General features: G+C 45.2%; 15 protein-coding genes across 18 annotated transcripts in view; 8 read left to right on the top strand and 7 right to left on the bottom strand.

Moving 5' to 3' along the window:
- Positions 1 to 2,116: 2,116 nt before the first annotated feature.
- On the top strand, positions 2,117 to 3,787 carry LOC307070398 (cell division control protein 42 homolog; the record flags this gene model as incomplete). The annotated part of the gene is made up of 4 exons (XM_079728852.1): positions 2,117 to 2,387; positions 2,622 to 2,680; positions 2,813 to 2,842; positions 3,263 to 3,787. 4 exons carry the CDS (start codon positions 2,117 to 2,119, stop codon positions 3,785 to 3,787), a joined length of 885 nt encoding a protein of 294 aa, XP_079584978.1.
- Positions 3,788 to 9,127: 5,340 nt separating this feature from the next.
- Positions 9,128 to 11,650, bottom strand: ccsapa (centriole, cilia and spindle-associated protein a; the record flags this gene model as incomplete). Its single annotated transcript, XM_079730764.1, has 3 exons — positions 9,128 to 9,319; positions 10,073 to 10,371; positions 11,260 to 11,650. 3 exons carry the CDS (start codon positions 11,648 to 11,650, stop codon positions 9,128 to 9,130), a joined length of 882 nt encoding a protein of 293 aa, XP_079586890.1.
- A 1,941-nt stretch (positions 11,651 to 13,591) lies between these two features.
- acta1a (actin alpha 1, skeletal muscle a) lies at positions 13,592 to 17,520 on the bottom strand. Its single transcript, XM_079730256.1, has 7 exons — positions 17,473 to 17,520; positions 16,584 to 16,728; positions 15,865 to 16,189; positions 15,276 to 15,437; positions 14,961 to 15,152; positions 14,401 to 14,582; positions 13,592 to 14,100 (listed from the first exon to the last, which is right to left on the bottom strand). Exons 2-7 carry the CDS (start codon positions 16,710 to 16,712, stop codon positions 13,957 to 13,959), a joined length of 1,134 nt encoding a protein of 377 aa, XP_079586382.1. The 5' UTR covers positions 16,713 to 16,728; positions 17,473 to 17,520; the 3' UTR covers positions 13,592 to 13,956.
- A 1,633-nt stretch (positions 17,521 to 19,153) lies between these two features.
- On the bottom strand, positions 19,154 to 32,324 carry nup133 (nucleoporin 133). 3 transcript variants are annotated; one of them, XM_079730272.1, is made up of 25 exons: positions 32,094 to 32,324; positions 31,864 to 31,976; positions 31,661 to 31,764; positions 31,162 to 31,395; positions 30,663 to 30,833; positions 30,363 to 30,518; positions 30,061 to 30,131; positions 29,540 to 29,687; positions 29,021 to 29,117; positions 28,370 to 28,524; positions 28,031 to 28,119; positions 27,306 to 27,475; positions 26,876 to 26,970; positions 26,412 to 26,636; positions 25,395 to 25,517; positions 24,777 to 24,873; positions 24,168 to 24,431; positions 23,436 to 23,569; positions 22,688 to 22,846; positions 22,002 to 22,137; positions 21,626 to 21,744; positions 21,384 to 21,464; positions 21,229 to 21,293; positions 20,833 to 20,921; positions 19,154 to 19,367 (listed from the first exon to the last, which is right to left on the bottom strand). In XM_079730272.1, exons 1-25 carry the CDS (start codon positions 32,219 to 32,221, stop codon positions 19,231 to 19,233), a joined length of 3,360 nt encoding a protein of 1,119 aa, XP_079586398.1. In that variant the 5' UTR covers positions 32,222 to 32,324; the 3' UTR covers positions 19,154 to 19,230. The 3 variants fall into 3 exon arrangements, with proteins under 3 accessions (XP_079586398.1, XP_079586397.1, XP_079586396.1); XM_079730271.1 differs by having other exon boundaries at positions 28,970 to 29,117; XM_079730270.1 differs by having other exon boundaries at positions 21,229 to 21,464; positions 28,970 to 29,117.
- A 450-nt stretch (positions 32,325 to 32,774) lies between these two features.
- Positions 32,775 to 38,287, top strand: taf5l (TAF5-like RNA polymerase II, p300/CBP-associated factor (PCAF)-associated factor). The gene is made up of 5 exons (XM_079758882.1): positions 32,775 to 32,929; positions 33,370 to 33,511; positions 33,782 to 33,886; positions 34,448 to 35,286; positions 35,934 to 38,287. The coding sequence occupies exons 2-5, from the start codon at positions 33,373 to 33,375 to the stop codon at positions 36,735 to 36,737; spliced, it is 1,887 nt and encodes a 628-aa protein (XP_079615008.1). The 5' UTR covers positions 32,775 to 32,929; positions 33,370 to 33,372; the 3' UTR covers positions 36,738 to 38,287.
- An 897-nt stretch (positions 38,288 to 39,184) lies between these two features.
- Positions 39,185 to 50,050, top strand: capn9 (calpain 9). The gene is made up of 20 exons (XM_079758881.1): positions 39,185 to 39,475; positions 40,670 to 40,739; positions 41,259 to 41,377; positions 42,467 to 42,600; positions 43,124 to 43,292; positions 43,764 to 43,847; positions 44,085 to 44,170; positions 44,482 to 44,556; positions 44,764 to 44,924; positions 45,387 to 45,544; positions 45,851 to 46,059; positions 46,201 to 46,237; positions 46,329 to 46,409; positions 46,790 to 46,847; positions 46,954 to 47,018; positions 47,378 to 47,446; positions 48,159 to 48,237; positions 48,715 to 48,831; positions 49,280 to 49,338; positions 49,707 to 50,050. Exons 1-20 carry the CDS (start codon positions 39,260 to 39,262, stop codon positions 49,731 to 49,733), a joined length of 2,073 nt encoding a protein of 690 aa, XP_079615007.1. The 5' UTR covers positions 39,185 to 39,259; the 3' UTR covers positions 49,734 to 50,050.
- Positions 50,051 to 50,873: 823 nt separating this feature from the next.
- ltv1 (LTV1 ribosome biogenesis factor) lies at positions 50,874 to 63,273 on the top strand. The gene is made up of 11 exons (XM_079758889.1): positions 50,874 to 51,031; positions 51,502 to 51,633; positions 51,947 to 52,159; positions 54,248 to 54,335; positions 54,774 to 54,897; positions 57,204 to 57,414; positions 59,078 to 59,205; positions 59,551 to 59,690; positions 60,122 to 60,174; positions 62,150 to 62,350; positions 62,933 to 63,273. Exons 1-11 carry the CDS (start codon positions 51,029 to 51,031, stop codon positions 63,044 to 63,046), a joined length of 1,407 nt encoding a protein of 468 aa, XP_079615015.1. The 5' UTR covers positions 50,874 to 51,028; the 3' UTR covers positions 63,047 to 63,273.
- Positions 63,274 to 63,362: 89 nt separating this feature from the next.
- ifngr1 (interferon gamma receptor 1) lies at positions 63,363 to 67,733 on the bottom strand. The gene is made up of 7 exons (XM_079758890.1): positions 67,513 to 67,733; positions 66,811 to 66,931; positions 66,417 to 66,616; positions 66,101 to 66,258; positions 65,329 to 65,503; positions 64,808 to 64,932; positions 63,363 to 64,405 (listed from the first exon to the last, which is right to left on the bottom strand). The coding sequence occupies exons 1-7, from the start codon at positions 67,589 to 67,591 to the stop codon at positions 64,007 to 64,009; spliced, it is 1,257 nt and encodes a 418-aa protein (XP_079615016.1). The 5' UTR covers positions 67,592 to 67,733; the 3' UTR covers positions 63,363 to 64,006.
- A 1,628-nt stretch (positions 67,734 to 69,361) lies between these two features.
- Positions 69,362 to 72,870, bottom strand: LOC307092031 (uncharacterized protein). The gene is made up of 6 exons (XM_079758892.1): positions 72,720 to 72,870; positions 72,311 to 72,446; positions 71,891 to 71,984; positions 71,699 to 71,777; positions 71,343 to 71,422; positions 69,362 to 71,193 (listed from the first exon to the last, which is right to left on the bottom strand). The coding sequence occupies exons 2-6, from the start codon at positions 72,375 to 72,377 to the stop codon at positions 70,629 to 70,631; spliced, it is 885 nt and encodes a 294-aa protein (XP_079615018.1). The 5' UTR covers positions 72,378 to 72,446; positions 72,720 to 72,870; the 3' UTR covers positions 69,362 to 70,628.
- Positions 72,871 to 83,403: 10,533 nt separating this feature from the next.
- On the bottom strand, positions 83,404 to 86,535 carry LOC307092030 (uncharacterized protein). The gene is made up of 5 exons (XM_079758891.1): positions 86,407 to 86,535; positions 85,346 to 85,549; positions 84,253 to 85,020; positions 84,055 to 84,115; positions 83,404 to 83,906 (listed from the first exon to the last, which is right to left on the bottom strand). The coding sequence occupies exons 1-5, from the start codon at positions 86,492 to 86,494 to the stop codon at positions 83,834 to 83,836; spliced, it is 1,194 nt and encodes a 397-aa protein (XP_079615017.1). The 5' UTR covers positions 86,495 to 86,535; the 3' UTR covers positions 83,404 to 83,833.
- Positions 86,536 to 91,840: 5,305 nt separating this feature from the next.
- akt3b (v-akt murine thymoma viral oncogene homolog 3b) lies at positions 91,841 to 106,290 on the top strand. Its single transcript, XM_079758888.1, has 14 exons — positions 91,841 to 92,058; positions 95,153 to 95,795; positions 98,441 to 98,566; positions 98,693 to 98,804; positions 99,432 to 99,576; positions 99,963 to 100,094; positions 100,646 to 100,711; positions 101,094 to 101,162; positions 101,275 to 101,397; positions 102,069 to 102,197; positions 102,641 to 102,855; positions 103,103 to 103,190; positions 105,107 to 105,209; positions 105,469 to 106,290. The coding sequence occupies exons 2-14, from the start codon at positions 95,750 to 95,752 to the stop codon at positions 105,552 to 105,554; spliced, it is 1,440 nt and encodes a 479-aa protein (XP_079615014.1). The 5' UTR covers positions 91,841 to 92,058; positions 95,153 to 95,749; the 3' UTR covers positions 105,555 to 106,290.
- Positions 106,291 to 109,562: 3,272 nt separating this feature from the next.
- Positions 109,563 to 119,930, bottom strand: pus10 (pseudouridine synthase 10). Of its 2 annotated transcripts, none has more exons than XM_079758884.1 (18): positions 119,879 to 119,930; positions 119,043 to 119,183; positions 118,371 to 118,712; positions 118,078 to 118,164; positions 117,507 to 117,541; positions 117,131 to 117,245; positions 116,573 to 116,634; positions 116,222 to 116,267; positions 115,823 to 115,887; positions 115,254 to 115,339; positions 114,738 to 114,863; positions 114,560 to 114,616; positions 112,709 to 112,785; positions 112,516 to 112,571; positions 112,171 to 112,288; positions 111,758 to 111,900; positions 111,002 to 111,101; positions 109,563 to 110,393 (listed from the first exon to the last, which is right to left on the bottom strand). In XM_079758884.1, the coding sequence occupies exons 2-18, from the start codon at positions 119,166 to 119,168 to the stop codon at positions 110,355 to 110,357; spliced, it is 1,680 nt and encodes a 559-aa protein (XP_079615010.1). In that variant the 5' UTR covers positions 119,169 to 119,183; positions 119,879 to 119,930; the 3' UTR covers positions 109,563 to 110,354. The 2 variants fall into 2 exon arrangements, with proteins under 2 accessions (XP_079615010.1, XP_079615009.1); XM_079758883.1 differs by having other exon boundaries at positions 119,581 to 119,909.
- A 70-nt stretch (positions 119,931 to 120,000) lies between these two features.
- Positions 120,001 to 126,745, top strand: cct4 (chaperonin containing TCP1, subunit 4 (delta)). The gene is made up of 13 exons (XM_079758885.1): positions 120,001 to 120,274; positions 120,635 to 120,687; positions 120,794 to 120,883; positions 121,401 to 121,509; positions 122,433 to 122,697; positions 123,348 to 123,477; positions 123,758 to 123,897; positions 124,334 to 124,430; positions 124,675 to 124,785; positions 125,278 to 125,408; positions 125,752 to 125,986; positions 126,208 to 126,321; positions 126,608 to 126,745. Exons 1-13 carry the CDS (start codon positions 120,157 to 120,159, stop codon positions 126,620 to 126,622), a joined length of 1,608 nt encoding a protein of 535 aa, XP_079615011.1. The 5' UTR covers positions 120,001 to 120,156; the 3' UTR covers positions 126,623 to 126,745.
- An 862-nt stretch (positions 126,746 to 127,607) lies between these two features.
- On the top strand, positions 127,608 to 133,207 carry fam161a (FAM161 centrosomal protein A; the record flags this gene model as incomplete). Its single annotated transcript, XM_079758880.1, has 7 exons — positions 127,608 to 127,763; positions 129,054 to 129,340; positions 129,717 to 130,925; positions 131,258 to 131,425; positions 132,132 to 132,282; positions 132,518 to 132,654; positions 132,856 to 133,207. The coding sequence occupies 7 exons, from the start codon at positions 127,608 to 127,610 to the stop codon at positions 133,205 to 133,207; spliced, it is 2,460 nt and encodes an 819-aa protein (XP_079615006.1).
- Positions 133,208 to 134,273: 1,066 nt separating this feature from the next.
- Positions 134,274 to 138,997, top strand: part of xpo1a (exportin 1 a) — a 16,567-nt gene continuing 11,843 nt past the window's right edge. Inside the window, exons 1-6 of the mRNA XM_079730255.1 lie at positions 134,274 to 134,994; positions 136,319 to 136,448; positions 136,768 to 136,869; positions 138,533 to 138,605; positions 138,710 to 138,771; positions 138,885 to 138,929. Coding sequence (XP_079586381.1) covers positions 136,323 to 136,448; positions 136,768 to 136,869; positions 138,533 to 138,605; positions 138,710 to 138,771; positions 138,885 to 138,929 — 408 coding nt within the window. The 5' untranslated portion in view covers positions 134,274 to 134,994; positions 136,319 to 136,322. The remainder of the gene's footprint in view (positions 134,995 to 136,318; positions 136,449 to 136,767; positions 136,870 to 138,532; positions 138,606 to 138,709; positions 138,772 to 138,884; positions 138,930 to 138,997) is intronic.

Raw genomic sequence — 138,997 nt, forward strand, 5'->3', positions numbered from 1 at the left:
TGATTCAGGGTGCTACTCTATATATCAGGGTGCTACTCTATATATCAGGGTGCTACCCTTTATATCGGGGTGCTACTCTTTATATTGGGGTGCTACTCCATATATCAGAGTGCCACTCTAGTCTGGGTGCTACTCTATATATTAGGGTGCTACTTAATATATTTAGGTGCTGTATGTATCAGGGGTCATTTGGTTGTCTGGCTCCATGCATACACAGTCTGTTTTGTCTCTCTGTGACTCTTTGTTTAATCCCATTTGGTAACTAAATCAGGCCCATGTTTGATTCACACACATTAACGCAATTAAGCACATAAAAGCTAGGCGACATAATCAGCTCTGCCTTGGATCACTTGATGGGGGGTAGGGCAGGGGAAGGGGTTGTGAGGAGACCGTGAGAAGATGGGGAGGTGGGACCGAGAGCTGCACCTGCTCTCTAAACCTTCTCAGACTCCCAGTCTCCGTCCTGATCCCTGGTGAGATAGCAGAGGCCACGCAAGAGGCTGAGAGACATGCTGGGTTCAGATATAGACGCCCACAGCTGGGGTTAATGTTTATTTGTTTATTCAGGAAGTACACATGGGTTAATGTTGATGTGGTTATTAAGGAAGTATACATGGGTTAATGTTGATGTGTTTATACAGGAAGTACACATGGGTTAATGTTGATCTATTTATTCAGGAAGTACACATGGGTTAATGTTGGTGTTTATTCAGGAAGTACAGATTGGTTATTTTTTATTTGTTTATTCAGGAAGTACACATGGGTTAACTTTGGTGTTTATTCAGGAGTCGCACATGGGTTAATGTTGATGTTTTTATTCAGGAAGTACACATGGGTTAACTTTGGTGTTTATTCAGGAGTCGCACATGGGTTAATGTTGATGTTTTTATTCAGGAAGTGCACATGGGTTAATGTTGATGCTATTAAGGAAGTAGAGATGGGTTAATGTTGATGTTTACACAGGAAGTACAAATGGGTTGATGTGTGTATTCAGGAAGTACACATCGTTTGATTTGTTTATTCAGGAAGTGCAATTGACAGTTATTAGGGTTTATCTGAGATTTTATTTCAGGGGGAGAGAACTTTTTGATGATTTTTGTTAGGGATAAACAAAAGAAGTTCTAAACTAATGCAATGATAAATAACATATCATGGATCAATATGACAGACAGAAACCATAGATGGATAGATTTCACCAGCAACATGGAGGTTATCATAAATAATTACAAGAGGTATACACATTAACAATAATGGGCAGGGTAGTGGTTACTAATAAGCAGTATGCGTATTAACCTTGAAAACATGCTGAAGGCATTCTGGAGGGCTTTAGTTCTGTTGGTGTTAGGCCTACAAGGTGCTGGGAGTCCTGTATTACGGCACTATGAAAAATTATAGATAATGCCTAGATAATCTGGGATAATCTGGTTGGAATTGGATCACAGATTAGATATCTAGTTTCTATTTCAGGTCTACTATGTACTTTAGGAATCTAGAAATTGTAGTACGACTGTTCTCACTAGGGGGCGCCCGAACTCTTTATAAAGCCTGTATGGGGCGAGTGAGGGAAGACGCTTATAAAACGCGTATTTTGTAACTTCTGTTTTAAAGGACCACATAAAGTAAAAACAACTGTTACAACACAGCGACGTGCCATCATAAAATGCATCAGGTAGGCGAATTAATCAACGGAACGATGAAAAAGTGGTCATCCAAAAAGATGATGATGATAACCAAACAACCAAACAAAGTACAGCATATATTGCAGATTATGTGTAGGTTTGAACTGCTCTGATGGGGGTGGAAGTAGAAGTGGCCTGCAGAACGTTTTACTCCAGGAGGAGATAAGGGTTTCAAGCAGATTAGTCCATTTCACTTGGAAAGCCCTCGGGCGCACATCTCGCACGGTCCCCGGCTAAGCCTCTTATTATTAGGACCGTGAACCAAGACCGTGAGCACACCAGATGTACACCCACCCAGGTCCCCTGCTGCGAGGTGCAATCACCCGCCAGTCTTCCTGAGTCCTCGTTGTGGTTAAACCAACGGAAACATTGGGCTGACTATTTTCCACACATAGCTGTGATACTCAAGTCTTATCTTATTTCCGAGTTGGTGAACCATGCTCCCACAAGATCTGGGGTTCCACAAGAACCTCCGTGTTTCGGACCCGGTGTTCCCCCTCGACGATGCGCCGATTCCGGTGCGCCGTGTGAAGAACCGGGACTTCCCTCTGAGCGCGAAGCGCAAGCGGTCCGGGTCGGTCCCGGAGCGCAGGGTGAACTGCGTGCTGGTGGGCGACGGAGCTGTGGGGAAGACCAGCCTGGTCGTCAGCTACACCACCAATGGATACCCGGCGGAATATATTCCCACAGCTTTTGACAATTTCACAGGTAGCCTGATGATAAAAAAAAATGTTTGCAGGTAGTTTGGCTTATGAATTCAAAGAACTGAATTGATTACAATTTAGTATTAGACTATCAGGGCTACTTTATGATAATGAACTATCCACGCTGTTAACGTAATGTGAGCAAACACCTTTGAACGCAGATTAGGTATCTCACCTAATCTTTAGCCTAGTATCCCACATTTCATGGGATTAATTATGTCCTCTTCCATCTCTGCAGTGATGGTAGTGGTCGATGGTAAACCGGTGAGACTGCAGCTCTGCGACATGGCTGGCCAGGTAACAATATATATTTGATTATATCCCTTACAACAAATATACTTATGTTACAACTAGATAACAGCGATAGATGGTGGACATTGTCATCTTTAACCGTGAGAACTTTCTCTCCCTCTGCTGCTGTTACGATAGAAATGGGGACACGTGGAGCCCTCTATTAATGTAAGCTGTTAGTTCACCTGGTGGCTAGTAGTTTAGCTTATCTTTGAAATAGCATGTTAACAAAAAGATAAAACATGTTCACTTTTACCTGTTAACAAGTGTTATTTATATTTTTTTAACTAGGCGTAGTAGTTTATTTGGGCTTAATTAGTGCAGCACTTAGTCTAGTTTGGCTTTGAGTTTGCCTGGCCGACGCTCCGGTCCTTCTTGTCCCTGGAGTTGTTGCGCCCCCTGTAGGCCCCTCTCGGTACACCCTGCTCCCCGTCTCTCTATCCTCCATCTCCCTCTAGTGGTCATTGGTATATTTTGAGGAGTGTTCATTAGTAATAAACCCAATGCATCCATGTGTCTCAGCTCTTCTCCTTATCATTTTTCTCACCTCGCCCCCACACCTGTCTTTATTCCCCCCCCCACCACCAGGAGAACCTGGAGAAGCTGCGGCCCCTATGTTACCGTAGCGCCGACGTCTTCCTGCTGTGCTACAGCGTGGTTCGCCCCTCCTCCTTCCGCGGCCTGGCCCAGCACTGGGTGCCCGAGGTGCGCCGGCACCGGCCCGACACCCCCCTGGTGCTGATTGGCACCCAGCTGGACCTCCGCGAGGACGTGCAGGTCCTAATCCAGCTGGCCCGGGCCCAGGAGACGCCCGTCAGCCCCCAGGACGGCCAGCGGCTGGCCCAGGAGATCGGCGCCGTGGGCTTCGCCGAGTGTTCGGCTCTGACCCAGAAGAACCTGAAGGACGCCTTCGACGCCGCGATCTTGGCCAGTGTTGGCGGCGGCGAGGAGGAGGAGCAGGAGGAGGAGAAGGAGAAGGAGGAGAAGAAGCAGGAGGAGAGCAAGCTGCTGACGCTGCAGAAGAAGCCTCCGGAGAAGATGCGGAGTGTGTCGGAGGCCTGGTGGAGGAGGATAGGCTGTCTGGTGGGGGAGCCTGCCTGCGACCCCCAGTGAACCAGAACGCTTCCCTCTCCTGATGCTTTTGTATCTCACCGTCGACCTGCTGGAGTCTGGGTGGTCGTGAGGAACGCTTGGTGGGCGTCGCAACCTTCCTGTGTATCACGGACCTGTTGGAGGTGGGAGGTAAGCTGTGTCTTCCCTGCCCCTGGCTGATTGGCTGAAGGGGCCACAGGTGGCACACTACCTCCTTCCTAATAGGATACTTAAGGAGAGCTGCTGAACCCCCTCACCCCAGAGGCCTTCCTCTGTAGGTCAAACACAGCAGGTGGTCACCTGGCCACCTGCTGAAGAGGCGTACACCCAACACACCTGTCCTCTGCTTGGTGGGGGAGATTGAAGGGGCATTTCCAGGGGAGCCGGCAGTCCTGCAGCCCCTCTTCTAAAGATAGGCTCAGGCTTCAGTTCTTACCCCCCCCCCCCCCAATGAGACATTAAAGGACCATGCTGCTGGATGTTTGAAGAATATGTTTTTTATAATATATGTAATATTCATTTTATATCGTTTTTAGTCCATACAGTATTTATTTGCTTATGTCATGTTTAGACGCCTTGACGGACACTCTTGTCACTTACTGTTGTGTTTTAGGTCAAGATAAGATCAAATGTTCTTTGTGAATCCCAGATGGGAAATTTTGGAAAGATGCACATAGAAACAGACATTCATCTGTTGTTTTTCATGTGTACAGGTAAACAATCTGTTAGGACAACACTCGTCTCCTCAGTGAACAATAAATAAAATATAATTGATCTATAAAAGCTCAATAAATAGGAGTATTAACAATAAAGTACTACCATGGTCAACGTGTGAAGGAATTTTTTTTGTAATCTCGCAATAAGCTCTTCTCTCTGCGTTCCTGGTCTCCTAACAAGTCCTGTCTCCTCCCCCAACTCCTCCTGTCTCCTTCTCCTCACTCCTCACCTCCTAATAAGGCCAGACGTGACCACATTGACCAGATTAGCCTGCCTGATTGAATCATTGGCTTTCTGTCACTTCATCCATCTCAGATTACAACCAGAATCCTTAGACACACACAAACACTAACTATTCGATGTTCTTTTTTAATATATAAAAATCCCAGTTAACGAAGCTCACAAGGACTGAAGTCAGTATGGGCAGCGTGGAGATGTAGAAACGGTGAGGTCATCGTTGACCTCTGACCCCAGGTGACCTGCTCTGTTTTCGCTCCACAGTGAGGTGAACACTTGGTGGTAATTAACAAGGCAAGTGTGTGTTTACCTCTCCCGCACACCTGGACAGGTATAAGCTTACCTCAACCCCCACGTTTAGCATCCAACTCGGTCCCAGGCTCACCATATTCATACTGGATTATGATATATGCCATGTGGTGGAACCTGGAATTTATACTTTGACTGCATGCAGCATGGGCTGGTGTCCCAGTGGGGAGTCGAACCCTGAGGGTGCTAATGCTGTGCTGCACAGACAGATTTCGGTCCGTCTTTCTTCATGATTCAGTCAAGTGGACTGTCAATTTCTCTCTCTCTCTCTCTCTCTCTCTCTCTCTCTCTCTCTCTCTCTCTCTCTCTCTCTCTCTCTCTCTCTCTCTATATATGAATATATTTATATATGGCACTGTGACTAGGTCTTGTCAAAGGTCATCTGGATAAGTTACTGGGTTATTCCTGTCCTAGTTAACCACACCCCCTCTTCTTTCATCAGCTTAGCTCAGTTTAGCAGTGTAGTGTGTAGTTAGTGTGTATCATGTGTGTGTGTGGTGTTTTGTTTGTTTGTGCATGTGTGGCATGTGTGTGGTCTTTGTGTGTGCATGTGCTATTACGGTCTTCTTTTTTTAACAGCTGGTGGACGCTGGCAGCAAACAGCAGTGAAGAGAGTACCAAATGGTTTTGAACCAGAACGGCCTTAAAACAGTTACATTTACCATCAAGACCAGTGGTTCTAAACCTGGGAATTGGGAGATTGCTGATTATAAGCTTGTCATAGTTGATGATCGATTTTTGATAAAAATAAAATAAAAAACGGATGCCAAATACAACAGTATTTTATGAATTCAAAGTTAGGATTGTACTGATTCAGATTGTAATTCAGTAATACTGAACTATTATACAGTAATATGTTGCATTTTACTATCTCTTTTTGTGATGTACCTTATACAGGATTGGTCCTAGCAAAAGTGAAGGAAAGTTACACGCCCTGCTCACACAGATTTCGAGCACGTCTGCCTTCAGACTCTAGATATTTTTCTAAAGTCTGATCTGTGAGAGTACTTTAAACTGCCTATTATCCACCCTAAAACTGTACATTCTTGGAAAAATGTTGATTAAAGATAGTCAACAAAACAAGGGATTCATAATTCAAATATGATTTAATAAATCACAGAAGTGCTTCATAAGGAATGAAAATATAGCGTTTAAAATATCAATACATTGTTTGACATACTAATAAAGTTAGAAACAGAGTTTGAAATATGAATACAGTGGTCAAAATGTAAACTTTAGTGGAGAACAGTCATGGTGCTTGATTTTTGTATGACACACCTTTTTCATAGTTTCTTAAGCAGTACAAAAACTTTTTTAAATTTAATTTATCAACACTGACTACGCTATAATCATCAAATTAAAAGTAGTTGACATCAATAGACTTTAAGTTGTAAATTTTGTTGCAGTTCAGTCATGGAAATCCTGTAGTTTTAAATTGTTTTAAAACGTCAAACAACTCACATTTGTTTTAAAGGAATGGGAAAAGTATCATTTTACACGATTTCAGGTCCGGAATGCATAACACAAACCTATCTGTGTTTTATTCATAATTTTGTTGTACTAATGGTTAATTTAACCTGAGCAGTATTGGCCTAGAGTAAGAGTATTAATGTAAATGTAGTACCATGTATAACCATGTATAACTAGTAGTGATAACATGGTGTTATTTGAATACCATGTAGCCTGTGACAAGCTTTATGACCACATGACAAAACAGGATAAAAAGTATCCACTTTTCACAAAATACATTTGGTTGATGACCACTGAAGATGGTCAGAAAACATATTTTCTTATAATTTAGCAATTTAAATAAATTTACATTTACTGACATCTCGCAAGTAAGAGAGCGCACGTGAGGGAGTGCACCTGACAGAGTGCACGTGAAGGAGTGCATGTGAAAGACAGGCCGGAGTTCACTTCAGATTGTACACGCAAATTACAACTATAACAATTATTAAAATAAACAGAAACACACTCCTCTTCCTCCACATTCTCTACCTCTGTGTAAATAATATATTTATGGTTTAGCCTCAGACTAAAAGAGATAAAGTAAGTAAATGAATGCACATTAGCCAGAACAAGCCATTACTTATTGTACTTGTACGTTAGCCCTCTGTGGAGATACAATCAGTTAAGAGAACAATCATCAAAAGTAGTTCAACTAAAGTTTAGCTTAACACGCTGTAACATCATCACGCTAATCGGTCATCAGAACAATAACAAATCCATAATACCAGCAAGACTTCACTCTTCATGGTCCTCACTATCAATACAAGACCCACAGCATTCCACAACCATTACAACCAAAGACATAACTGACAACCATGTCATATAGGAATTTCATGTTTCAAAGTTAACAAATGTCAGCTTTAAATCTGGCCAAAATAGATGTCTTAAATTAAAGCTATACACAACCTTCTCGTACTCCCCTCTGAGAGAAAATACATTCTGAAATCATGAAAGAATATTAAAAAGCTTTTCAATATTTTTAAAAGGTGGGTAAAAGTTCTAAGCCAGAACATAAACAGGGCGGCGGTCGTGTTGAATGCTCTGCCTCCCTCCCCCTCTCTATCTTATTACATCTTTAGACTATTCATAATACTATTTTCTCTGACAACAATAAAAGGCAAAATTGCCATATTTTGACTACTAAATAATTTAAATATTTGTTTAATTATGCCTGTTTTTAATCCTTTCCTAGATCTGACAATAGAGCATAAAATCAGTATCTTTAAAATAGTAAAATGTATATCAAAAATATTTCACTATTTGGTCCACTATTTATCTTCAATTAAACATTTCCTCTAATTTCAGAGCACATGCAGCTGCCATCATGATATAACCCATCAGTAATGGAGGGTTCTTATTCAGAAACAAAAAATCTTTAAATTCGAAACAAAATAGAGATACTAAAATACTTTGTGGTGTTTTGCCGCTCTATGATGTTTCATATACATTTCTTATAGAGTTCTTATAGATCAAGTTCTTATAGCCCCTGAAGCCAGGAGACTATTAGGACTTCTTACCCACTTCTAGATTATTATTGAATCTTTCAGTATCTCCGATAAACTACCAGAATATTCCAGAATCTCAGAGAATATTCAAGAGTTCCCTTAGCCTGGAAACCCTCTTGCTCATGTGACCAATAATCAGTGGGTGGAAATATTTGACAGACAAACCCCTCAGCCAATCAGCGTTACAAAACATGTGACACAGACAGGGTGTGCTGACTAGAATGGAGTAAATGTATCCTCCGCTAGTGCTCGTGGATACTCTTGGATTGCTATTTCTCTAATATCTGGACTCATGGCTGTATTTACTTTACTTATGTTAACGCTAACGCCCAGATTACATTGTTATTTCAGAAGATTGATGTAGAGATCCAGACTGATCCTTTAAACCAAACAGAATGTGAGTCATGTGTTCAGGATTGTCTCAAGACCCAAGTTTCCTAGATTATTGTATTCTGCCAGAATCTTCCTGAATTGTCCTACCCTGAGAAGCAGATGACTCTGCAAGCCCATGATTCATTTGCCCTTGCCTATGCGTCTGGCCCCCATCCCGTTCAGACAGGTGTCCAGCAGACCTGGGCCGGGTCAGGTCAATAACAACCGCTTATCAACGTAGTGAAACAGTTATTTTCTCTGCGTAACTATTGTGCTGTCGTCTTGACCAGGACTCCCTGGAAGAAGAGAGCATTTATCTCACTGAGATCTTTCTGGCTAAATAAAGGATCAATAAATACAATGAAAATAAAATATATCTAATATGGGGTGTGTTGGATACGAAGACTGTACAGATTAAAAACCTATGGGAGTGCCGTTGAGGCATTTCATAAACAACCAAGATGGCTGCTGCTGATGTGTCACATGTGTCGTTGCTCTAATTGGTTGGACGTCGTCTACCCTAAGGCTTCCTGAGGCATTTTGGTCCGCATGCTTTGATCACACCCCTTAGAAATCGTAAATGAACTGAGGACTTCCAGACTCCTTCTCGTTCGGTCTGGCAACTTCAGGCTAGAACCTTCCTAGAACTTTCGGGGGTCCAGCCAGAAGCTTCTAGATTCTTCTAGCATGTTGGCCGGAGTAGCCCCTCCCCCTACCGAAGGCGGGCAGAGAAGCAGCGCATGTACTCCGTCACCCAATGGCTGTCCACCACTGTCAGCTCAGACCTCTGGGTCTTCTCCAGGTCGGCCGAGCGCGCCCGCCGGCGCTCCGGGTTCGATGCCCTCTTGTCCGAGCTGCGCCGGGTGGTCTGGACACAGGCGTCTGCTGTTACCCTGCCCTGGACCTACACACACAAACGAGCATGTATACAGGCCCACACACACACGCATACAAAGACACACTCACACACACACACACACACACACACACACACACACAAACACATACACACATGAACACACACACACACACACATACAAGTACCCACACACACGCACACATACAAATGTGCACGCATGCACACACACACACACACACACACACACACACACACACACACATACACACAGAGAAAGAATGCATGAAGAAGGAAAGCCGGTTAGCATTAGCCACACTGCTACTGTATTATTCATACTCGCCAGCGGACATATTGGATGACATGCTCTCTGGGGACCTGGTCTCCAGTGTGTATGTTTATGTGCGTAACTAAGTGTGTGACCGGATACAATTTAGGCACTGTGTGGGCTGTTAGGGTTATGTTATGGCAGTGTATAACGTTGATCGTATGGGAAATGAATTAAAGTTTCAATGACTTAATTGGTGAATCTTTGAATGTATTAATGCATGATTGGGTGAGTGTATTAATGTCAGTTAGTGTGAGTATGAGTGTGTGTTAATGTGTCTTTGAATATGTCAGTGTGTATGATTGTATGAATGTGTGATTGTGCGAATGTGTGGGTGTTGCTGTGTCCCGACCTGCTCCTTGTGAATGGGGTAGGGTTGTTGTTTGTTAGTGTGTTGGAATGTATGAATGTATGAATATATGAATGTATGAATGTGTGACCGTGTGAATATGTGAGTGTTGTTGTGTTCTCACCTGCTGCTTGGCATCCAGCCAGTGATGTCGTCCGGAGCGCTGCAGCGTCTCCTTGGCGACAAGGGAGGGCTGGCTCTTGGCCCGGGAGGGCTTGCGGACAGCCCCGCCCTCGTCTCCAGACCCCCCGTGGTGACGGGGGGCCGGGGGCCGGCGGGGGCGGCGCCGGGGCCCCGGTCTCGTTGGCTCCTGGTCTGAGGAATCCAATGGCCCAGCGTCCGTCTCGGTGGTCTCTGAGGGTCCGGTGCTGCTCAAGGCCTCCTTCGCGGGCCCCAGCCGGGCCCTCACACCCGGACCGCTCCCTGCGACAGGACGGGAAAGGGGTCCGTGACCTTTGACCTCTCAGGGTTTGAGTGGGAAGAACCCATCTCTGGTACCCCGCTGAGCTTTGTCACAGATATCCTCTTCTACCGAGGGCGCATGACAACACACTGACAGAACACTCGCCAAGATGAGGCGCAGGCAGAGAAACAGGCCGACAGACAGACAGACAGACAGAGAGGCAGACAGACAGACAAGGACAGTTTCTTTCCAACAAAATATCCTTATTGTATTTAATATTTCGTCCTCCTAACTGAATAAGGTTGAATAAGGGAGATGTACTCGCATGAACACAAGGGTCTATAAAGGAGTGCACTATAAACCCTAGGACATATAAAGGGGTGTACTCTTATAAACGCTATGGTCTATAAAGGGGTGTACTCCTATAAACCCTAGGATATCTGAAGGAGTGTACTCTTATAAAAACCTGGGTCTATAAAGGGGTGCACTCTTATAAACACCTGGGTCTATAAAGGGGTATACTCTTATAAACACCTGGGTCTATAAAGGGGTGTACTCTTATAAACCCTAGGATATCTGAAGGAGTGTACTCTTATAAACACCTGGGTCTATAAAGGGGTGTACTCCTATAAACACCTGGGTCTATAAAGGGGTGTACTCCTATAAACACCTGGGTCTATAAAGGCGTGTACTCTTATAAACAATAGGGTCTATAAAGGGGTGTACTCTCATAAACATGAGGATATATAAAGGGGTGTACTCTTATAAATACTAGGGTCTATAAAGGAGTGTACTCTTATAAACATGAGGATCTATAAAGGGGTGTACTCTTATAAACACCTGGGTCTATAAAGGGGTGTACTCTTATAAACACTAGGTCCTGGGGTCTATAAAGGAGTATTGGTCACCTGCCAGAGACGTGTCCGTTTCCCTCGCCTTGACCTCGGCGTCTACACCCCTGAAAGGGGGCTTGGGCTCAGGTGGCGGCTCGAATTTGGACAGTCGATCGCGACCCCTGACCTCGGAGTTCATCTGAGGGACCACGGAGAGCGGGGCAATCTCTCTGCGGGACGGCCGCGGGGTGGAGCCCCCGCTGGAGTCGGAGACGCGGTCCCAGCCGTTCCACACCCAGGGCTTGTGGGAGTGCTCCATGACCCGCCGGGTCAGCCGGTACCTCAGGGAGTCCTCGTAGCACTTGGAGAACGTCTCCCACTTGGGCTCACGGAACTTCTTCATGTACTCCGTGCAGCGGAGCTTCTTGGTCACCACGGCGGCCATGCTGTCTTTAGGCTGGGTCATCTTCCCTCGTCCCTTCAGAACTGGGAGTGGGGAGAATAATGTGCTGCAGTAAGCCTGCTGTTTGAGAGACAGTGGTTCAAACAGGGCAATTTGGACCATTGATCACTTTATAAAAGTGAGTTAAGAACAGTTCTTAAGACACCAGGTGATTGCTGAGCAACACAGGTCAGCATACGTTTAGATTGACAGAGCTTTAATACACAAAAAGGTATTGTTACGTGGTCACAGGTGTGTGTTTGTAGACTTCTTTTACAACTTCTTCAATCCAATCAGAATCAAGGACCTCAACTATCTGTCGTCATAATATGACAATGCTCTGGTTGCCCTTATCTATGTAAGAGCTAAGTGTACTTTATGAATCCCAGACAGGACATTTGGGTGTCACAGCAAAAGAAACATAGAATTAAAGAGTTAAAACACTATAAAATAATAATGCAACCACAATTAACCAAGAAAATAAGTTATCCAGAAAATATGGCAAAAAAACAGATTCTAATGCTAAACGCGATTAACATAATACGATTTCTGAACTGGGCTGAGATCAGGTTGTATAGAGACCACCTGCTGGCGTAGTGTGACGTCGGAGAGCATCTCGCGCCATGCCACGCCCACCCGCCTCTAGAAAAGCTGTCTGGCCACCAGGTCTTGTCCCGGGATTTATGTTTGGGCCACCAGTTGACTGTCAACACCAGCAGATAAACACACTATAGTCACCCCCGGTGGTTATGGTAGGCTATACATCGTAAACACACACAGTATACATATCGAACACAGTCGAGTAAATCGGCTACAACGCCATTATTACCAAGGTCTTGTTACTGTGCAGTAGGCTATGAATAATTCACTGAGGCTGCCTGGGTAACCTTACAGCAAACCTCTTGGTTTACACAGCGAACACAGGAGACGCCTGTCGCCTACTGGGTCGCTGGTGGCCAAATATAGCCCACCTTCCTATAGTATCCCCAACCCTTCCCATCCCCTTGCCTTCTCCCTCCTCGGAGCAGAAGGCGACACTACGAGGCTGTCTGAGGTCTGCACATGCACACGCACACGCACGGGCCAATCCCACTCTCGCCTGTAGCATGATTATTGGAAAATGACATCACTCAGTGTTTTCTTCTCTCTTTTTTGCACATCTACTCGACTTGTAGTGGACCGGTTTCCCCGTAGGCGGTTGGGATCAGATGAGAATATTCTAATATGAGCCGAAGAATGGTCTAACGAACCCCCTACTCACCACGCGACCTTTGCTCCCGTTTCTCCCGTTTCTCGACGGACCTTAACGTTGACTCGTCGACCCCCCCAGCAGCATGACCACAGGCTGTCACACGGTAAGCATCCCGCAGGTGAGGGAGTCCGGTCCCAGCATCCGAGGAGGGTTGACGTGTTTCTCAGAGATGAGCCAGCGCAACCTTACTGCGCATGCGTCTGTATAGAACTCGCCGCTCTCCCTACACTCAAGCTAACCTCGTCCCCCACGGCGCTCTCCTCTCGCGACGGAGCCCCCCTTGGAACGGGATGCTCCAGATCATCGTCATTGGCAAGAAGGTGGGAAGCTGGGACTTTCAGTGGGATCAGGTGTTGTAAATGTGGTTGTTTATTTCATTGTGCAATTTCAAACTAGCAGGACATTAACCCTGCTGCATGAGCGAGACCCTGGGGCCCTCACAGGATTTAATGAGTTTACTTTGGCGTAAAGGATTCATAATCCAGTACTTGACCGTGTTGGCTGTAAGGTTGGGCTGTCTGAAGGGCAGGTTGTTTAGACTCCCCTGTATCATCCAAGTGTTAAGTGAACCCGTCAAAGCCCAGTGCTTAGACTAGTCGATCATTGTTTATAAGAACAGCTCAGACTTATTATAGGACTAGAAGGCTTCCAAGAGCACTTGAGCAAACAAACACAGAAGTCATCATTTGAAAATAAATTTTTATTTGCTTTGTTCTTGTATTTTTGGTCTTTTCTTGTTCGTTGTTCGGGTTTTTCTTCGAAGCAAACAGCCAACTCGTCCCGTTAAGGGCTCGCGGGCCTGCGTCCTTACAAAACAATCAGTCCATTTAGGCCGACATAATCAATAAATATTCATATGTACAGTTCACACATTCACTTGCTGACGTCGCTAGTCTGCGCGTCGCGATGTCGACTGCTCGCTCCGGCTGCGCCACCTGCGCACTTGGGTGACCACTCCACCACAACAACAACAACAACAACAACAACTACAACAACAACAAAATGTTCACTAAGCACCAGAGTGGCGCCGCCGTGCCACCGGTTGTTTGTCTCCTGAGAGGATGCGCAGTGTCGCCGTTTAGAAGCACTTCCTGTGGACGATGGAGGGGCCTGCCTCGTCGTACTCCTGCTTGCTGATCCACATCTGCTGGAAGGTGGACAGGGAAGCCAGGATGGAGCCACCGATCCAGACGGAGTACTTCCTCTCTGGGGGGGCGATGATCTGGAGAGGAGGGGGAGAGGTTCTTCTGGGTTAGTCATTGCGCAGACTTGTGAGGTCACTAAAGGACCCGCTAGGGGGCAGGACTTCTAGCTCTGTCTACAGGTAGGAGTGTTGGCACGCAACCTTCCGGCTGGGTCGAACAAAGCCACCACAATATCTAAATAAATAAATCAAGTGTTTCTCCGGGCGTTCATATATTCAGTTAGAAAGCAGCTGTTTAGTGAAGTAAAGTTATAGTTCGGATGAGTGAAGGAGTGACGGGGGAGTAATGGAGGGAGGAGGACTAATAGAGTTCCATACCTTGATCTTCATGGTGGATGGAGCCAGGGCGGTGATCTCCTTCTGCATGCGGTCAGCGATACCGGGGTACATGGTGGTACCACCGGACAGCACGTTGTTGGCGTACAGGTCCTTGCGGATATCAATGTCACACTTCATGATGCTGTTGTAGGCGGTCTCATGGATACCGGCGGACTCCATTCCTGGGGTGCACATCAGATCACATCACATTAGATCACACGTAACACCCGCACACATTATAAGGGTAAAATGTACACAAATATATATCTATATGAATAAAAAGGAATGTGCTATAACTAAGCACAATGTACAATGTATTCCATCACATGATTGCGTTTAACTTTCACTATTGCACATAACTGGATCTGCGCATAATATACATTTGGATTTTGTATATAAGGTCTGTTATATTGTTACTTGTACTTATATACACACTATACCACTTTTATTTTTGTCTATCATTTTGTATTTCTCTATTTATTATCGTGTTACGATAAGGTTTCTGTCGCAGTGTTGTTCTCGGACGGTATGAGGCCCGGGGTAGGACCTTGATTACGCACCGATGAAGGAGGGCTGGAAGAGGGTCTCTGGGCAACGGAAACGCTCGTTTCCAATGGTGATGACCTGACCGTCGGGGAGCTCGTAGCTCTTCTCCAGGGAGGAAGAGGAGGCTGCGGTGGCCATCTCATTCTCGAAGTCCAGAGCCACATAGCAAAGCTTCTCCTTGATGTCGCGCACGATCTCGCGCTCGGCTGGAACAAGCCAAAAGCACATTTGGTCAGTCAGCAGGTGCGCGTAACATTGAGAGCGCGAAATATTAAGAAAAACCGGCAAAACCGATCAAAGTTAATATTTTGTTTCTCATTCAATCTTACCGGTGGTGACGAAGGAATAGCCACGCTCGGTGAGGATCTTCATGAGGTAGTCGGTCAGGTCGCGACCGGCCAGGTCAAGACGCATGATGGCGTGGGGCAGGGCATAACCCTCATACACTGGCACGTTGTGGGTCACACCGTCACCGGAATCCAGCACGATACCTGGGAACGACAAATGCATCGAGGTTACTCTGGTGATCGCGGGGACGTGGTGATATCCGCTGTTCTAACTCAAGCCATGCCGTACACTTTCTACATCAATGTTCCATGTTTCAGTTGAATGTATGATATCACAGCGTCGGAGACACCTTGTAGCGAGGCATATGACGTTTATATTTGATGCACATTTTTGTGAAGGCTTATTTCTTTTTCTGTATCTCAGAATGGTATTTTTTAGGGCCTATTGCCTTACTGTATTTTCATCTTTATATTTTGTATTCCTATTCCTTATTCTGATTATTCTTATTAATAATGCATCTGTGAAGTAATCATTTTCCTGGGAATCAATAAAGTTCTCTGAAAAAAGAAACAATTTGTGTGCGTAAACTTGGTGCGTAAACTTGTGCCGAGGCGGTGGGCGGGTCTTCACCTGTGGTACGACCGGAAGCGTACAGGGACAGCACAGCCTGGATGGCCACATACATGGCGGGCACGTTGAAGGTCTCAAACATGATCTGGGTCATCTTCTCTCTGTTGGCCTTGGGGTTCAGGGGGGCTTCAGTGAGCAGGGTGGGGTGCTCCTCGGGTGCCACACGCAGCTCATTGTAGAAGGTGTGATGCCAGATCTTCTCCATGTCGTCCCAATTGGTGATGATACCGTGCTCGATGGGGTACTTGAGGGTCAGGATACCTCTCTTGCTCTGGGCCTCGTCTCCTACGTAGGAATCCTTCTGACCCATACCCACCATGACACCCTAGGGGAGAGAGAGAGAGGAACCGCTCTTTAGTACGCTGGTTCACACGCGGGTCACTGGTATGTAATAAGTGAGCAGGCCTATAAGTAGGCCTTCACATTTTACCTGGTTAAATTAATGTTGAATAAAAAATAATAATAATAATAATGTAGTAACAACACGTGTGTCTTGTGCTCCATTTCGTCGACATTTTCTTCAAAACTGTAGTCTATCAATGGAATCAATATGAGTGAATTTACCATGATGAATGAATTAATGTTTTAATGTCGCCCCATAAGTCGAGAGCAGTACAGCACAAGAGTACTGTGCAATACAAATGATTGTGCTGTGATGATTGAATGTATTGTAGTGGACGGTTGAGTGCATTGTATTGATGGAGTGAATGAAAGGTTACCTGATGACGGGGGCGTCCGACGATGGAGGGGAACACGGCGCGGGGCGCGTCGTCTCCGGCGAACCCAGCCTTCACAAGGCCGGAGCCATTGTCGCACACGAGGGCGGTGGTCTCTTCGTCGTCACACATCTTGGCTTATTCTGGGCTGAGGAGGGAGCAGACGTTAATCTATTTGTGTCACAATCATTGCACGTTTGATGAATCGCCCTGCCCATGTGTTGATCCCCGTACGTTATAACAAATGCATTTTCTTTTACGCATTTGTTTGGAGTAAAATAGTTTAGGATATTGAAACAGTAGGCCTACCCATCTTGCACGTTTCTTGAAAAACCCACCCTTGAATTTAATGCGTTAGCTGTTTTGTCTCTGTTATTTACATATGCACTAAAGCAGCCGAATAAATCCAAGTTGTGCTCATGTCTTTCTAAACGAAACTTCCAGCGGTGCAACACAGAGCCGTTTCTAGTCGACCGGTCTCAGGACGTCCTGCGCCCACTAGCAGCGCTGGGACAGTTAAATCTAATAATAACTTGTTAAGTATAGCTTTTATGACAATGAAATCAAATGAAACAAGCAACCATATCTAACCAACTGCACACCAAACCACCGCTTCAACTATTGCGGTATTATTATGATTATAATAAAGTAGAATTATGTTTGACAGATGCTTTTTATCCAAAGAGACGTGCTCATCATTAGGACAAGACTTCCAGTTCCTTAGAGTCCGGAAACTAAACAGCCGCGGGGGCCAAATCCCAAACACCGCATGGTCCAATAGGTTAACTGTTAGAACCCCTCTACCGAACCACAGATTAACTCCTCCATGCCGACCCCCAGCCCCAACCCTCCATCCTGAATAACAAACATGGCATCAGTCCAGGACACTCACCAGTGGTAGTTCCGGAGTATAGAGCACAAGGTAACCGCAGTTGGTTGCAGGTGACGGCCAACCCCGAAAGTTGGGGTGCTTATATACCCCCTGACACCCCGTTAACGGCCAACCCCCCCGATCCAGTCACAACACAGAGGAGGGTCTTCCATGCGGAGCGTATTCCACAGGAATCCCGGCTTCCCTGGGACCATATTTGGGTCTTGGTGCGGACTGAGCGTCGGTTGGACACCGCGGACCTGCGCTGGAGCGGCGCGCTGCGTCGGTCTCCAGGCGGTCCATATATGGCGCGGTGGTCCCTGTCCTGTGCAGGAGGGCTCGCGGCCTCTCGGCCCGTGTAAGGCGACCCAACAGTAGTAGCATGCCGGGCCCAAAGGCTTCTGCGGCTGGCATCCCCGACACAGGGGCGCGCTTCTTTACGCATGCAGCAGCAGCCGTGGAGACTGGTATAGACACGACTAGATCCACACCGTCCCTTGTCCACACAAGGACTACAGTTGACCTGGATTAGGACCGGATCAGAGCCCTACAAGGTGTGGTCTCTGTGTTCACCACCTCATTCATACTTTAACAACTGTCTGAATATATATCTTTAAGGTGAATCTTAATCTCAGTCCCTGCGCATAGATTATCTCACCCATCATTTTGAAGTTGGATTATTTAGAGACCAAAGTAAATGTGTGGCCGGGCTCAGGGCCAGTTCACTGATGGACTTAGTGGAGCGCTGCGGCCAATAGGTGATGAATGAAGTGCAGGTTTGATTATGGACTTGAATGAAATGTTCATTCCTTCTTGGTCTAGTCTCTATGTTCTCTATGTGTAGTAGAGCTAGTCTATGTATTCTCTGTGTATTATAAGTCTTGTATTCTCTAGGTGTAGTATACCTTAGTCTATGTATTCTAGGTTTAGTATAGGTAAATATATATTTATTATCTAGGTGTTCTATAGGTAAGTCTATGTATTCTCTAGGTGAAGTATAGGTTAGTCTATATATTATCTAGGTGTAGAAGCATAGCTTAGTTTATGTATTATCTTGATGTAGTATAGGTTAGTAGGCCTATTCTCTTGGTGTAGTAGGTAAGTCTATGTATTCTCAATATGTAGAAGTATAGGTCAGTCTATGTATTTTTCTAGGTGTAGTACAGGTAAGTCTATGTATTCTCTAGGTGTAGTATAGGTTCCTCTATGTATTATCTAGTTGTAGAAGTATTGTCTATGTATTCTCTGCCTGTAGTATAGGTATCATCTACGCAGACTGTCGCCTCGAGTTCAAACGCGGAGACTAGCGGAAGTGGGCGTGGCCTGAACAGTTGATCAGCAGCTGCAGCCGGCCGCGGGGACGTTAGAATTCCCGCGAACAGCCGTCGGAGGGAGGAGGGGAGGGTTGTTGATGTGTTTATTCAACTGCTCTGACGTCACGTGACAGACTCAAGACAGCGTGAGAGGGACAGAGGAACGATGCACCACGGCGTCTAACTCCTCATAAGCACTTTTAATAACTCTTGAGTCCATAAACCTGAGGTGTCGCGTTCCCAAACCTAAATTAGTGTGCAATTTGAAGGGATTATATTCTGGCGATAATTTAAGCACGCCCGCGCCCCCCCCCACACACACACACACACACACACTTTGTGTTTGGGGTTCAGAAAAACCAAACGATTCAAAACAAGGTAGAGGAAAATAACATTTATTTAGAAAGACAAAAGGTGAAACAAACAAAAACTGAACATGGTCTGATTTAGAGCAATGTGGTCGGCGTCAGATCTGTGACTGGAGGTAATGTTCGTAATTGACCCGCAGGACGTACTCAAAGTAGGGTTTGGAGTTGAAGGCCGCCAGCTGCTCAGAGTCCAGCAGCTCCTTCACATCAGGGAGGTAGGCCTGCAGGGAGACACCTGGGGAGGAGACGCAGAATTAGTACTCTACTCCTCTGTGAGGAGCACAGACACACACTAAATTACTCAACACCCTCTCTATCCGCTCCTCATTCCAAGACAATACATGACTCCTCTCCTCCTTACAGTACTGACAACAGATCGCTCCTCTACTCCTTAAAGAGCAGTATCGATAACACTATACTCCTCTACTCTTTATAGAGAAGCACAGACAACCCCTCCCCTCATTAAAGAGCAGCAGACAACACATTACTCCTTATAGAGCAGTTGACAGCACATAACTCCTTATAGAGCAGTACAGATCGCACATGACCCCTTTACTCCTTTTAGAGCAGTACACAGCACATAACTCATTATAGAGCAGTATAGTGAGCACATGACTCCTAATAGAGCAGGGCAGACAGGACATGACTCCTTATAGAGCAGTACAGACAGCACTCCTTATAGAGCAGTACAGACAGCACTCCTTATAGAGCAGTACATACAGCACACGACTCCTTATAGAGCAGTACAGACAGCACTCCTTATAGAGCAGCACAGACAGCACATGACTCATTATAGAGCAGTACAGAGCATATGACTCCCTATAGAGCAGTACAGACAACACATTGCTTTTACTCCTTATAGAGCAGTACAGACAGCACATGACTCCTTATAGAGCAGTACAGACAACACATGCCTTCTTTACTTCTTATAGAGCAGCACAGACAGCACATGACTCCTTATAGAGCAGTACAGACAACACATTTCTCTTTACTCCTTAAAGAGAAGTGCTGACAGTAAATTACTCCTCAATGTCCTGTTTTTCATTCAGCACCACCATGAGTAGCCAAACCTCCAACAAGAACATACACAAGCAGCACAAGAAGCCCCACAACTCAGGAGTCTGAGAGTGAACATCAAATGTTCAGAGAGGTCCACAGCACCGACCAAGCGGTTCTGCTCTCTTGTCATATCACGTGGCCCAGGTTTACCTACCCTAGTGTAAAGTCCAGAGAATCAGATCATTTTCAAGAACAAGCGAGTGGGCGTGATGCTGACCTGCTAACCGGGGGCATAAAATGGGTGAAGAAGAACTAAGACTACAAAATGTAATCCAACTAAAAAGACAAAGTGATTTAGGAAAGGCTGTTGGCAAGGGCCAATGCTGAAATAGTCCGAGAGAAACAAGGAAGGGCAAGAGACCCGGTTGTTTACGACTTTGACCTGAAAGAAAACACTACTACGTCCGCTGCATACTGGTTGCATCACGGCCTGCCTCCTACACGCTCTACCCAGGCATCATGTGCCACCCCCTGGCCTAAGGTATACAGAGTATCTCTAGTATGTGTGGGACCACGTCTGATGCGGCCCATCTCCGGCTGTGTGATGCACGTGTTGAAGGGCGACTCCGGATCTTCTCCGGACCTGATCTTCCGGAGCTCATCCGGAGTTCACGTGCGAAAGGCCTACTAGAGATTCAGACCTTCCTGGATGAGTTTGAGGAGGATCTTCACGAACACGCTGTCCCGGGCTGGCTCCAACGGGTCGTCGCTCCCCTCCCAGGAACACCAGCTATGCACCGTCGCCATGGAGACAACGGAAGGGCGGAGGGTGATTGGTGAGGAAGAATGACATTGTCACAGTTAACACCCTCAAATATGCCCAGATAAAATTATCTTTAGTGTTATCATAAATGTAGGGTTTGGGTTAGTGTTGAGCCATTGGGACGGGCCTAAACCGTTTGTAGAGAAAATGACGTTCTCTCTGATCCCCCATGCTGGGTGACTGGAGATTCGGACCAAATCAAAAGGAGCCCAGAACCTTGTGTCTCCCAGCAAAGGTTCTCCAGGGAACCAGAACTTCACAACGGGTTCCTTACTCGTCTTTCTTCAGCGCCCGGGCGAAGATCTCTCGTTTGAGGGTCTCTGTGTCGACCGCCTCTTCCTGCCATGGAAACAAACACACGTCCTTTAGCCAATCCCTGCAGACCTTACTGGCCCGTCCCTCCCGTCTGACCAATCCCGTGCCAGCTACCTCTTTGATGTACTCCAGCAAGTCCAGGGCCTTCTTGAAGTCGTCCTCATTAGAAATCCTGTTGTCCTCACTGATGTACAACTGGGGAGGGGGGGGAGCAAGGGAGAGAGACCAAGCGAATGGGAGAAACAAAGAGAGACAGTTACGAGAGAGCGAGAGACAGTGAGATGTATAATAAGTGTGTGTGTGTGTGTGTGTGTGTGATACGACTCGTGGTCGTATGTGTGAGTGTGTGCGCCTACAGTGATGAGGCCGTGAGGGGTCAGGAGGGGCATGGTGTGGCGGTCCAGATTTTTGTCTTCCAGCAGCAGGTCGGGAAGCGTCTCCTGGTGGAGGAGGAAGCGCTCCTGCTCCACGATGTCTACACACGCACACACACACACACACACACACACACACACACACACACACACACGGAGAAGAAACACACCCACATAGAGAAAGACACAAATGTTATAAATGCTAGAGTGAAAGCTTCAAGGGAAAAAAATACTGCAGACAACACTGTTCAATTGTGTTATGTATGTCATCTAGCTCCTCTTCTGATGTTTTTGGTCGCGCGTGTTCATATTCAGGTAGTGTGTGTTCGCGCGTGCGTGCATGCGTTTGAGAGTCTACCTTCCAGGTGCCGGCTGAGCTGGGTCTGGTCCATGTCCGAGGCCAGGGCGGTCAGCTTGCTGAGGGCCAGCAGGGTCTTCTTCTTGGAGAAGTAGCGCGTCTCTCCAGTAGCCTGGCTGCTCAGCGTCTCATGGGCCTGGGGACAAGAGAAGGAGGAGCTAGGGTGACTCCAAGCCAACCAACGCTCAGGCTCAGCTATAGCCGTCTAGTGTCGGCATGTGCAGGACGCGCTGAAGCCCAGCCCCCTGGTCGCTGGGAGGAGGGCTGTGTTGGACTAGGGAACAGGTCCAGGCTGCACATCGGTGGTGCATTGACCAATCATAAAACCAGGTTGAGCCAGCCATCACCAAACACTGGAGATACCTCGGCTATGGAATCTTGGGTTGACATCTGCTCTTTGAATCATTTTTACCAAACTACGCAATAAACTGGTTTATTCATCTTTGTCGTGTGTCCTGGGGTGGGAGGACCCCAGTAAAGCTACACATGAGGAGTCTGGCATGGATGGACATTGCTACACCCACCAAGTAGGAATGGTGACTATAGAAAAGTAATCAGTAGTAACATGCCAATATAGAAGTGTAAATAGGAAGCTTCTGGAAACGTGTTTCTGGAGGTTTGTGCCTGTGTCCTACACTCTGGTAGTCAAGGACGTAGTGTAGTGAGTGAGTGAGTGAGTGACCTACACTCTGGTAGTCGTGGACGTGGATGTGGTGCAGCCAGCTTAGGTGCTGGTGGGACTGCAGGAAGCTGGCCAGCTGGGGGTGGTGGGCGCTGGGCTGGGACAGCAGCTTGCCCCGCTTCCCCTTCTCCATGTACCAGCGGAACACAAAGTCTGCAAAGTTCTACGCGCACGCGCACACACACACACACACACACACACACACACACACACACACACACACACACACACACACACACACACACACACACTGCCTTCCTGTCTTGAACACGCTTTGGGTTGAGCTTTGCTCGTAGAGAAGATGCGCAGTAAACAAGAGTTGCAGTCTCTGGACAGACACAGGGTTGCAGTAATATGGGGAGCCTATAGAACTAGTAATTTCATTGTGTGATCTTGGGATGCATCATCATCCCTATGGTTTTTTTGTTAACAAATTTGACAAGAGGGCATTTTTTCCTTGCTATATGCAACTAATTATCTGTACATGGTTGAATTAATTGACATAAAAACATACAACATGTGTGGAAATAGACTTCATTTCTATTTTAGCATTTTGCTTCATGTCTGACGGGCTCAGTGGAGCAGCTCTAATTGATCAGAGTGGGAGCTTTTCCTTATGGCCTGCCTCAAGGCTACGCAACGCTTGTGTGCCCAGTCTAACAGGGGGGTTGTACATCCTCAATGCTGACTGGGTCAGTCTGGGTTCTCCTCAACGTCTTGAAGCCAACACAAGGTGACAGGTGTGTGTTTACCTGGTCGGAGAACTTGGTCATGTAGTGCTGCAGGCGGCTCTGGTTGTCCGTCTGCTCGCACATCTGGACCAGCATGTCGAAGTCACAGAACTTCTCAGACAGAGCAGCCACCCACTGGTACTGACCTAGATCCACTGGAACACGGCAGAGCAAACCATTTAGAACTAACGGTCTGGAACCAACAATTAAGAGGCAACATTAGAACCAACACTCTAGTCTAGACCCAACACAATAGACCCAAGGCATTAGACATTACCCTTTAGAACCACCACTCTAGACCCAGCCCTTTAGAACCACCATTCCTGACCCAGCCCTTTAGAACCATCACTCTAGACCCAGCCCTTTAGAATCACCACTCTAGACCCAGCCCTTTAGAATCACCACTCTAGACCCAGCCCTTTAGAATCACCACTCTAGACCCATCTCTTTAGACCCGACCGTTTAGAACCAAGATACTAGAACCAAGACTCTAAACCCAACACAATAGACCCAAGCATTAGACCCTACCCTTTAGAACCAACACTCTGGAACCAACACTTAAGAGGCAACATTATAACCAACACATCAGAACCAAGACTCTAGGCCCAACACAATAGACCCAAATCATTAGAACCATAACTCTAGACCCAACCCTTTAGGCCCAACCCTTTGGAACCATCAATCTAGACCAGACCCTTTAGACCCAACCCTTTAGGCCCATCTCTCTAGACCCATCCCAGCAGCCAGACTCACGGAGCGGGGCGATGAGCTCCGAGCGCCGCTGGCCGTACTCCAGCTCCAGGGCGTTGTAGCGCTCCTGCTGGGTGGCCGCAGGCCTCCCGCCGGTCCTCAGCTGCAGCGAGGCCAGCTGGGCCACGTAGCCCCCCAGGTAGAGGTCCAGCAGGCCCACCAGCTGCTCACACAGCGCCCCCCGCAGCTCAGAGTCCGCCTGGGGGTACACGGAGCGCAGGACCACCTCGTGCTGCCGAGTGATCACCTCACGCACCCCACCCGACGCTGGGGGGGAGGGGGGGGGAGAGAGACAGAAAGGCAGAGAGAGACAGAGACCAAGATAAGAGGAGGGAGAAGAGAAGATGGATGAGATAAAGAGAAGGGAACAGAGGATTGGAGGAGAGGTGAGATGAGGAAGGTGTAGAGAAGGGAAGAGAGAAAGGAGAGAGGATTGGAGAAGAGAGGAGAGTAGCAGATAAAACAGGAGATAAAACAGAAGAGGATCAGAAGACTTTAGTAAGGTGTTTCAGCTCTGCCTTGATGTGTGATGTAAAGAGCATTGATTGGTTGGAGTTCCCTGGGTCCATAAACACTAATGTGTGTGTGTGGGGGGGGGGGGGGGGTAGTTACCAGTCCAGGGAATGTACTCTGGTTCTGAGTCCACATCAGACACTCTGTACATGGACGCCTTGGTCTCTCTGTACTGTCCTGCTGCCTGCAGCATGTCCTGCACACACACAGAAAATATCATGCCTATACCACAGCGTACCATGTTCATCACTGGGAGTGTTTGTTTACGTTGCTGCTGCATGTTTACTGTACCAAGATGTTGCTTACCACGATGTTGTTGTGGTCTTTGTTAAGGTTGATGATGTAATTTACAGTGATGCTGTTTTTGTTAATCAACTGTGAGGTTGTTTGTTTGCTGTGATTTTGATTACCTTGATGTTATCGTTTACCTTGATCTCATGCTATCATGTACCCTGACGTATTATTGTTTAATATTGATAATGTTATTGTTTATCTTGATGGTTTGTAATTTTTGACTTTGATGATGTTGTTTACCTTGATGTTGTCATTGTTTACCTTGATGGTGTTGTCATTATTATCCTTGATGATGTTATTGTTTATCTTGATGTTGTCATTTACCTTGATGTTTTTATTGCTGTTATTGTTTACCTTGATGTTGGTTTTATTGTAAACCTTCATGATGTTATCATTTAGCTTGAGGATGTTGTTGTTTTTTACCTTGAAGATGTTGTTGACGGTCAACACGGTCTCGGCCCACTGCACCGAGGCCACAGCATTCTCCTTCAGGCGCCTCTCCTCCTCCTCCAGCAGACACTCAAACACCAGGGAGACCTGAGACACCTGGAGATACAATATGAACATTTTAGAACACATTATATAACATATACACTCAAACACCAGGGAGATCTGAGACACCTGGAGATACAATATTAACATTTTAGAACACATTATATAACATATACATAAACACTCAAACACCAGGGAGATCTGAGACACCTGGAGATACAATATTAACATTTTAGAACACATTATATAACATATACATATACACTCAAACACCAGGGAGATCTGAGACACCTGGAGATACAATATGTAAGGAATAATGTGAAGAACGCCCGTCATTATCGTGAATATAAGCCCCGGAAGGGCGAACCGGACACCAACGCGAAGCAGAGGTGTCTTGCTTCGCCCTGAAGTGGCTTATTTTGGCTTAATAACCGGCGACGTTCTATACATTGTTCCGCTTATTACACGGCTACTTGCCAAAACTAAAAAATAACTTCACACAGTATGTCTGCCAAAGACATTGACTTTGCTTAGCAACCGAGTACGCCGGTGTTGAAAAGTTACCGGACTTGAGGAGTGATACGAAAGACAGCAAAAAATCCACTTTCCTTGAAAGCGGTCATTATATGCTTAGCAACGGTGAATTATCAAAAAATAATTCACCACCAGAAGTTGTGAAGGCCCATGCAAGTGAACGGAGCGTTCAACAGCATAGAGAAGAGCCGTGTAATAAAAACATTATAAACCACGTACATTATACCTAACATATACACTCAAACACCAGGGAGATCTGAGACACCTGGAGATACATGACTAACAGTATAACCTATATACATTATACAACATATATATCTAACACCAGGGAGATCTGAGACACCTGGAGATACATGACAAACAGTATAACTTATATAACACATATGCACTTCAACAGGTCCCGGTGTCCCTCACCTCTCTGAAGAAGACGTCAGCGGGCGTGAGGCTGGGCGGGACAGCCGCTCCATTCTTGCGCAGCGCCCTGCTTACGGCGGCGTTGACCAGCTCCCCGTGCTTGCCGTGCTGGGTCTTCAGCACCATGGCCGCCTGCAGCTTCTCGGCGTGCTCGCACAGCAGCAGGCGCGTGGCCATGGGGCTGCTGCGACACGTCACCTGGCCCAGCCGCTGCAGCAGCCCCACCTGGTGGAGGGAGGACGCCGTCACATGAGGCCATGATCAAACTAGACTCGCTTTATATTGAGCTGTTCAGATGAGCAAATACCAGTCCAGAAATGGCATAATGGTGCGATTCGGAGAAAGAAAATCCTGAACTAATGATGTCAATGGTCCAACTTTCCTGGGATTTCCTTGTGTGTGTGTACATGTCCCTGTGTGTGTGTGGGCGCACGTGCGTGCATGCGTGCGTGTGTGTGTGTTACCTGCAGCAGGAAGTCCATGAAGCAGGTGTGAGCCTTCATCTTGTCCTCAAGCTGGTGGAGGATGATGAGGGAAGTGAGAGGGAAGCCCCCGCTCTCTGGACCAATCAGAACACAGACAGACAGACAGGCAAAGAGAGAAAGACCTTTAGCTGAAATCTAGATCCACACATAAAATGTCTACTCCACAACTTGAATCACTAAAAGGACAATAAAACGCTAGAAACAAATTGGAACCAGAAGCAACCCATATAATCAAATAGAAACAAATAGAACAGAGAAAAATAGAAATACTAGAAACAAAATAGAAGACCATTGGATACCATGACAATCTAATAGAAACCAACGAATGAATAGAGATCAATATAAACTGATAAAAGTCCAATAGAATCGCCCTAAACCAATAGACCAATAGAAACAGAGCAGTTGGAACCTTCTGGAACGGACTCGGCCCAGCGCGGGTCGGAGGCCGGGTAGTCGTCCACCAGGTCCAGATCGATGCGGGTCACAACCTCATCTAGCTCTGCCCCCTCCTCCCCCTCCCCTGCCCCCTCAGCGGGGAACAGCTCGTCCACCAGCACCTGAGAGCCAATCAGATCGCTCCTGGGAGGGGGCGGAGCCAAGCGGTTAGCTTCAACGTATACAAAACTAGCATTTGGATTTCAAGTCAAAGGTTATGTTATATTGCTTTATATTATCCATCACGTTTCAATTACTTGAATCCATCTTCTGCGTTTATGCATAGCACACACTGAGCAGATGTGCAGAATAGTTTTAAGAATCAGAAAAACAAGGATTTAATATTGGCTACACGGTTGGTATAATTTTTTTTACTTATAATGATTTTGTTTCAGAACAAAATGCTCTAAGCCTTCTAAAGCTCTATTGTTCTGTAAACACTCTGTATGTAAAGGCTCTCTGTCTGTAAAGGCTCTTTCTGTAAAGGCTCTTTCTGTAAAGGCTCTCTGTCTGTAAAGGCTCTCTGTCTGTAAAGGCTCTCTGTCTGTAAAGGCTCTCTGTCTGTAAAGTCTATCTGTCTTTAAAGGCTCTGTCTGTAAACGCTCTCTGTCTGTAAAATCTATCTGTCTTTAAAGGCTCTGTCTGTAAACGCTCTGTCTGTAAACGCTCTGTCTGTAAACGCTCTGTCTGTAAACATACCGGCAAAACCGCAGAAAGGCATCTTTGAGCATCTTGGTCTTATCCTCGTGGGCTACAGCCTCCGTCCTGGTGGGTGTCTCCATCGACACCTTCACAATAAACGCCAAAAAACATGAGTGATACCTTAAAAATAAAATGAATAAAAGATGGAAGAAACCCTCAAAAATATAAAAGAAGCCTTGGAAACCTAACGAACAAAAGCAGATAACCCTTGATTGTAAACTTAACAATATAAGTGGAAAACTACCCTGAAATCACAACATAAAGGCTGTAAAACACGGGTGAAAGCTTCAGAGTAAACAATGACTAGAGTGGGTAAAGCGGGAAAGGGGCAGGGACCTCGGGCGCGGTGGCCAGTGAGGAGCAGAGCGAGTCCTCCATGGTCTCCGGGAGGATGGAGACGGCCTGGCGCGCCACCATCGCCACCAGCCCGTTGGTCTGGGAGAAGAAGATGGGCAGGTTGCCACAGCAACCACCTCCACGCACGCCGTCGCCTGCCAAGGGCACACGTTTGGGTGTTGGGAAGGAGGGAGAGTTGACCGTTACTATTGAACATGACCAACTTGTTACTATTGTTTAATTACTATGGTAACGGCGACAACAATGTGGCTTAATGGTGGCAAACATTGTTTTTGTTCGGGTAATAATAATAAGTAATAAGAAATTGTCTATCCTTCTCAAAAAAAAAATTTGCTCATCAAATAACTGCAAATTTCCGAAATTACTGATTTTAATATACTAACCTAAACCTTTTAAAAATTTGACCCAAATAAAATTGCAATTCTGGAGGTGGGCAGGTTTGATTAACTATTTTATACGATTATTATGATATCAAAAAGGTTAGACATCGTTCGGTTACAAGTACATTATTCATCTACTCCTTGACATCCAAGGGCAGTGAAAGTGGGGGGGGGGGGATATGATAGCTTGACCTCTGACCTGGGGCACTGAAGGATATCCTCTCGTCGGGGGGTCCCCCTCGGACCGTACCTGTGGAGCAGGCGAACACCAGCTCCTGAGTGTACACGAAGGCTGTGGAGCCGGGGTTGGGAACCACAAGCCTTGTGGTACGCAGCGCCTCCTCACTCTGGGAGGGGAATTACAGGCAATACTAACATCAATCTATTTAAATCACCATTGAGGTCTCTACAGGCAATACTAACATCAATCTATTTAAATCACCATTGAGGTCATTAAGCTATTCAGACGCTTTCATTGAAAGTGACGTGCAGTGAATTCAATCTTGCCCAGCGATGCCTACAGGTTAGGTTAGAATTTGGGGATCGAACCAAGAACCTTTGGGCTGGGAGTGGAACACCCTGACCACCACTAGACTTTCCTGCCGTACGCAAGTACAGACAAGTTTATATTGGAAGGGCAAAATGCTGTACATTCAACCAGTACAGGAAGATCATAACATATATATGACCTATATCCAGACTCTGTATGTATGCATGACATATACTGGGTCTGTGTATTTAAACGGGTAGAAGAAGAGGGGCTGGAGACCTGGAATGGAGCGGTGTGTTTGGTGACCTCCACGACGACGTGGTCTGAGACCGAGGCCCCGACGTCTTGCAGGGTCACCAGGCAGAAGTAGGCGATGCAGGGGGTGTCCTGGGAGTGCCAGGCTGCAGCCAGCACCACCAGGCCGGACCTGTGGCGGAGGGAGGGGAGAGCAGCCAATCAGGAATGTAGAAGCAACCGTACCTCACCTGACCGGACCAGCTACACATATTTGGTTCACAGCGGAGTCTTTCAGCAGTACTCTCTTCTATTTGATAATAGAAGAGAGTACTGCTTCATGCAAGTGCTGCTTACAAGGTAACGTAATGTAATTAGACTCGTGATCATGTTATGATTTTATATTGCCCATGAATTATTACTACACAAAATGGTAATATTATACATATGGACAAGCAGACAGGCAGGTAAACAGACAGGAAGATTGCCTGAAAGGCAGACAGGCAGGTTAACAGACAGAAGAGCAGACAGAGAGGCCTACAGACAGAAAAGAGAGGTGGACTCACGGGCTAAGCTTCATGTCAAGGTAGGACACGTTCACTCCTTCCTTCATTTCCTCATAGTTGCTCTCTGATCCCTGATTGGACAAAAAGACAAGTTGACATAAGATCAGTGCGTGTCTGTATTATTTGAGTCAGACCTATATTATAGTAGGTCAGGAATCCACAATTAAATCAACAAACAAGAAATTAATATGAATATAAATAAAACAAGAATTGATATGAACATGAATCATAAAATGTACCCAGATAAAAATAATAAGAGAATACAATATGAATACCTAAAAAACAATAACGTGAATCCTCACCCAGATAGCGTCAGCTATGTTCTCATCGAGGGAACAGCGGGATTCCCAGCTGAGGGTCTGCTGCTCTGAGCTTTCCCCCACCTCCCACCTGCACACCTTGGAGCTGGTGAGAGAGTAGAGGCAGCCGGCCTCGCATGCCCACAGCACACTGTGGAGCTACACACACACACAGACAGTCAGCGTGTGAGACAGAGACAGAGTGACTTGTTAGGACTTCCTTTCCCCTCGCCGGAATGAGACCACATAGTCTGGTGACCCCCTAGCAACAAGTCAAACAATACCGTGCCACATGCCACTCACCGTGTCATTAGGGGGCGGGGCCAGCATCCCAAACAGACTGGAAACGCGGCGACCGATGCCCGACAGCACGCCCTGGCCCTGCTGCAGGGCCCGAAACCCAAGCCGGCCGGACGTGTCCGTGCTCACCCTCAGCAGGTGGTTCCTGCATGAGGACACCACGAAGCTGCCGCCCTGCAGGACAGACACACAGGGTGGTGCGGTTGGTCAGGGCGAAGGACTGCCAGCCCAGAGGATCTGGGTGGATCCCCGATGCCTGCTTTCTACCTGTTGGCCTCTTTTGGAGAGGTCTAACCCCTACCCGCTCAGTGTCAGAGAATACACTTCTCAGCTCCACAGAGTGAATTACTATTTCCATCCATTTACAAGGTTGAAATACAACATTAAACTAGGAACCAAACACGTTCTTTAAGGTTCTAACCAGGGGAAACATAAGGCTCAAGGAAGGTTCTAAATGTTGAACCATACCATCTTCTCTAACGTACTTAGCGGGGAACCTTACCCTCACGGCGACCACAAAGTTGCAGAGATCTCCCAGTTCCAGGTCTGCCTCTGTATGGTTCCCCTCTTGGGCGAGGCTGGCCCAGTACCGGGCCCGGCCCTCCGCCCCCACCGTCAGGACCGAGATGGACTGGACCGGGGCCGTCTCCAGGGGTCCGGGGCTGCTGATGGCCACCAGGTCAGCCGTGTATTCGTACTCGCTTGGGGCCAGCTGCAGCTCCTTACACACACACAGCTGTGGAACAGTCCAGAAGGATGAGGGGGGGATTACAACAGGGCTTCTTTAGTGGTGATATTTTTACTGTTCACAGAAGAGTAACATACATGCTCCTTTTGAGTAGAAAGGTGTGATGATTACATACATTACATGCATCCATGTTTGTGGCTCTTCAATACAAAACTGATTCAGTGATTATCTTGGTTCCCCTATTGCAACCCCCATATGACCAGACCAGACGAAATGTAAACATAACAGCTTATAAGAGACCGGCAGAGCGCACCTTGGCCACCACCGTCTGACAGATCTTCCAGATGATGAGCAGCTTCCCACACACCATCCAGGCCCAGCCGCTCTCGTCCACCTTCACAGAGATGATGTCATCCGCTTAAGGGACAGCAAGAATAGAGAGCACTTATTATATTCTGCTCTAAATAAACTTGAATACATCTTAATACAGTTACAATAAGACATAGTGTATGTTACCTTCTGCCATTGTTAGAGCCTCCATCACTTTGACAGGCAGCGACGACCCGAAGGTCTGGACGTCATAGTGAACCGACTCAGGGTTTGCGTGGTTTGCGCGCGTAGGGGTTGACCTGGTTGAGGCAGTATCAAATTCATAATAAATGTTATCAAGTGCATTAACATGTGGTTGAATGTGACTATTCGTGCTTTATTTTCAAACGTTTTTCACTGGATTCATGACCACCCACCTGGCGGCGAGAGACGTCCTACGTGGGGAGAAGAGGATTCCAGACGGGGTTCCAGACAGACCCTTTCTCCCGGCCAATCTGGAGGGCTGCCTTCGGCCCGAGCTGGGCGTTGCACGGGGAGTAAACATGCTTGCAGGGCCCGATTATGGTTAGTTTACATGAAATAGTCGAACAGTACAACAGAAAAGCCACAAACTCCCCTCAGTGAAAATATCCAAACAGCGCGCGGTAGAAAATGTGGACTGGTGTCGCTTGAAACTCACGTCATTGCCGAGTCAGAAAAAAATACCGCCCATATTTTATTAAAATGTCTATTTTATTTAAAAATATATTAAATTAGTTAATAACATCTCTCTAATAGTAAAACGATAGTTAGAAAGACTTTTTTTTCAATAATATTAGTGTAAATGACTAGCACTGTTTAATCAGATCAGATTATACCAGATGTGTGTAAGTACAGATACTGTAAACAATAAAATAAAATAAGATAAATACAAAATAATATGAGTGTGTGAAATATCTATTAAGTGCGCAATTTAATAAGGATTAAAATAAATACGCGAAACAATTTAAAATGTGTCTACAGTCTCCTGTCAGTATGCAGCGAGACGCCAGAGTGATCCAGGCCAGGGTAATGGACCGACGAACGACCGCCCAGGAGGATGAGAGGAGCTAGCTCGGTGGCTACTTGATGGTGGGTAGAACATGGGTCGGCAAAGCCTCGACGGGACCGCTACGACATGCAGCGAAGTAGTTTAATTACCAGGTTGCAGAGAGCCAGGTCATCTTGCATGTAGTCGGTTAAACCACCACCACAAAGAAGGCCACGACATGCAGTAAGTCAGGGGTTTGTTTCGTAGCACAGCAGGGTTCGGATGCTAATCCCGCTAAAAGTTTACAGTGGCCAGGCCCGTCCCACTGCTAGCAGTTAGCTGTTCCCCCAAGCATCACTTCTGACTACTGTAGATTTTGTTATCTGACAGAGCTGGGGGCGGGCGAGATCAAGACTTTCATTTGACCAAAATATGTCCGTTGGTTTTCATTGTATGAAGTGTATGTGTTTGATTAGAAAATCAGTTGTAACTGCTCGGGGACCCTTTCATCCTCAATGAATGATACGTGCGATATAACCAAATACCTTTTTAAAGCAATTCTGTAGTTCGGTCGTGTGAGTGAGACTATTTATGTAAAGTTATCGTCGATCAGGTATCTTTACTTGTAACCTGTCTGCGTATCAGATGTCAGATGTCAGACGTCGGTTCCATTGCTTTCTCAGGTCATGAAGAGGGTACGCACTGAGCAGATCCAGTATGTAGTCGCCCAGTACCTCAAGAGGAGACAGTATGTGGACGCGGAAAGTCCCATGAGAGGGGCAAAACTCTTCCAGACGCCAGAAGAGATGGCGGCAAATCTGACTGGTAAGGAGACTGCCTGGCTTGGGTTTCTGTTTCTGGTCTTGTTTGGAGAATTGTAATAATGAACCGTCAACATGGTACTGTATACGTTGCACATAGCCATTATTATTTCACCACGGTTTGGATTACGCTCTTAAAAAGCTTTGCCTCCATTTCTGTGTGTGTGTGTGTGTGTGTGTGTGTGTGTGTGTGTGTGTGTGTGTGTGTGTGTGTGTGTGTGTGTGTGTGTGTGTGTCTCGCTGTCCTGCTCTCTCTCCCTCCCCCGCTGAGCAGTGCAGACAGAGTCGGGGTGTGCCAACGTTGTCTCTGCTGCCCCATGCCAATCGGACCCCCAGCAGTATGAGACCCAGTTCTCCAAGCTACGCACGTTTCTCACAGGTGCACACACACGCTCCTGATATAATGGACCCTCCCTGGAGGAGTGTTCCAACAGTCCACCCTGTTTACATCATTTATCAGAGTACAATTTTTTTGGTCTCACAAGTCAGGCTAAATATAACGTAGTAGGACTGCTTGATCAGAAGTTCTAATAACATAGGACTGCTTGATCAGAAGTTCTAATAACATAGGACTGCTATATCAGAAGTTCTGCTATGAACTAGTAGGACTGCTTAAACAGAAGATCTACTATAATATAGTAGGACTGCTGGAACAGAAGTTCAGCTGCAACCTAGTAGGACTGCTGGGTCAGAGATTAGGGTGAGGGCAATTAAAGTATACATTAGTTTGAAAAGGAAAGTGACTTGTATATCATTGTTCTGGATGTCACCCCAGTGGGTACAAATGAGGGTGAGATGATCCAACAGGTGCCCTTTTAAAGGGCCTCTGTTGGATCATCATAGGATAGGGCCTTTATGTGTTGAGTGAGTTTACTGTCCTGACTCTACTGGTTGACTGACTACTTCCCCCCCCCCCCCCCCCCCCCCCCCCCCCCGCTAGAGACGGAGGTGCCCTGGGCGAGGGAGGTGAGTGGGGTGCTGTACCCGCTCTTTGTCTACCTGCACCTGGACATGGTGCGCTGCGGCCTCAAGGCAACCGCCGACGCCTTCTACGGCCACTTCCACGGCGCCTTCCTGGCGGACGGTGAGCAGCGGGCCACGGTGGAACAGCTCCGTAGTGTGCTGACGCCGCAGGACGCCGCCGCCAACGCCAAGCTCAGCGCCTTCCTGCAGCACAAGTACGTGGTGCGGCTGACGGAGCCGGCCTACGCCTACCTGCTGCGCTACCTGCAGAGCGAGGACAATGGCGCCCTCTGCAGGGCCCTGGGCGCCCACCTGCAGCTGGAGGTCACGGCCGCCAAGCGCACCGACTACCAGCTCTATGGCGGTGCCAGTGCCCCCGCGGGCGTGGCCGCGCCAGCTAACGGAGGGCCGGCGTCCGGCCCCCACCCGGCCCTGACGTCGGCCCCCACATGGGCGGGGATGGACGGGGCGGAGGTGGGCGGGGGCGGCGGCGGCGGCGGCGGCGGCGGCGAGGGGGTGGAGCTCCCGGCGGGGGTCCTCCCCCAGAACGAGGCGGCGCTGGACGCGCTGCAGGACTGCATCCGGAAGGTGCGGGAGGGCCCGCCCTCGCTGACCACCGTGTGCTTCTACGCCTTCCACCACACGGAGCAGCTGCTGAACACGGCGGAGGTGGCGGCGGACAGCCGGCTGCTGGCCGCCGGGTTCGACAGCTCGGCCGTGAAGCTGTGGAGCCTCCGCGCCCGCAAGCTGAAGGCCCGCCCCCACCAGGTGGACGTGTCCCACATTCACCTGGCCTGCGACCTGCTGGAGGAGGAGGTGGGTGGTGTCGAACGGACGGAGGGAGGGAGGGGGGGGGGTGTGGAGGAGGACTGCAGTACGAGCAAGAGGGATGGTGGGGGTTTTGTTTAGTGCAGCAACACAAGATGCCTTTTCTGTACCGACAGTGATATATCTTTTTACTTTCTTATGACAAATGTATTTATTGTAAGTCGCTTTGGATAAAAGCGTCTGCTAAATACCCTGAATGTCAATGTAGAGCAGAAAAGAGCCGGGTTGGGCTGAAAGGGAGTAGCATCAAAGAGCATCAACTTGTTTAATTGTATCATCGAGGTTGGTCAACCATTGACCTGCTTGCATACTGTTTATGGGGCTCTTGAGGGCTGGTCAGTGGTAACGTGTGGTTACAAAACCAGAACCAGAATAAGACTGCTAAAAATAGTTTTAGCAGTACTGTACACAGTATACAGTTACATGAGAGCCCTGTTGTGACAGCGCGTTCTTAACGTCTCATCACCTTCACCTCCTCCTTAATCTCACTCAACATCTTCCTCCTCCCCATCATCTCCACCTCCGTCCCCTTCTCATCTCCTTTGACTCATATCCTCCCTCACCCTCCGTCACCTAATTCTCCTTCTCTTTCTCCCACCTCCTCATCGCCTCAACCTCCTTCATCTTGCTTCCAGGAGGAGGAAGAGGAGGGCTCCGGCAGCGAGATCCAGACGCTGCGGGGGCACAGCGGCCCCGTCTTCCGCACCGCCTTCCTGACGGACTCCTCGGGACTGCTCTCCTGCTCCGAGGACACCACCATCCGCTACTGGGACCTGGGCAGCTTCACCAACACCGCCCTGTACCGCGGCCACGCCTACCCGGTGTGGGACGTGGACGTGAGCCCCTGCAGCCTGTACTTCGCCAGCGGCTCCCATGACCGCACGGCGCGCCTCTGGACCTTCTCCCGCACCTACCCCCTGCGGCTGTACGCCGGCCACCTGGCCGACGTGGACTGCGTCAAGTTCCACCCCAACTCCAACTACCTGGCCACGGGCTCCACCGACAAGACGGTGCGTCTGTGGAGCACGCAGCAGGGCGCCTCCGTGCGGCTGTTCACGGGCCACCGCGGGCCCGTGCTGGCGCTGGCCTTCTCCCCCGACGGCAAGTACCTGGCGTCGGCCGGCGAGGACCAGCGGGTCAAGCTGTGGGACCTGGCGTCGGGCGGGCTGGTGAAGGACCTGCGTGGCCACACGGACGGCGTGTCCAGCCTGTCCTTCAGCCCCGACAGCAGCCTGCTGGCCTCGGCCGCCGCAGACAACTCGGTGCGGGTGTGGGACGTGGTGCGGTCGTCGGCCCACGCTGGGAGCCCCGCGGACGGGTCGTCGGGGGAGCTGGTGGGGCTGTACTCTGGGGCCACCGGCAGCGTGCTCAACGTCCAGTTCATGGCCTGCAACCTCCTGCTGGTCACCGGCACGGCCCAGGAGAAGACGGAACAGTAGCCGCTGCCGCCGCCGCGCCCCGGGCTTCCCTTAGGGGGTTTACCACGAGTGTCCGCCGGTCGGCTACTTCGGAGGGCTTTTCCTCCGAGTCACCATGGTGACGGGTGACTTGGATCCCGTGATCCCATTCCTCATCTCACCAAAACGGCCAGCATTGCTGGTCAAAAGGGGTACTGGTGTAGCTAAAGGGTTATTGGTTTAACGAAGGTGTGAGTCATTAATTACGGCCATGGTCAGTTCTTCAGTTTGTTTTTTCCTTTGTACACCGCTTCACTTCTATTTTCTCACCTGGCCTCAACTGCTTCCCTCAGCTGGGAGATTACAGCAGATTGTCTTTATCCTCAGCCTCCTTAAGGAATTCTCGGGTTGCTACATCTCAACAGGGGATCCTCCGTCATCGGCCCGCATTGGTTAAAGGATAACAGCCAGTGTGCTTTGTATTTATTACTCAAATAAAGCGACCTCTAGTGACTGTTTTTCTTGTTATTTCTATTGTCTAGCCACCTGCTGATGGACCATTACCTTCTGTGGTGTGAAAGTCCTCTGTAGTCCAAAAGAGAGGAAACCCTAACGTTTCTAGTCCTTTCATCTTGGCATGTCACTTAACCATCCTCTGGAAGCTCAGCCGTGAAAACCTCTGTCCTCCAGGGATGGCTTCACTGTCGTTCCTTTGTTCTGGCTGTCACTGTTTTCTGTTGAACATGAAAGATAGTCTCTAATCTACTACATGCCTGACCCATGAGAAGGTTCATTAACCCCTCATGTTTCTGGTGGAATCTGTCTTCCATCCCAGATGTTCTCCACATCACAGTTCAAACGATGGCTACCGTTTGAAGAGGTGAGGCGGTTAGGAAAGGGCCACTACTCATTGCACCCTCCTCCCCCTCCGACCCTATCTCTGAAGCGTAAGTTGTGAGATCAGACCTCCTGTGCAGCGCCCCCTAGCAACCAGCGATCAGACGGGGTCTGTATCCTACAAGCCATACTCAGTGTTTATGACCAGGTCAGGTCATCCCATCTGAAGCCTCCCATGGGCGTCCATGAACAATCTCAGAGGGGTAGGGGAGTCAACAGCCAGGACAAGGACTATGGAAATGCAGTCGCTGGGTATTTCTGTAAGGGTATAAAAGCAACTCATGGGTCTCCATTGTGGGTTTGACACCCAGAGAGTTGTAGATGTAGACTTTAAGGTGAGGATGCCAACAATGTTTGTTTCTGTTTTGTTTTTTATATGAACTACGGTCTCCCGGGGTAGAGTGTAAATACAGACGGAGGACATTTCTATGACTGAAGGCTAGTTGTATTATCAATACTGTTTCGCACACCTGTGGCATTCTTTGTACCATGCTTTACAAAGTGTAAATATATTTTTGTAAACTTTTAGGAAGGTTTCTACCACAATAGAAAAAAGCCCTTTATGCCACGCTTTTGTTTGTGGGCAAAATGGTTAATTTAAGATTTGTTATCCTCTGATTCCAAAAGCCACAACATGTTTTTTTTAAAAATGTCCATTTGTGGGTCAATCTGGTTCCTGCCAAGTATACCTGACTTCACCCAGTTCTCAGAAAAGTGACATTTGGTTCTGTAAAACGTAAGCTCTCAGTACAGATCCAGCTTAATAAATAAGAGTTTTATTTGAAGACGTTGTGTCTTGAGCTTTCCTTATCACACCCAGCGCTGTCAGGTTGTTCAATGCAGTCTGAGCTTTGGGGTGACTAAGCCAAACTGCTGTCACCACATCCGGCAATTCCACAGTAAAAGCCCTCCAACAAGTTTATGTAGTTTATATGTTCATAATGACACTGACAAAGGTAATGTCTACGTTAGGTTAGATCCTCAAGTTTGTCTCTCTGGGCTGGATTTCCATCTGTAATCGAATGGTTAAAAAGCTTAAAGTCAAATATTTTGTTGTTGACAAGCTGTTGGGTTGGTGAAAGCCAATCTGTATTCTGTAGAGGATTACATTTCTCTCAGTCCTGTTGTGATATTCTTTATCAGGACAACGTGGTAACAAGCAACTTGTGTGCACAAGTACATTCTGTGTCGGCTTAATATTAATGTGGATAAATATTTATATTTGACCCTGTTTAGGTCACATAAGACTGCACCAGCACTTTATTGAGTTTAGTTGAGTGTTTAAATTATGTGACAAGGAATATTGGTCATATTTTGTCATGTGTAGGGTTAAGGTGACCTTAGTGGAAACACTTCAGGAATGAGTTGCACCTTTGAGCTGAGCCCAGCGAGGCAGTGCGTTGGAGAGGGAGTGACTGAGAGAGGGTGAGAGACATCTAGAGCAAGGGAGAGAGGGCAGGCAGGCCGCGGGATAAGCTCAAGGGGCGTGTCACTGCTGCTACACCTTGGGCAAGGAGACCAAACCGGTTTGGCGTGAAGGGTGTGTCCCAACCAGACCGGCTGGTCCCTCCATCACAGCCTGACACACAAATACACATACCACAGCACGGGTCTGCCTGTCACACCTGAGCAGGTGAGCTTCACACTACTGCTCTCCACCAGACACCATGCCCATCCAGTCCTCCCTCTCCGGCCAGCGGGTCAAGCCCTCAGCAGCCCCCGTCGCCATGGACACGCAGAACGACGGACGCTCCTTCAAGGAGATCCGTCAGGACTGCCTCCAGAGGAAGGTCCTGTTCGAGGACCCGGATTTCCCCGCCGACGACTCCGCGCTCTTCTACAGCCAGAGCCCCCCCCTCGCTTTTGAATGGAAGCGCCCTGGGGTATGTGTGTGTGTGTGTGTGTGTGTGTGTGTATGTGTGTGACACATACAGTGTGCGAGAGGTCTAGCTCTGTGCACTGATGTCTAGTGTATAGATGGTCCATGGTGACTTCAGGTAGTCATCAAGGCTGTGGCTCCCATTACAGGGAGCCCATCAAGGGGGCAGGCCCCCCCTGTGTGTGTGGGTCTCCGTTTCCCATAAAGATGTTTTTTGGCATCACTGATTGCCAGCTGTTTACTATAACACTGTCATTATATTTCAAAACTTAACCTTCCAACAAAACTTCAAATCGTTTCGGAAACTTAACCGAGCCAAAGGAGATTGATTGGTAATCTGATGGGCTTTTCAGTCTCAGATGTCTGCTGTCAGCTCATAGGAGTACCATGATGATTTAGTGATCAGATGTCTTCGAAATATTGCTGCAATGAACCTGTTACAATGCTGAGGAAGCCAAGCGTATTCATAACATTAATAATGTTAAGGTGTTTAAAGCATAATGCAGGGAAGCTGTGTGTTATTAAGTCGTTGTTGGAGGCTGCCTAATGACATTATTATTGGGTGTTGTAGTTGCAGGCTGGTGTACTCAGCTTTCTATTGACTTAGTTTGGATAACTGCTTGTCTAAATATACTTTCATCGAGGTCCATAGGCGTTAATCAACATACTATTTAAACGTATGAATTGCAATATAGACACAAGCTTTGGAAGTAGTGGTGGAAATTCTCAGAGCCCTAGAGTCTGGAGTCATCCATCGCAGGGGGTATTTTCAAAGCTCTACAGAATGTCAGTGGGTTTAAGTGGGTTTCTTTTTCTTCATTTCATTCAGGCCTAGTTTACATTAACAGAATGGTGACATCAGCCTCATTGTCCTAAATAGCACCTAGTTCCTGATTGCAAACATTCACTAGGTGCTCAGCACTGCCCCTTGTGAATAAACTAAAGGGACACACAAAAATGAAACAAAAGAGCTTTCCGTTGGTTGTCATTACTACAGCATTGCATCCTTGGGCGTTTCTTAGGAGTGGATACTGTTGGTGCAAAGTCTGTTGTGTGTTGATGGTGAATGTGTCTGGAATGTGAACACACCTAGTAAAGACATAGTTTCTGGGTTGCTATTTTTTCTCTCAGATGACGAAACCAACCAGTTCACCTTGTGTTTGTATCTGTTGCACCCCCCTCCCTCTCGCCCCCGCAGGAGCTGTGTGATAACCCCAGGTTCGTGGTGGGCGACGCAAACAGGACTGACATTTGTCAAGGGCAGCTTGGTACGTGAAGTTATGAGGGAAATATGAAATGTTGTGAATGTGTCCACTTTGCCTGTCAGACTCTGGCAAGGCAATTAAATAATGGAATGAAAACCACAATCAATAAAAGAGGCAAACCTTGCCTCTTTAAGGGATTGTGGTTTTCATTCAATTCATGAATGTGTCTTTATTCTTAAGGTTTTAATGTGTTCCAGTGGGGTTCCAGCGGTGCATAACAAAGCGTAATTTTGGTGGTGGTTCAAGCCCTTATCATATGTCCAATCTAAGTATTAATCTTGGTGACATTCCCTTTCTATAGGAGGGTTCCACATGATGTCACACACATTCCAAGGCACCATATTGGTGCTTCATCAGAATTATATCTATTATATCTATATCTCTTATATTTTGTATATTATATTTTGCATGTAGACTTTATAATTGTATGGCTGTCTTGTTGTCAGAGTTACTGGCTCACAAACTATGGCACTCTGAACAAATCAGATAATAAAGTGTCTAATATCAACTGTTGCGCCACAGGGGACTGCTGGCTTCTGGCAGCCACCGCCTCCCTGACCCTCCAAAAGAAAAACTTGGCCCGGGTGGTCCCCCGTGACCAGGAGTTTGATCACACCTACGCTGGTGTCTTCCACTTCCAGGTATGTGAGCTCCGTGAGTGGTAGAACAGGACAGGCTACCTTTAAGGTGGATGATGCGTTTGATGATGCTTCCAGTCCACGATCCACCCCTCCCAGTCCCTGATCCGACTCTCCCAGTCCCTGATCCGACTCTCCCAGTCCCTGATCTCCCAGTCCCTGATCCGACTCTCCCAGTCCCTGATATGGCCCTTCCAGTCCCTGATATGGCCCTTCCAGTCCCTCATCCGACCCTCCCAGTTCCTGATCCGACTCTCCCAGTCCCTGATCCGACTCTCCCAGTCCCTGATCCGACTCTCCCAGTCCCTGATATGGCCCTTCCAGTCCCTGATCTGACCCTTCCAGTCCCTGATCTGACCCTTCCAGTCCCTGATCTGACCCTTCCAGTCCCTGATATGGCCTTTCCAGTCCCTGATATGGCCCTCCCAGTCCCTGATATGGCCCTTCCAGTCCCTGATCTGACCCTTCCAGTTCCTGATATGGCCCTTCCAGTCCCTGATCTGACCCTTCCAGTCCCTGATATGGCCCTTCCAGTCCCTGATATGGCCCTTCCAGCCCCTGATATGGCCCTTCCAGTCCCTGATATGGCCCTTCCAGTCCCTGATATGGCCCTTCCAGTCCCTGATCTGACCCTTCCAGCCCCTGATATGGCCCTTCCAGTCCCTGATATGGCCCTTCCAGTCCCTGATATGGCCCTTCCAGTCCCTGATATGGCCCTTCCAGTCCCTGATATGGCCCTTCCAGTCCCTGATCTGACCCTCCCAGTCTCTGATGCGACCCTTTCATTCCCTGTTGCCACCCGTGATCTAAACCCTAAACCTAGTTTGAACCATAACCCGAAAAAAACACAATGCAAACTGCCAGCACATAAATAATGTTACTTATGATAGTCTAACTCTCCCTGGAGGTTCATATTAATTCTAAAATTCTCAAATCCTTAATACTCCAATCTCAAATCACCCTAAAAAACATGAATGAATAATTGACCACATCAAACCCCTTATACCGTTATTTATTGTCATTATCATTTATCATCTGCCAAGGACGGGACATGTTGCCCTAACCTCCAATTGTGTGGTTGTGTGTCCGTAGTTCTGGCAGCACAACAAGTGGCTGGACGTGGTGGTGGACGACCGGCTCCCCACCATCCGCAACAAGCTGGTCATGCTGCACTCCGCCTCCAACAATGAGTTCTGGAGCGCCCTACTGGAGAAGGCCTACGCCAAGTAGGTCCTACTGCCCTCACTACTCATCATCATCATGTAACGCACGATTTCACCCAGAGTGACATACAGTGAATTCTGAAACGGCTCTTTGAGGAGCAAGGTAGTGGTGAGTAGGCATCTTGCTCTAGGATGTTTACTGGTTAGGCTGTGGAAACTCGGGATCCTAAATAGAACCTTTCAGCCTGGGAGTCAAACACGACTCCGACTTTCCTCGCTCAAGTGTTTGCATCAAATCAGGAGAAGCCGCACCCCAGGGACTGCACAATCACTGTTTCCCCATTGGCTGGAATTGGTGTTGTCAACGTGACATCAACTGCCACCAATATATAATTCTTGTACACCATAGTCAGTTTTATTCTAACAAAAGAAAACACAAATATTTCCTTTGAAATAGTCTGATAACAATTGTAAATGATTTCCTTTTTCCGTCCACCGAGTCAACAATAATGTTCAGCCTATTTGGACCGGCCAACCCTCCAAGCGTTTGAATTGGACTCTCCTGACCTCATTCTGAATCCCCCAGACTTCATGGCAGCTACGAGTCTCTGAAGGGCGGCAGCACCATGGAGGCCATGGAGGACTTCACCGGCGGTGTGGGCGAAATGTACGAGACCAAGAGCGCTCCAAAAAACCTCTTCAGCATCATGAAGAAAGCCCTGGACAGGAGCTCCATGCTGGGCTGCTCCATCGACGTAAGGACATCTCCTAGTGCCACCACCACCACCACCACCACCGCCGCCTCCGCACCATCACTAAGGCAGCAGATGATAGTAGAATAGAAGAGACTAAAGCAGAAGTGAGGCCAGATGAGATGAGATCCACTTTTAATTAATTTGGAAATAAACAGTATTAAATATGGAAAGGAAAAGTTCACTCTGTTTATGAGCTTCACTATGATTCTACTGTGAGCTCTGGGTTACCAATATTTAACATACAACCTTTAGAAGAAGTCACAGCCAATAAGGAGCTCACCGCTGAGGTTTTTGACCAATCACGTCGGACACTGACCAATTACTTCCAAGCTTTAAACTTAGTGCTCCTCACTTATAGGTAATGCCCATATAAAAAACATCCAGAGTGATGACTATAGGCTGAGATACGGTCTGATTGGAGGCTTGGGTGCAGAGAATAAAATGTGTTTTGGCTTCTCCCACAATCTGCAGATCAGCAGCTCCGCCGAATCAGAGGCCCAGACGGCCAGTGGCCTGGTGAAAGGCCACGCCTACTCCATTACTGGCCTGGAGGAGGTGAGGACCCCAGAGAGACCAGTCTGACTCTGGAATTACTCTACTGCCCTTTGTTATTAAACCAACGGAATCCCATGACTGCATTTATACACAGGCCCTTTACATTTTATACCTTAAATTCATAAACAGGGCATCACTATGATGGTGAGACCATGGAAATAACTTGCATACATGCTTATACTTGATTGCACTAAATGGTCATTACCCTGGCCTGGGGCGCCCCCTATCGCCCTTCAGGTGAACTGCAGGGGACGGAAGGTTCAGCTCATCCGGATCAGAAACCCGTGGGGAACGGTTGAGTGGAACGGGCCCTGGAGCGACAGGTAAGAGAAAGTAGAGAGAGAAAATACAAGTTAACAGTTTGTATAAAATCTGATTTGATATTTCCAAAATACCCATTAAAAACCCAGTTTCAAAAGGGTTGAAAGGGAAAGAAATTGGCTGAACAAAAACCTGATTGTTTTCAAACAAAGATACCTAAATAAATAAATGAAAATAATTACAATTATAATTATACTAAGTAATCTGGGTTCCGAGATGAATCCTTATAAAGAATCCAAAATCATGTTTATCTTGTAGTTGACACATGAACACACATTAACCGCCATTTGATCTTGTGTCGCTCCTCTTGCAGCTCCAAGGAGTGGAGTCAGGTGGACAAGACAGATAAAGATCGCATCCTGAAACACTCAGATGACGGGGAATTCTGGTCAGTTCCTCTGATACATGGACCTCACAAATCATGTTATTCAGGACGTGTGTAGAGAGGCTGATCATTTTCTACAATAACCGGACCTCATAAGACATGTGTCTCAAGTGAGCTCAAAGTCATACAATTCAGAACGCATGAACATAACCGGTCAACGGGTATGGTTGGCGCGTGTGAATGACTGAATAACGATGTTTTCACCGGCAGGATGGAGTTCGAGGACTTCAAGAGCAACTACGACAAGGTGGAGATCTGCAACCTCACCCCGGACTCCCTGGTTGAGAACACGACGCACCACTGGGAGGTCAGCTGGTTCGAGGGGAACTGGATTCGCGGCTCCACCGCTGGAGGCTGCCGCAACTTCATCGGTGAGCCCGAGGGGTGAAACCGGTTCCTTTAAGCTTCGTGTTGAGAATTGATTTACTGTTTGATGTTTTGGTAATGTTCATACAGTTTTGACTGATAACAATCGGAATTCAGAAAAAGCAAGAAAAAAAGCCATCCTTTGTACTGCATAGGCCTACGTCATTTGGGGGTGGTGTAGCTTTGTATTTTGTCCTTTACTCACTTTTTTCACCACTATTTACTTAATACTAGTTTACTATTACTAATACATTATTATTTATTAATTATAGGGTTCGGGTTAGGGTTTGAGGAGAGGGAAATGACATGAAGGACTTCAGATGGGAATCCAACCTCTGGTCACTTCAAGTCGATTTTCCCTATGCGGTTACCACCCTAGCGAATACTAGATTACTGCTCTACTAGCCGGTCTTCTCTGCTGCTTGTCACATGGCTGACCCAGTGGTGCTGTAACCTCCGACCCCCAGACACCTTCTGGACCAACCCACAGTTCAAGCTGATGCTGGAGGACACGGACGACGATGACGAGGTCTGCAGCGTGGTCATCGCCCTCATGCAGAAGAACCGGCGACTGCTCAGGAAGGAAGGGATGGACATGGAGACCATCGGGTTCGCCGTGTACGAGGTGAGAGAGAGAGAGAGAGAGAAAGAGAGGGAGAGAGAGAGAGAGAGGGAGAGATTCTGTTTGCCACAGCTTTTTATTATAATGTAACTCTGCACAGGCCTATTCAGTCTTTTTATCTTTAAATGTCTTTAGAATCTGATTCCTGCCATTGGTTTGAAGTTGCTACATTTCTCACCCCTACAACCTTTTCTCCTCTCCATATCTCCTCCCCTTTCCCCTCCTGCACCTCCACCTGCTGCTCCACTTTCCCCTCCTCCTCCTCCCCCACCTCCTCCACCTCCTCCTCCCGTCCCTCTGTCCCTCCAGGCCCCAGACGACGTGGACCAACTTGGGAAGGACTTCTTCCGCTACAACGCCTCCAAGGCCCGGAGCCGGACCTACATCAACGTGCGCGAGGTGTCGGAGCGCTTCACCCTCCCGCCCGGGAAGTACCTGGTGGTGCCCACCACCTTCCAGCCGCACCACGAAGCAGACTTCCTCATCCGCGTCTTCTCTGAGAAGAAGGCCACGGCGCTGTGAGTTTGCGCCCTCTGATTGGTTAAGCTAGGACGCTATCTAGCATTAGAAAGGATAAACAAAAAAACATGACAACACAAAATAGGATTGACAAGTCAACGATGTGTCACCCATCAATGACCTTTGACCTCTTTGCACAGGGAGATGGGGAGCGAAGTAGATGCTGACCTGCCTGATGTGAGTCTGTCTGTCTGTGTGTCTGTCTGTGTTTTGTCTGTCTGTCTCATGTGTTTGTTCTTGACCTGTGTCTCCATGTCCTCCTCTTCAGCCCCCCATGCCCAGCACCCCAGATGAGGAGACGGAGGAGGAGAAGGGATTGAGGAGACTGTTCGACCATCTGTCCGGCCCGGTACGTCCGCACAACCGCTCACTACCTCATCATCGAGTCTCTGGAAGCCTTGACAATGAAATTAAGAATCATAACATTTTTGTCACCATGTAAAAAATCGACCTTACCAAATTGGATCTGCACAATGTCACACGTTATCCTCCTTTTACATTAAATTACAATACTAGTAGTACTGAAGTCAAAATGTTGACCTATTAGAAGGTTGACATGGAAGAGCTCAGATTTGAATTTAAGGTTAAATCCTGATTCTAAATCAAATACTAATTCATATTTAAATCCAATTCGTATTCTGATTTCAAATCTAAATCAAATTATTTTGATTTTTAATTCCGGATCTATTCTCGGGGCTTATGGTGAACGTGGTTCTTTTGTGTCTCCAGGACCAGGCCATCTCTGCCAGGGAGCTTCAGCAGATGCTGAACGGGGTCCTGAGCCGAAGTGAGTCCATGAGTTCTGACCGTCTCCTGCCAGCCGGCTCCTTAGGGGCCCAGCTGGAGAACCCTGGAGAACACAGTTTTATTAATATGTATGTTTGTGTTCTCAGGGAAAGAGGTCAAGTTTGACGGTCTGACTCTCAACACCTGCCACAGCATCATCAACCTGATGGACGTATCCTGACCTACAGTAATGCCCTAGAGTAGATTAATACAGTTCAGTCCAATGCAGTACAGTACAGTACAGTATAGTACACTACATTATAGTATAATTAACATGATGGACATATCCTTATCTAAAGTACTGTATCATAGTAGACTACGGCCTCCTACAATAGATTGCAATACAGCAGAGTAGAGTAGAGTATTGTTGCAGTCAGTACCAATTGGAGAGTTAGTTGAGCAGTGTTCTAGTGTTCTGTCCTGTGTGTGTGTGTGTGTGTGTGTGTGTGTGTGTGTGTGTGTGTGTGTGTGTGTGTGTGTGTGTGTGTGTGTTCCTCTGTCGTGTGTCTGGACCTTAACAGAGAGCTCTAGGTGGACAACACTGGCCAGCTGGAGTTCCAGGAGTTCAAAGTGTTCTGGGAGAAGATGAAGAAGTGGATTGTATGTAATCATTAAACCCCCAGTTTTCATATATACCACGGCATTGTTGAATCCTGGGTTCTGATTGGTCAATAAAGTTCCAGGGGTGTGCATTATTTTTCTTTAATGTGACACCTCTCCCTGTTAACAGTTCCAAATCAATGTGCTACAAATCCAGAATTTACATCCAAAGTCAAATATATCTATCGATGTTACCTTGATAACGCAAAAACGATATGCTCAAAGCAACGCAGAAGAATATTTTAATTTTAGCTTATACATTTATACATTATAATTATACATCATGTTTGTGTGTTGTGGTTCCAGATGTTCATGTTTGTGTGTTGTGGTTCCAGATGTTCATTTTTGTGTGTTGTGGTTCCAGATGTTTACGTTTGTGTGTTGTGGTTCCAGATGTTCATGTTTGTGTGATGTGGTTCCAGATGTTCATGTTTGTGTGTTGTGGTTCCAGATGTTCATGTTTGTGTGTTGTGGTTCCAGATGTTCATGTTTGTGTGATGTGGTTCCAGATGTTCACGTTTGTGTGTTGTGGTTCCAGATGTTCACGTTTGTGTGATGTGGTTCCAGATGTTCACGTTTGTGTGTTGTGGTTCCAGATGTTCATGTTTGTGTGATGTGGTTCCAGATGTTCATGTTTGTGTGTTGTGGTTCCAGATGTTCACGTTTGTGTGTTGTGGTTCCAGATGTTCATGTTTGTGTGTTGTGGTTCCAGATGCTGTTCTTGTCCTTTGACACGGACCGCTCCGGGAAGATGTCCTCCTATGAGCTCCGCATCGCCCTGAAGGCCGCAGGTCAGAGGTCATTTCAATTTAGTTGAGATCATTAGTACAGTATAATACGTGTAATAATAATTAAGACAGGATAAGATGTTTTTTTTGTTCGTTTGACCTTAGTATAGTACAGTTGATATAGTAGGGAGCCTAGATTATCGTAAAGAACAGTGGTTTTTAACCTTTGGGATGTAGCAGGGGACCAAATGTGTCATGAGACGATGGCCACAATCAATAGTTTTGGACCAAAATATACAAGCTGTGTTGGCAGTTTTATTTGATCATAAGTGTGTTAGCATGCTTGAAGAAGAAAATTTACTGTCTTGTGATGAACAACATACATCAAGAAATTACATTGTAAAACCGATTTGGTTGGTCTCAGGCCAAATGCACCTTCACACCACAGGTGGGTCACTGTGGCATGAAACTGTTTGGGAACCCCTGGTATAACAAGGATCTGGCCCGGTCATTCAGCACCTCTGTTGTTTGTCCTCCCAGGCATGCAGCTGAACAACAAACTCCTGCAGCTTCTGGGGCTGAGGTTTGCAGACGAAAACTTTGACATCGACTTTGATGACTACCTGACGTGCATCGTTCGCCTTGAGAACATGTTCAGTGAGTTTCAGCACTGATGAGACAAAGTTTAGCGGGAAAAACACACACACACACACACACACACACACACACACACACACATACACAGTAGACCTTACTCACCTATAGCAGACATATTGGTTAGGTGGGTGGGGAAACCTTCTAGAATATTTGGGGAAACCATTTGACAATGGTTAATGGTTTAGGGAATAACATCTCTTGATCCTGAGTCTTTCTAAATGTCAATAGGCGGTATAGTGATGGTGTTTTTGTTGCGTAATGACTAGTACTGTTTGACTGGAGTCTGTTTGTTGCAATGTGACACAGTGATGTGTGTGGCTGAGTGACTGATGTGATTGTGTTTGACTTTAGTGAATGTTTATTGCAATGTGACTAGTAGTGTTTAACGATAGTGACTGTGTGACTGTACTAGTGACAGTGTTTGACTCTAGAAACTTGTCTGTTGCAGGAGTTTTCCAGGCTTTGGACACGAAGAAGAGTGGGAAGGTGAACATGAACATAATGCAGGTAAACATGAATCTTTAACGTCTATTTCTAATGACTCATGATGCAACTGATCGGTTGAAATGTATCCTCAGGCGACCTTTGTGTGTTTGACAGTTTCCGGCACCGCTTGTATATAGCTTTTGTGACACCATTTTGAACATTTGGATTCATGATGGGGGGTGTCATGTGTGGTGGATCATGTTTGTTGTGTCATGTGTGGTGGATCATGTTTGTTGTATAATTTGTGGTGGATCATGTTTGTTGTATCATGTGTGGTGGATCATGTTTGTTGTATCATGTGTGGTGGATCAAGTTTGTTGTGTCATGTGTGGTGGATCATGTTTGTTGTATCATGTGTGGTGGATCATGTTTGTGTGTTTCCCATTCAGTTCTTGATGATGTCCATGAACGTCTGAGGGAGCTACTGAACCCTTTAGACCAGAAGCTATGAAGAACAAAAACCGCCCGATGGTGCTGGAGTGCAATATGGGACATGTGTGAACCATGAGTGATAAACATGACGCTGTCTTGAATGTTCTCATGGTTCTCTGGGGTCTTTTCATAATTAGGACTGTCTTTCGGTTTCCTTTTTTTTTTCTATTGTTTACATATACTTTGAAATACAATGGGGTTAATGAAGAATCTGATGGGTCTTATCGGACGGAGATGGCTTTGCTTCCGTTGTGCTTTATAAGAATGAACCAATAAAGAAGTTTAACAAAAATTCCAAAAATATCTTGTGTGTGACCGACTTGATCAAAATAAAATTAAACATAGATAAATAGATGGATGGATAGTTTTATAACTTTATTGTCATTAACAATAATTCATTGTTTACGACTGTACAAAATATCTTTACTCACAGACCAAGGTGCAACAATTAGATATGACAAAGATGTTAGATTACACATATAATTACAAATAGTTTAGCAGCTGGCACAACATGCTTGAGAACCATTTAGAAAGGAGATTCTTAAAATAAGCCTATGAAATATAGGGCAGACAGAATTACTGCACTGTAGTTAATACGGCATTGATAATCTTTGAAAAATATATAAAACACAGAAATATACATTAAGAAATAACACAATAAAACAAAAAAAAAATTAATAACAGTATGAATATAGTTATAGTGTACTATGAATAAAGAATAGTAATAAGAAATATATAAATATATATATGTAATATACAAAATGTGACTAATTTAATAATGCACACAAATAAATTACAATTATTATCTTTAGTCACATTTTACAGTTGAGAAAAATCATGATTTAACTAATCAAAATAATAAAAACTAATCCATCGTCAATTGATTCGTAATGTCTAGGTAGACATCGACTGTACCAATAACGAAAATAAACAGAGGGGGGAACGGTTTTGTTTTTCAAGTAACTTTTTTAAAAAGTACTATGTGGAGTCGATTCAATAATACACTCTGAAACATGAGTTATTGTTTTTTAACTTGTATATCCCGCGCGTTTCCAAACAACCCACTAAACTAAATGTGTAGACATCCCCCGTAATGGTAGAATGGTTCTTTTCCATAATGGCCGTCCCAGCATGGCGGCGAGGAACCTAACGTGGATAAATATTGATCCTTTCCTCTTCCCTTTTAACGCCCGTCTTTGTTAACTGTTGCCACGGTTTTGGTTATTGAAAACATTTACACAAACTTACTGAACGAAACCACCACACAACCCGCTTAACAATGGTAAGTTTTCCTTTGCCGTGTTGTTTAAGTAATTTCTTGTTTCGTGAACAACATCTAGCAGGCAACTGGACACATGTATCAGACGACTATCTAATATACCGATAAAGAGATGGATTATATACCTACATATTGTTAGTCCAGCAGTGTTCGTCGACCTGTCAACAATATAGTCCGCGTTTATTAACCTTAGTGTGTATTATTAGTGTACATCTTGACGGACGCATGTGGACATGGTGGCTACCCTGTATAAAGCGTGATCTATGTAATATGTCATATTTTATACCGGGTAGCATTCTAGTCAACGTTCTGTACATAGAAGGTTCATTTATATTGCATATATTTTATGCTTTAATTTACGAGCCGTATATGTAAAATGTTTCTATTAATTTGTCCTGTCCATACACAGTATTTCTCCGCTAGACAATTTCTTCGTGACTTGACAAATGGTTGTTATCTCTTTCCTTTTCCAGCCTCACAAGAAGAAGAAGTCGTTCATCGAGAAGAAGGCTGCTGTGACCTTTCACCTCGTCCACAGGAGTCAGAGGGATCCGTTGGCAGCAGACGAGAAGGCTCCGCAACATGTCCTCCTGCCCGTCAATAAGGTACGGAGCATCGTCTGCATCGACTAGTGATGCCTCACAGAGTGAACTTGGTGGTGTTCGTTGTGCGCTTTGTTAGTATTGGTTGTCCCTGTTGGAATCCAACCCCTAATCCTCTTTACATGTGTTGATAACGTGCTCTACCAATTGAGCTACCTAGGACCATCGCATCCTCACTTCATTATTGCTTGTCAAATTATACTGGCTTATTAAAGCTGCTGTAGGTAGGATTTCAAAGCTATTATTTGAGTAATTTGCAAGGGGTACCTATAATCCTGGTGTATGCGTTCTAGAAGAATGATGTCACTGTTCACAGGTGGAGGCAGAGAAGAAGAAGGAGGAGCAGAGGAACTTTGGGGTGTTCTTCGACGACGACTACGACTACCTCCAGCACCTGAAGGAGGCGGTGCCGACCTTAGAGTGGGTGGCCAATGAACCCGCTAAGTCAGGACCTGTTGACCTCAGGGGAAACGACAATCAGCAAGAGGGAGATGATGAAGAGGAGAAGAAACAACAAAAAGGCATTTCTGTAAGTCTGGGAAGAAATGGGAGAACCACAAGAATAACTGCCAACCAGTATACTGATAGATCGCACAATGTACCACCATTGCCCCACTCTGCCTAGGTGGCTTTACCGGGTCACAGGGTGACGATGAATAAACCGGTTTGTTGCAGAGATGGAAGACATTTTGCAGGCTTGTCACGTGTTATCTATTGACAAGTCAGAGCTCTCCCTTATGGCGCGTTTCCACCGGAGGGTTGCGGTTCGGTTCGCAAAGGTGTGGCACAGATTGCGTTTCCACCGCCAAAAGTGGGCGTGACCCGGACTGAGCCGTACTGAGCCGTACTCGTCTCGCAGTACTCCTCCGTTGGGGTACTGAGACTCCTGAAAGGGTGCCGGCAAGTTCGAGCTACACACACCCTCCGATGATTGGTAGACAGAATCGTCACTTCCGGGCGACATGGGGATAAAAACAAACAATCAGTACCCGCGAGGTATTATTCTGGACAATAGACGCGCGAAACTTTAACGTGGGTGAACAAGGAGGTGGAGACGTTCCTCTGCATTCTTGGGGAGGAAGACGTGCAGAGGGAGATTGATGGAGCAGTTTTTATTGTTTTTATTTCATTTATTGTTTTTTTATTGAGCAGGCTACATTGTGTCGCACTGCTATGATGTCACAATGTTTACGTATAAGTGTACCATAAGGGTACTGTCGGCGGTGGAAACGCAACCTCGGAATTGAGCTCGGCTATACCGCCCCCTCACTACCGGAGGCGAACTGAACCGAACCGCACCCTCTGGTGGAAATGCGCCATTAGTGTGGGTTGAGGGCTGGTTTAACCTGTGTCTGATGCACCCCAGGTATGCAGCCTCAACCAGCCCAAAATACTTATCGGCAATGCTCGGAACACGTGAGGCTGCTTAAAACAGCCGTCAACCATAAACACCCACATATATATCACAGTAGTGATTATACATCAAAATTAATCAACGTGTGTGTGTGTAAACAATAGCTATTCTTGTTCTAAAGTATGCAGTGTTTCCCATACATAGACCAATGTGTGGCGAAGCTCCACAGAATCAACACAGAGCACCACAAATTGATTCCCTTTCTGTTTTTCTTTTTATTGCGATTTTTAAATATAAATATTCATTCATCTCCTCATAGCACTCTTTCTCCCTGACATTCTCGTTCACACACGCATACGCACACGCACACACAGAGACGAGCGTGCATTCGTGCCAGTGGTGGGCGGGTACACTTATAAACAGCTGTTTCACCCGCTCCTCCTCTCAACACGCCTATCAAAGGAAAACCCGAAGCAGTGGGATATTTGTCCCAGAGAAGACGGTCGGTGACTGTTTAGTATGTTTAGTATGATATACTGTGCTCAAAAACACCTGCCCAAAATTATTGTTAACTCAGAAAAGATAATGTTAGCCCTTATGGACTCAACGTTATTGATGTTGAACATCCCGTACCCTAAGTCAGCATAGATAACGTTGGTAATGCAGCAAACGATGCGATTAATATGAAATGCGGTAATAGCTGAGATAGGCTACGGTGTTAGACTGGGTACCCCCAGCCCGTTCTGCTGGTGATTTGAATTCGCTCTGCAGCAGGGGCTGGAGAGCAATATATTTCTTTCTGTTTCCGATCCGCTTTTACTGGAGCCAATCACCAAGCTGTTTTTTCTCCCTGGCGCGCTATTGGCTGGTTTAACACAATGACAACAGGGAAGCGATTGTAGCGATCGTTGGTCTGATTGGTTGAAGGACTATTATTGTTTTTATTATTACATTTATATTGTCACATTTTGCTATCGATTTTCCTTACCCAAAAAAGTTAATTACAAGAACACCCCCCCTTTCTGTCTGTGGGAAACACTGGTATGTCACATGAATTAACCTTGTGGTAATGTCGGACTATAACATGTGTTACTTTGTACTATATCTATCTTTGTGCTAATGTATATCACATGAATTGACCTCCTTGTGCTAATGTCAGACTATACCAGATGTGTTTGTACGATATCTATCTTGGTGCTAATGTATATCACCAGGAATGCCTTGTTTGAATGTCCAACTATAACAGATGTGTTTGGTGGACAGGTGTCTGGTATCAATCTGCCCTCCTCAGTGTTTGCCTCAGAGTTCGAGGAAGAGGTTGGTATGCTGAACAAGGCGGCCCCTATATCCGGTAAGAAGCCAGTGCACAGAATACTTGTCGATAAAGATCTAAGTTTCAATACACATTTTTCCGACTGCAGTTACATGGACGCAAACAACCTGACTATACCGGTTTTTGTAAGGCCAAAATCAAATCATTGGTCTGTAGCCATAAAAGGATTATTCCCAGAGATGTTTTGTGAAGTAAATAAAAATTACTGGATAATGACTTAATGTAATGGAACTGCGTTGTAGTGGGTTTGTTAATATTTAATGTATTCAGAATCAGAATCTCCTCATTAGCTAAGAAAGTAACCATACCACCAATGAATAAACATGGGATGTTTGTTGGGGGACTGCTTGTACGTGTAGGACCAAGTGTTTTTATTAGGGTGAGTATCTGAGAGGTCTGCCACTGCTTGTGGCTCTCCTGAGACACAGGGGCTGATGGGTAATGATGTCTCTACAGGGCCGCGGCTCGACCTGGACCCCGACATCGTGGCGGCTCTGGACGAGGACTTTGACTACGAAGACCCCGACAATGTTCTTGACGACGACTTCATCCTGAAGGCCAACGACCCCAGCGGAGTGGAGTAAGAAACTGATTCTGGGCTGATGTTGTAGCTGGCATTCAGATGTTGTAGCCCTTCAGAAGGATGTTGTAGTCCATCAGACGGATGTTGTAGTCCATCAGACGGATGTTGTAGTCCATCAGACGGATGTTGTAGTCCATCAGAAAGATGTAGTAGTCATCGCTGTTAGGGTTGAGCACTGAAACTTGGTTCCAGTAGGGCACGGGTTCCGCCATAAACGGTAGTACCGAGATCGAATAAGAACACACATTTCGGTGCCTCATAACCGTGCCTGACTTTTTTTTAACGCCCCCTGCCCCGCCCCCATGTGGTTGTGGCGTCAACTTGCGTTATTGCGGTGCGGTATACCGGTTCACACCGAATAACGGTGTGTGTTTTCGTTATGATATGAATTTTTTATATACTGCCATACCGGTGTATTTGATTACACAACGTTCGGAACGCTGCGCGACTCTGTTTCAGACGGGACCCTTTTCAATGTTGCGCTTCTAAACACGCATGGTACGACTACGACTTTCTTAATAGGACCATTACTGCCAGGCGTGGTATTTCAGGCCAACTGGTAAAATAGAGTGTCACGGCTATCAAACATATAAACCATTAAGCCTATGGGCGCCTCGGGACGGACTTGTCAACGCGCTGCGGCATCACTTACTTGATGTTGTTTTGATTGAAGATCGTGTGTGTGTGTGTGTGTGTGTGTGTGTGTGTGTGTTGCAAGGGTACGTGATTTCAAAGTAACAAACAAACTCAAAGCCGATGCATGCATCCAAAACTATCTATTTAAAACCAAATAAACAAATCAAAAACGCATATTTGCTTCCAATACTTTCTTTTCTTTTCAAAACTTGGGAACTAATACGGCGCGGTACCGAGCGGTTGAAAACAATGTTTGCGTCTCCTGTGGCTGCCTTGCGCACCTGCGTTATATTACTTAATATGGCTTTGGCAGTAATGAGGGTGCGCTAACATTTTCAATCAGTTTGACCTGTTGCCGACCCTCTTCTGACCTATCTGTATCTAATGTTGATGGTCTTCGGTTTGAAATTTGAATCAAAATAAAAAATGGAAAATAGCGAGTACAGTGCTGAGCGCACCTTAACGACACCATTCCATTGAAAAAGGGGTGTATGGAAGCATTTTGGATTTTACACCGTGGGTGGCATTAGTCAGCAGGCATTCTAACGTTGCCTGCTGACTATATTCTCGTCAGCAGGCAATATAGTGAATAAAAAATTAAGTCGGGCCATGCTGCCTTGTTCGAGTTGAAAGCTGTCGGGGCGCCCTCCTTTCGTCAGTTATTTGAAAATGTTCTAATGTTCAGAGGCACTGTGGTACTTTTATTTTCTTTCCATAAGGGTTAGAAGTCGGCCTACCCACAAATCTCACAGATTGTTCATAGCTATGTCTACCTGTGTGTGCCATGGACGTAATGCGCTCTGAGCGCGCACTCTCGTCAGCAGTTAATGTTAACAAGACAGCCGCACTTGTGTGTCGGAAATTCCGCTTGTTGTGTTTAGAAATGTTCTATTAAAGTTGTGTTTTTATCCTACTCTGTGCTGTTATGAAGTCTGTAGCATTGTGAGTGTGAGACTTTGATTTCCACAAGGAATAAAAAGAGCAACATAAAAAATCTTAATAAAAAAAAATAATAATAATAATCTAAATATGGGGGGGGGGGTCGACTGAATTATGGGCATTCGAAATTCGTTCGAACTTAATTATTTGAAAAAGTGACAGCCCTAAAACCCGAGCAGCATAGCTGTGTACCTGCCTGCTTTCAACAAGTAATTATTATTATATGTAATTATTTAACAAAATATATATTTATCAGTCACAGCAGCCTTAACTCTTTGTGGAAGTCAAGTAATTTAATGCCAACCGTAAATCTTGCATATAAAGTAGGCTAGCAAACACCGTTGCCATTCAACAGCGTGTGTGACAACGTGTGCTAAATGTCCTAAACTTCAACTCAGTATCCGCTGACTTTCTGCTTAATGTGAAACTCAAACGCAAGGCGTGCATGTATGCAAGTGTGTGCGGTTTCGTTTTTTTAAGTACCGGTTCGAGAACCGTTGTAGCACCGGAACCGTTTCAAAAGTACAGAGAAGGCACCGGAATTGGATAAAACCCAAACGATACCCAATCCTAATCGCTGTGTAGCCCTGTATTTGCAACTTTTTGGGTGTCATGATCCCATTTTAGGGTCAGGAAATACTTGCTCCCCCAATTTAACCCTCTCTGCACAAACAAATAAATCAGTGTTAGTTCTCCCTCTGAACATCTAATTGTTTGAATGTTTCCAGAGGGGACGGAGACGACGATGAGTGGGAGGACACAGACTCTGAGGACGGAGACGTTAACTCAGAGGGGGGTCTGTCTGGGGAGGGCCGCAGGCCGGGCGAGTTCCTCTTCATGGACGAGGAGACGAAGAGCCGCTTCACCGAGTACTCCCTGACCTCCTCCGTCATGAGACGCAACGAGCAGCTCTCCTTGCTGGATGACCGCTTTGAGAAGGTCGGCACTCACCTCTGAGATCATTCATGTCTTCATTCATGTCTTCGCTCACCTCTGAGATCACTTAAAGGTACGGCCACACTGACCGCGTTACGCATGTTAGAGGCGTAGAGAATCAGCATTTTTGCATAGGGAAACATTGGTTTAGGCGCGTAGGCGCTTTATTTAGGTGCGTAAAACGCGCTAAAGCAGCGCGTTTTACGCACCTAAATAAAGCGCCCTACGTGCCCAACGGACCAACATGCTCCAACTCGTGACGCTTAGCCGCGATAGCCAATCAGCGTTGAGCTTGACCCGATATCACTGGCAGAGAGACGGAGGATGCACAGAAGCAGAAAGAACATGGACGACCAAGTAAATCGTTTCAGTGTGTGCTGAAACGATGACGAGGTGGTGAAACTCACCCAGCTGTCAGTGCCTACGGAGGATGTCATGCACTAAAGTTTAGATTCTCTGCCCGAGCCCGAGCCGACCCGCGGTCCGGGTCGGGCTAATATTTCCCACCACTATCCTCGGGCCGGGTCGGGCCAGGCCTTTGATCGAGTGTTCGTGTTTTTTTTTTTTGTTAAATCATTGCTTTATTGGCCTAATCTGAGAAGATATCTATGCCATAAACAGAAATATTATAGGCCTTTATTACACGAGTCTTCTCAATGCCGTCTAACGCTCCATTCACTAGCATGGGTAGTAGTCCAGTAACTTGTCAACCCCAGCGTCTTCGGTTGCTAAGCGACGTCAACGTCTTTGGTGGACTAATTCTCTGCTGATTAACACTACGAATGAATTGTAAAAAGACACCATGTGAAGTAATTTTTTCTTTTTGGCAAGTAGCCGTGTAATAAGCGGGATAATGTATAGAACGTCACCGGTCATTATCGAAATTAAGCCCCTTCAGGGCGAAGCAAGTCCTGTTTGTCCTGTCGGGGCGTATTTTCCCGATAATGACCGGCGTTCTACACATTATCCCTTACATATATATTTAGCAGAGTAGGCCTAAGTAACAAATGTATACAAAGTTACACATGTATTCAAAAAAATGTCGGGTTGAAATTGGGCTCGGGCTCATAATTACAGTTAATGTGTCGGGCCGGGCTCGGACAGAACGTGCACGGGCTCGGGCCGGGTTGGGCTTAATTTTCTGGGCCCGATCTAAGCTCTCTCATGCAACCAAACATGGCGGCGTTTGGGTTTCCTGCTCTCCTCGAACTCCCACAACAAATACAGCGCAGGGATGGTGGTGATCTCAGCCATGTTTGGGTGCGCGTTGAACCATTTTTGTGACACACAATGATCAAGTGTCAGGCTAGGCGCGTTACGTGCGGCTGCCCTGATATTATTCACGTCTTTAGGGGTAACAGGGTTGGTTAGTTGTCTTACTGCTGTAGACATGAGGCCTGGTGGAATACAGTTGGCTAGAGGGATGGTTAGTATCTGGGGTTAGTTATACCATAGGCTCAACGATCTCGCTACGATGTAGAATATTGGAGAATATTTTGTGGGGTGAACTTAGGCGATAACAACTATATTGACGCTACATGTACAAAAAACCAAACCAAACCTATTTCTATTTGTTGATGGGAGTACAAGTGGAGCCTCTTGAGCCTGTGGAGGCCTGCTGGTGTTCCTCCTGACAAACCCTGTGTGTACGTGTGGGTGTTTGTAGTTTTACGAGCAGTTTGACGACGATGAGATTGGTGCCCTGGATAACGCAGAGTTGGAGGGCTACATCGAGCCGGACAGTGCCCGCCTGCAGGACATCGTCAACGAGTACTTCAAGCACAAAGAGAAGGAGTAGGTCCAACCTTCTATTGCTAGATTTTAGCAGGGGGTTTGATCTAGGGAGACATTTCCATGACTCAAAATTAATCAATAATAGATTCATCTTCAGTGAAGATGAATCAAGCATTCATTTCTTTATTAGAATCAACATTATCATCCTCCGATAATGTCATGTTGTGCCCATATCTGTCTGTCTGACTCTGTCTACCGGTCTCTGTGCCGGTCTCTCTGCCTGTCTGTCTGACTGTGTGTGTGCTTGTCTGACTCACTGTCTATCTCTCTGTCTGACTGACTCGGTCCGTCGGTCTCACTGACTGACTCTGTCTTACTGACTCTCTACCCGTCTGTCTGTCTCAGGTACCAGAAACCAGACGACCTGGGTCCTAGGGGCCTCCCCTCCCTGAGAGAGGAGGAAGAGGACGATGAAGAGGGGCAGGAGATGGAGACCCTCGTCATCGAAGCCCCCGCCGAGAAGTGGGACTGTGAGACAATCATCAGTGAGTCGGGTTGGAATGGCAACCATACAAACTAACAAACTAAGTAAACAATGCCAGAAACAACCAAATATTTGAGTCCCTTGATTACAGGACCGGGTACAGAAGGAAATGTCCGTTTGATAGAGGTTGGTTACCTCAGCAAATCACGGGAAAAGTGATGTTTATGATGGAAAACAAGGAAATAGAATTGTTTCTATCATGACAGCTGAGCTATCTAAAAAAGCTTGAGACTAGATTAGTAGGCATTTTTCGACATTTTGAATTTTTCAGTATCTCTTAACAGTGAATTTAGCTTTAACATATTTGAAAATCATTGAATGTTAACGATAGTAAATTAATTTAATACATAATTTAATATTAATAAATTGTAAATTAAGAGGTTTTCATATAACTGTAATTTAATGTAACATTGTCTGTCTGGTTTCCTCCAGGTACATATTCAAACATATACAACCGACCCAAACTCATCAAAGAGCCGCCCCGGGTATGTACTGTTCATCTCATGTTTAGGACACTAGCATTATGCTAGGTTCTGTGGTAACACTGATGTCCCCTTAACCTCATGTTTAGGACGCTAGCATTATGCTAGGATCTGTGGTAACACTGATGTCCCTTTCACCTTATGATTAGGACGCTAGCATTATGGTAGGTTCTGTTCTTGCACCGATGTCGCTTGGGTACAAGTTGACCTTAAGTGCCCCTCAAATATATGTCTAATCAATTTTTTTTAACAAGAAATGGCTAATTTCAACCCCAACAGCTTTTGAAATAATGTTTTGGTGCCAAACGAAACTGCTGAAAAGCATTCTAACGTTCACAGCTTGGTAAAGCCCACTGAGTCAGTTTTTGCAAAGACAAAAGTCTTGTCACCTTGTCATATGATGCACCCAATCCTAGATTATAGCCTCACCTGGGATCAATAATTGATCAATCAATTAGTGGGTGTGTATAAAAAGAACCCCAGCACACCAGACCTTCATATCAACTGCAAGTTGACCTCTGACAACATGCGTAAGATTCACCCTTAGACCAAAGCGTTGATTATTAAGAGGCTGAAGACCAGATCCACTGCTGAGACGGCTGACACCTTCAATGTGTCTCAGCGTCAAGTACAAAGAATAAGAAAAATATTTGAAGAGACTGGAGTTGTTTTTGACAAGCCCAGGTCCGGCAGACCTCGCAAGACAACTGCTCGGGATGACCGTTTGTTAGCTCGAAAATCTAAGGCCAGCCCCTTTTCCACTGCAGCAGAGCTCCACCAGGCCTGGTCCACTCAAGTCCCCGTGTCAACCAGACCAGTTTGTTGAAGTCTGTCTCGAAATGGCCTCCATGGTCGAATCAGTGCCCAGAAACCAGCACTTAACAAAAGGCAAATAGAAAAATGTATGGCATTTGTCAAGGCCCACAGCCTGCTAAAAGGATGGATGCTGGAAAAGTGGAAGAAGGTGGATTTCTCAGATGAATCTTCGGTTGAATTACATCATAGCCGCCGCAAATATTGCAAGAGACCTACTGGAGCCCAGTAGGTCTCAATTGTTGAATTTTTTGCTCAATTTTTCAATTTTCACATTACTCTCTGTAGGCGACAAAACTTTTGTCTTGCCAAAATCTGACCTTTCTGTGTTCATTAAATGATCAATCTTTCTTCAGTGAAGCAAATTTATTTTAGCATATTAAACTTAATGTGGGAGGGTTTTAGCTTTCATATGAGCCATTTCTAAAACCAATGGATTAATTAAAAGTCAGGTCATACACTGTTGTTTTTTACAAAATTGATAAGTGACAAGACTTTTGTCAGGGACTGTAGAACATCCATAGCATTGTCATAACTAGTTAAACTGGTAAAGCAAGGCATTAAGACTGCCAGGAAAGGGGTCAGATTTCCACTGTATTGTGCAATCCCAAGAATGTATGCACTCAGTATACCGGTTATATTCAATGTAGGCGGCACTACTGTACACACAATCCTGTAAATACTAATGCTTTTAATATTGAGTTTATCATTTTTCTTTTGTTTCATACTATTCATACTTATTATTATTTAACACGGTTTCTTATTTATTTAGTTTTGAGTCTGTTGTCGGCCGCTGATGCAACCAGGTTTCCCCTCGGCATGAAGACGGATCCCAGATATCTCTATCCAAGTGTCCGTGTTAGTTGACTGTAGTAAGGCCCATTGCGACCCTCCACCTGGGGGGCTGCCCCGCTCCACCTGGGGTGCCGTTCCTTCCATTAACAGGACACAAAGGGGGCGGTGTTAAACTGGTTTATTGCAGCATTGAGGAGAAGGGTACTTGCAAAGGATGATGGCAGGTGTGCCACCTCAGCCAGCCCCATCAGGCACACTCTGGGCCAAGCAAGGCTGATAAAACCAGCCATCACCCGAACACGCGCTCCACAATGACATACAGATGGGTAATGAATGTGTCCCTCCCCCCCCCCCCCCCTCCCCCCACCAGACCAAGCCCATCAGGGTGTCTTTGAAGCTGGGCATCCCCCTGGATGTGCTGCCCACCCGGGGTCTCACGGCCAAGCAGACCGAGCGCATGGAGCGCATCAACGACTCGGACCTGCCGCGGGTCTCCACCCAGCAGCGCGACAAGGAGGAGAGTGCAGAGGAGCGCAAGGCGCGCAAGCAGGCCATCAAGGAGGAGCGCAAGGTGGGGGCAGGTTCCTCTCACGGTTGGGGGAGGGTGACCCCCGCTGGGGGGCGCCACTGTTGCACCCCGTCTCCTGACTAAAGTGTTTTTAAACCCCCTCTTGAAGAAATCTATGATTATCACAGCCATCTCTTGTTGGGTATTCAGTGTTACTCGCGATACCGACTTAGTGTTGGGTCTGGGTGATTATTTTGGAGCAGCCATATCTCAGCAGAATTTTATAACGTTTAACATTTCTCCACTGTATTTCTATTGCGGAAGAGCAGGTCTCAAATGTTTGGTGCCAGAATTCCCATAGGTGGCGTAATTCGTGAAATTAAAAAAACGTACATTCCTTATTTCGAATGCTGAACATTTTTGCTATTTCAACCCATAAGGTCTGTAGGTTTGAATTATTTTTATGGTAGTTATCTACCATGTTAAAGTGTTAAAAAAAAGGTATTGACTTGTTATTTACATTTGGGTTGTATCCGAGATCCATTGGTGCTATTAAGTTTAAAGCCTACTTTTGATTGTTCCTCATTTTTAAGTTTCTGGTAAAATAAATGATGTTGATGAGTGTGCGATGTTGTGTTTCTACAGGAGAGGAGAACGGAGAAGAAGGCCAACAAGGTGGCCTTCAACCGGGAGAAGGTCCGACAGGAGAAACAGATCTTGAACGTTCTAACAAACATCCAGGGCATGAAGCTGTCCTAGAGCCAGAGCTCTGCTCCAAAAGACTTCTTTACTCCAACTCCATGTGGGTTTTGCCTGGTCGCTGGTCTGGAGCCCCAGAGGATCTGCAGAGCTGTGTATTTACGACCGAGGAAAACACGCCTCGCGTGACCAGCGCTTAGCTGCTCTCCGGGATCAAAGGTCACTAACACAGGAGTATCCAGACCCCGTCTGCCATTTTTGTTCACCTATATAATTAAAGAGTCCTAAGGGATGGCTCCCTTGAGTGAAATCTACAGTGTTTTATTGAAGCTTTGAGGGTGATGGCAGAAAAAAGAGCCTTTACGCAATCACTTTTTATTAGTTACCGTCATAAGAATATACAATGCAACTGTAAAAATACCAGGAAAGTAAAATCATGCTTTAGACCTGGACTCTTGACTATCCTGATTAGCAAGATACCTACGTATGCATTCCTCTTTGGTCCACACGCCCTTCATTACATACTTTAACCCAGGCGTTATTTAGAAACAATGTTTAACAAAAGTACAAAAGGGTGTGTCACTTGTTGCAGCGGGCGGGCACACTCACTCCAACCCTTGGTTCTTCAATGTTAAGCTCTGGTGGACCATTAACTAACAGCATAATGTCATAACATTTGTCAGGGCCAGAGAATGTTGGCTCCTGAATCGTAATATGAACCTTGAACTGAATTCAGTTCCATCCGTCCAGCTAGCGTTTAATCCAAGATGGCCCCTAGGTGAATAGCTCATAGGCCTCTTGGGGGAGGGAGGTGGGGAATTTGCTGTAGCTAGTAATTAAAATAAGTGGCCCTCCATGCATGATGGTGTGCTCGAGTCTGCTGTTATCACGTGTTTTGGCGAAACACGTTACTTTGCGTTGGTTACACCTGTCCAGCAGATGTCCACTTCCACCCTACACACCAAGTTTCCAAAACGAGTCCAGATCACAATCCAAATGGTGCGTGTGCGATGCTCTGTGCTATAGGCCATAGGTATGAACCATGTCCCTGTCTCCCATGTCAAGGTAAGGGAAATGGGGTCGGTCGTAGTCCAACACAGGTTTGCGTTCGACCTCGTCCTCCAGTTCTCCCCCCTCCTGTTCAGGATCCTCCTCTTCAGGGTCGTCCTCTGACCCGTCGATCCTAGCACTGTACAGGGCACCGAGACGACCGTCCCCAGGACTTTCTGACAATGGGTCAACCGACAGGGTTTCCTGGTCGCTTGTCTCTGTCAGCCTCTCTGCCGAGTGTGCAGGGTCCAATGGTTTGTGGGTAATGACCACTGATGGACTGCTTTGCCCATTGGCCCTAAGGAAACCCACCCTTTCGCTCTCCGGGTCCATGATGTTCCTCTGCAGGTTGGACCAAGACTTTGGATCCTAATAAACACAAATTACATTCAACCACACACTCATTTCAAAGTAAAGGCCTTTGTATAAATTAAACTTGCAGAGAGAGAGCTCCCTTTTGTTCTCCTATGGAAGATGTTAAGTTATTTAGCAGTGACATTGCCACTGATACGCAGGCCAGGCCAGTCTCCTGACTTTAGTTTACCTGTCCCCCCCCCCCCCCCCCCCCCATTGAAAATTAACTTTACCTAAAGTTTCCCTCTGAAAATCACGTACATCCATTGTCTGTTTAGTAAAAGTGCCCTAAAAAGGAGGATCCCATCAAATGATTGGTTGATAATTATTCATGAACCTAGTTTGAAGAAGAGTGAAGAATGATCTGAGGAATATTGACGTGGCCCAGAAAATGAGTGGGCCACTGGCCTGACTCACCAGGATTGGGGGTAAAGATGGTAACTTTAGGAAGCAAGCCTTGCTTTTCCAGACCATGAAGCCCACGCTGCAGACCACCAGAATGAACGACGCCAGCAGCAGTGCCAGGAACAGCCAGTAGTGTTCTGCAGCACAGTAAACCAGGATGTACTTATTGTAAGACGCTTTTGATAAAAGCGGCTGCTAAATGCCCTAAATTTAAAGGTTGTCTCCGGTTGTTATTCCAAATCAATACATTGGCAGGGTTCCTTCGAATGTCCTTTCTACCTATTTTACCAACGGGTATAAGTCTATTTATCCGCTAGTGGAGAGTTCACAAGTGGGATTGTCGACCAATAGTTATGCTTACAACCTGGTGTTGTAAAAGTGGTCAAATACAATGTTCAGTTGGATCCATTAGAATTGGGATGAATGTCATTAGGACAGTAATTAACTTTGGGCTCAGTCTGGACCAAACAACCAGTGCTTGCTGATGCACGCACACTAGGAATGAACACAAAATTACTACTGCTGGATTTTACCTTCCACAGATTCCTGCTGGCCACAGATGGGGTCTTTGTGGTTGAAGTTCATCATGTAAATAGAGTTCTCGAGCCAAGCATTTAACGAGAGGCAGTGCTCTTCCTTTTTGGAAGGCAGCATGAAATCCAACTTGCACGTTTCATTTTGTTCACCACACTTACCCCGTTGTGTAAGCTGTAAAGAGCACAACGTTAATACTACTGCTCCAACACTACATTAGTACTACCACTGGTCCAACATTGATAATACTGGTCCAACACTTCATTCCTACTACTGGTCCAACACTACATTCATACTACCAATGGTCCAACATTAATACTACTGTTCCAGCACTGCTTTCATACTACTACTGGTCCAACATTGAAATGAATTGCATAAATACTACTGGTCTAACAAAACCTGAATACAAAACAAGATAAGTACTGCTGATCGAACAGTGCAGTCTAAAACTACATTTTTACTACTGGTCCAACACTACATTAATACTACTGATCCAACCCAATCATACAGATTGTCTGATATTAATACTACCAATCGTTCTTCATTACATTAAACTACCGACGGTCCAACACAATTGTCCAATTCTTAACTACTGATGGTCCAACACAGCATTAATACTACTGATGATTCAACACCAACGCTACCAACTGTCTAACATTAATACTTCTGATGGTGCTAAACTAAACAACTGATGGTCCAACACAACACTAATACTACAAATCGTCCAACACTAAACTGCTGATGGTCACACAAATTTTTTATTTCTCTTACGTTGTCTTCAGTGACATCAAAACCGAGGAGGATAGGGTCCGATGTCTGGATGTCTGCGACCCATTTGAGCTCTTGGCGGTTCTTCATGGGGTTACGGAAGGTAACGGTGGCCACTTGGCCGTTCACAAGCACCTCCACTGGAGGAAGATCCAAAGTGCCTGCAGAGAGGGAAAAAAACAAGATGACCACATGACCATTAGCATCTATTTTTGTTTTCCTTAGCACTACTTTGGATTTTTGATTAATAACGTTATATCCATCTATCTAATCCGAGCATGAGATAGATCATTTCTGGTGTCTAAGTGGCAGGACTTACAGAGTATTTGAACAAAACTTTGGTGTAGTTGATTGAATGTGAACTTTGGAGACGTGGTCCTGGTGGATTCCTGCCTGCCGCTGACGGCGGAGACCGATACCGTGTACGCGTCTCTGGCACTCCGAAATGAACTCCACACTTCGCCACTCAAGTTGTACTGGAGGTACTTGGTTTTCTTGTTGACCGTAGTCCTGCCCTGGCTACACACCCACCCACCCACCCACCCACACACCCACACACCCACACACACACACACACACACACACACAGATCATTTATTAACTGAAGGGAAAGTAATCTGGTCAGTTTTCTACATGATTCTACCTTCAGTCTGCTTTGAGAGAGAAGGATCCAGTGGGACAGTACGGGGGGGGGGGGGGGGGGGGGGGGGTACCTGGTGGGCATCGAGCTGATGTACACCCTGAAGAAGAGGTCTTGGAGCTGCTGGCTGTAGGTCCATGAGACCACCGTCTGGAAGTTGTTGCAGAACACCGACACGTTCACCGGAGCAGGAACTACACACACACACACACACACACACACACACACACACACACACACACACACACACACACTATTGATCGGACGATCCTTTAAATATATTTTAAATACGAGGCATACATGAATCTGTAGCCAACTCTGCAACCGTCATCAGTCTACTTTCCTTTACCACTTCAACTTAGGGGCTTGAGAGAAATGAAATGCTAAATTAGGTTGTGAAAAAAACAAGCAATTAACAAACAGGGTTGCTGTGGTGTTATGTGGTGCTATGAAGGGCTTAGATATTTTTCACACCTTCGGACAAAGGTCACCAGTAGGCCTAGGCCTACAATACTACAACACATTTCATGACCAGGGTTGAGGTCTAGGACGGGCAATTAATCGAATCATTCTTAAATAAATACGACCTGGTTGGTCAAAGACACCAAACCAAAGACGTCATATGTATTTTCACGGATTTAGAAGTTTACTTTTGCACAATCATGGACCTACTAACCTAAAAACAACATATTTAATATTGTGTTTTAATTCATCGACCGAATGAATGGTTTAGTTGGCTTTGTTTGACAACAGAGCAGGGGTTATATTCACTCACCAATCGACGAGGCACATTGGACGCAAATGACAAGCCAGAAAACCCAGGAAATCACTGAGCACATGGTCCTGAGCTTCATAGTATTTATCTATTGATCATCTGATGGCATTTCTCTTCAGATCGTCCGAAACAGGGAGGATCGGCACAAGAATTGATATTATCGCTAAGATTTAGTGAAACTGGACAGCATTTACTAAACCTACCTTGACGCTTGGTGCCTTTCCCAGTGCACCTGACGTCACCGCACCCAAGCAGGTAAATTTCAGGTAATCTCCTCCCTCATGTCGGCTCTTTTCATATGAATGCAATTGATGCAATATTTATGCCACCTAGTGAACACACATTGTACTGTTTCGGCAGTCCTGTAGTCGCTTTGTTGACCGGATGCATATGCACAAAACCTCGTCTATCGTCCGCATTGATTTCATTCGGTAAATTAATATCGCTTACTGGTAAAACAGCCCCAGTGAACACCCACAACAATGACGTTGGCTTACAATAAAACACACATTCAAATCACGTTGATCGGTCAGAAAAGTCAGAAATATGGATCCAGGTGCTATACTTTTCTGAGAACTAAAGGGAGTAAAAACGTGGTGATCGAAGTGAAAACTTGTAAGTCAATAAGGTAGAGTTGAAGGGATAATAATTTTCACATTATTGGATTGGACTAAACCAATCCAACCATTAAACCCCCGGTATATTTTAGGCCTACACCGTGTAATGAAATAAACTCACAGAGCGAAACAACAGAAAGATCTGCGATGTACTGGTGTGTTGTGTTCTGATTTGTGTTAACATTGATCGGGAGACTACAGTCTCAAGTTGGTAAAGAGTTGGAGCCGAAGTCCTGCATGAAAAACCTCATGTGCTCTGGTCTCTCAAAAGGTAAGGAAGGGAGCCCAGATTCCGACTTGATCCGATTCTTCTTCCGAAAGCATGGTGTACATAGTCAGTGCCCGCATCGGGACGGACCACAAGCCATCGTTCTCGTTCATCCTGAACTTCCATACCTGGGCAAACCTTCCCAGCAAAGTGTTCGGTTCTCCTCCGCCCCTCACGGGCCGGCTGAATCCTATAATCACCTCTGAGTTTGTTGTAACTTTCTTGTATTAAATAATCAGGGTTGATCATCTGAGGCTGTTTTGCACAATTTACATATTTATGCATTATTATATATTTATTGATGTTTTGACTGTCTCAGCCATGACATGGCACTCGTATACTTTTGTATAGTAATGATCGTTTTAAATTACATAAATGTATGCACCTTTCTTAAGTAGAGGCCAGATGCAGCTAGCCACAGAATGATCACCAGATGGCTCCTGTATACAACTCATGCATAAAAAACCATTCTGAGATGTTAATACCGTGGGTGACTTATCGTTTGACGGCGTTGACTACAACATCCGAATCATCCTCAATGGCGGCTTGAACACAATTTATTATTACAATAAATAGTTAAATGGCTTGTAATGTGAATATGCTACATTTAACACGATTTGGGTCTAAACGTTTACATTTCTGAACCTTCTCTTTTTTTCGTTAAAGAACATGTTTGCTTTTACTGTTTTTTTCCACCGACCTGTGACTCATGATTGTATGTGGGAGGTTACATGGATTTCCAAGGAACAGCGATTAGTAAGTTGTTGCAATACGCCTCAGCCCTACCTTCTCCTGGAGGATAGGTTGTTAAAAAATTGTTAAATAGTTAAGTCCTGCACCATAATTATTTTTTTTAAGCTACAACATAAACATGAAGAATAACTGGTGGGTAGAGTCTGTACAGTTTTCTTCATGACTTTAATAACAAAATATGTGAATGACAAATGCATGACAGTGTCTGATACAAAGTTAGAGAACGTTCAGCGTTAGAGTTTAAGTTTTGTACTTTCCAAAATAAAATATAATACCTAAACTAATCCATCTCCAACCTAATACCTTAACGCAGTGGTCTCAAACTCGCGGCCCGGGGGCCAATTGAGGCCCGCAGGATGATATTTTGTGGCCCCCTACTTTACATCAAAGTTTAGTGTTAGTGCGGCCCGCGCGTTGTTGTCAAACGCACATTTTTGTTAAGTGGCTTGCCACGCTTTTTTATCACTTATGATAGGGTGACCAGACAGTCCCAATTTTGAGTTGCGTGTCCTGAGTCCCGACAAAAGCCAAAGGACGCTTAAATGTCCCGGTTACCACCAACCACTATGAAATGTCCCCTGTTGTCAGCGATTACATAGCCAACGTGATCTTATGATAGCCCGATCATTATCTTAGATTTGGTCAGTTGTGCTCCTTTTTTCTGTGGAATAATTGATGCGGCTCAGCCTGACCCAGAATCTACCTCCGGCGGCCCCCAGGTAAGTTGAGTTTGAGACCCCTGCCTTAACGTAACCATCTGTAAAAGATGACCTTACTATCGCTAACAGCATACCCTAGCTATCGATTTAGCAATGATAACCTAAACATGTATCTTCCAATTGGTTTAAGCTTTGTACTTCAGGACATTGTGCTCTTCACAGTGACGTTGCTGCTCATCACCTTGTCCTCTGGGAATCAAGGCAGGGTCGAGCTTCTCGCGGGGGTCAAAGGATGACATTCATAGATCAGCTGGGGCGTGACAAAGGTCTCCAGTCTGCTGATGAAATATTAGCATGCATGATACACAGACCTTCGTGGCACGCCATTACTCATCATGACTCCCGAGGAGACTCGACATGACTGTAGTAGTACAAGATTTCCCCGAAGTCATTGTTTCCAGACCATCAAACACTATGATAATCACCAATAATGACTAGCTTGTGCTCATCTGCCAGTAGGACAGAAACCTTGTTGGCTTGATATTCTAGAAAACCCTGGGCTCCTTGGTTAGAGGTGGCTAAGGGACTCACCACGCTTGGCATTGCAGTGAAGAAAGTCGCTTGCCTCTGGAATGAGCTCCCCATGTCCCCTCTACACACTTTGGAAGGCTTGGTAGTCAACGTCCCTGGGAACCAGGCTGCAAGCAGGGGCAGAGCGAGTCTCTTCACACAGATTTGGACCACAGAGTTTCACAGACGGTTCCTCTTGGCCGTAAACATGTTCTGTCAGGCTAGCTGCTCCGCCTAGGTGCGACCCGTTCAAGGTCTCGCTCCAAAGCGCTCCTGTTGAACAAACACCAGACACGGAGGAGCCGACGCCACACAAGATGGAGGTAGATGTGGCATGCTTCGAGAAGGGCTGTACTCAAGGTCTACCTGCAGACCATCTGTTGGGAATGAGCTCATCGAATGATATCTTTTCATGTAGGATGAACCCTTTCTACTTACTAAAGGCTGCCTCTGTCTAGTCAGCTGGAAAATAGGCACCTGGAAATCTGGACTGGGGTCGTACGATGCACCCCTCAACATGCTGGGATTGAGCAACGACTCACTGAGCACTGCCGGCAGGGCACCGTTCAACCCCTGGGCCCCAAAAGGAGGAGCCTGCAGTAATCCAGTCCCAGGGACTGGATTGTAGCCCGGGTTGCTGTGGCCCATGAAGAGCCAGGGAGCCGTGGTGGAAGGCAGGGAGACCTGGGGCAGGGCCTTACGCATGGCGTTCTCCACGCTGGAGACGATGTCCGCAGAGACCTTCTGAGAGATCCCCAGAGAAGAGGACACACAGTCAGCTCCAGAGCTTTGATGGGAGTATACACCCGGGCTGCTGCCAGGGAAGAGAACCCATTAGAGAAAGTCATACAATCGTGTCACATCGTCATCAACACACCCTGTATCTGCTATATTTACTTCATGTATAGATTTATAGCTAAAGAGAGGCACCCAATAGAAGATATTACTGCGATATATACCAACCATGTGATTTTGTCATCTTTGACCTCTTTAGGGGAGACAACATAGACAGAGCACAGGGCAGGATTCTGCGGCATTAGTACCTGGGAAATGATCAGCAAATCATTCAAACAATTGTTGATCCTTGCCTTTTAATTCACTCGATGATATGCAATAATCAAGGCACAAGTCAAATTTAAGATATAAACAAGATTTTGTTTTGTTGTTTAAGTTTAAGTTTAAATTATGTCATAAAGATGTATTTATAATTTCTAGGCATTATATAATTACAAAGTGACATTTAAGTTGTCATATATAGTAACTTAGACCATAAACGTCAGGTATAACTCTGATATACGCATCGATATAAAGCCCTGTACCTTGTGATCTACTGGTACCATATCTAGAAGGGGGGAGTTCTTGTATTTGCCAACGTTATACCACAACTTCGTTTTAAACCTATAAATAAAGATAAATTAAAAGAAAAAACATATTGAACATGACTTCATCGTTTAACACAGATAATTGATGACATCATGACACTACTGACTGCAAGGAGGAGGGTGACTTACCGTGTGATGAGATGTAACAGGAAACCGGTGATGATCATAGCAGCAACACTCAGACTCAGGATGATCACCGCCAAAATAGTGTCAGAAGAAACGGCTGAGAAAGCACAAAATATATAACCTATATCAGAGAAACATCCGTGCTCTTCCATGATCCCCAGCCACTAGCTCATTACATTTCTTCATTCACTAGAGAGAATGGCTAAATTGACAGCATGCTAGCATGTTCGTTACCACTAACAAGATGCACAAATATGCATATTTTGGGCAGACGCTATCCAATAATACTCAGCATACCTGCCTAGACCCGGAGACCTGGATATGTGGAGATGGAGATGGGTGTAGCTAAGAACAGCAGGAATAGCAAAGGAGAGGGTTGCCCAATAGATGGGGACCGGAGTTGGCTTAGGGTTTAGAACTTACGAGTGGTGAATGGGATGTCCTCACTACTTTCACTGTAGAACGACGAGACACTCCTCACGTTGACCATGTAATCCGTGCTCGGCTGCAGGAACTTTTCCAAAATGTAATACCGTGTCCCAGACGAAACGTTGACTTCCTGGCGCAGAAAGAACAAGGATTCAACGAATAAATGGTGTCTAAACCTTTAAAAAATAAATCCAAATACATCCATAGTTCCACTACAACAGATATTGGTACTATTAGTAGTACCCTAATCATTGAGTTGACATAGAATCATTTAAATTTTTGTAATTATATATTTTTTAAGGGAGATTCTGATTCTGTTTGTACAGGTCAGTAGAGAGACACAAGAAATTAGAAAGTTATTGACACGTAGATGAACCGGAGTCTCTGGGGAATGTGCTCCTACCGTGCCTTTCTCTCCTGGTCTGCGGTAGGTCACCACGGCAGTCAGTTTGAAGATGGGTTCTTTATAGTTTGTGTCCCACTCAACCAGATAATTCCCATTTTCTGAGTCTCTTCTCACTGAAGTGACTTTAGGGGCTTTGGGTTTTACTGGGGTGGGGGTTAGACAGTACATAGAGTTCACTAAGGAGCAGGATGGGGTTAGACAGTAGAGAGACCGGTCATTAAGGCGCAGGTAGGGGTTAGACAGGTGTAGCCCGTGGAATTAGATGCCACACAGGACACAATGACTTTCGGGGTTTTTGTAGCATTAATTTCTTTTAGAACACAATGATTCTTGTGAGTGTTATATATTCTAAATAAACAGACTATTAGCTTACTGTGCTGAATAGTTGCACTTCAATTTAAATCAGCTCGAATTATAAAATAAATGAATAAAGTAAATACAAGAAAAAAATCTAACATAGAAAAATGCGCCAAAACACTACATTAGAAAAATACAGTTAAATACTAGTTTAGAAAATACGGTGTGGGTACCGGATTGACTCGGCTTCCAGATCGACTCGGGGTCCTAGATGCGCAATAATGACGCACTTCCTGTAAACGCTCTTTTAAATGCTCACGCGCGTTTCATTCATTCCCATGTTATTTTCAAGTATTAATGATCTCCTTTTGTCTATGAATAATAATTTAATGTATAAATTATTGTTGCCTATACTTGGGTAATATATTAAAGAAGAATCGGTTAACTCCATTCACTGAACGGGTTGATCCACTTTATTTCCAGCGCTCCCAACACAGTCAAAACAGCGACAGACACTTCCGTTCTCCTCCTTCAGAATAAGAGTCCCTAACAGGAACTGGGTTACATATGCATTCATCAGTGCTTTTAGACGTGTTTCCAATGGCTTTGTTTGTGCGAAAGAAGGGGCTACGTTCAATGTAATCAAAACCAAAACAGATTGAGCCTTCTTTTTATGTCCATGATTGAGCCCCGTTTATAAACAACCCTTCTGGGTTTTGTCCGTTGGCTTGTGTCGATAGGTCAAGTGTCGATACGTCATCTGTAAGCACAGGACCCCGAGTCGATCTGGCAGCCGAGTCAATCTGGTACCCACAACGGCAGTGGCATGAATTTCAGCAAACTTGAACTAAGGCGAGCCTCTCCCGAAGTTTCCAGTGGACTTATTTCCCCCGAGTCGTTATCTTGTTATCGCTATATAAGTGTTACATACAGCAACAACTGCCCGTATATGTCCACTGGCCACTCCGTTAGCACACAATGGAGACACACCTCTTCTTCACGGCAAAGACAGACGATGTCCAACTAAACAACCGGAAGAAGGGACCAGGATGCACCGGCCGCAGCATTGTATAATAAGACTCAATACTGCCACCCTGTGACCAGACGGCCACACTAACCGTTGCAAACCACCCGCAATCCCATTCCCAAGTACTATATCTGTAAGTGTTATCAGTCCCTCCAAAAAAACGCGATTATGCGATCGCATAATTCAACGCATAATCAGCCAAAGTCCGCATAATCATGCGGGGGCCACATTTTTTCAAATATGCCGCACTTTCACCGCATAAATTGCCGATTTCCGCGCAAAATATGCAGCGCTTGCATGATTTCATAATCCCCGCATTTTCGTTGCAAAAAAGTCACATATATCTTAGCAGAAAGTTGAAAAATGTTGCGTTTACTTCACACAAGAGCAGCCATTTCCCCTGTTGCCATGGGAACGTTATGAAGTGACGTAATTACGCGACGTGAACGTCATCGAAAAGCTGAATTTTTCGCAAGTTCCCGCATTTTTTCGCAAGTTCCCGCAATTTTTGCAAGTTCCCACAATTTCATCGCATAAAATTGCATAAATATGCCGCATATTTCATCGCATTTTTTAAGAAAACGTGCCGCATAATCAAGGATTTTTGGCCGCAACAATCACAAAAAAACGCTGCATTTTTCTGGAGGGACTGTGTTACATTCATAAAGAAAACTACAAACAACAGGTTAATCAAACATCATTGGTTGAGTACCATATCACACTAAGTGGAAACTACATCCTATATAACTGTACCACCCGGTTACACAGGGAATAGAAACAGCTCATTAAGGACCAGGTAGGGGTTAGACAGTGAATATAGTGACAGGTCATTAAGGACCAGGTAGGGGTTACAGTACCAAGACTGGTCATTAAGGAGCAGGTAGGGGTTAGACAGTACAGAGACTAGTCATTAAGGAGCAGGTAAGGATTAGAAAGTGAATATCGAGACAGGTCATTAAGGAGCAGGTAGGGGTTATACAGTACAGAGACAGGTCGTTAAGGAGCAGGTAGGGGTTTGTGTAAATACAAATGCTAGTGTTCCCAATACTTTGGAAATATTTGGAATGTCAAGGATTTTGGGCAAGAACACGGTTTGCATTAAACTCACTGTTTTGAACCACGCTAATGTTTTTGGACTGCACTAGATCCCCAGCTTTCCACAGCGTTGTGTTGTGAATGTCTGTCAAAAGAAACAAACTAATACCATGGTGAAGTTAGAAACATATTTTATAATTGATCTTCAACAGATATTGCCGATCCATAAAATAGCCATTACCCGTCCATGTTCATCGAACAACTGCATGTCCATGTTGGATCGGAGTCACGTGTCAAATTGCAATTCCGCTCACTGAAAAGAGAAATAAAGCACAATATTTCGTATTTGAATAACGTATTAATAGCGTATGAGCTTTAAAAAAAAGAATTAAAAAAACTACTACTAGGCCTACTACGTCGGGAAGCATTTCATGTTGACAAGGTGATGATCATGCCTCGCATCAAAGTTTCGGGACCTACGTGTAACTCTGGGACCCCTCCACCTTGGTGTCGAGGTAATATTCGCTACAGTTTGTCATGTTGGACGGAGGAAGGAACTGACAGAACATCAGCAGATCGAAGTCGTTGGTGCAGCGAAGATTTAGCGCTGTGCCTTCCAAACAAGATACATAGTCAGATTAAATACAAGTCAGATTAAATACAAAACTCCGACACCTCACCGAATGACTCGCTTCAATGTAAGACTTTCTCTTACCTTGTGGGACCACAGAAATGCTGTTTAGAAGGAAAAGCCCCAGGTAGAGCAGGAATCCAATGGACGAAATGTGTAACAACATTACTGCTGTTCATTGGGGTGTGATCTTGGTTCACAGTGGAATCCGCTACACAGTGCACTACTTGGAGTGTGTTGGGTTGAATGACACAGATGCACAACACGGGCTTCACACTGAATATGGTTATGCTTTCCGGAAGTTCCCCACCTATTTCTTTGGAAAGGGGAAATAGGCCTCCTTCTCAAACTCTGTTGAAACCTCAGCAATGGACCAACACCAACAATATATGACAAGGTATTCTGTGTGTCCCCATGAGGCAAGGCATGAATTGAAACCAAATCCTGACATCGATTAAAGCGATCCGTGGGTGAGGATAGTTAGTGAACATAGTGAACATAGTTCCTATCACAATAGGCCTATTACCAGTAGTGGACTACCTTTATTATTTTTATTAATCAGTCCCTCCAGAAAAATGTGGCGTTTTTTGTGATTGTTGCGGCCAAAAATCCTTGATTATGCGGCACGTTTTCTTAAAAAATGCGATGAAATATGCGGCATGTTTATGCAATTTTATGCAGTGAATTTGCGGGAACTTGTAAAAATTGCAGGAACTTGCGAAAAAATGCGGGAACTTGCGAAAAATGCAGCTCTTCGATGAAGTTCGCGTTTCGTAATTACGTCACTTCATAACGTTCCCATGGCAACAGGGGGAAATGGCTGCTCTTGTGTGAAGTAAACGCAACATTTTTCAACTTTCTGCTAAGATATATGTGACTTTTTTGCAAGGAAAATGCGGGGATTAAGAAATCATGCAAGCCCCGCATATTTTGCGCGGAAATCTGCAATTTATGCGGTGAAAGTGCGGCATATTGAAAAAATGCGGCCCCCGCATGAATATGCGAACTTTGGCTGATTATGCAATCGCATAATCGCGTTTTTCTGGAGGGACTGATTAATTGGACGTTATTATTGTTTCATTGTTTCCACTTATCCTAATACGTTTTTTTCGACAAATAAACAAATAATCTGATTGTTATGGGCCTTTACATGCTGGACCTGTTCGGTGAAATGAGAAAGATATCAAGATATTCAGAATGGTGAGATAAAGGGAGAAATAAAAAATAGTCCTTCATAATGTAGCCCTATTTCATAGGTATTTAGACTAATATTATAATATAGCCTATATAATATTGGCATTCTGGTGAAATTGTCCACTGAGAGGACTAGAATAAATTAAAATATTGTTCGAAACCATCGCGAATATCCGTCTATTGACAGAGAGAGTGGCAGGTACGCTTGCAGTCTACTGTCTTTTAAACTCATATCGGACCATAGTAGCCTACATAGTACATGCCGTTTAATGGTTGAATACGTAATCAAAAAAACTGCGACCTGATTTTAATATACTGCTGTCATTTTTTATTAAAAATAGAATACCTTTAGTATCTGGCACTTTATATCTTTATGTGAGTAAATCACTGAATAGTGACAACTGCAAAATGTAAGTTAAAACACTATTTGTTTATCTAAAATGGGACGGGTTTGATAGATGGTGTTGGCGATATTTTTCTGTGATTTTCGCCTCTGATTGGTTAGAAGGGCTCTCCTCCGATAAGGGTACTAGGTTTAGGGTTAAGGATAACCCTAACCATAACCCCAACCCTAGTACACTAGTACGCGATCTGGCATTGCCAGATCCCGTACTATCAAGCCCCATTGGGGATCCTTGTAGCCTGGCTACATCCCAGGCCTATTAGCTCTATTCGAGCCCCCTTTATGGCAATTGTATTGCCTTTCAGCCCACTTAGCTAAATTAGAGCAATGATTCACCCCTTTATTATTCATACAGCCTAGCTATCATTTAGCTTAAACAGCTCATTTGTAGCAACGGTTTTCACTCCATTAAACCTCACACTTCCCAGATATTAGCTCCAGTCAAGCCCTGGTTTTCTTTTTTCTATCCCACTACCCAATGTAGCATGCTACCTCCCAACCCTTAGCTCAAATTTGAGCACTGGTTTTCATTGCATTAAACCTCACATTTGCCAGAAATCAGCTTTAGTGGTGAGCCTTGTTTTTTCTTTTTCCGATTTCACCACCCATCATGTAGCCTGTAGAGTTTAGTTTTGATAGCCGCAGCAGCTACGTAAGCATCGTGACCTCATAGCAGCCTGACACAGTGTAGCCTGCTAATAAATCCAAGGAAAAAGAAGAACGCGACACAATGAACAAAGAGCAACAACGTATGACGTCCGAGACGGACGTCATACTTTTGTGCAACATTTTCTTTAATAAATGAAGGCCAATCCATTCAGCCACCGAGCTCATGGGTGGACAGACATCAGTCTGTTTCCCTGACACACTTCTTCTAGTTCCCTGGGCATTCATCATCTCGCTTCCCTGATTTTTTATTTCCTTTATTTTAAGTTTTCTTCACATTTATACTCACATAAACACCTACCAATCCAAACAACCGAAATTAATAAAACTGAACGAAGGGAATAGGTCGTAAGACCAACAAAAGCTGAACGACATAATAAAACCTAATCCTAACCCTAAACTCCCCAAAACAGCTAGGACTAATCGTAACATGATCTAAAGGAGAGCCCTTCTAACCAATCAGAAGTGAGATTCCCAGACTTCTCCTATGAAAGAAATATAGCATGCCGTTGATGGATTTTCAGACACAAACCGGCTGCCATTGATGTGTCACACCTTTTGTTGCTCTGATTGATTGTAGGTCTATCCAAATGCGTCCAGATGCATTTCTGTTTGACAGTTGATAAAGCCCAATCAAAAATGAACAGAGTGGCTCCAGAATAAATCCATTTACGAATTAGTCTAGGGATGTCCGGCCATTTCATTTGGTCATTGTTTAGTGATTGAGCTTGAAAGTATTGGTCATAATGGGAAGACAGCTTTCTGTTTGAAACTTTATCATGCGAGACATGGCAAAAAAAAAGACTTAATTAGCTTGGTCACGGTATACTTACATTGATTTATAGTGCGTTCTAGTGCCCATCCAAACCAATGGGACGTGGGACTTATCCTGCCTCCAACTAAGAGGTGCACTGGAATGCCTGTCGAAGTGGATCCTCCTACCAGCAAATTCGGGGAGGCATCGGATTGGCTACAGATAGTTCCTTGTTGAAAAAAATGCATTTGTGAATCTTTAGTGAGTCTCAAAAATCAACATATAAATACAGACCAGTTCACACACAAATGCAAACAAGTTCACAAATGAAAAGCGTCTTGTTAATTCAAGTTTAACAGTTTGTATATAAATGTAACAACATCCAAATACATTTTTTATGAAAATTGAAAATATTTTTTGAATTAATATATTTATGGATTTATATTGCATTTATTTTAAACAAGACACATTTGTGTGTGGATCAGAAATGTGTTTGTGAAACTTATTTTTGTTTATGGATTTATTTTACATTTATACATACGATATCCATTTGTGTGTGCATTGAAATGTATTTGTGAGAAGAGAGTAATTTATATATAAATCACAAAATGCATTTGTGAATCCTTCTCTGTGCATTCATTATTAATGAGACTGTTCTGACCCCATAGAAGATCGCTTTATCGTCAACCAATGTTACCCAATGCTGGACAATATGTTAATCAATGTGTTTGACTAATTGTTAATATTGTAATATGTCCTCTGAGAAGACTTCGATTTTGGTAGTAGGCTAGCCTACTCATTTGTTGTGATTAGGCTAGGCGGGAGTTCAAACGTTAGCGTGTCAACAGAAAAGGGAAAACCCTTGTGGATGGGTATAAAAGTTAAGTATACTAACAGGAGCATGGAGGGGAACTATTCGCTTCAAATTTTACTATGAAATGGATGGCCTTTTGGGTGCGAACCATGATGTTGAGTTCCCAATTATCGGAACTTCAGAGGGCATCCAGACTCGCAGGCCTGATATGGTCAATGAGGGTGGGCAGTTACTTGCAAGCAGCCAGGCCAGCCCATCTCCATAGGGTAGAACAGCAGCTAGCACAGTGAGCACAGCACCTAACACAGTGAGCACAGCAGCTAGCTCAGTGAGCACAGCACCTAGCACAGTGAGCACAGCACCTAGCACAGTGAGCACAGCACCTAGCACAGTGAGCACAGCACCTAACACAGTGAGCACAGCACCTAACACAGTGAGCACAGCACCTAGCACAGTGAGCACAGCACCTAGCACAGTGAGCACAGCACCTAACACAGTGAGCACAGCACCTAACACAGTGAGCACAGCACCTAGCACAGTGAGCACAGCACCTAGCACACTGAGCACAGCACCTAGCTCAGTGAGCACAGCACCTAGCACAGTGAGCACAGCACCTAGCACAGTGAGCACAGCACCTAACACAGTGAGCACAGCACCTAGCACAGTGAGCACAGCACCTAGCATAGTGAGCCCACCTAGCTAAGTAAGCCCAGCCAGAACAATGAGCACACCTAGACAGAGGTTTAGGTCACAGCAAAATGAATTTGTTGAATTACTCAGAGAGTCAGAGTCTGCCAATCAAAGGAGGCACAGTGAATTGTTAGGTCAAATTAATCAGGTTCAGAGCTCCTTTGAGGTTCTAATGAAAGAATACCTTATCAAGTCCTAAGGTGGTCATTTTTTATTTTTGAGCGATTGGCTAATGACATCCTGTTCTTGTGCTTTTGTTTAAATTGTTTTGCATATTTGTACTTTATTATTTAATTGTAATGATTTCTCTGTTGAAAACTTGTGTGAAACTTTTAAATGGAGCTGTTTGGTTAAAAGAAATGTATAGCCATAGCCTACTATACCACTTGTTTGAGTCCCAGTGCCTACAATATTTTGGACATTTGGACAAAAAATTCACAAACTCATGTATTATGATTTTACATAACTTTATTCAAGTAAAGTTTTTCATTCTCAAACTGTTTGTGATGTTTCATTTTGATTTAAACACAAGGGTGAAATGTATGACACTTCCCTCAAAAACAAAAAAATCCATAAACTCATGTTAATCAGAAATTAAAGACAAAAAACAGATATGCCCATTGCCAATAAAACAGAAGAACATGGTTAATTAGTCGATATCAGATGTCTGTGTCCTGCCAAATGTCTTCAGCAGTTTTCATCTTCTTGACACGGACAACCACCTGGATGCCCTTCACAGATGTCTGCAGGACCTGTGCACATATTATGGAGCATACACACAGACACAATGAGCATGACTACTAAATCCAGTCTGGTGTTGTGGAGATCTCTAACTCTCCTCCATTTGCACTTTAGTCTACCGAATGCCTGCTCTACCACTACTCGGCCTCTCCTTATCTTAGAGTTGATCAGTTGGTCCAGCATGGTGAGGGATCCGTTGTCCCTCTTCAGGGTCATGATGGAAGGGTAAGCTTGCCCAACATAGGCTCTATCCCAGAGCAACATGAACCTCCCCACCTTTCCAATTTCTTTTGATTTCCTCAGAATTCTTGCGTCATGCACCTTGCAGGGTGCATGAGCGATGGGCTAATGACATCCTGTTCTTTTGCTTTTGTTTACATTGTTTTGCATATTTGTACATGCACCTTTGCCGGGTGCACCCACAAATATGTTGCGTAACCTCCCAGTCTCATCCAAGATCCCTTGCAGAACTACAGGGTAGTAATTCTTCCTATTCAAGACCACACACCCCACTGGTGTGTGGTCTTTGTATTTTCATGTGGCATCCATCAATTGCCCCGATAATGTCTTGAATGCCACACTTTGGGTTGAAAGCAGCAGAGGAGTCCTCTCACAAATGATAGGCCAGCTGACAAAAGAGGGCACCATTTTGCAAAAAGCTGAGAGCACTTCCACAATACATCTATGGGCTGATGATTGTGACATGTTAAATTTGTCTGACATTTCATGAAAACTATTCTTATTGCCCAAATACCACAAAAAAAGTGCAACCTTTTGCCTTGGAGGAATTACAGGAGGGCCTGTGTGCTCTTCATTTAGGCCTAGCTGTTTCAGCAGGTAAATAATGTAATCAAACTGGGAGTGGGTAATGCGAAGATGTCTGTAAAATGTTTGTTCATCCATTTGAAATAGTATTTCCCACTCAGTAACAGTCTTGAGAATTTGCCGTGGTGTAAGACATTTGGCAAGTATTGCTATTCTGAAAAGGAGAACATAAAGTTTTATGAGTACCTGAATTACGGACGGAATTAAAAAAAAAAGAATACTAAAAAGGCCTACAGTAAATGCAGATGACATGCAGGCTATCAATATAAGCTACGTTTATATTGTGCGCTCAAACTGATTGATTCAATATTGTTTGTCATTACATTAGAACAATTTTGTTATGTAAACATGTCATTTGTTTAGTGTCATACAGTTTTGTGACGTTTAATAGGTGAAGGGGTGTAAGAAGACAAAACGTAGCCTAGCCAAATGGATAGAAATATTTTTCTTTAGATGTTTTTAGACTTTTTCTAAGAAATTTGCAATGAGGGAGGCTACAGTACATAATTACCTCATCCGCCGGTTGGCCTCTTCCATCTCGTTTGTGTATGTAAAGGGATTTTTATGGTTCCACTTTCCCGCAACTCAAGGGGGTTACGGACCCTTTACGTCCTTGCGTACCCTCCTTGCGTCCACCGCAAGGGCCGGACGTGCGCCTCCCAAAAATCGTAACCTTCCGTTGAGGCGACGCAGCAGCAAGGGCTGTGATTAGTCCGCTTAACCCGAAGCAGAACCGTTCACGGCTGCGTCGAAGCGTCTGCGTGGTCATTGCGTTGCGGGAACGTGGAACCATAAAAAGCCCTTAAGTAGACCGAATTGCTGACAGTCAAAATGCCTCCTCAGAAATAAAGCGAGGATTATCTTTAATAGGTCCATGGTATCAGTTTAGCGCGGCCGTCGTCCATGTTTTCTGTTTACATTCGACTTCAATTGCCTGGAACGCTTTGAATTAGGAGTAAGTACACTTCACCACGGCCCATTGCTTTGGATGGGCACTGGAACGCAGCATTAGGATTTTAAATATCTACAACTCAATTGAGTCCTCTCAAAATGACAGCCTATCGCCAAAAACAAAACGAAAGTATAGCACCATATTAATCATATCCAGATTAAAATGTGACACATTTGACTTCATTTTTCTATCTAAGTACATTCATGGCATCCAAACCCTCATTGCTTGTAGTGTTTCCATGTAGTTGAGAACGTGTTGTTGTTCGTATGATTGTTATTATCATCTATTTTTGTTTTCTGTTTTATTTTAAGATGCCTATTTTATTAACAGAAACATTCCGCTATTTATATTGCTTCATTATAAAGCAAAAATATATGAAAGGAACAAAGTGAATCACCAATTCCGACTTCAAAGTTTTATGCAAAACTATTCAGTAATGATCTTATGACACTTAGCATCACACACACACGCACACGCGCGCGCACACACACACACACACACACACACACACACACACACGCACACACACATACACACACACACACACACACACACACACACACACACACACACACACACACACACACAAAGAAGGTCGGAAAAGTAGTCAGGTGCTAATAATGACATGCTAAACCTGGCTATTCCGGCACAATGTCTTTCAAATGCAATTTATTCATACAAACAATGACAGAGAAGAAGCCAATGTAAGTTATTGACTACGTTAACCAAGGAATACTGTGAGCATTTTTTCCAGCCAGGTGTTTTTGTACATCCTTATCAAAACCAAAAAGTTCTGCCATTCTTTTTTTTCTACATGAACAAATCACATGACGTTACATCTTACACGAAGAAGCTAGCGTGGGGATTTCCCAACATTGGGCTCAAGACCAGACCGCTATTTTTGTTATTCCGTAAATGTAGTAAATAGAAAGTAGCTGCAGTAGTAGTTCCATAGTGCAGGTTTAACATCAAAATGATATAAAGTTAATAACATAAGTCACAACCCAGACAGCAAAGAGACGTATGTAACAGAAGGGGATGCTGCCCTCTAGCGGCGATGTGGAGATCCTGCAGGCTGCCATTTAAAGGTGACACGCTTTAAAGAAGTCATGGTGGTTAACGAGGCTCGAACACTTCCCCTGCTTCAGACGCCGGCTATAAAATAAATAAGAATACAAGAAAAATAACAATGCTTATTACCCATTTTAATTTATGTTTCTTAAACAAAACGAATTGCTTGATTAAAAAAATATTAACGTTATTCCAAGAACATGTTTACAAAGGGTATGAGGAGAATACTCACAGCCAGTTATCAGAGTGTAAGAAGCAAGCGACGTCATCGTAAATGTCTTCATCGGTGAAGGCTTGATGAGGGGGGGGGGGGGGGGGGGGGTTAGATAGGTTGTCATGGTAACTTTTAGTAAGTAGCCTTTGAATTGTGTTTGTTTCTGTATGTATATATTGGTATAATAATAATTACTGATATGATATCTTGACTTACACTGGCAGTTGGTCTGGCAGAGGTTCCAGGAGGGCTGGAGGTTTGATTCGCAGTGAAACCTGTCATTCAGCTGGAACACCCCGTAGAACCGCTCGCCTTGCTTGGGTTCGGGGATTCTGGCAGCTTCCTCCTCCTCCTCCTCCTCATCCTCATCCTCCTCCTCCTCCTCCTCCTCCTCCTCCTCCTCCTCCTCCTCCTCCTCCTCCTTCTCCTCCTCCTCCTCCTCCTCACTTTCATCTTCCACCTGCTCCTCTTCATCACTTTCATCTACTTCCTCCCCTTTATCATCGTCTGTAGCTTCAGCCTCGTCATCCTCTTCTTCCTCCTCATCTGAAACTTTATCCTGGTCTTCCTCCTCTACCTCAGCCTCATCATTTCGGGACGCGTCTTCTTCGAGGGAATTCTGCATCGCAGTCAAATTGAAGGGCTTCTCCGTCGTGGCTTCCATACGGTCTTCCCTGTTTCCCTCCCCTGCCATTCTCTTCCTCCTGGAACCGTGGGTGGTAGACCCCATAGGGGTCTTGGACATCGTGGGGGACATCGTGGTGGTCATGGACACCGTGGTGTGGTTGGACACCGTGGTGTTGTTTGTGTTTGTGCCGCTTGTTGCTGTGTTGGTGGTGGGCATGGCAGCGTCAGAGACCGGGGTGGGCATAGGTTTGCGGGTTGTGGGGGTGGGGGCGGAAGTCGGACTTACAGGTTCAGGTTGGCTGAATAATTTCACCAAACCAGTTGTTAGGTTACTCCTCTTCTCCGCATCGCAAATCACTGCAGACAGGCAGAAAGACAGACAGACAAACACAGGTACACAAACAGACAGGCCAACACAGGGAGAAAAACAGATAGAGAGACAGAGACTGACAGACATCAGAAGTGGCCAGCATCTAAAAAAATATCAGAATATCTGGATTGAACTTAAAACAACTGACTGACAGACTGACTGACTGACTGACTGACTGACTGAAAGTGTGACTGACTGTCTGACTGATTGACTCACTCACTCACCCATGGATTCAAGACCATAGGTGTTTTTTCCCGGACCTGTTGCCAAGGTAACAGGGGGTTGGTCCTGGGGACCATGACCTTGTCTCACCTCTAGCCAGGATGAGGTTCTTGAACTTCTGCCATTGGGAGGGTAGGATCAGCGCCTCCTCCAGAGCCATCTTCATCTCACACCTGCTGACCCTCTTGGCCTCCGCTTCCCCACTGCACAGAAGCACCGCCACCACAACGGTCACCACGGCCACCAGGAGTCCTGTCCGCTGCATTCCTTCACCCAGACGGACACTGATAACGTCTTAACGAAAGCACACAGTTAAACCACACCCATAAACCAACTTGGTTTATCACACAATCTTACAGCAGAACCACTCAGTTAAAAAAAATAAACTACACTGTTGGAATATCAACAATACAGCATCAAAATTAAATTACACAACCTAATAGTGAAATCACACCATTCAAAAAACTGTCAACACAATTAAAATACATGTTTAACAGCTTAACAAAGTCTAAATATTTTGTGACTATTTGAGTAGTCTTTTGGTTTTACTTGCTTGTTTTTATAAATTTACCGACTTAAACTTTCACTTCCCTAAACAATAATTGCATTTGGGCAAAAAATATTCTGAACATTATTATTTTATGTCAGAACTTTCGATTTTTTGATTGCTGTCGCGATGTAAAGAGAATGGCAACATTCAAAAATAAAATACCTCTCTAGCTTTAAAACAACTAAACTACACCATAAAAACAACAAAACAACATGGTTAAAGCAGCTTTAAAAGGCTTCACCTTTAAAACGGCTAAACTAACTAAATACACTCCCCTAATCAGACATCTAATATAATACATGTTATCCCTCATGTGATACAATACTCTATTAAACAACATAATATACACAGTTAAAACCACGAAACAACACTGTTAAAATAACTAAAATGCATTATTAAAACAACTTAAGCAATTCAAACATCTTAATACACCAACAACTAAACAAAATCATAACAACAACTAAACTACACCATAAAAAACATAAAAACGGCCAAACTTCTAAATGACAATGTTAAAACAACAAAAGAAAGAAAGAATTGGGAAAGAAGAGTGGATGACATTAAATAGTATGTATATATAACACTTAAAATAAGTCCTTACTGTATATACAATGGATTTTCTGCTGTGGTCTCTGTGCTAAGATCTTGTTCTTCTTTCTCGTTGTGACAATAAGAAGGGAAGGGTTCATATACCTGAGCTACACCTGCTCATGGCCAAACCAGTTTCTTCATTTCTCTCTGTCCACTTCCTTCACGTCACACCATTGGAATTAACACCAAAGCGGCCGTTGTTATCGGATCTACAGAACTTTGCTTCATTATGAACCTTTTTCATGTTTTTAAATTTCCATTTCAACTATTTGCATATCCCAATTTCCACATTGCAGTTAACAAGGCATGTAGATGGACATACAAACATCATGCAAACATTGAAATGGAAAGGCTTTCAGAGTTGGGCTGTATTAGATATATTATATAAGTTATTCAGCATAGGATTATAATTTATATTATTTGTAGTCAGGTTAGGTATGTCACAAAGGCAGGAGTGAATGTTTTCAGGAAGAACATAGCATTTCCATTTTTTTTGTTATTATTATCTCTGAGAGCCAGAGCTTGTGTTTCTGTGTGTGAGGGTGTGTGTGTGTGTGTGTGTGTGCGTGTGTGTGTGTGTGTCTGTGTGTGTCTGTGTGTGTGTGTGTGTGTGTGTGTGTTTGTGTGTCAAAAAGACACGACGGTATTGTAAAGAATCTGAATGAAAAGCTTTTCTTGTGCATGTTATCTGCCCTTTGATGTGCAAAGTTGTCTTGGACATGTACCATGTTGCTCTGAAGGGTGATGAATGATCGGGGAACAGTTGCCTGGTTATTTACCAGAGGGCTAGGAAGCGCAACGCTTCTTCTGAGAAAACCCTTGTGGAGACACAAAGTCACATTCATCTTGTTGAATGATTGAAATTTATAAATAAAGACACGGAAATACATGAACATGTGAAAATAGTTTAGTCAGTAATGCCACTGATGCTGGTAAGTCAGACCAAACCAAACAAACAGGTTGAGCGGGTCACTCTCATCCTCTAAATGCATCGTCACACATATTTAGATGTGTTACTTCCAAGGGACTTCCCATCAGTGCTTGTGTTCTATATTTCTATTTATACCTGGGGGAATACTCAATTCTGATTGGCTGCAGGGTGTGCATTAACCCCTGATATACGGACACCTGCTAAGTAGTTCCAGTCAAATTGTCTGTTCAGCCTTCAAAACGAGAGCTGGTCAATTGTGAAAAAGGCATTAAACTGTAATCAGAAAATGCAGTTATATGCTATAGACCCTATAGTATCTCTGGTATAAAGGCTGGGACGAATTTCAATTTATATATATGTACACTTTACTTTATGTTGAAAGTATAGACCGCGTGATTCGGTCTTCAAAACGAGAGCTGGTAAATTGTGAAAAATGAATTAAACTGTATATCAGGAGTTAATGCAAATCAGAATCAGAATCGAGTATTCCCCCAGACCGTGGTATAAATGAATATAGTTGATATAAACTATATTTTCCTCTTGGGTTTAAGATCGTATTTTGATGTCACTGTCCATGGAGGTGAAGCCCTTTATAAATATGAATGTCCCTTGGTTCTGATTCCTGGATCTGCTCTGCTCTGCTGTCCTTTTGGTTTCCTTGTAACAACCCTTTAAATAGTTCTTCTTTGCAGTCCCTCCCACCTTGACTGAACGCCAGCTGTTCCTGGCCTCCCTTGTGAGCGTCAAATGTTACACGCCTTATCAACATAACCTCATCAATCATTCCTCAGTCCTCTTTATCTGGTCTTTGTTACATAGAATCAGAAGTGAATTGGCGGTGAGTTGGAGACACAGTGTGGTTCTGCTGAGGGACCAGAGGGGCCTGCAGACCGTAGTGCAGCTGGTAGCTGGTTTCGGGGGGCCATGGGGGGGCCTGGCTGTGGCGTTGGATCTCCAGGAGACGCAGAACCTGGAGGTCATAGCTCCTCTTGTAGACCTCCTCCTGCTCCTCCTTCTCAGCCTGATGGGAGGAAGGCCTCAGGGCCTGGTCAGAGCTGCAGGGACGTTGAGACATCGACTTTACTGTGTACGCTATATAACAATAGACTTCAGGCCAAATTAAACCTCTGTGTTGAACTAGTCTACAGGCTGTAGGCCTCTACACCGGCGCTTCCGTGTATGGCCCTGTGGTTCAGGGATTCTGAGCTGATGACATGTCGTATAAATTAACATGTGTCGAATGGGGAATGACGTCATTAAATGACATTGGTACAAGGACCACTAACTTGTTCTTCAGCAGAGAAGGAAACATCAGCCCGGGACACTCACTTGGAGGATATTTGCACTAAGCGTGGCAAAGGTGCAGTTAGTTATTACAATAAAAAAGATATTCACTGGATTTGATATTTCCGAAGCGACTCCGCCCTCCCTCTAGTTGTTGTTGTTAGCTCGGATGAGTATTATTATTTCTTGGTAGCTCCCCCAGTTTTAATCATCTGCTTGGATTGTGTTCAGCCTCACTGGTCAGTCTCTGTGTAGTGCTGTCTGCTGAAGGACGAGATGTAATGGTGGATGTATTCAGCGGGTGTCTGCACCTACCCTGAACTTTTGAGGAGAAGGTGAACCCTGCCCAGCTCCCCAGGGTAGAGTCCCCTTACGTCCCTCCCAGCGCGGATTACCCTGCAGCACACAGTCCCCCCACCCCCTCAGTCAGAGGATTTGGAACAGTACTGATGGTTTATATAATTGTGTTAAAAAAAATACAGAATACATCCTGAAATGTTGAATGTTGAACGCCGAATGGATTGTGCAATATGTCACTTTATGAACTTTGTTTCAATGAAAAGAAAAAGGGAAAATAAAGGATAGGTTACTTTACCGTCATCATCTTACTCACTTGATTGCTAGAGTAATGTGTAAAACTTTACAATCCCTCATGCTATTTACTAGACCACTGGAGTAATGTGTATAACAGTGCAATCCATGATGCTATTAACTTGACTGCCAGACTAATGTGAAGACCCTGTAAGTGTGTACATTACTTCCTGATGATGCCACTCTGAAGCAATTTGAACCAATCAGAAACAATCAGTTGTATGTGGTGATGTTCCTGTGTTGATGCCTCTACTGCATGAACCTTCTCCCCGCTCACCTGGGCGTCCAAGATTCAGGTGAACTGGCGTCCTGTCTCTCTCTAAATTCATGCAGTCTGAGCGCTGCTCCAGAACCCGCCATCTCGGATCAGGACTATCTCATTAGAGGGAAAAACAATCCCTGGTTCACATTGCTACCCTCTTTATGGTTATTTACATGTATTAACAGTTACTATACTATACTATTACTCTTCTCTACTCTATTTGACTCTACTACTATACCTTACTATTACTCTTCTCTACTCCAGTACTCTACTCAACTCGACTATACTATAATACCATAATATTTCTGTACTCTTCTACTATACTAACATATTCTATACAATATCATGCTATTGCTCAGCTCTGCTCTACTACAATACTTTACCTTACTTACGTTACTCTTCTCTTCTTTACCTCACTCTACTCTACTCCAAAGGTACTAACACTTTGGGTTATATTTGACCACTGTACTGGATCTAAAATGAGCAAGACAGTCTCTATAATTTATACAATTTATCCCCAGAAAACAGGAAACCCTTTTGAACAAGCAACAATGATAATAGAACAATTGTGCCATTAATATAATGATCTATATAAAATGGGTCTTCCAAAGTCTTTTTACATGAAAATAACGCAAAAAAGCATTCAGAACAAAACACAAAATACCTTAACAAACTCAGCAGACGCGCCTCTGTCGTCTAACTGTCGTAAGGTTTCTCAAAGCAACAAAGAGCGGTTTGTTTTACAGATGAAACCGCTTCATGAGTCAGGGAGAGGTGCTGTCTTACTTGAGAGGGAGACCGGATACCGGCTGCCTCCTGCTGTTGTCACAGTGACTAGGCTGGTGTCAGGTCCACGTCTGACCCGGGGTCAGTTTGGCTGATGTCTTGTTGGTCATGTGGTCTGTCACATGACAGCAGGTGAGTTAACCTTTCCCTGGACACTCCCGTTTGTCCCAAGTTTCACAAAGAGTTTACACTTTCCTTTCACCACTTTTAAACCTTAATCTTTTCAACCTTTCAGAACCTTATGCCTAGACTGTATGGGCATTGGGGATTGAACCCAGAACCTTTGGCTGAAATGTGGACACAATAAACCCTTGAAACATCTACATGTGTATACAGGGTGCGATTTGTGAAAAAACCAGGGGGGGGGATAATTTTGAGAAACATTTTAAAATGTTTCAAAATGAAGACGGACCCTGTGTATTTTGGTTGTTAATTATTACGATGTAATGGTGAAAATACTTCGGGTGGGGGGGATAATTTTTATCCCCACCGAGGATAAAAATAATTCAGCAGAGGGTAGGACGTGTAAACCAGAGGGGGGGATAATCCCCACCATCCCCACCGGCAAATCGCACCCTGTGTGTATATACATATATATGTATATATATATATATATATATATATATATATATATATATATATTACCACTTTACGAGTCACCCTTTATATATATATATATATATATATATATATATATATATATATATATATATATATATATATATATATATATATACGGTGAGTGGTAATGGGGTGTATATTAAAGGGCCAAAAAAAAGTATATATATATATATATATATATATATATATATATATATATATATATAGAGAGAGAGAGAGAGAGCGATACATATATGTATATATATAGATATACACACATTGATTCATTCATATGATTTTTTTTTTTTACATGTGTGTAATGTATATATATTTTTATATATATATATATATATATATGTATTTGTGTATGTTTGTGTGTCACACACTGAATGATGCATACAATGAACACCAAAGAAAAATAATAAAATAACCTATCGGTTTTTTTGTACGATATATATTTAAACAAAAATGGAATTTGTTTGAATGAGGCTTTCATATTTCTTGGTAAAACAACCGATGTCTAGCTACATGAACAAGGCCCCGGCGGAACTGATGTATGCCGTAGTCCCCAAACAAAGCATTCATTGATTACGCTCCGTCTGCCGACCACATATTTTGCCCAGCGTCTAGAAGACAGAACAGTGTCAATAAAAGTCCGGACTAGGGTTTCAAGTACGCAAGCCGGTACTTGCGTGGCGATTTCCATGTAACCGGTAGGCCTGTATATAATAAAACACCGTTACTTCTGGCCTTTAGGCCACCACAGCCTGGGTAAATATTATTGAATCCTGACATATGAATCCGGCACATGGTGACAAATAGCAGCAGGAGAAAGGCAGACGACGGCAACAACAAAAGCCGGGGAGCAACAAAAGCGCCTGGATCCCGGAGGAGGAGGATGGAGAGGGGAGTCGTCCCAAATCTGCCCCGTGCGTGACGTCACGAGATTTCCTCCTCCCGAACAAGCGGCAGCTGGAGCCTGGAGCTGGCGGAGCCGCAGAGGGTCCGTCGCTGCAATACATGTCTGGACCGGGTACCACAGTCAGGCACGATGGATACACCACCACCACCGTCTCTCCTCAGTTTCTACCGCTGACTGTACCGACCACCGCTACATCCCGAGGTCGCCTGCCGCGGCGGATGCTCTAGCGGCCGAGAGAGACAAGAGGTGGGAGGAGGCGTCCCCGCCGTTCTTCTCCGACTAGCAGGTAAAATATCCCCGATAATAGTCAAGTACAATCGAACGGTGACGAGGTAATATCCTCCATCTCGGGTTGGGGGTTGGGGGGTATAACCTCTTCCCGTTCTTTTTAGGCTTTTAGGGGCACCAGAGGAGGGGCGCTAATGGGTGGGATAGCTGCAGTTAGCATGCTAGCTACTTACAAACGCGATAGCAAATCGCGAACGCACGATATCGTTTGTAAGTTTGGGGATGCGGTGCTTGGATGCTGCTGCTTCTACCATGGACCGGGGTGGCGACGTCTGGCCGCCCCCCGGCCCTTCTCTGTCGCGACCACCACTCCCCCCTTCCCTTCCCAGAACGCCATGTCACACCGAGTCACGATAGAATGCGTTGCGAAAGCGGCGCGGTATCGTTATTTAAATTAAGATCAAAGACATCACGACAAGGCTCGCGAGTCCCTGTCAGTTGGTGACCGTGCTACCGCCAGCTAGCCAGCTAGCATCCCCGCTAGCATCCTCCGCTAGCAGGCTAGCTAGCTGGCTGGTATCACCCTAGTTGCTAATCCATCATCACAGGCCAACTCACTTCTTACACAGTAATTTATATGCATGCCATGTGACATTGTCGCCGATATATTCACGGCTATTGTGTTTTTGAATGATACGCATTCTTCACCGTTATCCGCGTTTCTTATCCATGAACGATTATTATTGGGTACGCCAAGCGGATGTTATTATGTAACAAATAATGACACCACACGCCCTTGAAACAAAAGCTGTTGTTTCAACATTTATATTGATGTGGGTTCTGGGCCCTGATCGTGTCTGGTAAAAAAAAATAGAGTCTGGACTTGTGTGGCCAGTGGGACTCGAACCTATCGGCGTTTTTCGCCCTCAGAAACGCACCGCCTGGTTTAGTCAGCCATTGTTTTTGTTGTCATTGGAGGGTTCCCCATTTGTCCCGACCCTGTGTGGCCTACACCATTTTGTACTGTTAAATAATAACATTTGTTTCCTTTCTGTTCTGGACTGGAGAATGATTGAATTGAATTGCATGGTGTTTTTCTTATTTTTTAGGACTAAAATCAATTTGGCCTACAAGCAGAAAGGTTCTGTTTTAGGATGGAAATTGGCTTCTCATCTACGTTGAGAGATTATTACAATAGATGAGAAATAATACAACTATTGTTCATCACAGTTGTTACCACTTCTAGTTAATGAGAACAGAGCTTCATTACTATGGATAAGATCTTTTTTTGTTATCTGTTCCCTCATCAAACAGCTGTCTGTCAGGCAGACAGAGTCGGGGAGATTAGAACAAGGGAGAAGCAGACTGCACAATGGATCAAAATGATGTTCCTAACATTTTTATGTTTGATATTTTGTAACGAAGATATAGCAAAAGTTATAGATATTCAAATGTAATTTGTGTCTTTGTGTATGAAAAGCTGTATCAGCAAGTCAAAGACTCATTCCAATTGGGAAAATAAAAGAGAAAAGACAGTTTGCATTGTGCAATTGAAGTATTATACAGTGTTCACCTTATACCTGGTGATTTTAAGGGGCAGCATAGTCAAGTGGCTAGGCATTCTTTCAGGCCAAAGGTATTGGGTTCGATCCCCAGTCTAACTGTAGGCATCATTGAGCAAGATGCCCCCTTAACCCATTTTAGCTCCTTAATGTCTTGTATCTAAATTCTGAATAAATAAACTCTGAGTGAATGACTAAATAATAAGAGTGCATTCGGAAACATAGCTTCTGCATTCTGAGGAAAGCTCCTGAAGGTCAAGCGGTTGCTGTAGTTTGTATTAAGATAGTCTAAATATCCTCCTCTAATGCAGAGAGGACACTACCACAGTGAGGTACAGAGAAAAGCATAGATAGATGTATATGGATATACAACTGGTCCAAGTTGGTGTAATACCGGGATATTGTTTGATTAACTCACCCCTGTCCCGACAATTGCTTGATTTGGTTCTAATACTGTTAATGTTAAAATTTATTTTAGAATCTACATCTCTCTACATGCTCATCTTGCATACATACCTGGTACTATACATTTCCCTTTACATTTTATAATAGGCCTTGTTTTACATCAAAGCACTTTTATGTTGAATTGATGATGGATAACAGTGTGAGAGAGGATTGAAAATAGAAAAGCAGGCACATTCAGAGAGAGAGAGGGAGGAAGAGAAAACGAAAGGATAGATATTTGGCTAGATTTTGCTAACCCTCCATACATTGCTGCTCTAAATGCATATATAAACTGTTCTGAAATCACAATTGGAAGAAAACTTAAACTAGTGCAAGTCACCGCCGTGAAATGACTTGGGTTAGCTGCTCTAGTCTGAAGGATCATTTTGTGAGCGTTAAATCTACCTTGATATGGGCTGTGGTTACTCACCAGGTATTGTTCCAATACCAGTGTGTACTCTACCTGTCTCCCGCCCTACTGTCTGCAGTGGACAGTAGTTCAGTACACAAGTGCTTGAGTAGGGTGTGTTGTGGGAGGCAGGGCAGGGAGGGGGCCAGCTAGCGAGCAATGAGAAGGAGGGAGGGGGCTAGGCAGGGAAAGATGGAGGGAGCTGGGGGGAGGGGAGCTAGCTAGCTAGCTAGTGAGAGGGAGGGAGGGAGGGAGGGAGGGAGGAGGAAGGGAGGGAGGAGGAAGGGAGGGAGACGGAAGCATGTTCTCATTTCTTACAATGGTTCCCTGCTGGTGTGTAGTTTTTGGTGAGAGGAAAAGTTCTCACCCTGGGCTTGAAACTCCCTCCTCTCTCCTCTCCATTCCCTCCCCCTCTCCTCCCTCCTCTTCCCCCCCTTCTTCCTTTCTGCTCTCACTCCTTCCTCCTCTTCCTACTCCTTACCTCAAACTGGCACTTCTCTCTCTTCATCCCCTCTATTCCCCATTACTCTATTCCAATTTCCATGTATTTACTGTTAAGTAATTTATCACAAGTGACTTGCAGCAAAGTCAGATTCATGGCACAGGGGATGTTGGGGTGTCTTAGCTGGGAGTCAAACACCCTAACTACTAGACTGTCCACCTCACTAGAATCACTCCATTGAGTCACGTGTGTTTGTGGATTTACTCCTCTCATTTCTCTTTTTCTTTCATTCCAGGCTGAGCATCCAACAGAGCACCTCCGGAAACAAGAGAAGAGAAATAGCATAATAGAAGAGAGGGAGAGTGAGAGAGAATACAAAGAGGGAGAGAATAAGAAGGAGAGAGAAAGGGAGGAAAAGAAAGAGGAATTGTTGAGAAAGTGAGCCAAGCACAGGGGACAAGGACTCTTAACTCCCCTCACCTGCAGACGAGAAGGTAGAACAGGACGTCGAGGGGACACAGCCAAGGAAAGTGGGACTGAGAAGCGAAGAGAAAGTGAGAGAGAGAGAGAGAGAGAGAGTGAGAGAGAGAGAGAGAGAGAGAGAGACAGCAAGCAAAGAGAGGTAGCGAAACAAGTCTAAGGAAGGGTGTGAGAAAGAACGAGGGATAGAGAGGGATAGGCAGGTGGCACAGAACTAAGGAGGAGGATTTTAAACCTAGGGGACAACAGAAGACCAGACAGCTGAGGCAGCCAACCCAGCCTCTACCTCCAACCACTGCCCCCCATCATATCTCCCCTGAGCCCCGCAAACTCCCTGGTCACACGGCAGGACGCGTGACCAGGTGGGGGATCCGTGACCAGGTGGGGGATCCGTGACCAGGGGGCTGTCACCATGAGCGACCAGAACGTGGTGAAGGAGGGCTGGGTGCAGAAGAGAGGTGAGATGCTTCTGGTTTCTGCTGGCAGTGCGGCTTCAAGAGCAGGGGTCACAACTCAGTTTACCTTTCAACTTAATAATTGAAAAAATTACTAATACATTTGAACTTTATACACATTCATTAAAAAATAACTCAAAACATTTAAAATTCACACTTACTTAATAACATTTTTGGAGTAATAAACTAAGACCTCAACAGTAGATGCCCATAATCTGGGGAAATGCAAAAATACTTGGTCAGTTCTTGGTCATTGCTGGGTCTGAACTTGATGCTCCCCTATGGTGTGACGTGGCAGGCAGCAGCAGGAAGTTCTCTGGGAGCTCAGAGAGGATGACCTCAGCGCTGGGTTCCTTCCTCTGCTGGCCAACACCAGACCTGGGATTGTTTAGTCTCTCATAATAGATGCTGAACCCTCCACCCACCAGAACCCTCCTCCCATCCTAACCCCCCTCCACCCACTCTAACATTCCTCCACCCAACCAAAACTACCTCCAACCACCCTAAACCCTCCTCCACCCACCCTAACCCTCCTCCACAACCTACACCATAACCCCCACCCACCCTAAAACTCCTCCACCCAGCCTAACCCTCCTCCACAACCTACACCCTAACCCCCTCCCACCCTAACACTCCTCCACCCACCCTTGCACTCCTCCACCCACCCTTGCACTCCTCCACCCACCCTAACACTCCTCCACCCACCCTAACCCTCCTCCACCCACCCTAACCCTCCTCCACAACCTACACCCTAGCCCTCCTCCACAACCTACACCCTAACCTTCCTCCACAACCTACACCCTAACCCCCACCCACCCTAAAACTCCTCCACCCAGCCTAACCCTCCTCCACAACCTACACCCTAACCCCCTCCCACCCTAACACTCCTCCACCCACCCTTGCACTCCTCCACCCACCCTAAAACTCCTCCACCCGGCCTTACCCTCCTCCACAACCCACACCCTAACCCCAACCCACCCTAAAACTCCTCCACCCACCCTAACCCTCCTCCACAACCTACACCCTAACCCCCACCCATCCTAACACTCCTCCACCCTTCCTAACCCTCCTCCACAACCTCCACCCTAACCCCCACCCAACCTAACACTCCTCCACCCACCATAACTCCTCCGCACACCCTAACTCGTCCACCCATCCATTCCCTCTTCAAACCAACCTAACTATCCTACACCCACCCAAACCCCTCTCCACCCGTAGACTACTCCACCCATCCTAACGCCCCAACCACCCACCACAACCCTTCACCCACCCTTTTCCCCCAACAACCACCCAATCCATCCTCCACCCTTACATTTACTTGGTATATATTCATCAAAGCATTGGAGTTAATGATATCACCATGGCCAGAGTGAAGTTTGATCCATTCTTGTGCGATCTTCAAATATCTGCTTGGCTATTTAAAGATCGTCTGTCCCTTGTTGTTGAGCTCCTTCAGGCGATGTCTAACTTTTAGAAGTAGATTCGGCTTTTGGTTTCCAAGACGTGACAGGAGACTCATGTTTGGAGCTATTTTGAGTGTTTTTAAACGCACAAATGAATACAAAAGGATGATATTCAGGATGTCTGGACATTTTGTAATGACGAAAGAATAACCTTATATTTGAAATGCATATTTTTGTCCTTCAGAGGGCCTAGAGGGGTCTCTGTGTCTAAGGTTGGCCTGTGAAGCCCTGAGTGGACTGTTACCGTTATTAAGGGCTAGTCTAATGAAATGAACTCGACTTAACTACTCCTCTATCCCACGCTGACCTTCGCTGTCGCCTCATTGGTTGATTGAGGCGGTGATTTTGGAACAGAACAGAACACGCTGTGTGAACCAAATCACTCTGGATTAGAGTGGAAAGCTAAATATAGGACATTAATGAGTGAACTGCATTCAGACACGCAAAGACAAGCTGTTGCTCAAGTTCTGGTACCAAACACCAGCAGCCCACGGTCATGGTTCTATGTACCAGAGCAGGAGGTTCCCCCATCACTGAGTCCTGGTTCCTCTGCTTCAGGCCTGAGAAACCATCTCTCACTAATGTTTATCTTTCCTGTTGAGATAATGATCAAATTAAAGCATTTAGTTCTAACATGAATATGAAGGAGAGACGTTCTAACCAACAAACAGGACTGCATGTGTGAGTAGGATAGCCTAGTCGTCCAGGTGTTTGACTCTCAGCCCAAAATTATGGGTCCAAACCCCAATATCTGCAGTCTACCAGTAGACATCCAAGAGTAGGTTTGCCCCCTAGCTCCTACCTGTAGACCTCCTAGAGCCAGATGCCCCCTAGCTCCTACCTGTAGACCTCCTAGAGCAAGATGCCCCCTAACACCTACCTGTAGGCCTCCTAGAGCCAGATGCCCCCTAGCTCCTACCTGTCGACCTCCTAGAGCCAGATGCCCCCTAGCTCCTACCTGTCGACCTCCTAGAGCCAGATGCCCCCTAGCTCCTACCTGCTCATTAACGCATTGTCTTAAGAGAACATCTCTTGTTTTGTATAAATGTGTCGGCTAAATTACTTGCTAGTGACTAGTATCGAATGTGACCGGTACCAGTCGACAGCAGGCTAGATCCAGAAGATGAGGACGGAAGCCTGGGTACAGCAGTGTTGAACCGTCCTATCTTCCTTTGTCCTCTGAAGGAGAGTACATTAAGAACTGGCGGCCGCGCTACTTCCTGTTGAAGTCGGACGGCTCGTTCATCGGCTATAAGGACAAGCCCCAGGACGCAGACCTGGCCTACCCCCTCAACAACTTCTCTGTAGCAAGTAAGAGACAATCTGTTCTTCTATGTGTCATGACGCAAAGTACAGGACAGTAGAAGGAAAACAAAATGACCAACAAGGATCCATCTCAGAATCACTAACCCATCTTCCTCCTCTTCCTCCTGTCAGAATGTCAGCTGATGAAGACGGAGAGGCCGAAGCCCAATACCTTCATCATCCGCTGCCTCCAGTGGACCACCGTCATCGAGAGGACCTTCCACGTGGACTCTCCCGACGAGAGGTCAGTCTTCCTCCACCCCAACACCCTGGTCCCTCCCCCAAACCCCTCAGACACCCCACCCCCCACCCCCCCAACCCTTTAGAGCCCACCAACCACCGCCCTGGCCCCTCCCCCCAACCCTTCAGAGCCCACCAACCACCGCCCTGGCCCCTCCCCCCAACCCTTCAGAGCCCACCAACCACCGCCCTGGCCCCTCCCCCAACCCTTCAGAGCCCACCCACCACTGCCCTGGCCCCTCCCCCCCAACCAGACCTACCACCACATATATAAAACATAGGTTTTATATACGTGTATAGTACTATGGACGTAGGTTTTATTTATCTATGTAAAACTTTAAACATTGCTTTAATATACATTTTATATATGTACACAAACCCTCACAGAGACTGTAGGGGACATGACACTTTAAACTCTAACTTTGAGTGACACGTGTCAAAACAGTGATGTCACACAAAGTGACATCACTATTTCTGAGTCCTGCGGCAATGTCGACCCTCACTTAGCATCTCCCAGCCGCCCCCCCCCCCCCCCACCACCACTAGCATTCTGTCCCCTCCGTCCAATGGACGCAACGAATGTCAATCAAAAGCCAATGCTGATCTGCTGCTGTGTGTGTTTGGTGTTCAGGGATGAGTGGGCGGAGGCCATCCAGATGGTGGCGGAGTCGCTGGCCAAGCAGGAGGAGGAGGGCATCCTGTGCAGCCCCACCTCCCAGATTGAGAACGTCAATGAGGAGGAGATGGACACCTCCATCAGCCAACACAAACGGAAGGTGAGCATTCAGAAACATTTGAGCTGGTCTGCCATCAGACTTGTGGTGTTAATCTAAAGTCTGACGGGTGCGACTAACACACAAATAATATTAATTCATGTCAGGAAAACAACATAAAATGAAAAATCTATAAAAATAACCTACATTTTCAGTTTATTTTGGAAATATGTATTTTCTTCCCCGGTAATCCTATTTGATTCAGAAGTAAGGGATAATAATTTAAATGTGATTTTCTAAAGAAAATGGTCACAGCATCCCTAACAACACAAATGCTGTGCTATACAGAAGTAATAGACAAGCTGAATGCCGTAACTAACCAATCAGAATCGAGTATTCATCAAAGCCTTGTGATAATAATTTATAACCAAAGTTCTCCACCTCACCAGACAATGAACGACTTTGACTACCTGAAGCTGCTGGGGAAGGGGACGTTTGGGAAGGTAATCCTGGTCAAGGAGAAGGCCAGTGGCACCTACTACGCCATGAAGATCCTCAAGAAGGAGGTCATCATAGCCAAGGTCTTAATACACCTCACACACCTCTCTCTCTGGTCTACACAGACCTCATACAACTCACTCTCTCTGCTCTACACCCACCTCACACACCTCTCTCTCTCTGGTCTACACACCTCATACACCTCCCTCTCTCTGGTCTACACACCTCACACTCACTCGTACACCTCCCTTTCTCTGGTCTACACATCTCACTCTCTGGTCTACACACCTCACAGACCTCACTCTCTCTGGTCTACACACACCTCTCTCTCTCTGGTCAGATGGAAAGCCAGGCTGAGCTGAGGAGGTGGGAGTTCCTTCTCAACGTTTCTTCCCTCTGTGTTGGGGGAGATTTCCCTTATGTCCTTAAGTCCTGGTTAAGGGCTATACTAATACAATGTACTTCACATGTTATCCTAGATTGGTATCTACCCCATGTTTTCTTCTACTGATAGCAGCAGATTTCCCCTGAAGCTTGTATCCTATTTGTCCAAAACCTAATTCTAATCCTGTGATTTCCTCCTCTCTTTCATTGTCTATTTCTCTCTCTTTCTGTCTCTCCGTCTGTCTCTTAGGACGAAGTGGCTCACACACTTACAGAGAGTCGCGTTCTTAAAAACACCAGGCATCCTTTCCTGACTGTAAGTAACACCAACCCAACACCCGCTAACCCCAACAACTACCACTTAAACCAAACACCTATCCTAATATTAACCCCTAACCTTAAACTTACACTGAACCCTTACCCTTACCCTTCACTCTTACTGGCCATTAAAAACATCAATGGAAGCTGATTTTTCTGATTTAGTCTCCAAATTGAATACATTACCTACTCAACAATGATTCAGCGCAATGAGGATAGTGTAATGTATTAGGTTCATATGTCCTTTGAAGAGAGTGTAATGGTGATATGTTCAGTGGGGAGAGTCTGATGTGCTATGGTGATATGTTCTGTGAGAAGAGTGTAATGGTGATGTGTTCAGTGGGGAGAGTGTAATGGTGATATGTCCTGTGTTTGTGTAGTCTCTGAAGTATTCCTTCCAGACCAAGGACCGGCTCTGCTTCGTCATGGAGTACGTCAACGGCGGGGAGGTGAGCGCTCACGACCTCCGCGACCACAACCCAGGGTTCTGATTTGTTAAAAAAAGATGCCCCCTGATGGTCTGCATGCTGATTCTGTGTTCCCCCTCTCTGCCCCGCCCAGTTATTCTTCCACCTGTCAAGAGAACGTGTCTTCTCGGAGGACCGGACCCGTTTCTATGGCGCCGAGATCGTGTCTGCCCTCGACTACCTACACTCCGCCAAGATCGTGTATCGCGATCTGAAGGTACACCCCCCCCCCCCACTCCACACCTACTCACGCGAGTGGCTGTCAAACACACGCACTAACGCACGCCGTCTGTAACCATCGGCCGGTGTTTAGAGACGAGCGTCGGAGCTGTCTTGGTTTATAAATAACAGACTAAATATAGCGCTGCATTTGAAGAGAGGCGCCGACAGGAACAAAGGGAGATGGTCCACTCTGGCGATCTCCACGAGCAGACAGAGACAAGCGTCACAGCGGGACGCTGCACGAGCTAGAGGCGGTCGTGAGTAGAAAGAATAGCGTGTCTGGGTCCCAGCGCAGTGCGGCTGCCTCGCTCTCCTCCATGGAGGATCTGCTCATCACAGGAGCGGCGCGTCAAGACAGAGGCCATCTGGTCAGACCTGTAGCGGTACGCTAAAAACAGCTGAACTCGTTCCCGCAGCCATTGTTCTCGCACCGTAAACGACACTTTGACCACAACAATTCACAATATGTCATGACTCACTCTCACTTGCTGTCGCACACAACTCTAGGGTGAACTTGGGTAAATGAGTAATTGAGTGTTCATTTATGAAGTTGTATTTCACCAGGGACTTTGAACCTGTGAAGGTGTGATTGTACCACCCAAATTAATACGGGTTATGAATATGGAGACGTTGGTCTGATCCTGTGTGTGTGTGTGTGTGTTCTAGCTGGAGAACCTGATGCTGGATAAGGACGGTCACATCAAGATCACCGACTTCGGTCTCTGCAAGGAGGGCATCACGGACACAGCCACCATGAAGACCTTCTGTGGAACACCAGAGTACCTGGCCCCAGAGGTCAGAGGTCACACACACACGTGAACAACCTCTGCTAATTATTGCCGCATTAACCTTAAAAGTCTGACGAGATCAATACCATTCCTTGCATACCTCATACCTCCGGGCACCAGCAGTGTGATTCCCGGCATTTGAATGCTCACGCATACCTCTGAGTATGATAGATGACAGTCTTCATAAACACAAGTAAACAGAAGTACATTTTTCAGAAGAAACGTGTCAATCAAGATATGCAGTCAAATTAGTTTAGCCATTTATTTGATATAAACACACGATACATTAATGTTTTTTCTTCATATAACGTGAGATAATCCCCAAAAAATTTGAGACAGTAGAAAATATCGTGGTATGAATTTTAGCCCATGTCTCCCACAACCTGGGGGTGAGGGCATCTAGCTGGGAGTGGGCGCCTGTACACGTTGTGACCTGCCAACGCTCTGCAGGTTCTGGAGGACAACGACTATGGTCGGGCGGTGGACTGGTGGGGTCTGGGCGTGGTGACGTACGAGATGATGTGCGGCCGGCTGCCCTTCTACAACCAGGACCACGAGAAGCTGTTTGAGCTCATCCTCATGGAGGACATCAAGTTCCCCCGAACGCTGTCGTCTGACGCCAAGTCCCTGCTGTCTGGCCTGCTCATCAAGGACCCCAACAAACGGTACACACCGCACTCCACATAACGTACACACAACATACACACAACATATACACAACCATCAAGGTGGCTGCTGTCCGGCCTGCCCATCAAGGACCCCAGCATACGGTACAATACTGTATAAACAGATGCAAACAATGCAACAAACGATACACACACGCAGAACACACCAAGGACCCCCACATACAGACTGAAAACAGAACCAGTCTCTCTCTCCCTCCCTCCCTCTCTCTCCTCCCCCCTTCCCCAGGTTGGGTGGGGGTCCAGACGATGCTAAGGAGATCATGCGCCACAGTTACTTCACCCTCGTCGACTGGCAGGACGTCTACGACAAGAAGGTAGCATTATGGGGAACATGACGTCATACATTCATAATCATATTTCTTTAGTGTCCATCAGGTTAAACAGAAAATCCACTTTTTAGTCTGGCTCTGTATAAAGAAAACATTAAAAATGACAACATTTAAAACATCACAGTATAACTTTAAGTAACAAAACAAAGTGCAATGTTTGTGAAGCGGTAGGGACGATGAACTGCAGGGAGCACACAGCTCTGTAAATATTGTGATTCTATACTAATTGCATTGTAGCCATCTTATGGCGCATTTCCACCGGAGGGTGCGGTTCGGTTCTCAAAGGTGTAGCACGGTTCGTGTTTCCACTGCCAAAAGTGACCCGGACTGAGCCATACTCGTTTTGCATTCGTCTCCAGTACTCCTCCGTTGGGGTACTGAGACGCCTGAAAGGGTGCCGGCAAGTTCGAGCTACACGCGCCCTCCGTTGATGTGTCGACAGAATCGTCACTTCCGGGCGATATGGGGATAAAAACAAACAAACCTGCCGTAAAAGCGTAATGCATTATTTATTACTTGTTACTGTCATTTCAAAGTAATTAGTTACATTACAATATTACTGTCTTTGAATTGTAAGGCATTACACTACTTTCACATTACTTTTGCATTACTTTCACCAAAATAACAGGAAATATGGATTTGGTGTTCTCAATAGATCTTCTTGTGTTCAATGCAGCTCATTACACAGCAGGAGGTGATGTGGTTGGCATAATGACTGAGCTAGGGTGGTCCTGCATTGAGTTTAAATCCAACTCTAACGAATAAATGGTCCAGTTTTAAGTTTCATAGAAAATGTATTTATACATCCCCAGCAGGGCATGTTAAATAAGTGCATGCCCCGCCACTCGTAACACATGGGTTATTTCACATCGTCGAAACCAGAATTTGGAATTAATCAAATAAATAATACTGAAATGGATACTTTTTGGTTGAACACATTTGAACGAAATATTTACGATCCCCGAATGTTGACCTGAAGTTGGCGCCACTGATTGGAAGACTGTCGGAATGGCAGTAGGCCTAATAAAAGCTAACGTGTACCGTGTGGACTGAGTCTATAGCCCAGTTGCACTAATCTGTTAAGGCATTGATAATAGAAGCTTACCTTGTCGTTGCTTGCCTGGACAGGGATCTTGCTCACAATGTTTCTAAAAGAAGGTGACTCCACTGTTGAAAGTGGCAGCATATCTTCGACAACATACTCTGCCACGAGTCTCCTCACTTCTCGAGGTTCAAGCATCGCAGAATGGGAGAATGTTAGTTTTTGCTGTTTAGCAGTTTTTTCTCCACTCTCATCCTCCGTTTCCTTTCTTTTTTTGGTTACTAGCTTGATGTTGGCGTGGCACCGCGCTAGATGTTTCGTTAGATTACTTGTGCTATTTCGTGAGGTCGAGAGATCTTTTGGTTTCACACACAAAGTGCACTTAACTATAAGGTTCTTCATATCCTTGTCTCTGACGAATTGAAAATAATGAGCGTATGCCCATCTTGCAAATGTAGAGTCCGACTCTGCTGCTGCTGCTGTCATCTTCTCCTCTAGCAGTAAGACGAAGTAAACATTTGCGCGGGTATTTTCTCCTCTGAGAATCTCGCGGTGTTGGCGAATTTGTATAAAAACAACACACCAGTTAATTTCGGGTTTAAAATGCATTGTAACGCGCGTTACTGAGATTTGTACCGAGTAAAATATATATATTTTTTGTAATGCCTTACATTACCGCGTTACAGCAAAAAGTAATACATTACAGTAATCACATTACGTTTGTAAAGCGTTACTCCCAACACTGGCGCCGAACCATTGACTTTTATAGAGCATCATAGAGCGTCTTTCAGGGGCTAGCCTAGCCACCGTGACATCATGGCAGCGGTGACATCACTCTGACCCGTTTCCTGTCCCCTAGCTGGTGCCGCCCTTCATGCCGCAGGTATCGTCGGAGACGGACACGCGCTACTTTGATGAAGAGTTCACCGCCCAGACCATTACCATCACTCCCCCGGAGAAATGTAAGATCCCCCTGTTGGCTTCAATAATATCATATGTATTTACATATATAAATCATGTATACATCATATATAAATCATATATACATAATATATATTTATAGATTAATGGATAGGGTGGTCCTCCTCATGTTGTAAGAACAGTTTAATAATGTGTTTTAAATTGGTATATTAAGGTATTAAGGCCCAGGATGGTCAGCATCTGTCTGACTTGTTGCTCTCTCTCTGTATCTTACTCTGTCTCTGTCTCTCTCTCTCTCAGTTGACGAGGATGGGATGGATGCGGCGGACAGCGAAAGGAGACCTCACTTTCCCCAGTTCTCCTACTCTGCCAGCGGACGGGAGTGACCCCTCCTCCCCCTGCTCCAGCACTCCCCCGTCCCCTTCCCTGAGCTCGTACACCCCCCCATCTGTGGCCATTTTGAGGAAAACACGTAGCCATTTTAGGAAGAAGAAAAAATGAAAAGTGTCCCCTCTTTTTCTCCTCCTGCTCCTCTTCCATGGGGAGAGTCTGTCCTCCTCGGGGGATAGTCTTTCTTGGGACTTTAAAAGACGTTTTGCACAGTGGGATGGACGCGCTGTCGGCCCACATTAAACACCACCACCCCCACCACCACCAACAACTAAAACAGATTCACAACCACACCGGGAACCGTGCCCCACATGTCCAGCAACATTTACCCCAAGAGACCACCTTCAGTTCTGTTTCCGCAGCACTGCTTGCGTGCATCCATCCATCCCCATCGCCTCATCTCCCTATATGTCCTCGTTCCTCGTTGCCTCCGTCCTCATCTTTCTCCATCCCTCTCCTTTTCTCCCTCTCCTCTCCTTCCATCTCTCCTCTATCCCTCCCTTCCTCCCTCACTATTTCCCTTCCTCCCTCTCTCCTCCATCCTCTGTCTCTTCTCCCTCTTGTCTTGCCCTTCACTCCCTCTCTCTCCCCTGTCTCCCCCCTCTCCCTCCAAATATTTATGTGTTTACTGTGTTGCACTTGGTTGGAGAGGGACGTCTGAGAGAGGAAAACCAAATATGTTGCCTTACGTGTGCAGACGGACGGGGCGGGCTCGTATTCAGTTCCATTTTAATTCTGATGGTTTGTGTTGTCGTTGGGGTGGGTGTGGGGGGGAAGGGGGGTTAAATGTCATTCCTAGTTGGGAGTAAGTGCATGGCTCGTGATTCACTCCGAAGGAAAAAAAAAAGAAAGAACATTCATACGACCACAGAAAAACTATTTCCTTTTTTCATACATCGCCATGGTAGCACACATTCTGCGATCCCATGGCAACAAGGACCACTGTCGACAAGAAGGCAACCACAACCACTGTCTACTAGTAAACAACAGAAAGAAAAGGAGATCGCCTCTCGTCCCCTTTTCATCCTCAGAGTTCTCTCTCTCCTCTTCTCTCTTTTTCTGTTTTTTTTGGGGAAGGTTTATTATTTTTCATTTCCTTTCTGCAAACAAACCAGGAACACTAAAATACTGCCAGAAGACTGCATGGATCACCTCGCTCCACTGAGCACAAACCGCTGTTCCACTACACCATCGCCCAGTGCTCAGACAGTCGAGCTCAGAAGAAGAGGAGGACGAGCCAGGTGTCACTCTCTGCTGTGCTTCCCCCTCTGTCCTCTCGTAGCGATACCGCTAGCAAGGCTAGCACGGCTAGTAGTACTAGCATGACTAGTAAGGCTAGCACACTTTAAGTAAGGCTAGTACGGCTAGTAGCGCTAGCACAACTCGAAAGGCTAGCCCTGCTTCTAACACTAGCACTGCTAGTAAGGCTAGCCCTGCTAGTAGCGCCAAGATGGACGCTCACACAGCAGAACGCTGCTTCTGTTCGGGCTGAGAGGCCAACCTCATGCTGTTACTTATCTCATACATGGTGCATCATCCCACACACTCCAGAAACACACATTCCAGAAAGACACCAGAAACGCACACTCCAGAAACATACACAGGAAGGGCATCCAAGTGGAAACGGAGGCAGAGAAGACTTACTAAATGTAGATTGATATTCTCAGTGTTAGCCAGTATTGCTATATCCTCATAGACATACTACGCTCGCTAGGGTAGCCTAGCTAATCCTCATACACTCTACATTAACTAGCATACCCTAGTTATGATACACACAGAACACTACGTTTGCAAGTGTAGCCTAGCTAGTCCTCGTACACGCAACACTGTTAGCTAGTGTAGTCTTGCTAGACCAACACACATGCACAGACACACACACTACATTAGCTAGCAGAGCCTAGCTAATGCTCACACACAAAACACTACGCTTACTAGCCTAGTTTAGCTAGTCCTCATACGCATAACACTACGCTATGCTGGTTAGCGTAGCCTCGCGCCCTAGTCAAACAGAACCGTGAGAGATGATGAGCTGTTTGATCAAAGGAAGGTTCTGGAGGTTTGACGGTCTCACTGCATCCTCATTACTGGTCCCAGATATCGCACTGTGGTTTGCCAACCAGTTCATTAGTTCATTGATCCCAGTTTGTTCACTAGTACATTGTCGGTGAAACAACAAGGCAACAAACTTGAGATTTCAACAACCATAACGTTTCCACGGTGTCTCTCAGAGGGTTTTGAAAGAGATGTAGAAACGTGACTGACCTGCTGGCAGTACGTTGGATTGGAGTATGGATGCTGCTGTTGTCAACATCTGGCTCTTATAGCAGCTGCTTAGTTCTCACTCTGCCCCTAACACTCAGACCCAATTCTCTCTGATGTGAGGACCATGCTTTGTGGGGACCATGCCGGCCCCATTAAAGGGTCAACAGTCTGTGTGTGTAAACCTTAAGGGGCACACGACCGTAAGAGAATATCCAGTATCAGTATTAGCTCGGAGAACAAGCGCACACAACACACACTCTGTCGACCCAATGGACGGTATCAAGACTAGCCAATCATGTCAAACTACGGAAGCTGTACTAAGAGATGGTTGTCTGTAAGATTGTGTGTGTGTGTGTGTGTGTGTGTGTGTGTGTGCAGTCATAAAAGGAAATGCGTTTCATCACCTTTGTGTGTTTATGTTGTAAATATGCAACGCTTTCTTTTATGTTCCTTTCGTCACACCTTGACCAGACCAATATTTTTCTGTGTAACTTTTACTGGGAACTTTGAGGATTCAGCAACAACAACAAAAAACATACAACCGAGGCTCTGAACTTTACTGAACATTTATAAGGAAAATAACGAGAAGGACGGAAAATCAAGGACAAGTGTTTGACTCCTTTCTCCCTCCGCTCTTCCGAGAAATATGGAGACCACCGCAGACCTCCTCCACCTAGCCACACCCTGGGGTCCCGCAGACGGCGTGTGTGTGTGTGGGGAGGATGCATCGTGATGGGGAGGTTGGTCTGTTATGTGCCTGTTTGGTCGTTTCTTTACCATGTGGGACCACGACGGAGTGGGTTTGCAGTGCTAGGTCATCACTCTGTTCCCCCAGCCCATCTGTACCATAGTACTGTTTTATTTATCTGTCGTGTCCCCTGGCCGTGTCGCCCAGGGCGTCGTCGTGGAGATTTTTTTTTTGGAAAAAGCCCCGGTTGAAACGTTATTGAAGGATGTGGATACGTCGTTTTATTTTACTTTATTTTTTTATTGTTTGCTTGTTTGTTTTCTTACCAAAACAACATTAGGGCAGAAACTCAGTAGTGGACTTGCGTTGCCATGGTAGTATTTATTTTGAATTAAATTAAAAGACTACATTTCAGGGTTTGGCGTCTCCTAAATCTCTTCTGTCCACATTATTTCCACTGTGTAGCCACATTTAAGACAAGTTGAGAGCAAGATTTAAGGGTAAGTTAGCTCCAAAATCGCTTCCGTGTTTCAAGTGATGGTGAACATTTGTTTTAATAAAAATATATTGTTAAAAAGGTGAAATTCTCTGTAAAGAACAAGTCTGCTACTTAGACAAAAAATGCTTTTCCAGTTTTACTTTTATCTTGGAATCTGAAAATAGGTTAGACCCCAGCTTAAGTGAACATGGCCTTTATTTATAGCTCTCAGGCCAAAGATATCCTGCTAAAACAGTTGTCTACCTCCCCTTTAGTTAATTCAGCTAAAACAGTCTTCTACCTCCCCTTTAAAGTTAAGTCAGCTAAAACAGTCTTCTTCCTCATCTTTAAAGTTAATTAAGCTAAAACAGATGTTTACCTCCAGTTTAAAGTTAATTCAGCTAAAACAGTTGTCTACCTCCCCTTTAAATTTAATTTAGCTCTTGCGGTGCTCACGTTATTGTATCCCAAACCAAAAATTGGATTGTATTTCATGGGATATGAAAAATGGACAAATGAGTTAACTCATTGAAAACATCAATTTTATTGACAGCCCGGCAAGCATGCAACCGTCCACCCTCCGGTCCACATAGAACATTGCATTCGGACGGACACAGGGCATGCTTGGTTTTGTAGTCCAGTTCTCATGACATTGTTAAGCACTGGAATCATTTGACTGGTTTCACACGCATCAGAGTCGAGTTGTTTATTGATATGCATGCACCGTACTGACCACACTGGCATACTGACCGACAGCAGACTTAAACTAGAGGAACGAACAAAAAAAGTGTGAAAACGAGTGCTAAACTCTGTTGCAGCTGACTTGGCAGTGTGGCCCCAGTGAAACGTTCATTCCCTAAAGAAGCGAACATGTTGAACTTAAGGTACAAATGTAAAATTACTAAAACTCAAATGTAACAACCAAAGTCCTGGCATCTACTTAAGCCACTCATATCAAACAAACGAAATAATCCCAACTAATCTTAAACCCTGTATATGTTGCTCACGACCGATTCTCTCCTTTCTTACAAAATAATCAGGCCACAGAATCTATTTCCATATGGCAACTTTTACACAAACCTTGATGTACTTTGAAGCTATGATTAAGTTATCGGCATCCACAAGACATACCGTACACTGAAACACAGGACAGTGTCCTCTTGGGTGGTTTTGATTGGCCCAGGTTTGTGCGTTGTGACATCAGCAGGCACTTACTCCGAGCCAATCAGAGGCAGTGGTTACATCGAGCGCTCTCTCGTTTGATTATAGGATCTGAATGTGATGTTAAATAGATTGAACCGGAAGCGGTGGCGAAGGGTTCATCGTTGTGGGAGGCCAGGCCATCATCTGGGCCATGGGATGGGCTGGTCACTCTGGTATGGTGGGGGGCCAGTCCACATCCACAGACTAAGGAAACAATTTTTTTTTTTATCAAAACCAAATCTTTCACATTTAATTCCTCAATGAAACAAAGAGTTTGATCTTTAAATAGGCAGATGTCTGAGGCTTGTTTGAGTTTCAACAGAGAGACATTGAGAACCTCTTGAACCTATGGTAAAGACTATCTTTCACCCCACCCACAGCTCAGATCTAACCATCCAAAAGTACAAAACTCAGGCAGCGAGCATCAGCCATAAATAGCGATGAGATGCTTGCATTGCAGGAGTCCTCAACAATGTAAAGTGAGAATAGGTTAAAATAATAAATTATACTACTATTGACAAGGAAAAGAGATTACAAGCTCTGAACATCTTCCTATAATAACTTAAGTTTCAAATTATTAAAATTAATTAAGTACAAACTTAAAGGGAAACCCTCATGGTCAGCTATTTTCTTAAATAAGTGTACTACTTCAAACGCGTGTTCTGAAAAGAAAAAAAGAAAATCACATTCTAAACATCAAGTCTCGGAAAGTCTGCACTGAAATCCCGGCCAAGTTGGACTATTCGTGTCATCGATCCGGTACTTTTCCCTGGATTTCCCCTTTGAAAATAACTAGTGAGACAATTTCCTACCTCCACATCCAACTCCAGAATGTCTGTGTCCATCTTCAGCAGCTGACACAGGTTGGGCTTGGTGCGGCCGAAGTCTCCGTGCACAAACTCCTTGATGTAGCTGGTCCTCTGTGTTAAGGTCATGCACCATCCTCTGTAAAATCCTCTGCCTCACAACAAACCCAAAGAAGCCACCATCCTCCGGTGGAGGAAAGTTTCACCCTCTCATCCAGATCTGCCCTCACAACATGTGCATATGATATAACATAGCTCCCATTATGGACGAACCAAAAAAGGTATGTAGTGGTTTGACATTATCCCAAGAGGATAAATAATAAAGACCTAGCTCTGTGCCGTCTCGACCCCAGAAGTTCTGCTATAACAAAACAGAGCTGCTGGAGCTGAGATCAAGATTCCCCTAACCTCTACCTGCTCTTTAATGACATGAGTCTATTAACACTCAAGTCCCTTGGGATAAAAGTGTCCCCTATATGAGTGATTCCCTATCGGGAGTAGCGTACCAGGGGATATGGGAGCAGTTTCCAGGAGGTACTTAAGATTTAGATTAGTTACACCTTACAAACAAAACTGAAGAAATAATATGGCAACATTTGTCAAATATAATAAACATTATGTATCTCATCAATAAAATGAAGACCACAAATAGAAAAGTACACCTCCTATTATTTGCTTTGGATAAAAAGTTGAGGCTAAAATTGACACGCTAATGAACCCCCGCTAGCCCCCGCATGCAGACCCCTGGGGCTGGGAGGATACGTGCCGGCCTGGGTCTTGAGGCGCAGGTAGAAGTGGTGCGGGTCGCGGAAGCTGGCGTTCATGCTGTGGATGACGCGCTGCCGGACTGCCAGGGCGCGCCTGTGCAGGACCCTCAGAGGGGTCTTTTGGTCCAGGGTCAGCTCCTGGAGGTCAGAGGTCAAAGGTCAATCCCCACGACTAACTCCTTACTTAGGTCTGAACAACTCTCCTTTCAAAACACCAAATCCATTACCTGAGATAAAAGTGTCATACCGAGGTTTTTGACCCGTTACACATTTGTTGTGTGTTGATTTTTTTTTCCACGTGTATCTCTTACATAGTTTTAACCCAATCAACATCTGCCATAATAGGGCTTCAAGGTTTTCACGTGAACAGGAGTCGGGTTTCTATGGAAACCGAGTGTTGATGCTCACCTTGATGTCATCAAGGAAGATGATGTCGTCCTTCTCGATGGGCTTCTGGGTCCAGACCAGCGCCGTGTAGGACTTGGTCTTCTCCTCCTCGCCCTCCTTCATGTGACCCATGCACTCCCTGGGAACACACAGTCCACTGTCAGGTCTGGCCCAGACCAGGGTCTTAAGAGTCTAGACACATATACTCAATTGGGCCTGCGGTTCTCTCGGGTCTATGGATCTATATTTGAGTTTGGGGGTCTGGGTCTATAGGTCGCCGGGTGTCTCTGTATTTAGGATCTCTGGTTCTCCAGGTGTGGGAATAGGGACATGCAGAGGTGAAGGTGGTGTAACATCACTCCGCACCTGGTGACGATCTGCAGATCCCTGACGGCGATCTTGTCAGAAGACGTGTTGATGGTCTGGAGGGTTACAGGGGCAAGGTTTAAATTTGTGTGTGTGTGTGTGTGTGTGTGTGTGTGTGTGTGTGTGTGTGTGTGTGTGTGTGTGTGTGTGTGTGTGTGTGTGTGTGTGTGTGTGTGTGTGTGTGTGTGTCTACCTCCTGTATCTGCTTCATCTCCATCTTGGTAAATCTGTAGCGGTGAGGATTCAGCATCTCCATGGCAAATGGACGTCCTGCGAAGGATATGACATCATCACAGTACCATACCATACACATATATACATATACAGTGGAGCAAAAAAGTATTTAGTCAGCCACCAATTGTGCAAGTTCTCCCACTTAAAAAGATGAGAGGCCTGTAATTTTCATCATAGGTATACCTCAGCTATGAGAGACAAAATGAAAAAAAAAAATCTAGAAAATCACATTGTCTGATTTTTAAAGAATTTATTTGCAAATTATGGTGGAAAATAAGTATTTGGTCAATAACAAAAGGTCATCTCAATACTTTGTTACATGCCCTTTGTTGGCAATGACAGAGGTCAAACGTTTTCTGTAAGTCTTTACAAGGTTTTCACACAATGCTGCTGGTATTTTGGCCCATTCCTCCATGCAGATCTCCTCTAGAGCAGTGATGTTTTTGGGCCTTCGCTGGGCAACACGGACTTTCAACTCCCTCCAAAGATTTTCTATGGGGTTGAGATCTGGAGACTGGCTAGGCCACTCCAGGACCTTGAAATGCTTCTTACGAAGCCACTCCTTCGTTGCCCGGGCGGTGTGTTTGGGGTCATTGTCATGCTGAAAGACCCAGCCACGTTCCATCTTCAGTGCCCTTGCTGATGGAAGGAGGTTTTCACTCAAAATCTCACGATACATGGCCCCATTCATTCTTTCCGTCACACGGATCAGACGTCCTGGTCCCTTGGCAGAAAAACAGCCCAAAGCATGATGTTTCCACCCCCATGCTTCACTGTAGGTATGGTGTTCTTTGGATGCAACTCAGCATTCTTTCTCCTTCAAACACGACGAGTTGAGTTTTTACCAAAAAGTTATATTTCGGTTTCATCTGACCATATGACATTCTCCCAATCCTGTTCTGGATCATCCAAATGCTCTCTAGCAAACTTCAAACGGGCCCGGACATGCACTGGCTTTAGCAGGGGGACACGTCTGGCACTGCAGGATTTGAGTCCCTGGCAGCGTAGTGTGTTAGTGATGGTAGCCTTTGTTACTTTGGTCCCAGCTCTCTGGAGGTCATTCACTAGGTCCCCCCGTGTGGTTCTGGGATTTTTGTTCACCGTTCTTGTGATCATTTTGACCCCACAGGGTGAGATCTTGCGTGGAGCCCCAGATCGAGGGAGATTATCAGTTATCTTGTATGTATTCCATTTCCAAATAATTGCTCCCACAGTTGATTTCTTCACACCAAGCTGCTTACCTATTGCAGATTCAGACTTCCCAGCCTGGTGCAGGTCTACAATTGTGTTTCTGGTGTCCTTTGACAGCTCTTTGGTCTTGGCCATAGTGGAGTTTGGAGCGTGAATGTTTGAGGTTGTGGACAGGTGTCTTTTATACTGATAAGGAGTTCAAACAGGTGCCATTAATACAGGTAACAGGTGGAGGACAGAGGAGCCTCTTAAAGAAGAAGTTACAGGTCTGTGACAGCCAGAAATCTTGCTGGTTTGTAGGTGACCAAATACTTATTTTCCACCATGATTTGCAAATAAATTCTTAAAAAAAATCAGACAATGTGATTTTCTGGATTTTTTTTTTCATTTTGTCTCTCATAGCTGAGGTTTACCTATGATGAAAATTACAGGCCTCTCTTGTCTTTTTAAGTGGGAGAACTTGCACAATTGGTGGCTGACTAAATACTTTTTTACCCCACTGTATGTATGTATGCACATACATACATACACACACACACACACACACACACACACACACACACACACACACACACACACACACACATAAATAATTATAATGAACTCTTCATAGTTTTACCTTTTCCAAGCGTCCGAACATCCACGTCCTCTCTCCCGGAAGAGGAAAAATTGAATCCTGGAAACAGAAGAAGTTTATACACTTAATACCGTAACAACATTTACATTTATGTCAGTAAGCAAAATATGATTTTAGCTCCAGCGGCTTATAAGTGCTGTGAGGGTTCGGGGGGGCTGACCTTTGGACTTAAAGGAGCTGGCCAGGGGCTCAGCGATCAACTCCTCCACAGACGACTCCATCATGCGGCGTCCGTCGATGATCCAGGGGGTCTGGGACAGGCTGCGGGAGTACTTGTTGTACCGCCCTGGACGCCACGTGGGAGGAGAAGGTGAAGAAGAAGAAGAAGGTTACCTCATCAAGCGTGAGCCCCTGTATGTATGTCTCCCCGGGGAAACACTCACAATACATACAGAGACAAACCAGAAGATCAATAACAACGACAAGAAGAAGAAATATCGATTCCTTCCAACAAAGAATTTGACAAAGCAACATCCGAAATATGTATCAGAAACGGAAAATCCCTCTCTCTCTCTCTCTCTCTCTCTCTCTCTCTCTCTCTCTCTCCACACATCCGAAGCCTTTGCCTCAGATATTCCCGCTCCCATCAGTGGAGATACAATTATTCTCTTTTTAACATTGTTGCGTCATTTAGTAGATCAGCTGTTTGGACGTGGAGAGTTTTGTAGGATCGTACCGGCCACGTAGATAGACGTGTGCAGACACTGGATGGCCTGCGAGGTGCAGATGCTGGTTGGCCGGCCGGGGGGAGTTGGGTAGTGTCTGAAACCATGAGGAGGACAATAGGAAACAACAGTGTGGACCAATTGAAAACCATCTGAACAGTGTGAACCAATAGAAAACCATCTGAACAGTGTGGACCAATAGAAAACCATCTGAACAGTGTGGACCAATAGATATACAGCTGAACCACGAGGGGACCAATAGAAGACCATCTGAACAGTGTGGACCAATAGATATACAGCTGAACCACGATGGGACCAATAGGAGACCATCTGAACAGTGGGGACCAGTAGATATATAGCTGAACCACGAGGGGACCATTAGAAGACCATCTGAACAGTGGGGACCAGTAGATATATAGCTGAACCACGAGGGGACCATTAGAAGACCATCTGAACAGTGGGGACCAGTAGATACATACCAGTAGTACAGCTGAACATGAAGTGACCATGAACCGATAGAAAAAGAGTTGCTCAATATAAATATATCTGAACAGTTTTTTATTTTTTTAATAAAGCTCACATTAGGAACTTGCTGTCGGGGATCTTCTCCAGAGCTTTGATCACCGCTGCCCTGGTGAACACAGACTAGACAAGATGATCAACACACACACAAGGATATCATCACACACACACACACACACACACACACACACACACACACACACACACAGGTCTGGTTATTCAGGGCTGATATAGACCCAACGCAGATCACAGCTTCAGGAAGGTCTGTTAACACTCATAATTATAATAAATGGATGCACTACAATTCCACAACCTTAGTTAAAAAAAGAAATTATAATAATTTGGCTTAAATAAACACAACATGTTGACATGAACGCTCATGCATTATTTCAACTTTAAAATGAAAGTCAGTGAATTCTATCTATATAAGAGAGTTGGGATTCAAGTGTAAGCTTACGTCTTTGTTTTTGGTGGGTCTGAAGCAATCAGGGCACGTTGTTGCACTGGCGAAAGCAAAGGGAAATATCCATCAGATTATTATCTTCAAATTCGGGTTATGGAAAACCATACTCACCAAAAAAATTAAAGTTGAATTAGATAACTTTTTGCCACTGGAGGGCAGAAAAGGACTGCTTATACTTTAGAGGAGCATCGTAAAAAACACTCCACACTCAAGACCACTGTACATGTGTCTGCAAACCCTTTTAATTCATCACTAAACAAACATGTTGCCATGGCACAAATTCGAACAGGTGTAGAGAACGAGGTTCATCCCTGAGATAACTTTCTTTCAAGGATCAGGACTCACAGGAAATGGCAGTCGCTGTCAGTTTGGCTGTGTTTGAACTCCATGCCGACCTCGAAAGCACTCTGAAAGATCACCACAGACGACACAACATTACAGATGGATTGCATTTGTTTTTAACACAGTGTCCATTTCTGTCCACACCGTAAGCACCTCAGTATTGACCAACCATCCCAGGCAACAACCAGCTCAACAAGAACAGCAAGGAGTCAGGGTTCTTGCTCAGGGACACTTAGCAAGCAAGGGATTGAACTAGCAACCCTCAAGCCCCGAGACGCCCTGTTCTAACTTCTGAGCACACCCATATTGCTCCCACATGGAAATTGGAATACAGTTTAGGGTATAAAAGATAAGATCTAATTAATTCACCCCAAATGATGAATTCAGATGTCACAGCAGACAATATAGGATAGTTCAATAATTAAAAAGAGCAAAAAGGATAAAACTACAAGTAAAAAATGACTCTACACCCAAAGTAAGAGTAGAAATGTAGATGCAAAGATAGATGTGATCATATCGACAGTTTTGCTAGATGTATGACTGAGAGTTGTGTAGCGTTACCCTGGTGACCACGGACACCCCCCCCAGCTCAGTGGCGATGAGGCCCTGCACGGACCATTTGAAGGCCTCCTTCAGCGGGACGATGTCATCTTTCACCCGGGTCATGACCTTCTCCCTAGCGGATAGAAAGGGCAGAACCATCATCAGATTCGGATCCCTGTAGTGATCCCGGGGGTTACAGTTTCCCAGGTCAAAGTAATAGAAGAAAGAGAATGGAACGGATGCAAGCCAATGTAAACAACACAAAAATAATGCTGAAGACAATACAAATATATAAATATTTGCATATGTACAAAAAGATCAAAGAAATTTGGCAAAAGTCAGCAAAACTACGGCGGAAACCTCCCAACAGATACCCTGTTGTACCAAAACTGACCTCATCTCCTTCTTCACGTGGAGCCAACAGGAATGCTGAGTAACGCACAGAGAGAAAGATCCTCCACATTAATGGCCTGGAAGCTATATACATATACATGATTCATTTTATGGGTGGTTTCTTGAATAACAACAGACTCATGATTGTATGCACAACAATCGGACCAGTTTAAACGCAGGAATTTTTAGAACTAAAAGTAGGTTCACAAAAAAGGCTCAAATGGGCTTGATGCTGCTAGATTCGAGAGCTCTTTTCTAAGTGTAATTTGTTAGAAATGCCACATCCATCCATCGACTATTAGTGTATTAAATGCGCTTATTATCTTAGTTAAATTGGCCTTTATGAGACTATTTACATTATATACTGCCCCCCATTTATTTCTGACTGGGGCATCTCTCCCTAATTGGTTCAAGGAATCCATGTTGTCTGTCAATCACATCACATGTACAGCGTCATCTTAATAGTGGGGTTGTGTTAGTTCGGGTGGTCTCAATCTCACTGCCTTCTGCTCTCTCTTTACAAATCTCAAATCTTACCAACAGCAGCTTAAAGTTTCCCTTTTACCACTGACCTCTCGGACACAGAGCTGGGCGGGAAGGGACACCGACAACAAGATGGTGTCAAAGTGGTAGTCCTCCGTCTTCACTGCCTCGGCCACCTGTACACAGACACCAACCAATCAAACCTAAATACATTGAATCCAGTTCTGGATTTCTGTATCCAGTTACTCAAAAAGCGACTACCTTTAGTAAAGACTTGAAGGCTTGAGCATCAAAGAGAGAATGCGCAAGCCCCTCATCTGTCTTGGGAGACTATATATACGTCATGGGACTCAATAGGCGAGAAGTTGTGATTGGCCCGCACCTTCCTGGCGTGATCTCTGCTGCAGTACTCCTGTAGGACCCCCAGGCAGACCACGCAGTGGCCCAGCGCTGGTGCTGGTGGGGCCTCAGCATCTCCGGAACCAGCAGAAGCCTCTGAGCCTTTCAAGCCATCGTCCAGTTTCATGCGTTTCTTCGGCGGGTCGTCAGACTGTTCCGTTGCTGTCCTGGTGCCCTCCTCGCTCTCGTCCTCGCCCTGCTTCACTTCTGTTGCATCATGGGATTGGTCCCCTGATGCTGGATGTGGTTCTGGTACTGCTGTGGACTCATTTGATGTGTTGCTGTCCAAATCGCTGACAAAGTCCTGGAGTTGCTTCAAGGTGTCCTAGATGTAAGAGTGGACAAAGAGATACACAGATCACAACTTAGCAGAGCGCTACCATGTAGCTATGCTGTCAGCTTTGTCTGCTATGCTGCTTCTGGACTGATCCAGGTTGGCTGTTGAACATGTGCCTGCAGTTCTCTCAACGGATTAACAAAGTATTACCCCTTAAAAAGTAACGGCTTAGCGTCATCAACAGGTGGCCCCCTTAACATACATAGACCACTATTTTTAAGATCAAGTAGCTTCCCACAATGGTGGTGAGGTATATGACCTAGCATTAGGGATAGTCATTAGTTTGAGCCATGATGGTTCTCTGCTGCAGTGACCCACCTGGACAGGCTGTCTGTAGAGCGACTGCACCAGCACGCAGCAGAACCTTAGCACACAGCGAGCACAGCAGCCGGCAGAGAGCAGCTTCTGGACTACCGGCTTGTCCTTCTCCTTCAGGGGGAGCATCTTCTCAACTGAGCTCTGGAGAACATTAAGGAGATCAATTCAGTTCAATTTCAATTTGATTGAACCTAGATACAGTACACATAACATCCTGTGATCATAACAGAAGGGGTCATGTTTCTGTAGCTCCTACGTCAAGCAGTTTGTCCATATTTTGGTTGGCAATACTGCACAAGAATATCCAATTATATTATACATTTTATTTCAACTCCGATATTCAATCAATAATCCCCATGACATCAGAAATACAGACATTGAAATGTCCCTCATATATAAAAATACATCAGCATAGTCCTACAACAGGCATCACCTACACTTCTTAAACTCCTATAATATATTACCTAAATATTTGACCAAATGATTAGCTCTGAACAGCATGTTATCTCGACTATATATAAATAAACATCGTATTTACTTTTAAAGCAAACCGATCGGAAGTGATGTGCATCGATGTAACCTTGTGGTGATACACCTACCAGATGTATTGTACAAGGCAAATCTACACTATCATCCCTATCTAAACCGGTATGAGGACACTAGTTTTGTCGTTCCTAAAAATATTGAATAAGCCAAGATATGAACTAAAACACCATTAACGTTACATGTCAAGAAATCGGTTCTTTCTAACTTTATCCATATAGGTTGCTTAGTATTAAACTATATATAGGCCATGTAAAAATCGAAGTAACATAAAATCAGAAATAATTTCCTACTGTCTTTATGCACCGGGTTTGCTATTCAATCAATTTGCACATGTCAGCCGCATGGCATATTTCTAGACTACTAAAACGCGTCATTGCCGAGCGCCATAAACAGGCAGGTCCTTTCACCCGGTGTGTCGCGGAAGATAGATCTGGAACCTTCTGATCGGGCCGGGAATTAAAAAAGAATCCAACCTCATCCGAAGCAGGGAAGGAATATCTTCACTTTTGGTTACATTTGACCCAAACTATAGGGTTTAGTTACCAATTCTAGACAAATATCACTCACGATGCCCGAAGCAATGATGGCTCCCAGAGCCCTAAGTGGAGGCAAACACAAAGGAGGGGCGTACGTGGATCGCGACAAGCCGGCCCAAATCCGTTACAGCAACATTTCTGCAGCAAAAGGTACAGTCACTTTGCATTACTTAAAATGTCTTTACGGCGTCCGGTTGATACGAGGCCACTAGTCCATGCTAACAGTAACAGTCCATGCTCATCAAGTGATGCTGTGACGATGCAAGATGCACATGACTCGCCCTGTTAAGTGATGTAGCACTTTATGGTCTCCTTAAGTTTTGGTTTTTTTTTTAACGTTTTTTAAAATACAAACTTGGATCCCATCACTGTGTCTAAATCAATTTAGAAAAATAAATAAGACCTGTGGTGGTCTGACCACTACGATGACCATAAAAGGTTGCTCAATGACTCTGCATTTGGGTGGCTCCGGATGGAAATTAAGCGATCCACTTATTTATTTTTTTACAGCTGTCGCTGATGCCATCAGGACCAGCTTGGGCCCAAAAGGGATGGACAAGATGGTCAGTATAATAGTTTAATGCTAAGATCTCGTCCTATAGCCAGCCACCAGATGAAGCATCTTTGCAAGACTGTCTACAAGGGGAAGTTAACAGAGTTGCGTTTCAGATCCAGGACGAGAAGGGTGATGTCACCATCACGAACGACGGAGCCACCATCCTGAAGAAGATGCAGGTGTTGCACCCTGCAGCCAAGATGGTACGTTCCCCACGAAGGGCCAAACCATAGAGGGGTTTGTCAACACTCAGGGCTTTTTTGCTGCCACGTTACTTAACACAAGCATCTTAATGGCAGTCGAAGTTCGGGGTGACATAGTATACCACCAGGTGTGAGTGGGATTAGTGTTACAAGCCGTCTTGAAAATCTGCCCCTTCTGATATCACAAGTGGGCGTGTCCACCTAGATGTGTGCTGGATAGATCAGTCTACCAGCCTATCCAGTGGACTGAAGCAATCTCTGCTGATCTAGCCGTCATACATCTAGGTGGACACGCCCACTTGTGATGTAAGAAGAGGCTGATTTTCAAAACGGCTTGTAATGGCTAATCACACTCACACCTGGTGGTATTATGTCACCTTCTAAATTGGGTTAATCTCAGATGCATGTACTATAAAGCCCAATCCCTCTAATATTGTAAAGTTCAGCCAAGTCTATCCATTTTGTGCTTTGTATCTGAACTCTACCTTGATGAATCTTTTATAATGCCGTCTTCCAGCTGGTGGAGCTTTCCAAGGCGCAGGACGTAGAGGCTGGAGACGGCACCACTTCGGTGGTGGTGATCGCCGGAGCTCTGCTGGAATCCTGCTCCAGGCTGCTGCAGAAAGGTACCAACAGTCACAAAAAATCTCACCCCTCCTATCGAGCCTCCCTTGAAAGCCACTCTGCAAATCACATGACTAGCTCAATAGCTTTAGGCCTGTCTAGCCTTGTGGAAGAATCGGGGCATGCTAAATTATTATTCTGAAAGTGTGCGCACAGATGTCAAGCAATTGATTTATTGATTTACTGTCGGGATGTCAAGAGAAGTTCTACAAATACTTCAACCTCCACCCCATTTACTCATTTACCTAATGAGTTGGAGGATCATTAACATTTCCCTTTACATTGAAATTGTTAATCGAAGCAGCACCAAAGTCTTCAAACATACCTATTATCTAATAAAACAGACAAGATTTGTTTGTATGTCGGCTTCCCATATTACTACCGCTCATCTGATTCACCGGGATGTTTGGCTACTGAAATGGGATACAGAGACTGTCCTTTAGTCTGAATGGATGTAGCGGCCTCCCTTCCACTACCTCTAAGGACACAAAGGCACATGTATAAATGAAATAGCATATATTTGAGAAACATTTTCTGCCGCACTCTTGATATATAAATGTAGATGGATATATTATAGCGTCTGGATCATCACAAGGAATGAAAAAAAAAAACAAGCATATTTCCTAATCACTAGTCAGTTATTCGTAGGTAGAGATATTTGGTGTAAGAAGAGGTGATGTCCAAAGAGTTGTTTTGTGAGCAAAGAGTTGAGGCACTGGCGGTTAAAAATACCACTTATGCAATAAAAACATTCTACAATTTAGTTAAAATGTATTTTACATACATGAATGGTTAGAAAAAAGGGATGTGACCAAATTTGTTAGGATGACGTCAAACGAAAGTCATTCTCTGACTCTCACTGGTGCCACTTGGACAGTAACAAAGTGTGAGGGATCAAGCATGTTAAATATTTGAATGTGTGCAGGCATCCACCCCACCACCATCTCGGAGTCCTTCCAGAAGGCGGTGGACCGCGGAGTCGAGATCCTGACTGACATGAGCTCCCCGGTGCTGCTGAGCGACCGCGAGACGCTGCTTAACAGCGCCACCACCTCTCTGTGCTCCAAGGTGGTGTCGCAGTACTCCAGCCTGCTGGCGCCTATGAGCGTGGACGCCGTCATGAGGGTGATTGACCCCGCCACCGCCACCAGCGTGGACCTGCACGACATCCTTGTGGTGAAGAAGCTCGGGTAACTTGGATTCATGCTTTCTTGTTGTGTTGCATTCTCTTAATTCACACAGAGGCACAAACTTTTTGTACAATTTTATTTTATATTGGTTAATTGTGGCATTATGTATACAAGAAGGAGTAATTATTTTAGGGCTACCATTTCTTTGCGACAAACCCTTGTTAGTCTGTTCTTGTATACAGAAACTTTATGTGATTTCTAACCTGTAGACCCTTATTTTTTTTATGAATGTTTCAAATCGAACAGCTCAGAAATTTCCTGTGAGCCCTCTTGGGTAATGACGATAATAATGATGGCAATGGAATGTTATGGGAATCATAAACACTGAAATTGTTCATTGAGGCAGCACTCACTTTTAAGTCTACAAATATACTTATGATCGAATAAAATGGACAAGATTTGTTTGTATGTCGACTTCCCATCTTACTACCGCTCATCTGACTCTACGGGATGTGTGGCTACTGAAATGGGATACAGAGACTTTCCTTTAGTCTGACTCGGTGTAGCGGCCTCCCTTCCGCTACCTCTAAGGACACAAAGCAACACATATGAATGGAAAAGCGTATATTGAGAAAAAAACATTTATTTGCAAATTTGTGTTCAGCCGCCATTTTATTGATTGATGCAACCTACTCTGTTTGGGTTTTTAGAGGGACCATTGATGATTGTGAGATGGTGGAGGGCCTGGTTCTGACCCAGAAGGTGTGCACCAGCATTACCCGTGTAGAGAAGGCCAAGATCGGGCTCATTCAGTTCTGCCTCTCCCCTCCCAAGACTGACGTAAGTAGCCAGGCTGCGCACTCAACAACCACACCTAATGATCAGAACCTTGTTTTTTTTACCTCCTAATGCAACGACAAATGTAAAGGGTATACGGGATTGTGTATTGCATATTTTACAACCACGTTGAGCTGAACTGTTAATGCCGTGCTATGTGTGACCGGCCTCAACAAAGCGATGTGAGTGGGGACCTGCCAAGGCAGGTCACTAATCTCTATGCAGATTCCTGGCAGTGTATGTTTATGAATTGGCCTTGGCCCTACTTTGTGTCTGTGTACAGATGGACAACCAGATCGTGGTGTCTGACTACGCCCAGATGGACCGGGTCCTGAGGGAGGAGAGGGCCTACATCCTCAACCTGGTGAAGCAGGTCAAGAAGTCTGGCTGCAACGTGCTGCTTATCCAGAAGTCCATCCTCAGGTATACACCCCGCCCACACACACATACCCCCAAACACACTCCACCAACAGTCCATCCTCAGGTACACACACATACCATATAATAACACACATACAAACTTGCGTCAACGAAAATATGCTAGGAAAGACATGGACAACCACTATCACACTCAAACAAGCACTAAAATGGTGTAAAGAATAACTTAATCAAACATGGTTTAAAATGTCACACTATCTTTTATCTTCTGGTCTTTCTTCTCTAGGTAGTCTACAGACTTGGGGTGGTCGGTCTTCCCTAGCTAGTAACAGGCTCAGGGTGGTTAATCTTCTCTAGGTAGTCTACAGACTTGGGGTGGGCTGTCTTCTCTAGCTAGTCTACAGGCTCAGGGTGGTTTATCTTCTCTGGGGCGTCTTGACTTCGAGAGACCTGACCCTGATGCCATAACCTTGGTCAACAGAGACGCCATGAGTGACCTGGCGCTGCACTTCCTCAACAAGATGAAGATCATGGTGGTGAAGGAGGTGGAGAGGGAAGAAATCGAGTTCATCTGCAAGGTGAGGTTCTCTGCTAGCTCGCTTGCTACCTGCAGGATGGTCAGGGGTCAACAAAAAGTGGTGCCCGATGTGCAGATCAGATGTGCCATCTCACTACTGAGCACTCTGGCCAGTAAGTGAACTGCAGCCTGCTGCATTTCAAGACCTTTCGCTGCTTTGTGAGATGGATATGCCTGGCGGTGCTTGCTGGATGAGAGGGGTTGTGCACGAGAACAACGTTGTGTTTCTACGTCCTTGTCATCAGACCATTGGCACCAAGCCCATCGCCCACATTGACCAGTTCCTCCCTGAGATGCTGGGCAGCGCTGAGCTGGCTGAGGAGGTGCACCTGGATGGCTCCGGCAAGCTGGTCAAGGTACTGCACAACCAATCACACAATCAAACAAAATAAGAAAAGCGTTATTTTTTTTTAAAAATATATAGAATGTTAAATTCTATATATAATAATTCTATAAATATTATAAATAAGACGACAAGATCTACACTTATACTGCTGGTTGCTGGGTTGGTGAGTAATTGTAATGACAGAAAATAATGTGATGGCCTGCAACTGCCGGATGCATTTGTTTTTTGACCTGTGCATTTAATTTATTTACTTTCCCGATGGAGAATTTCAACTAAATGCTTCTAAAATAATAACCATAATTTTAATTTATGATTTTAACACTCAAAAGGGAACAAATCACCTCTAGAGGACTAACGAGATTATTTAAGACCTCTGTGTATTGTAATAAAATGAGCTGATGTAGCTCCTGGGTGTATTGTATTAACATGAGATGGAGTAGCTCCTCTGTTTTGTATCAATGTGGTGTATTGTATTAACAAGGTGGTGTTGCTCTGGGTGTAGATCACAGGCTGCAGTAGCCCAGGGAAGACGGTGAGCATCGTGGTGCGAGGCTCCAACAAGCTGGTCATCGAGGAGGCAGAGCGCTCCATCCACGATGCCCTGTGTGTGATCCGCTGCCTGGTCAAGAAAAGGTACGAGAAGAGATGGCCTCTTTTCACTTATAAATTAATTTGGGAAATGTAAATTAATCCTGTTTGTTTAGAAATTCTTCTTTCGCTCACGATCAACAATTCTTGATCATGCACCTTTTATCAAAAGCGACTTGCAGGGAATTAAAATGCCTGTCATTGACGAGCCGTTAGGCTTTAGGCTCACCTTGCTCAAGGACTCAGTTCAAACCCAAACCGTTGTAGGCTGTGAGTCGCATCGTAAATGCTAATATACCCTGCAGCGTCTAGTTGGGGCTCTTGATGGTTTCTGATTTGTTTTGGTTAATTACAAGTGAGTTTGCATTAACTTGTTAATCGTCCCCAGAGCCCTGATCGCTGGAGGAGGTGCCCCGGAGATCGAGCTGGCACTGCGGCTGGCTGAGTACTCCCGCACCCTGGCGGGCATGGAGGCCTACTGTGTGCGCGCATACGCCGACGCCCTGGAGGTCATCCCCTCCACACTGGCAGAGAACGCCGGCCTCAACCCAATCTCCACAGTGACTGAGCTCCGCAACAGACACGCACAGGGGGAGAAGACGGCCGGCATCAACGTCCGCAAGGTCAGTTCCTCTACTTGCCGATCCTGTGGTACAGCTTACCTTCAGCGGGTCGCTTTCGGTCTGTGTGGGAGCTTTGCAGTGCCTTGTCATCTTAAGAAAAATAAATCCTTTTCGAATGGTTTCGTTTACTTGCCCAACACATGAATGAGCTGCGAGAGCCGTCTGGTGGCTGAGCTCCCTGTGTTCCGGTGTTGATGCGCTGCTGTCCTTTCTCCTGTCAGGGTGGGATCTCCAACATCCTGGAAGAGCTGGTGGTCCAGCCACTGCTGGTCTCCATCAGCGCCCTGACCCTCGCCACCGAGACCGTCCGCAGCATCCTCAAGATCGATGACGTGGTAAGACACACATAGCCCGCCGCACACGTTAACACAGAGCTGACCACTGTGGGGAAGACACCATCACAGGAGCTTACAGTTTAGCTTTGAAAGGTTCATTACAGGTTGCATGTTTTGTTAAAGGCCGGGATTTCTAAAAATATTTGAACCAACTTTTAAAACTGTATAATTAAAAAACAGACTGACTGAACATATTAGCCCATTGACTGATTGGTGACGTAAGTGAATGTGAGGTCTTGTATGATGGTGCGTCTCCTAACCTTGAGGTGTGGTTCTTGTCTCGCAGGTGAACACCCGATAAGAGGACCGTTACTGAACTTGCTGAAGCCTGCTCGAACCGCAAGGAACCGAGATCTGTTCGTCTTCACGTCCTCTTTAGTTGTATGTTGCATAATTAAATTAAAACAGTTCTTTTTTGACACTCCTTTTCTGTGTTGTTGTTTATATACATGCATGTGGCTACACTAGATCACTGAAACTGTATAAAAGAACGTCTGGTCATATAATAAAATGATCCCACTGTCTCATTTAGCAGACCCTTTTATTAAGAGGCTTTCAAATGAGGTTGACGACCGTGGAAGCATTCGGAGTAGCTACAACAAATTAAAAACGCTTTACTGCCTCAAATATGTTGCGTGCAAGTTTTTTGTACAGCCAATATACTACACACTCATTTCAGGTTTCTTGATTGTTGATCTGTAAGCTGGTAGTGTTATGACATAAACTGTCCCGATTTTTTTCTTGCGGATGCTCACAAATCAAAATAGAACTTTACTTTTGAAACCTGACTGACTTTTGCCTTGTTACATTGTAAGCCTGTGTATTTTGTGAAGATGCTGGAATCATTTGCACATGATATTAATATAAAGCAACTAATTATATGGAAGCACATGTCAAACAAGATAATCCTAATATAACTAAGCAGATTACAAGGATAATCATTGACTATTTTCGGAAATTAGTTGTTAAACAGTTATACTCAATGACTATTTAGACACTGCCTTATAAACATTTGCTGTGGTATGTTTTGGTACGTGTATTTGTTTCAAAACTACAATTTTGAATTAAACTAGTATCAAACAAAACACGGTGCTTGACACTTAAAAAGTACATAATGTACGCATCAAACAAGCCTGAAGTCCAATAAGCGCTCCTTTCTCTGCGCCTGCGCGTCTCTCGGTTGCCAGGGACGCACATCGGCGGCGCGTCATAGATCTCAGTCAAGGTTCTTTCCGTTTCGACTTTACCCAATACCCTCCATAATTAATACATAACTTTTCTAAACTATGTCAGACCCCCACCGGACCAACATGTTGGTAACGTCTTGCTTGAAAACGCCGGTCGACCCGCACAGGAAGACCCCGCTAGCGTTATACGAGCGGCAGAGACTTCTGCCCCGCGCCGACGAGGATATGGACAAACGCGACTACGAGAAGGAGGAGGTACATTTATACGCTCTCGTACCATGTGCTGCGTTTTGATAGTTTTAAAATATATACACCTGTTCTTAAGTAGTCGTATATAGAAACGATATTGTTTTGTCGTCAAAAATGAGCCTGCTATTAGAATTGGACAGACTCTAGCAGGTTACACCATGGGCTGCACGGGATTAAGAACATCCAATGGATCTGGTCTGCGATGATGGGCATTTCAGACTCGTTAAATCAAGGAAAGGCAATTAGTTTAATTTAAAAAATCATCATTCTATTTTATTATAAATTAACATTAAGGGGGGGGGGGGGGGGGGGGCGGAGATATGACTGCTGAACTACCCCTGGCATCTTCACCGATTATTACTGGCTGTGCCAACGTAAACATTGATGAGCCCTCCATACCAACATTTTCCTTATTCTTTTACCCGGGAGCTGGACGTTTCACACGTGATGAAATCACAGTTTTCCAACTCTGAACCCAAACATGACGCAGAGAGAGAGGCCGACACAGGAGCGGCCGGCCATATGGTCAATAGGCTTATGGTCCCTGAAGCCTCTTGTAATTACCCCCGACCCTACATGCACGCACAAACAAACATAGACACACACACACACACACACACACACACACACACACACACACACACACACACACACATAGACACACATGCACGAGAGCACACACACAAATACAAAGGGACTGGCCATTTAAAGACCCATAACATACATATTCAAACAAAATAATTGTAATGTGTTCCTGTAGTCGGAATTAAGCTCCCCGGCAAGTTTGAATAAGTAAACAAACAAACAAACAAACAGCTAAATTAATGCACAACATTGTAAAATATATAGGTTAAATCCTTTCCTCAACAGGAATTGAGGTTCAGGTTGTGATCCTTGAAGTTAAGTCATTCCAGATCGACCCAATATGCTTCCATTTCAGAGAAAGAAGAGATGTTAATGTTCTCTCTAACCCATAAATGAATCCCTAATTAAATGAGTCAATGGAGCCATGGAAGGATACAAGATCCTTGGCCCTCTGACAAACATCATTCACACCTTTCATTAACTGGTCAGTCATCAGAAGCCATTTTAAAATCTATTTACTAGTGATATCAGAAATGGGACTTTCTGCCCAGATGTATGATAAGATCAAGTCACTGATCAGTCACCTCCTTGGTGGAATGTACCAACTGGTGGGCTGGAGTTTGGTTGACCCATCGTACTTCTGGGTGTATTTGGAAAAGTAAATTGCGTCTCATGTACTTTTGGAAACCTCTGACCCTCGACCCTCACCAGATGGAGTTCTCAGACACTGAGTACGAGGAGGAGGCGGAGGAAGAGGAGGAGGAGGAGGAGCAGGGAGGGATCTGTTTCGGGCCAGACTACAGAGCTCCCGGTAAGGGAGATCACCCCCACCTGCGGGAGATCTTCTTCTCCAACCAGGAGTACTACGGCAAGCTGGAGGAGCTGAAGCGGGCCCACCTGCGCACCATGGCAGAGCTGGAGAACATGTACCGCAAGAAGCTGCAGCTCAGTGGCCTGGCCCCCGAGCCGGACCCCCGGGACCCCGGCACGCAGAGCAGGTACGCTCTAGGTTTAGTGATTTAGCAGACTGCACTTCTTTACAAAGTCCCTCTCAAGTGAGGCTGAAAACTAAAAAAAAACACAATCAAAATTGGAGTAGCTACAAAACCTATTTTAAATGGTAAACAGACTTTATTTATCTAAATCTTTTTTGAAGCCAGAGGCCACCCTAAGCGCTTAAAATGGGAGTAGCTACAAAACATATGCATCTTATGTGTTAGTAAGAATGCTAAAAGTGTTTTTACTGTTACACTTTGCATGTCTGTTGCTATGCTATGTGTTTTTATTTGGGCACTATGTGTTTCTAGTGATACTATGTGTTTTACAGTCATACTATGTGTACACTGTGAGTTACCGTGCTTTTATTTCCTTCAGGTTCCTGTGCGCTGATGTAAATTCAGGGATGTCATGTGGGCTAAGAAAAACTTGCTCGGCCCTGGAGCTCCGCAGGGTCTCTCTTCCCTCGTCTGACGAAGACGAGGGGGCTGGCAACGAAGAGGAGGAAGGCCTGTGCTCCTCAACCAAGGAGCAAATCAAGAACATGTGGCTAGACTTCAAGCTCCACCCCCAACAACGCCATCCCTCCACATCCTCCCTCCACAGTCTGCCGGCTGGGGGAGGCCGGAAGGGGAAGATGGACAGCAAGGGGCGGAGCCACCAGGGGGGGGAGGACAAAGGGGAAGCATGGCGACACCGTGTGACGGTCCCGCAGCCGTTCGCGATGACCAGGCGTGAGGTGGAGCGACAGCAGAGCGGCGTTAAGACCCGCTCTGAGGCGGAGCTGGAGAACGCGGAGATGCGGCGTCAGCTGGAGGAGCTCAGCGAGTGCCAGAAGACCTTCCGTGCCAGCCCCGTGCCCGCGCACGTGCGCCTTGCCCTCTACGAGGAGCTGCAGGGGCAACCCAAGCGGAAGCGCACGGAGCAGCAGCGGGAGCAGAACCTCCGCATCGCCCCAAAGCCATTCAGCTTCCTGGAACGGGAGCGCCGCCGCAAGGAGCAGCGGGAGCAGCAACAGCCCCACGCCTCCTCCCAGCAGGATGTGAAGCCCTTCCGGGCCCAACCGGTGCCCAGGGCGGTGTACGCGGCCGCGGCGGGGGAGCATGCAAAGGAGGAGCAGCTGTACCGCTCCATCAAGATGCAGATGAGGGCGAAGGAGATGCTGCACAGCTCGGCCATGCCGCCCAGCATGCTGGCTCGCAGCCTCAGCCAAAGCAAGAAGGGCAAGGAGCCGGTTCCCGGAGAAGGGGACTTCTCGCACAGGCCCAAGATCAACGTGGACGTTCCCGACTTCGACGCCAAGCACCGCCTCTTCAGGAAGCACCTGGAGAGCCGCAAGGAGGTGCGGCCGGTCACCTCCTGCGAGCCCTTCACACTGAGGACTTCCCAGATTGCCTCCAACCGCGACCGCGTCCTGGCCAGCATGGAGAAGGAGCAGAGGAGTCCCAAGCCGACCCGCTGGCCCTACGTGTCGCCCCGGGCGCTCCACACGCCCACCTCCAGTCTCTGTTCCTCCCTTTCCGGGAGCCTGGAGCTCCTGCCAGCAAAGGTCACTGACGCCTCCAAGAAACGCCAGGAGGCTGTGAGGTATCTCCAGAGGTTCACGTCAGGGGTCCCATCTGCTTAGACCCCCGATCGGCGGAATTAGATGGCATGTCTGCCGTGTAGACACCCTAGTCTCCTGTAGAGCATGTCTTGTGGTGCCACTGCTACGGATGACCCCCATATGCGCCTCCTCCTCCCCTCGTCCACCTTGTATACTGAGTGACCCTATAGCCTCCCTATGGGTCATGGAACGCCTCCTTCACCGCCCTTAAGACTGAACTTCCTCCCACCACCTCAATGCCTGATCCCATCAGCACCCTATGCTCCTCCCCCACCTCCTCCTTGTGTGACTGGCCTGTCTCCCCCTCGAGCAGAAAGGTTCTGGAGGAGAAGAGGAGGGCCGAGGAGGAGGAGGAGAACGGGCGGGAGAAGAGGAGGCGGAGGCAGCGGAAGCTGCAGAAGGTGATCTTCAGGCGTGCCCAGGCCAACGACCCCCACCTGGCCCTCGCCCAGACCTGCCCGGTCAAACTTCGGGAGTTCAGGTAGGACCACTTGGAGCCAAGTCCAGTATCCATGCCCGTAGTACTACAACACCTACACCAAAACTACACCAGATTCATGCAATACCCAACACAATCCTTCAGAGGAGGACAGTGTTCCTTCTCAAGGTTTTTAACCATCCCTAGAAAGACAGTGGGCCTTCCTAGCATCCCTTGAAGGAGTGGTCCCTCTCTATGTTCCTTCTAAAGCTTTCTCCCCTATGGGTTTTAGGGAGATTCTTCTCCTTTAGAGGGTTTAGATCTAAGAGTGGTTTAATCTGGGCCTCTAAAGCCCTTTGGGACTGTTTCTTAGATAAAGGACTAGACTAATAAAATAGACTGGAAATGTAACAAAATATTGATCTAATGTCAATATAATAATAAAATATCATCTACATGTTAGATGTCTTAATTTCGTCCGTGTTTGAAAATGTTTTTAGTCGCCTTAACCAGAGCTGCTTTATGTCGAGCTGGAGGTGGCATGAGGGTGCTGGTATATATACACCTCTGGAAGTCTCCTCGGCATGTGCAGACTAATTCAGTGGTCTGAACATTCAATAATAGGGACGTGAACAAACAGCAAAACTGCTGATATGGATGATCTGAGAAAAGATCCATTTGGGGTCATGGGCGACTTGTCTTCCTTGGGTGATGGGCGGTGGCCAACCAAGGCCAATGTGGACACAGCCCTGCTCCTCTGTTCTCCCAGGAAACAAGACCTCCAGCGCAAGAGGGAGTACCAGCAGGAGATCAAGGAGATCAAGGAGCGCGTGAAGGAGAGACCTCTGCTCCTGGAACAAGTGGCGCAGGTGAGAGATGATAGGAGCAGGTGGAGGGAAGAGGAGGAGAGCTTTCAAACGGAGAACCGGGGGAAAAAACCTTTACCTCTCCCCTACGCTGCAGCTTTTGCCTTGCTTTGTATTAACAACACACATCTTTAACAATATATTTAAAATATTACATAGCAAGAAACGACTAATGCATTACCTAAATCTGACCGTCTATAAGACATCGGTAAGATAACAAAGAGTCATGGAATATTGTAGATAAATTATAATATTGTGTGGGATCGATAAAAGTAATCTCTGTCCCCAGAGGAACGCCAAGACGGCAGTAGAGCGGCGTTACACGGAGGCTCTGCGCGGGTGTGGCCTGACGGACGACTTCCTGTCTAGGACAGGAAACGGTACTCCCAAGTCCGTACACAAGACCTCTAGCGCCTCCAGATCTAGGTATTTTCTGTGTTAATGGGACATATTTTACCACCAGGTGTAATGTCCAGTAGCCGTTACAAGATGTAAAAAAAAATCTGCCCATTAGTTACATCTCACCATCCACTGGTCACACCATCCAACTAGTTGGACAAAATAAGGGCACAATTTGATTTTTTTTCTGTTGATCTGAATAATTTGGTTTGTTTGTTTTTTGCTTAGCTGCAACTCCGACTCCCCTGTTGGCAGTCGGAAGAAGTCCCTTGATGTCAACAGCCTGGGCTCAGACCTCGCTGAAGGAGAGACCAAACATGGAGAGGAGGAGGAGGAAGAGGAGGAGGAGTGCAAGGGGGAGCGCTTGGTAAGAGGTCACGAGGAGGACAGCGTCCAGTCGGCGGATGAAAGCTACCACTACTCTGATGACCAGGAGAACTTCTCAGACGGTCAGGAGACCTACTCGGACGACAGTGAGGAGGAGCAGCAGCAGGAGGAGCAGCAGGAGGAACAGAGTGACAAGACAAGCCTGCATGTAGAAAACAGCAGCACATTAAACAAGGCAAGCGATGAGAACTAGTACGGATGGTTTCCTTTGCAGTCAAGGAAAGTGAAACTAGCTAACTGACACACGGTATAGGGAAAGGCCATAAAAGTATTCCTTGGTAGCGTTGAAAGGAAAACACATTTAATTTCATACAACTATGACATGTATACATTTGTATGACACCTTCCCTTCAAGGGTGATTTGTGTTTTTGTGTCAGTTGTGGTTTATCTTTTTCACTGTTTTGTGTTTAATTAATTGCAAGGATGTATGCTTACATTATTTATTTCCTAAATTCCCATGGATTTGTAATTATCGAGCAAGATCTAAAATATAAACTTTTTACTTGTGGAACGGCTAATCATATAACATATACGTTTGAGTTTGTATTTGACTTAAGACATTCCCACCATCACTTTGTCTTTTTTGTGAAAAATGTATATAATAAAAATATAAATTGTCGAGGCCCTCTTCTATTGTTTTCCCATTGGAGTGCTTGGTGACTCATATTATGAATAATATTTCAGTAATAATAAGTGATAACCAGTCTGTGAAATGCCCTCCCTGACCATCTAAGGTCCCCACAGACTGGGTTATTTTAAAAAAAGGCCTAAAAACACATCTTTTTAGGAAAGCCTTTGGCTAAACTGCTATTTTAAATGATTCTTTTTTCTCTGTTATTTTTCTTGTTAATCTAGTTAGTCTTTTATGTTGTATTTATCTTTTAATGTGCATTGTAGCACTTTGAGGTCATTGAGTTGATGTAAAGTGCGTTATAAATACAATTTATTATTATTGTTTTAACATTACATTTTTTAGCATGATAAAAATGAACAAATAAAATTGTAAATGCTTTAAACGTTAAATAAATTCAACCAAACTTGTGGGTGCGTCCAAGCAAGGACAAACACAAACACATTGCGCTCTCAAGAGAGTCGGGGGCGGTTTAATTCGATTGACTGCTCATTTGGGCCAATGAAAAGCCGGCTCTGGATAAATTGCTGCACCAATCAATCTTCGGCAAGGGGCGTGTACCTGGTCCAAAATTTTCCGCGGCGCTCGCCATGGGCCGAGACGGAATATCCTGGCCTGAACCGGTTTCAACCGGTCCTGGTCTTGAGCATGAACGGAGAGGAAGACTCACACACTGGCACACACACACATTAAAACACACACACACCACTGCTTGAATACACTTCATACGAGGAGAAGCACAACAAATAAAACAAGTCGAGAGTATATTTTTGGATGTGGTGTATCCGTAAAAGCTATCGCTGTTAGCTTCACTTAAACTGCTAGCCACGGGAAGCGGAGGAATCAATGACTAGTGCGTTAGCGTGCTAATAGCTAACCGTTAGCAGCTCGGAACGGAGATATCATTGACTTGTGCGATAGCGTGCTAACTCGCTAACAGCTAACTGTTAGCCACGGAGAACGGAGGAATCAATGACTGGTGCGTTAGCTTGCTAACTTGCTAGCAGCTAACTGAGCGGATTATCATATATTTTGGAGGTGAATTTGGTTTCAGTTTCTTTTGCTATTTAGAATATATTGAGTGCGACCCAGTGTAGAGTATCGGACGTGTGGAGCTCTGAAAACGTTACAAGCTGTACCTGAATGTGAGCTGATGTTTTGTTAGCCCGAGGAGCTAAGCAACTAGCCGATTTGAAGAGTAGTGTGGGCTTGAAGAAACGTGGACCATGAGATAAGCAAAGATCCCACTGAAAATTGAACTCGCTGGTTGAATATACACTTTACTTGTGTAAGGGAACGGCTCTCTTGGATCAAACAGGCTTCATACTCAACGTGCAAGACACATTGGGTAAGTTTAAAACATGCTATTCAACTGTTTGTAGGTTCTGACTTAAATGCATGATTGATGTGGACGTAAAAGTATACGAGTAACAATATGGTGTATGTGCCTCGTTTCACACGTTTTGGTAAATTATATTGAGAATGCTTGCATCGGTCGGATGGGCTGCAGAAAAGACTAGCTACATACAGCCTGTGTATGAGGGAGGGGTGATCTGGTTTCACCACGTAGGGCCGCTGTTTCCTCCATCAGCCCCTCGCCAATCCGCTCGCCATGTGGTTTCACATTTATAGTGCGCCAACCCTGTACTTACCAGCTAGGCTGCGACCACACGCACTTTTCTGGGCCTATTCCACAGTATTATGTGTGTCGAGGATAATCCCCACGGTCTAGTCGCAACAATTACTCACCTTTTAGGAAGTGTCCTAACGGTTTGGCATACCACTGGCTGAACATGGAATCACAGGAAGGACTGTCAGCATCTTGTCACTGTTACAGGCGGTGAAATATCCCGGGCGTTTTGCAGTAAAGCGTCGTTGTCGGGAGGATTAACGAGATTGGCCGTATTTCAAATGACTTTTTGTAAACATCGTTTTAATGCTGAAATCCTACGTGTTGCAAAGCCGTCAGAATAGCGAAATATTTCCCCAAATACATTCACTCTTAAGGCCTATATGTGTGCTCTTTTATACAGTTGGGAATGGAATTGACCAACCTGTTTACTGAACACGTTTCTATATTATTCGTTATATCTGAATACATTTTCCTTTGACCCAAATATATTGATTTGAACCGGTTGGATTAACTCATTGAATTGTCGTAGTAAACGTTATTTCTGCATACTTCAAATAAATGATGGCATGTTGTAGCATGACAGCATTGGCTCAAATGAGGTCATATATCTTTATATTTTAGAATTCGGTTCACTTTGTAATGTCATTGCCATCTGCTGTCTTTACAAAGGCATTCTTTGAACACACTGGCATCTACCAAACATGTCACACTAAATTCCTTCTTTTCAAATGGTTCTCTGGACCAAGCATGTGACCAGGCACCTGTGTGTTAAAGTGTACAGGATGGTCTCTCCCTCAGTCATACTAGGTTATCCCGTAGTGTTTTTAAGCGCAGCTATGCCACAGGTAAACAGTTTTTTTATCACGCTACAAGCCATTTTAAATGTATCCGCTTCAGGGGACAAAAACACTGTTTTAGTGTAGATGGATGGCCAAAACAGAAAAAAAAACAATGTTTAGTGAATGTGTCCATGGCCTCAGAAGTAAGGTTACATGTGTGGGTTTAAATGTGATATGCCCCCTCTCTCCCTCCGCTGCAGCTCCATGCCAGCAGAAATGACCATGTTGGCGGATCATGCAGCCAGACAGCTGCTGGATTTCTCTCAGAAGCTGGATATCAACCTGTTGGACAATGTTGTCAACTCCATGTACTACGACATCGGATCCCAGGTAAGGAGTGCTTCCATAAGGTCTCCCTACATGATCACCACACACAAAGATCAGGAAGCAGGATGGAGTAGCAATCTGTAGGCATCCTAGAGCTCCCTAACCCCAACCTGCTTCTTTATGACGTGTATCAGAATACATTGCTAGTTACTTGGGATAAAAGTATATACTGAACGACTCATCAGTAAGACCATCATTCCCCTGACAACCACTTTCCTTACCATGATCCTGTCTCTTGGTTATATTCTGAAAGTGTCCAGCAACTCATACAGGCGTGACTGCAGTCTGTGTTTTGTGAAAATAATGTGTATTTGTTTTGCAGCAACGGATGGCTCAGGAGGTGTTGACGAACCTTAAGGATCATCCGGACGCTTGGACCAGGGTGGACACCATCTTGGAGTTCTCCCAGAACATGAAGACCAAGGTACACACCCTATTGATCTCAGTAAACGCACCATGGGCCACAATCTTTTATTATGAAATATATTTAATCTTGATGAGCTAAGTATAAACGCATATATTTTAACTTTGGCGTAAAATAAACAGTGCTTTTCCCGGCATGCAATTACAAAAGAACTTTGCACAATGTTCCAAACACAACGTTGAATATTCCTTCTAAAAAAACATAGGTTCGAACTATACTAAAATATCGATTTTTGCGCATTGTAGGGATGGGCATAATTAATCGACGATCGATTAATTGATCATTAAGAATTTCATCGATGACTTGAATTTGTCATCAACAAAAATAATGCTAAAAAATGTCTTCACACAGTGTCTTTTCACAATTACCATTCGTAGTGTTTTTCAGCAGAGAAATCGTCTGCCAAAGACGTTGACGTTGCTTAGCAACCGGACACGCGGGGTTGATAAATTACCGGACTACTTGCGGAGCGATAGGAAAGACGTGATTCAGGCAAAAAATCCACTTTCCTTGACAGCGGTCCAGTTCGGTGTGCATAAAAATACCGACGGACCAATTGAGAACTGCTGCAACTGCTGATGCCATCTCTTAGTTAAAAAGTAGCTGCACCCACCCCAAACCAATCAGAATAAGTATTCACATGTCGATTATAGTGGGCTACACCACCTCTTCTATTCCACATGGAATTCTATTCCGATCAGAGAATTGTATTCCGATTTACATGGACACTTCTGATCCGATTAGATTTATAATCGGAATAGATCTATTCCTATCATGCAATCCGAATGTACAGTATATATGGCATTTACAAAAGTGGTAAGCGTACGTCCCTATGTCTCGCGTGCATTCTTGTGTATTCCGATTGAGGCGTATATATGATAATTTTCTATTCCCATTGAGCTGTTTTTCCACTTCTAATCGGACCAAGTGTCGATGTAAACACATATTTCAAAATAAACATAAAATATCCTCTACCTTAAATCTAAAGAGTGAGAACTGAGATACATAAATATTCCATCAAATATTAATAGGCTATGAATTGTCACATTGTGTAGTGTAATTTTTTTGGTAAAATAAATGATTTCCTGACAGAGGTCCAAGATGGGTCCAAACAAGCAATATGTTTGACCATGAGGTTCTGGTCGTTGAAAAGCTAGCCTGAATCGGATTGTAAGGTCACAAAGGTGCAGAGAAGTCACCCAACTGAACAGGGGAACTTAAGTAACCTGACCTTCCACTGTTAAAGCTGCACAGACGGAACAGGTGGACGTCCTGGGTCAGCTGCTAGGCCAATATCTTGATAAGCAGATTACTTCCTAAAGGCTTTAATATGCATTATTAATGATACATTACTGTGTTAGGTCACTCAAAGTTTTCGATTAAAGATTTAAAATACACTATTAAGGTAAAGGCCCAACTAGGTTTTCTCTAGCTATGGAGATGATCAACAGGCCAAATGTGCTACACAAGCATTCCTCTCCCCTTCCTTCTCTGGAAAAGGAATTGCAGGCTTGTATTTTTACTGAAGGAAAGAGGGATTTGATGCAGAAATGTTTTGTGACGGAAGTTGGGATGATTATTTGATTTTGTTTGTAGTGACGGCTGGTCAATGTGTATAAATTGTATTTCTCAGTCCCTAACCTTATTTTAATGTTTCTTTTAGTACTACGCCCTGCAAATCCTAGAAACGGTAATCAAAACTCGTTGGAAGATTCTCCCCAGAAATCAGTGTGACGGTAAGAATATAACTAAATAAGCTTTTAATTGTGTGTGTGTGTGTGTGTGTGTGTGTGTGTGTTTAGCTTGCGTTCTCTTATGCACACTTTTCTAAATTTCACAGGAATCAAGAAATACGTTGTGGGGTTGATAATCAAGACCTCTTCTGATCCTGTTAACGTAGAGGTACACTGGCCATTGCTCTCAACCTTCTTTTTCTCTGGTTTTATTCTGCATTGCATGTAGTCAAACCTAGTGAAATTTAAACCTTTAAATATTGCTTGTTTTTGTGTTTTCAGAAGGAGGGTGTGTACATCGCAAAACTCAACATGATCCTTGTTCAGGTAAACGGATCTCACAACCTCAAGTTTTATTGATACCGTAGGAAGTTTTCCAATAAGATAGTAATGAC

Source organism: Pollachius pollachius, assembly GCF_949987615.1.
Source record: "Pollachius pollachius genome assembly, chromosome: 2".
Taxonomy (NCBI): Eukaryota; Metazoa; Chordata; class Actinopteri; order Gadiformes; family Gadidae; genus Pollachius; species Pollachius pollachius.

Excerpts from the sequence above, each read along its gene's own strand:
- acta1a (XM_079730256.1), bottom strand. The coding sequence starts at position 16,712 with ATGTGTGACGACGAAGAGACCACCGCCCTCGTGTGCGACAATGGCTCC. Across the intron at positions 15,153-15,275 it reads CTATTCCTTCGTCACCACCG|CCGAGCGCGAGATCGTGCGC; the intron begins GTAAGATTGAAT and ends GGCTTGTTCCAG. Across the intron at positions 14,101-14,400 it reads CATCCACCATGAAGATCAAG|ATCATCGCCCCCCCAGAGAG; the intron begins GTATGGAACTCT and ends CCTCCTCTCCAG.
- nup133 (XM_079730270.1), bottom strand. The coding sequence starts at position 32,221 with ATGTTTACTCCCCGTGCAACGCCCAGCTCGGGCCGAAGGCAGCCCTCC. Across the intron at positions 31,765-31,863 it reads GGCTCTAACAATGGCAGAAG|CGGATGACATCATCTCTGTG; the intron begins GTAACATACACT and ends CTGTCCCTTAAG. Across the intron at positions 23,570-24,167 it reads GGAGCTCATCGCCCCGCTCC|TGGATCTAGGTCAGTACCAG; the intron begins GTGAGTCTGGCT and ends GCCGTGTTCCAG.
- taf5l (XM_079758882.1), top strand. The coding sequence starts at position 33,373 with ATGAAGAGGGTACGCACTGAGCAGATCCAGTATGTAGTCGCCCAGTAC. Across the intron at positions 33,887-34,447 it reads GCTACGCACGTTTCTCACAG|AGACGGAGGTGCCCTGGGCG; the intron begins GTGCACACACAC and ends CCCCCCCGCTAG. Across the intron at positions 35,287-35,933 it reads GCGACCTGCTGGAGGAGGAG|GAGGAGGAAGAGGAGGGCTC; the intron begins GTGGGTGGTGTC and ends TCTTGCTTCCAG.
- capn9 (XM_079758881.1), top strand. The coding sequence starts at position 39,260 with ATGCCCATCCAGTCCTCCCTCTCCGGCCAGCGGGTCAAGCCCTCAGCA. Across the intron at positions 41,378-42,466 it reads CTGGTGTCTTCCACTTCCAG|TTCTGGCAGCACAACAAGTG; the intron begins GTATGTGAGCTC and ends GTGTGTCCGTAG. Across the intron at positions 49,339-49,706 it reads TGAACATGAACATAATGCAG|TTCTTGATGATGTCCATGAA; the intron begins GTAAACATGAAT and ends TTTCCCATTCAG.
- ltv1 (XM_079758889.1), top strand. Across the intron at positions 51,634-51,946 it reads TCCTCCTGCCCGTCAATAAG|GTGGAGGCAGAGAAGAAGAA; the intron begins GTACGGAGCATC and ends CACTGTTCACAG. Across the intron at positions 57,415-59,077 it reads TGGATGACCGCTTTGAGAAG|TTTTACGAGCAGTTTGACGA; the intron begins GTCGGCACTCAC and ends GGGTGTTTGTAG.
- ifngr1 (XM_079758890.1), bottom strand. The coding sequence starts at position 67,591 with ATGAAGCTCAGGACCATGTGCTCAGTGATTTCCTGGGTTTTCTGGCTT. Across the intron at positions 66,617-66,810 it reads ATCAGCTCGATGCCCACCAG|CCAGGGCAGGACTACGGTCA; the intron begins GTACCCCCCCCC and ends GTGGGTGTGTAG. Across the intron at positions 64,406-64,807 it reads CATCTTTACCCCCAATCCTG|GATCCAAAGTCTTGGTCCAA; the intron begins GTGAGTCAGGCC and ends TGTGTTTATTAG.
- LOC307092031 (XM_079758892.1), bottom strand. The coding sequence starts at position 72,377 with ATGGTCAACGTGAGGAGTGTCTCGTCGTTCTACAGTGAAAGTAGTGAG. Across the intron at positions 71,778-71,890 it reads CTGTTACATCTCATCACACG|GTTTAAAACGAAGTTGTGGT; the intron begins GTAAGTCACCCT and ends CTTTATTTATAG. Across the intron at positions 71,423-71,698 it reads TGGTACCAGTAGATCACAAG|GTACTAATGCCGCAGAATCC; the intron begins GTACAGGGCTTT and ends ATCATTTCCCAG.
- LOC307092030 (XM_079758891.1), bottom strand. The coding sequence starts at position 86,494 with ATGAACCCTTCCCTTCTTATTGTCACAACGAGAAAGAAGAACAAGATC. Across the intron at positions 85,550-86,406 it reads GAAAATCCATTGTATATACA|ACGTTATCAGTGTCCGTCTG; the intron begins GTAAGGACTTAT and ends GCTTTCGTTAAG. Across the intron at positions 84,116-84,252 it reads CTGCCAGACCAACTGCCAGT|CCTTCACCGATGAAGACATT; the intron begins GTAAGTCAAGAT and ends CCCCTCATCAAG.
- akt3b (XM_079758888.1), top strand. The coding sequence starts at position 95,750 with ATGAGCGACCAGAACGTGGTGAAGGAGGGCTGGGTGCAGAAGAGAG. Across the intron at positions 98,805-99,431 it reads GTGGACTCTCCCGACGAGAG|GGATGAGTGGGCGGAGGCCA; the intron begins GTCAGTCTTCCT and ends TTTGGTGTTCAG. Across the intron at positions 99,577-99,962 it reads TCAGCCAACACAAACGGAAG|ACAATGAACGACTTTGACTA; the intron begins GTGAGCATTCAG and ends CCACCTCACCAG.
- pus10 (XM_079758883.1), bottom strand. The coding sequence starts at position 119,613 with ATGCACATCACTTCCGATCGGTTTGCTTTAAAA. Across the intron at positions 118,165-118,370 it reads GCAGAGATCACGCCAGGAAG|GTGGCCGAGGCAGTGAAGAC; the intron begins GTGCGGGCCAAT and ends GTCTGTGTACAG. Across the intron at positions 112,572-112,708 it reads AGATGAAGCAGATACAGGAG|ACCATCAACACGTCTTCTGA; the intron begins GTAGACACACAC and ends GTAACCCTCCAG.
- cct4 (XM_079758885.1), top strand. The coding sequence starts at position 120,157 with ATGCCCGAAGCAATGATGGCTCCCAGAGCCCTAAGTGGAGGCAAACAC. Across the intron at positions 121,510-122,432 it reads CTCCAGGCTGCTGCAGAAAG|GCATCCACCCCACCACCATC; the intron begins GTACCAACAGTC and ends GAATGTGTGCAG. Across the intron at positions 125,409-125,751 it reads CGCTGCCTGGTCAAGAAAAG|AGCCCTGATCGCTGGAGGAG; the intron begins GTACGAGAAGAG and ends AATCGTCCCCAG.